The 144179-nt window shown below is 37.2% G+C and overlaps 4 protein-coding genes across 17 annotated transcripts in view; 3 read left to right on the forward strand and 1 right to left on the reverse strand.

The window, feature by feature from the left end:
• The first annotated feature begins 6603 nt into the window (after nt 1–6603).
• On the forward strand, nt 6604–8069 carry sf3b5 (splicing factor 3b, subunit 5). 2 transcript variants are annotated; one of them, XM_030156421.1, is made up of 2 exons: nt 6604–6714; nt 7324–8069. In XM_030156421.1, the coding sequence occupies exon 2, from the start codon at nt 7344–7346 to the stop codon at nt 7602–7604; it is 261 nt and encodes an 86-aa protein (XP_030012281.1). In that variant the 5' UTR covers nt 6604–6714; nt 7324–7343; the 3' UTR covers nt 7605–8069. The 2 variants fall into 2 exon arrangements, with proteins under 2 accessions (XP_030012281.1, XP_030012282.1); XM_030156422.1 differs by having other exon boundaries at nt 6615–6714; nt 7318–8069.
• Nucleotides 8070–22202: 14133 nt separating this feature from the next.
• On the reverse strand, nt 22203–87562 carry phactr2 (phosphatase and actin regulator 2). Of its 4 annotated transcripts, none has more exons than XM_030156314.1 (13): nt 87424–87562; nt 47537–47722; nt 43828–43902; nt 43389–43529; nt 41421–41666; nt 36818–37328; nt 34978–35156; nt 32959–33115; nt 32658–32713; nt 31242–31303; nt 30828–30965; nt 29296–29372; nt 22203–24751 (listed from the first exon to the last, which is right to left on the reverse strand). In XM_030156314.1, exons 1-13 carry the CDS (start codon nt 87560–87562, stop codon nt 24736–24738), a joined length of 1983 nt encoding a protein of 660 aa, XP_030012174.1. In that variant the 3' UTR covers nt 22203–24735. The 4 variants fall into 4 exon arrangements, with proteins under 4 accessions (XP_030012174.1, XP_030012177.1, XP_030012176.1 ...); XM_030156317.1 differs by lacking the exon at nt 87424–87562 and adding an exon at nt 74413–74537; XM_030156316.1 differs by lacking the exon at nt 87424–87562 and adding an exon at nt 60924–61118.
• Nucleotides 87563–90212: 2650 nt separating this feature from the next.
• On the forward strand, nt 90213–110470 carry LOC115433971 (pleckstrin homology domain-containing family A member 1-like). 10 transcript variants are annotated; one of them, XR_003937440.1, is made up of 15 exons: nt 90213–90347; nt 96916–97150; nt 98057–98113; nt 98241–98286; nt 101002–101099; nt 101515–101646; nt 102276–102416; nt 103801–103869; nt 104436–104500; nt 104640–104703; nt 104922–105011; nt 106353–106426; nt 107226–107300; nt 108085–108422; nt 108549–108665. XR_003937440.1 is itself a non-coding variant. In XM_030155582.1 (14 exons), exons 2-14 carry the CDS (start codon nt 97010–97012, stop codon nt 108778–108780), a joined length of 1284 nt encoding a protein of 427 aa, XP_030011442.1. In that variant the 5' UTR covers nt 90213–90347; nt 96916–97009; the 3' UTR covers nt 108781–108917. The 10 variants fall into 10 exon arrangements, 8 of the variants coding, with proteins under 8 accessions (XP_030011442.1, XP_030011446.1, XP_030011449.1 ...); XM_030155582.1 differs by lacking the exon at nt 108085–108422 and having other exon boundaries at nt 108549–108917; XM_030155586.1 differs by lacking the exon at nt 108085–108422 and having other exon boundaries at nt 102279–102416; nt 108549–108917.
• A 7808-nt stretch (nt 110471–118278) lies between these two features.
• The window catches only part of LOC115434795 (serine protease HTRA1A-like), a 36888-nt gene continuing 10987 nt past the window's right edge, over nt 118279–144179 (forward strand). The window contains exons 1-3 of the mRNA XM_030156935.1: nt 118279–118738; nt 131072–131171; nt 131938–132142. Of these exons, the coding sequence (XP_030012795.1) occupies nt 118279–118738; nt 131072–131171; nt 131938–132142 (765 nt within the window). The remainder of the gene's footprint in view (nt 118739–131071; nt 131172–131937; nt 132143–144179) is intronic.

Here is a 144179-nt window from a genome sequence, read left to right on the forward strand (position 1 = left end):
CTCTCTGCCATCCTGTACCTACATGCAGTTAGTTAACTATCTCATTTTCAGCATAAGTTAGTACACAATGCAAGAATTCAAAAACCTGAAGTCCCTTGACAGCTATGAACAGTTTTGCTGTGGCTGGGTTCAAGGTTTGGTCATCTACAAGCCTGATGACTGTGGAAACACTGTGGTGCTGTCAGAGGTCACCCCGTGGATAGTGTAATGTTTATGTGTTGTAATCAAGGGGGTAGGTAATAATAGTGAAATACTATTATAATTGTTTCATAATCAATAGACAGCATCGTTTATTTTTTTAGTGTTTCCTCTTACATTCTCTTTACATGTATCTGTGAAGTGACTGGGTTCAATTCTAGTTTAGTGATGGTCTGGTTAGTGTATGGGAATTGTAAATGCATTAAACTAGTCGGAAACCCAAAATAATGTACCTCTGGGTCTCTACGTTTGCTGTGCCAATTATGGGAGTAACTGGAACAGTTTTAAACGCACCAGTGTCTCCCAGGCATCTTCGATTAGACAGATTTTACAGACAAAAACAATGAAGGCACTGCTATGGGACTGTTGGCGCTACGTCATCTCCTCAATCCTAATACTTTCTATGAAATGTCAGCTATAGCATACAGCAGCTGTCTACCTGTGTTGATGTTTTGCTCTTGATGCTCCAGGGAAAAAGTAAAAGATTACAGATTTGCGTCTTTTCCACCCACAAGTTAACTCCCTCATATCTTAACCAAAGCCTTGAGCAAACAGGCTCCTGACCGATCATAGCATGAGTAAGAAAATAATGAGCGCCAAATCAACATAAATCCTTCATGAATCTCCAACAGCAGGAGTGAGGAAGAGTGAGATTGTGTGTTCAAAGCTGTGCCAAATCCAATTTAAGCCTTCCAGGCATTGATACCCCAGCGACTCAGCGCTGTCATAGAGCAGTGGTTTCCTTAGGCTATTTCACACCTAGATGAATAGAAAACTGACTCTCATCTTTTCTCCGTGAGGAACATTAAATTTTGCTGGTGTGGGTCATCACACATCAGGAAGGCAAGAGACGGACACTGCGGCTTTGAATTGGTGTGAGGGGAAAAACTAGTCATGGATTAAGAAAATGGACATGAGGTACGTAGACCGTCTAAGTGTAATATATCAGTGAGTAAATAAGCCGGATACACCGCTGAGTCCCACAGAGCTGCCATCCAGCTCATCAAGTTCCCTCCCTGCTGATAAACTGTTGACCGACGAGCCGCCTCCGTTTGTCAGTTAACCAACCAGCCGTCGCTGTAACAACCCTGCAGGGTGTAGTTTGTTTTTACCTCTTCTTTCCATCTCTATCCAGTTGGTTGGAAATGACTTTGTCTCAGGCAGGTGTTTTAAATCACCAGGAATATCGCTGACTCCATTTTTACTGGGCTATCACTCAGCAGGACTGTGAGGCAAAGCAGCCATCCAGTCAGGCAATATTCCCATCCATCCACCTGATTTCATTACCCTTTTCTCCTGCTAGTGCTTTGCTTTGCACTTCCCACTTCTGCTCACTAAAAGATTGGCTATCAAAGTTTGATTATCATGCCCCTGTGACTATTATTTTACCATAGGTGTAGCTTGGTAAAAGTGAGATAAAACTGCTTCTATCTGGTTGCCTGCAGAGAGCAACAACAAAAATAAGCAAAGAAATCCATTCTTTACACATCTTTTCATTATTACAGTGTGCTGAGTGGCCCTTTGCAGTTTTACAGAGAATTATCTTTTAACAACCTTCGAGAAGTTACTGTATGTATTTAAACACATGAATGAAACATGAATAAAGCTGTGTAAGCAAACATCCCTGTATGTGTGAGGTAATAATTCACAAACCTGCTTTGGGTGATAATTTTGGCTACTTGGAAATTACAAAAACACTGGACGCCACTGACATTATCTCCTTCAAAGGTTAATACTGTATGGTAAACAGCTGCATATTTACACACCCAGCAGGCACAGAGCAATAAGCATTAGTTTGCTATAATGATTCAGGCCACCAGGCAAACAAAACTGCAATATCCTCTGTCCTTTTAGCTCAATTTTTGCCCCAAACTCCTAAGGGATGCACATTACTGCGCATTTTGGCTGCAAAAATATTATGTTAATAATAATGTCATACAAAATAAAATCTAGTAGAGCTCTTAAATTGTTTGCTTTGCTAGGTAGGAGGTACAGTTTATTTATTTATTTCACACATATGTGTCATACAGTAATGATGATTGTGTTGTAAGCCAATAACATAATAACACAATTAAAATGCTAAGGGCAACAATTTGTGTTTTTGTTAATCTAAGCAACACAAGCAGCCATGTAATCCAGTATTATTAAACGTTTACTACAGCAGCTGTTCAGGGACATTATATCCCAGTCATTTCACAGCAGCCATGGCGTCTTACTGGTTCCAACAGATGACATCACATCACTGCTTTATTGGCATCCTGGCTCCTTGAGTCCTTTTTATTTTCAGTCTTATTTTGTTTTAATATTTCATATTCCTTTTTTTTTTTTTTTTCTTTTTACCTTTTACCTTCTTATATCTTACTGCTTTTACCACCTATTGTTTTATTAGCTTTTACATCCCTACCTCCTTTTATTGCTGCCATGAGTTACAACTTTCACTGTTTTTATGATGACATTTTCTCTTTTCTCCTTTCATCACACTTTTTTGGGATTGGGTTTTGATCTTACAGTTTTAGTTTTCTTTTCTTTGTATTTATTTATTTATGTTTGTTTGTTTGTTCATTTGACAGGGACAATGGAGAACTTTTAGCTGTACCAGGGTTAGCTACAAACTAATTTACATCTGCATTACCACTGTAATTCTAATTCTGTGTCTTTTATTTATCTTCAGTGACTTTTTTTTTTTTTTTTTTTTTTTTTTTTTTTTTTTTTACATTTTCCTAATTTTTTGCGAAGCCGTGTCTCTTATTGTTGCATTACTGGGGGTTCAAGCACTTTGTAAACTGCTCTTTGTAAAACTGTTAGTTAGTTAGTTAGTTAGTGCTTAAAGTAATGTATAGTGGCTAAAATGCAGCTCCTCTTATGCACTTTCCTTTAGAATAACCGAAGAGGCAGTTACCAATTGAAAAGTCATAAAAATTCTTACTAATCATCATCACACATGTGTTCTATTGTTTCAGGTAATCGCACCTCTAACTCACCTTTTCATTTGTTCTTCCAGTTTCAAGTGGATGTTGCTACTTTAGAAAGACTAAATGTATAATCTTTTATTCAGATACAAAATTTCACTTTTTTTAAACTATAATTGTGAGGTACAAGCATATTCTGTCATGTCAAGAGTGGTGATGTTAATATGTAATTTTCTTCACCATTTCAGTTGCCTTCACTGCTTCCCCCCGAAGAGCTGAAAAGAATGGAAATTACGCTCATATCCTTCTCTTTCTCTCTCTCTGTCTTTGTTCTATTTCTTTCAATCTGTCACCTGTAGCTTTGACTGCATGTCGAGCAAAAATATAATGTACAGATTTAGTTCCTTACTATATGTAAGTTATGGAAACAATAGACAAGAGACATGCATTAGTCTCTCCTCCATTAAACTCTATTTTAACAAGTGGTGCCAGGCACAACAAACCCCGCCCCTCGCACATATTTTACCTTATTTTGGCTTTGATCAGGCTGATGTCATCACGCCTATGCATGTGCTGATGTCAGCATATCAACTGCCTTTATATATGTAGCAAGCTTAGGTAATTTGAAACAAGATTTATGTTTTATAGACGTGAAATTTCACTCATTATAAGTAAATGGAAAAAAAAAAAGGATTTTAAAAATTCATAAAAAATTTGAACTTTGACCTACTTTTCCTAAAATGTAATGACATCTCTTCTGGGTCAGTGGCAATCTATAAACCCAATTTGATATGAATCAACAAATAGTTTTGCTGCTCAAGTGTTAACAAAAAAAAAAAAAAAAGAAAAAGAAAAAAAATAACAAAGAAAAAAACAAACCAAAAACAATAAACCTTGCCTCCCCTTTGGGAGGCAGGGTAAATGTCAATGCAAGGTGAAAATGATCATGTCAATTTGTAAGACCTAAAAGCAGGCAGAGAGGATCAGGTACAATAAAACAGCTCTTTGTTAGAAAAAAGACTAAGACAGGCAGCAGAGGGAGAAAAGAGGTCAAAAGATAATAGATAGGTAGACAGAATAAAGGCTGGGAAGATACAGCTGTGATGTGCATAAAATGAACACACCACGAGTGTGAGTTGGACCGGTGCATACACAAAGTGTCTAATTAGAGAGCATGAGGGTCAGGTAAAGGTTTGAGGTAGTTGTAAGTGGAATAACTGTACCTCATTTGAACAATGAGATGTTGTCAAGAGTGAATAATATATAAAATATATTCAGTTTTAAGAACTCAGGAAACAACTCTCTATCCAGGTCATATTGTAATGAGTCCCAGCGAGATTGAGTCCCCCTGATCTCTAGTCCTGTGTTTAAAATGCATGAATTTGTTGTTCTCATGATTTCCTGTCCCTGTTAAAAGGAAGTGAAAAGTAAACAATATTAATGTTTATGAAAGCCATACAACTCTTATGAATGCCATGCCTGCTCTGCTTTTCCAGGACACTGATCAAATTGTCATTATTTTTTTTATTTTTGCAAAGACTTAATAAAATAAGAATAGGTCAATACCATCCAATTTAATTATTAACTCAGACTTTCAAGATGAGTGATCGAAGAGTTTAAGGATTCTAAATGTCTTCCTTAACCTAACCTCAAGTAACAAACACAAGGATTACTGCTTCATTTCTCTAAAGCTCTGTTTTCATTGTCTGTTGGAAAAATAGCATTTGCAAAATTTTCAGATGCACAAACTCTGCAAACAATGCACTGTACAACAAGCTCTGTTTGGGCTGAAAAACATTTGTGTAATAGTGGCTGGTGAAGCAAACAGGCTGACAAAAAAAAAAAAAAAAAAAAACCCTGAAACTAAAATTTAACAAACTGTGGCAGAGAGCTAGTAATTGTTCTTTTGCAAAATATCACCCTCATGGATGTGGTGTTAAATAAAGTTAGGCTATAAAAATATATACAACACATAGGCCTCTGCCACTGCAGCACCTCGTGAAATTTACCTTCAAATAAAGAGAATTAAAAATTTATGTAACAGTTGTACCTCCATCCCCTCCACATTACCACATTGACTAAAAGCATGTGCTGATATATTGTTGTAATATTAAGTGTCCAGTGGACCAGGCAGTGTTGCAGACTGCTGCTTGCATTTAAGTGGACAAATATATGTGGGTGCAAGCAAAAGTTCAAACATCACTAGCAAATATATCTGATCTCTGAACTGTGGATGTTACACTGATCAAAAATAGAACCTCAACACTTTTGTTTTTGCTCTAGTTTTTAATTTTTTCATGGGCTGAAATCAAGGTTGTAATCTTTTTCTATGAACGCAATAAAGCTATACCCCTCAGTTTTTGTTCAAAGGTTTGTTCAAATCTGTGTTATTGAACACATCTCCATTGCTGAGTCATATCAGGATGCTGATAGACAGTACTACTATTTACACAGGTGTGCCATAGATTGGACACAATACAAGTACACTCTAAAAACAACCAGTTTTATCACACAGCACACCATAGATGTCCAGAGTTTTGAGGGACCATGGAACTGGCAATGCTAACAGGGGGAACATTGCATAGAGTTGTAGCCCATGAAATGAATGTCCATCTGTTACTACAGTCAACTGGCCTCTCAACTGCAGACCATGTGTAACCATGGCAGCCCACCACCTCCATATCAAGCATCTTCACTAACAAGATCATCTGAGACCAGCCACTTGGACAGCTGATGAAAAAACCGGTTAGCATTCAAAGAATCTTTGCATTAAGTGTCATCTCAGGGAAGCACATCTGCTCCAGCCCAACATCCCAAAGGCCACAGTAGACAGCTTTAGGAATTCTGTGTCAGACATATGTTGCACTGTGGGGCAGACCCCGCCCCATACATTTGTGGCATCCATTGTTCAGTGTCTGATAAATGTCTGCTTTTAAAACTGCACAGTTCTAGAGTATCCTTTACTATGACCAACAGAATTCACACCTGCACAATAGTGACACTGGCTAATTGGTTTCATCCTGGTGCACCACCCCTGTGAGGTGCAAAGAATATCTCAGTGATGTAAACACGCTCTGTAGCAGATATTATCATTTGTGTTTTTCAGAGTAAAACATCCATTGTGTTAACTGAAAAAGTTCTAGATTATTGATTTCAGCCCATCAAAACTTGAGTAAAAAAAGTGCTATTATATTATTTTGTTCAGTGTACGCTGCATCACTGTACATTTCGTAGTGTGTTATTTTTTCCTTCTATACCTGTGCAAACCAGACAGCAGGAAAAGAGGCAATATGATTAAGTGCCACTAAGATCTAAGTTGTCTTTTTAATTAGTATTGTACCTCATTTATTCTTTTTGCAAATAAGTGTATAAGCTACATAACGTTAAATGTTTAAACAAATCCATGATCACACTTTATTTACTAATGATAAAAACATACGTGAGATGTGAGGGTACAGAGGGAACCAAAACGGGCATCTTTTGTTTCCGTCCGGTTCATCTTACGAGGTGACGCTACCGGAAGTGGTACAACAAACCGACGTGCGAGCGGAGCGACCTGTGAATTATTGCTGCTAATTCTACGCATCACCTCTTTTCGTCTAGTTGAGTAAGTTTCTGTATCATTTTAAAGATGTTCGACTCGTTGTAGATATAAATGTCGCGTGTTAAATGTCATAAGGTTTTCCTAACGTTGCGTTCTTCACTTGACGTGTTAGCATGAAAACATTAGCATGCTAACGTTGCTTTGTAAAAGCAATGACGCCTTCTCGGTTTTTAGTCTCAGTGTCTTTGGTTAAAAGTCCGGCATTAGTTAAGTAGTTGAATCCAGAAAGAACTAAAATATTATTATGTCAATATATTGCCTAGTTGAGGGAGGACATACTGTAGAACATATGAAATTGTATTGTAGAATTAACCTCACCTTGGTAGATAACCCATAACTAGCCATAAAAGCTAGCATTAATTTATATTTTTTTAAAAAAATGGTTCCAAAGTCAAATGTAGTGTTTGAAACATTTTGAGGGGAATCAATAAAATACTTGTAAATGTGTTTTTATCTTATTATAGTGTTGTTTATGTGCATAATTAGTTTACTGATTTACATGGCTTAAACGTTGCTCAGGTTAATTCTCTCTACATACTAGTTCTGCCTCTGCATAAAGTGTATTAATTTTCTGCTCACCTTCTCTCCCTTCCTCTCTCTCCCTGTGCTCAGACACTCTCACCTCAGCAAGAATGACTGATCGATACAACATCCACAGTCAGCTGGAGCATCTCCAGTCGAAATACATTGGCACAGGACACGCAGACACCAGCAAGTGGGAATGGCTGGTTAACCAGCACAGAGACTCTTACTGTTCCTACATGGGACATTTTGACCTGCTCAATTACTTCTCCATTGCTGAGAATGAGAGCAAAGCACGCGTTCGCTTCAACTTAATGGAGAAGATGCTTCAGCCATGTGGACCACCAGCAGACAAACCTGATGATGCCTAGTTCACGCAGGAGTGGCCTCTGGATCTCCCTCGTTTTGTAGGATTTTGATAGTTTGGGACACACTGATTTGTACCAGCATTTTTTTTTTTTTTTTAACATTTTCTTTATTTACTTTTCTCCTTTTTCATAACTGAACATTTCTGACAGCAAACTGAGGACTACTGCAGACCTAGGATCAGACATTGTGTATACATCTGGACCTGGACTATTGTTAGTATTTTATCCATCTAAAATAATTACTTCTGCCGGCAATGTCTCTGCAGCTCTTGAAGTCATCATTAGGGAGTCTTGCTACTAAGCAAAGACAGGAAAATTAAACAATTAAGAGATCTCAACAATCACTCTTTGTTAATGTAACAGTAGAAATTGCAAAATTAAATTAATTCTGTCATATACTTGTATCCTCTAATGGATTTGTGTCATTAAGTTTTCCTTTTTGAGTTCATTAAATGCCTTTTTCCACATCGTCCCATGCTTTCTTGCATTTGAAGTGATAGTAAACTCTAAAAACCTGTTTTTTTTTAGCTGTAAATGGAATAATCTTATTACTGATACTGGCGATAATGCATATAAGAATAGAGAAAATATATAAAAAAATCTCATTTTTATTGGTGAAAACAGCCCAACACCCCACTTCCTGTCTGAAGATCTTGAACCTTCCAACCTCGATAGTGAGGCAAAGTCAACGGCTCTATGCACAGCCCCACTATTTCCTGAATTTAAAGTAGCTCCTTTATTTCCAGTCTTTCATTATTGGACACACTGATTAATCCAGGTGTGCCTGCTACTTCTTGTTGTGACTGCTGTGGTCAGGCACACCTGGATTAATCAGTGTGTCCAATAATGAAAGACTGGAAATAAAGGAGCTACTTTAAATTCAGGAAATAGTGGGGCTGTGCACAGAGCCAATTGTTTCAAAGCAACTTTTTTTCAAAAAGGTGATGTTACCACCTCTAATCAGAGGTGTTACCTTACTTGATCATGAGTTGGAGTCTGTCAACCCTATTATTTCCTGATGTGTCAAAAAAAATGAAGCTGTTATATTGCTCTATCCTTAACCACAGTCCCCTCGTGTAGCAGGTTTGCTGCAATGTTTTTTATTTTTAATATTTTGATTATACTGTACACTTCAACCGATATTTCTTTTGTTTTTTTCTCCAAGTGGACTTTACTCAGGTCTTAAAACTCTAACTAGATCACACAGAGCCTCATGGTTCTGCATTAGTGTGTGGATGTCCCTGCAGTACTCCTGCCACATGTTCACACCTGGACATTCAGCTGCTTATTACCATACTCCACATCTTTGTGGCAACTTTCACAATCATGTTGAGGTTAGAGTTAACTAAAATGTACCTTCCTCTACCTTACCTTAATGATATCTGTATAGTGTATAGTAGTTCTGCATGATTTGATGAAAAAGATATTGCTATCATTGAGTCAGTTTTACCTGCTTTTTCCCCAACTCATATTTATACAAACCTAAACTTGTTAAATACAAAACATTAAACACATGTAGTAACATTCATCTGGTACATAGTTTGTCTGCTCTGTCACTGCATTCAAAATATCAGTCCTTTGGGAGTATACAGTGGCATAGATTCACACGGTGGTTGGAATCCCACTAATTGTTCATCTCTAGTATATTATATATAATCCATGAAACAGGAGATGCCACCAATTCTGTGCTTCAGTTTCAGCTTTACTATCCCAGATCCAGTTTACAAGAAACATCTTTATCATCATCATGAACCATTATTGATATTTTTTCGTTTTTATCATTTGAATACAATGTGCACATATAATAGAAACAAAAGAAGATATAGCAATGACTAGAATGGGCACTCTGAGAGGACAGACCTCTGTCAAGGCTAACAGCTCACTCTTCTTGTTCCACCATATTAATGCCTAGTAAGGCCTCCAGAATAAAAGTAGTGAAACTTTTGAGTTTGAGTCACCAAAAAAGAAAAGTCAAAAATTAATGGTTGGCTGTAGTTTCCAAGATACAGCCTTGAATCAAAATGTGAAATTCTGAGAATTAATGACAGGATGTGTTTTACTCTTAATGAATGATTGTCTCAAGAGGTACCATAACACAGCACCAATGTTCTGTATTTTATTCATTCATTTTCATTCATTTATTAGTTTCGAGCAGAAGAAAAAAACAAATTTTTATGTGTACAAAGAACTAAGAGCAAATAACAAAAGTAATAACACAAATTCAATATGTACTGCTCAAAAAGGAGTTGGATGAATAAAGCTTTTTAAATCCCACCCCCATCTCACATTTATACAACACAACACATTACTTTTGCTTCCTTAACGATATAGTTACATCTGTTTAGAGTCCTAATAATGTAAAGAACAGACTGTAAACAGATTAAGAAAACTGATGTATATTACACATAGTAACTATCTAACTGATAGCCTGCATAACTTATAACACAATATATTTCAGTAATAATTACATACCAATAATGATAGTGGAAGTGACACATACCACCATGGTAAACAACAACAAGCACATACCAACAACAGTAAGAAAGAGCCAAGGATGGAATGGCCCAGCGATTAACAATAAGCCCCGCCCTCCCTGTACTGTGACCAGACCATACATTTGTAAAGTGCTTTAAAACTGTGGATAATTTGGCATTGTTTGTGGTGAAGATCCAGACTGTTCCACAGTTCCACCCCCCACACATACAGACAAAAGCTCTTCCTGGTAGTTTGAACCATAGGTAGTGTATTGAAAAGATAGAAAAGTAAAACCAGACGATTGCATAACAATTAGTCTGAAACATATTTAGGACAAGGTTATTTTAGAGGAACTTCACATCTGTGCTTGTAACATATTTTATGAAGAGTGACAGGCATAAATAATGGGCTATGCATGGTCACACTGTTGTTTGCACATAAAGTGAAAGTTCATCATCTTCTAAATCAGGCCTCATAGTGTTTACTGTTCAGCTGTTGAACTGTTGGTTTTGCAGACTGAACAAAACATCGTCCACCTACACAGTCTCACACATGCATCACCTTCAGGCACCTTTGGTTGAATTGAATTTTGCGCCCACACACACACTTCTGAGTGCACAGATCAGCCATGCAGGACTTCAATACACAGGGTATGAGTCGAACCTGTTGTGAACAACACTTGTCTGGTTGCCATGTAAAAAAATATTACCAATGCCTTGTCTAGATGACAGACGCCAGCATATTATTTTAGTGAAGTTAAACATTAAAAGGCAGAGCTTTTGAAGAGGGGTTGATATTCATGATTTATGTAGGCAGAACATAGCAGGATGTTGCTCTCACCATTTACATATCTGAAAGTCTGGTAATAGCGATTAGATTTTAGAAGTGCAAATTAACCTCTCAAGCTATGGCACCAGTTTAGAAATTGCCAAGAGGCGTACGGCTCACAGCATGAAGGACATTATCCCACTGATGAATGTGAATCAGTACCTTTGATCAGGAGTGTCACTTTATTATGACACAAGGCTCGATAAAATGGGTTTAAAATGCAGATTGCTTCAGGTTGTAATAGTAAAAAAAAAAAAAAAAACATGTTTGAAGTGGAGTGTAAAGCGTAGCTGTATAAATAACACTATAAAGCTTTAGTTGGAGTCAAAGTGGGCAGCAGGAACGGTGGGATGCACCAGCAGATAAGAGCGGCAGGCGCTGGGGCCTGACTTGCTGACTTCAGGTGATTTATCAAAGCGTACTGCCAGGCTCATTCACACTCCAACAGACAGACACTTGGTGGGAGAGGATGCTATGCATGAGTCATTGTTGGGTTGAGAGATTAGACTGTGGGTGCCAAGGAAGTTCTTGTTTGTGCATGTGTGTGTTGGAGGGTTTCTTAGTGGGGTAAGTCCTTGCCATCTGTCCTCACTGTGAGTCGTGGGGACAGTGATGCCAACTGAGGCCCAAAAGCAACGTGAAGTCTGACAGTGTGTCGTGCTCTCTCTCTCTCTCTCTCTCTCTCATACACACACATATACACGTAAAACACATGAACTGCTTGACTTGTTTCTAAAACAGTCATACACACAACCCCTCACTCGCCATCCCCACCCTCACTTTTCAGCTTCACCAGGACAGACAGACTCACCTTTTTTATGCTAATAATGCTTGTACTGTCAAGGGTACGTGGGTGTGCTTTGATTCTATGCTCCATTATAAAACAGCAATGCTTAGATGAAGCGCTGACAGAAATCTCTTATGGAAATGCATCCCTTACAAAGGATTAACTAAAGAAGGCAGGAACAAATGAAAACACTTCAGAGAATATACTGGGATGTCACAGAATACAAAGAGGTTTACAGTAATAGGCTGATCGGGGACTATAAGGATGATTTTCCTCCTCCACACCGGTAATGTTCATCCTTAGATAATGCTGATATTTAAATCAGCACACGGTTGTTAAGTACTTTAGTTTGGAACTTATATGCCTTTTTTACATCTATATGCAGTGGAGGATGCAATGAAAGCACTCTATTACACAAGTACATATATTTTATCTCGCAATTATGTGTATATTTCAGCCAAACAAATCAGAGTGCTCTCATAGAGATGTGAGGAAATTCAGTAAAGGAGGATGTTTTTCACAGTTCTTTATAAATGTTCTATTTGGTGATGACATGTAACAGAGGACATAAGTGTCGTACGTTCAGTGAGTGTGTTGAGTTACAGACTACAGGCTGAAAGGATGAATGTCTTTGCAATTGGTAAATGGTAAATGGACTGCACTTATACATCCAACGCCCAACGCGCTTTACAAAGCCTCACATTCACCCATTCACGCACACACTCATACACTAATAGGTGGCTGCCATCATGCAAAGCACTGCCAGTCCAAATGCGTCATATCTGATGACCATGAAAAGATGACAAACTCCATTTTACACCAGTTATTTACATGTATTGATAGGATTAGTGGATCAACAGGTATTAAACAGTTTGATTTGTTTGTTGTGATTGAACAGAATGATTTTGGCTGCAGGTGGATGTTTGGGTCTTTATGGTTTAATTAAGAGTTTGCAGCTTCTTTAGGAGCATCATCACTACTATAAAACATTAGAACTACTAGTGTGGATGTTAGGTGTGACAAACCAAAACCTCTACATTTTAGAGGATATAATTGCAAAAACTGAACTGATTACGCTTTCACTATATGTGTAATTGCATGAGAATAAGGACTGTTGTGTTTTTGTTGCCTTTGAATAGTCTGTTTATATCTACAGAAAAAGTGTCCCATTGTCTTTCTACAAAACAGACTTCCCATTGTGTTTTTCCTACTGGGAGCAATTTAGGGTTCAGTGTCTTGCCAAAGGACACTTTGACATATGAACATGTTAGAACCAGGATTTGAACCGCTGACTGAGCCACACACATTTGCACGTAGCAGCTCATATGTGAACAGCACAAATCACATGGTCTTTTCTGAGCTGGACCACCTTCATACAGGGGTTGGACAAAATAATGGAAACACCTTAAAAAATCAACAAAATATAATTTAATATGGTGTAGGTCCGCCTTTTGCGGCAATTACAGCCTCAATTCTCCGAGGTATTGATTCATACAACTTGTGAATTGTTTCCAAAGGAATTTTAAGCCATTCTTCAGTTAGAATACCCTCCAACTCTTTTAGAGACGATGGTGGTGGAAATCGACGTCTTACTTGAATCTCTAAAACTGACCATAAATGCTCAATAATGTTGAGGTCTGGGGACTGTGCCGGCCATACGAGATGCTCAACTTCATTAGAATGTTCCTCATGCCATTCTTTAACAATTCTAGCTGTATGGATTGGGGCATTATCATCTTGAGGTGAAGGTGTTTCCATTATTTTGTCCAACCCCTGTATGTAGTCTTAAATCAGACAAAGATCTGAACTTCTGTAATTCAATCTAATTCACTTTAGTTTTATTTACATAGCATTAATAATTTTTGATTAACTCAAGGCACTTCACAGGTTCAGGGCCTTAAAAAGACTATTCGAAGATGAAACCTAACAAACCTCCAGGAGCAAGCCCAAGGTGACAGCATGGAAGAAAAATTTATTTTACAGAAGGAAAAACCTGTGACAGAACTCAACTCTGGGTAGGCGTCCATCTGCCTCGACTGACTGGTATTAGTGGACAGAGGACAGACAGACAGACAGACAGGACAGCACATACAAACACTGGGCACGTTGGTATCCAGAACACATCAGGAAAAACAGAACCAGAGATACCTGCAGAAAGGAGTAGGAAGAGAGAGGATAGAGAAGGAAAAAAGAGAAGACACAAAGTTAGTGACATACAATGGTGACGTATATGACACATGGAGAGAAAACAAGCGATGAGGAGATGTGTTTCTGTGCTATGCAGCTGAAACTAATGGATGGTTCAGGATCAGCAGAACCAGCCCTAACTATACACTTTGTCAAATAGGAAACTTTTCAGTCTTGTCAAGGCTGAGGTGGTGTCTGCCTCCCAGATCCTCATCCACATTAGAGGAACTTAGTAACTGTAGTAGTAGAACGTGTTGGAACGATAAATTAATGTGACCTCATTCTGAACAGTCAGATCAGGAGTCATGAGACAATCACATCTCTGCACTCAGATACCAGTAGTTCAATTCAACCTGAAACATGCACTACAGTAACTCCAAAGTCACTATGTATAGAACACTGATAGGACCATTGTTTTGCACCGTGACTACTTGATACTAATAATAATGGATTAGATTTCTATAGTGCTTTTCAAGACACCCAAAGCACTTCTACATTATTGATCCATTATTCATTCACTCTTGCATTCATACTCTGGTTGTGGTAAAAAACGTTTGAAGCCACAGCTGCCCCTGGGAAGGCTGACGGAAGTGTGGCTGCCAATTCGCGCCAAACAGCCCCTCCAACCACCAAACATTCATATGCTTTCATACACCAGTGTAAGTGATACTGGAGGGTGAAGTGTCATGCCCAAGGACACAGCGGACTGACTAGGACAGAGCAGGATCGAACCACCAACCCTTCGGTGATTGGACTACCTGCTGTACCTCCTGAGCCATGGCCGCCCATGGTGATGTTTAAGATGCAGAAGTTTTTCTTTTGCTGGTGTATAAATATTTAACACAGCTGCTTTCAGCCACATAAAAAAAAGAAAACCTACGGCTAAAACTAAGGCTGCACTAAAAATAACTTTACTAACCAACAAATCTTACGTTGGCCTTGGCTGAGACAGTGTGAATACGGCCTTAGATCCAAAACTGAGTGAGAGAATCTAACATTAGCAACTTTTACACAGAGATCCTGGAAAAAAGGTGAGATGGTGATCCCACCTTTTTTCCACCACTGACTGATTTCCACAGCCGAGACAAAGGAGACACAGAGGTGAGACAGGCTGGACTTTTACACAGCGGACCTGCATTCCGGATTCAAAGTGTGATGCATCACTTGTGCGAGCATAGCAGTGTTGCTAACCTCTCCAGGATCGGCCCATTTTTCATCGTTCCACAAATGTTAACATGGATAGAGTCCTCCGCTCCAAAGTGACAGCAGCTTGTGGATCTCATCTTTCTGGTTCCGTTGATATGTTTGTTTACTGTAGTCATTTTTAAATTTCCCCAGCACGGGGGTTGCACATGCAATACATCATCAAAACGTCACACCTTAGTTGTGGAACAAGAGGTGTTCCTTTTACATAGTGTTCTGGAATCATGACTCCACCTTTATCACGGCTCTGTTACTACCTTCAGAGGTGTTACTAAACCGCGATAAAGGTGGGACCAAATGATCCACCATTTCATTTACAGAGACATCGTTCCAGAATAAAGGCAAAATGTTCCCATAACAGAAGTGCTGTGTAAAAGGGGCTAATTGTTTAACTTTATTTTCACTCTGGGGACTATTCATTGTTAATTGTTTTCATCTTAATTTTATACAAAATAATGAATGTCTACCACTTCTCTGAAAAAAGAAAAACTGTATCAGGAATCTAGTCGCAAATATAATTAATTATTTTTTGCTGCCTTTTTCAGGATTGTGGGGAAAAAAAATCCCCAACTTTTAATCACTGCTGCCTGAATATTTGGAGCTTTCATCAGTCATTTGTGTGAAATGGACCATTTTTTATTTAATCACTACTGTATTATTAGAAATGGGGGAACATACAGCCCAGTTTCAGAAAATGAGTCCAGTATTTTTTCCACAGAATTTTAATAATGTTGGGTCAGAATAACCTCAACAACCAGAGGAAAAGTGTTCATTTTCTAGTCCAGATTTATGGTCATGCACATGTAATTGTCCTATCTGGTCTTCCATATCTGTTCAGATTACCCAGGAGCTCAGCCAAACAGCAAACTGACCACACCAACCCACATTTTATCCAAACATTCTTAATTTATTTCTTTTGTAATTAATGATAAAGGCTGCATCATTTTCATGTTTATGTGCAACTTCACTGATAAATGCACCATAATCATTCATCAGCCTATAAAAAATGTCCTTTATTCTTTACTTTTAATTAAATGAAATGAAGAAAGGTTATTAACAGCTTTTACTCAACCATCACGCTGCTCAGATTACTGACCTTTTTCCCTTCTGAATATTTTAATCTTTTATAACCTTTCACTGATTTTTGCACAGACTGAAAGTAATTTGGGAAGTGGAAAGACTGCAACATTAACACCACGACAGGGCGGAATAAATGGTCTAATAATCGCATTTTTTTGAGCCTCTAGGGGTTTTAGATGGAAGATTAATATCCGCCCTCTTGGTCAGTAGACCTGTAGCTGTTATAGCGGGGTCCCTGTGGCTCTATGCCCAGGACTAAACTGTCTTCCCTTCCTGCCTGAAAACAATCTCCAATGTCTTGAGTGACTTTTGGGACAAAGAAGGGGACACTCATCTGCTTGAAAAGGTCACAATCGACATTTAAAGTTTAGCTTTAGAGTTCAGGTCTGTAAAATATGGCCCACTTGACTATGAGAGCGAGGTTTAAGATAAAAGGGGACAATTTAGGAGGGAAGTGTGGGTGATGGAGGGCACTCGGAACAAAAGAAAAGTATGTGTGAGGATGGAGGAGTTTTATGATCACAGTGGTTCAGAAGGACATCTCAAAGCACCAGCTGCTTCACTTACCTTGCTCGCCTTCTTTGCTCTATAAAACAGATTATCACTTCTGTAAGGGAAAAAAAAGAGCGCTCGACTTGTTCAGATGACAGATGGGTATAGGTTACAGGGAAATTAAAAAGCTGAAGCCCCACTCCTCCTGTTATCAAGGTCGAATTTAACCCATAAAGACCCAAACATCCACCACTGACCTAAACCATCTACTGATGTAAACTATTTAGTACCTATTCATCCAATAATCCTATTAATACATGTAAATAATTGGTGTAAAATACAGTTTGTCGTCTTTTCATGGTCATCAGATATGACCCATTTGGAGGTTCAGAGGCGCCATAGTGAACCTGGAAACACTGTCATCTTGTACATCATCAATTCACCAGTAAAACCCATGGAGTTGGATCAATGACAGTGGATGGAGACACTTGTTTTTATTTTCAGTTAATGATATATTTTGCAGAAAATACCACTTTTTCTTCAGTTTTCTCTGTTTTTGATATATTAACCCTCAACTTTAATATGAGCTCTAACCCTGTAGAGCCTGAACCATTAAATCATTGACGGAAAATTCCAGTTCTTTGAAACTGGAGCCTTTGTTGGTCCTCCTGAACAACCAAAAAAAATGTTTTTCGAATATCAGTTTCCATAGATGAGTTTCAATTTTGGATCATATTTGATACATTGGGTCTCAATGTTCTTTTGAACATACAAAAACATAATATAACACAAACATGTCTAACAAATTGGAAATTCCTTTTCAAAACTGGCAAAGTTCTGCCTCCTTCCTCATTAATGAAAGTCTTGTAGTGTCACTGGAAAGCCATATAGTGAATGAATTCCTCCCCCCTGGTGGATTATCCATGTATCGCATGTATCTAATTGTATACATCAGGTTTTTCAAGAAAAAAACTATCACAGATCATGTAGATGGCTTCAAAACTCATGTATCAAATATGATACATTTGGTGTTTTAGGGTTAATGAACATCTGCATGATCAGTAAATTAAATATAGGAAAATACATGATTCACACTTGAAAATGCAAAATACATAAGATAATATTAGAATAAATGGTGATAAATCACTTCAGAATGGTTAAAAATAGAGGAAAAAATCCTTTGGGAACTGACACAAAAGCAGCACTGGGTCTGTATGGGTTAAGAACAGTCGCACACTGGTGCCATGCAATCGATTCTAAAATGAATAAAGTATTAGAAGATGAATCAAACTTGTCAGAGGAACATGAGAGGTGCTTCATTTTTCCAACTATCCCCATCATTTCTCTCCCCTCGACTCCTCCATTCTCTTGTTCTCATTTTCTTGTCCTCTTCCTCACCATCAACTCCATTACGCCCACATCCTCTTTAAAAGCTGGCGCATTGGTACTTTGGATGAAGCTGACCAGGTACAGCCGAAATAGGATACTTTAATGGTCATTTACGTCAGATCTTGCCATAAAAAAAAAACAAAAAACAAAAATGCTTTCTCACTCAACTGTGCAATGACGTTCGCAACACAACGATGCTCACAGGAGTCACATTCATCTGGGAGATGCATCGAGAAGCCATTTCCCAAAATGTAGTTTTAACGGCACAACAGAGTAATGTGGTTCAGCCCCGTGTTTGTTAAATGGTGCTTTCATATAGCAGGCTGAAGATGCATTTGAATGTCGTCCATTATGGCAGAAGGAGGAGGAAACATCTTATTTTCTATTTGTGAGTTACAGTAATTTACTTATGGAAAATGGGTTTTGTTTTGTTGCTCAACTATGTCCTCCATATATTGAAATATCCAAATGTCAAATACAATTCAGCATTTGTAAATGTAAGTTTAAGTTACCGTTAAAACTAAAACTACACCTTTCAGTGAAGCGATGATGGAGCATTGCTGTAATTTTCTACCAAATAGGAAACTTATTTTCAGGAGGCTTCAATACTTTCTTGTGCTTCTCCTAAAGTTCCTAAGAACCATCCCTTTTTTTTCCCTAAAGATCTTTACTGTAGATGCAGAAATGATGACACAATTAACCCCAGGTTCCATAAAAACCTGGGTCACAGACTTCTCATAGGGTTGCACACTGCAAACATTTTTTTGCTTAATTCAAGCAAAAAAATCTGCCAATGGAAAAAAAAGAAAATTGTCTTGGTGAGATTTCTTGAAATAAGATTTTCAAGATCTATTGTCTAAAAATAACTTCAAATCACTCTTCAGGTGATTATGTCTCATTTTAAGCTTGATGAGATATTTTGACTAGAATTGGGAAAAATACATTTGGAAAGAGACTGATTTTTGCAGTCCAAGGTGTGTGTTTAACCCATAAAGACCCAGTAATACTTTTGTGGCAGTTCCCAGATGAATTTTTCTCTGTATTTAACCTTTCTTAAGTGTTTTATCACCATTTATTGTAATATTATCCTCTTTATTTAGAATATTTTCAGTGTAAATCATGTATTTTCTTATATTTAATTCACTGATTATGTTGAGCTCTGAATAAATTCAAAGATTTTTATATCAGAAACAGAGAAAACTGAAGAAAAAGTGCCTTTTTCAGCAATATATATCATTAACTGAATGTAAAAACAAGTGTCTCCATCCACTATCATTAATCAAACTCCATGGGTTTTACTGGGGAATCAATGTTATAGAAGATGGCGGTGTTTCCACGGTAACTACGGAGCCTCAGAACATCTAAATGGGTCATATCTGATGACCATGAAAAGATGACAAACTGCATTTTACATCAATTATTTACATGTATTGATAGGATTAGTGGATCAACAGGTATTAAACAGTTTAGATCAGTAGATGGTCTGGGTTGCCAGTTGCTGTTTGGCCCTGTATGGGTTAAATATATATTTCTTTTCATAGCTATAACTGTATTGATGTCTGACTTTTGGTTTGACAGGTGTGAAGTGAGCTGAGTGGCAACAGGCTGAGTTTACATTCTCATTTGCAGGCAAGATATAGTACAAATATGAGCCTGAGGATGTTAAATATGGATTTACAAACACTAACAAGGCAAAGCTCAAACTGAGATGCATCAGAGATGAAATGTCCTGAATGAAAGGATAAAAACATGTGAATAATTCATTTGACTTGGTTTTAATTCAATAAAAGTCAATTGCGGATTGATGATGGTACCACCACCACATTTGGAGCCAGGAAAAAAACCCACATATGTCTATAATTATATAAATAAATAAACAGTTCTTTGTCATATTATGTCAAGAAGTTACTTTTCCAGAAAAAAAAAGCCAAAGACACGATAAGATTTAGTGCCCATTTCCTAATTATCCTGACTTTCTCTCCTTTTTGTTACAAAAGCTCAAAAGCAGCAGTTTTTCTGCATTGGGCTATAAATTTTTCTCATAGTCGTCCTTGTACTCTCACAGGCAATATTAAATATTTGGCACTCTTCCTAATCACTTCAGGAAATCTGTGAGTAAAAAAAAAAAAAACCCAAAAAATCCCTCAGATTGGTTGGCTCACTTTTCCCATTTCTTATCATCGATCAGTAATTTAAGAGTCTTCGAAGACTCTGACATCTGTGACTAAACCAACACTGAGGAGTTCAGCCAGGAGAAAAAGAGCAAAAAAAACAAAAAACAAAAACAAAGAAATGATCAGTATCAGAATATATTAATCATGTAGTCTCTTTGAGTAATTAGACAGTTTATAAATGAGGCCAAGTTTCTACGCAAATGACAGTCTTTAACTCAGCAGGCTCTGGTACGTGTATTCCATCCTAATGTTTACAGCCCTATGTGGTGTACTGTGTAATTAACTAATGACACTAATTTACTGAGAAGAAAGAAGAAACCACAAAGGTATTTGACTCTTTATATACAAAAACAATATACACAGTTTGAGGTGTAACAGGGGTTTTGTGGGATATACAACATCATCCTACGACTTCAAATATGGGTTTTATATGTCATACATACAGTAAAGGTGATAGAGTCAGTGTGAAATATCCAGTCCTGATCACATACAGGCATTTTATGTTGTGTATAAAGTCGAACAGACTCAAAATAAAATCCCTTACACAGAGAATTTGACATAATCTGTTGGAAATAAGAATTCAAGCAACAGACTGATTATGGCTCCTGTCAAAAATCGCTGATGTCATTTAAGAAGTGATGAAGAGAGGCTCAGCCAGATAAAACAGTAATTATTTTTGCCTGTAAACATTTTTTGGGGGGGACTGGTAGAAATGTAAATGAATTGAGAAAAAAAAAAAGGTTCTGAAATCCTACCAAATGTGTGGCAGTTTGTGTATGAAACATAGAAAAACAGCTCTGTAATGGATGACGTGTCCGTGTTGGAATTAAATACTGATTGCTCTGGATTAGACACCAGTCTATAACCTCCATAGCTGTGTGCACGAAAAAAGGCACGTGAATGTTCAAGTCACAGATCAGACAAGGGCTTTTCTTTTTGTTTAACCCATATAGACCCAGTACTACTTTTGGGTCAGCTCCCAAATGATTTTTTCTATATATTTAACATTCCCTAAGTGATTTAACACCATTTTTTATGAAACAATCCTCTGTATTTTGGATTTTTCCAGTGGAAATCAGGTACTTTAGTGATCATGTAAATGTTTATTAAAGCTCAAATTAAAGTTGAGGGTTATTTTCTCAAAAACAGAGAAAACTGGAAAAAAAGTGATTTTTTTTTTTTCAGCAAAATCTATCATTAACTGAACATAAACCAAGCATTTCCATCCACTGTCACTGATCTAACTCCATGGGTTTTAATGGTGAATCAATGATGTAGAAGATGACAGTGTTTCCATGGTAACTACAGAGTCTCTGAATGTCCAAATGGGTCTTATCTGACTACCATGAAAAGATGACAAACTGCATTTTACAACAATTATTTACATGTATTGACAGGATTAGTGGATCAACAGGTATTAATCATTTTAGATCAATAGATGGTTTTGGTTGACGGTGGATGTTTGGGTCTTTATGGGTTAAATGCAACAAAATACATGATTTTCACCGAAACAATGCAAAACACAGAGGATAATATTACAAAAAATGATGACAAATCACTTCAGAAAGGGTAAATTTCGAGGAAAAAAAAAAATGTTTTGGTCTTTATGGGTTTTAGTGGATTTTACAATGCAGCCTTTTACACCTCATGTCTATGTCCTGCACACTCATATTTACTCAAATTATGCAGATGGATTGTGCTGCATTTCCAAAATAATATAAACAAGTCTGGAGAACTGAGTGTAAATTAAATAGTTTTCAAGATTAGGACAAAAAATATTTTTTGCTTACTTTCTACGCATAATATATAGTCATTTAAAGAATCTTCAAACTCTAAATTTATCCAGAAATGATCTTTTAGTTTTATAATTTTTGATCTATTAAGACTTGCTGCATTGAGCCTCATTTCAAGACCTCAGGAAATGACAAACCAGGCAGATTCATCACAGTCTACGTACAGTAACACTAAGTCTGTTTGGAGTAACAGGTATTTTTTTTGTGTTTTTGGTAAAGACATGGCAGTTAACAACAATCATTGTCTGACACTTATACAGTATGAGTGCTGCGCTGCTCATTTCACCATCAGTGTTTGGGGATGATACCTGTTTAAAAAAAATGACAACATTCACATCTACTGTTTCATATTGGTAGTAAAATTGATCTGAACATATGCACATGCTGGATATACATTCTGTACAAAATAATCAATATATAACAACACAGACATGAACATGAATGAATACTGTTGTATCTTTTGCATGACTGTACATCTATTCACTCTGCACCTCTGCACATTCATACGCACACAGAATAAATGTCATTTTCAGTTCCTATTATTAAGAATGATGAGTGTTGTGGTGATCAGAGGCTTTTCAGAAAAGCACAAACCCATGGACGTCAGCAAGATTCATCATCACAGTTAGCCAGCATCTCCTCTCTTCTGGTTGAGTACAAAGTACAAGCTAATTGGTTAGTTATATTTTCCTAAACTGTGGGATTTTTTGCTCAAGTGCTTCATATTTACAAAAATAAGTAGAAAAATGAAGACATTCAGAATCTCTGACTGAAAAGATTGTGTTTGAGCTTCCTTTTTCAACAGCCCTTCCAGATAAATCACATATTTCCACAGACAAATCAATTTACATTTACAAGTTTAAATTTGTATTAACATTGATCTCAAATGAGCATAGATTTTATGCAGATGGGGTGCTTATAGACCATGAAATCCTGGCTTAAGATTTAACTTTAAATATTCATGACTAAATTAATGTAGCTACAGTTAAGAGAAGATCTTTAGGTATCCCATAAATATTTTCTAAAACTCAGAACACAGTTAATTTGCTTCATTAGGACTGTGTTGGTGTGGATTGATCAGAGTTAATTGAAATTTAAAACAACCCACCAGCTGTCTGGCTGTGACTCAGAGAGGCCTAAACTCCCCTCTGTTCCACCCACATTAAACCAGTGATCATGGCACAGGGAAAAATGTAAAATCGTCTCTGAAATGGAACAAAACAATAGTTACGTTGATGGAAAATAGTGAGTTCATAAAGGATGCGTTCAGGTTTTAAGCCAAACAAACTGACCATACTGCTGACTATACAGTATGTAAATGGACCGGATACACAAGGTTCCAATGCAACTTTAAATGAAGGCAATTGTTTTTATGTGATGTTACTTTTTGCAATAAAAATGACTACATTTTATTAACATCTTCCCAAGCGCACACACATCACATACAAAAGTTAATTTAATTCCAAAAGAGCAGTAAAATATCCAAACGGCCACTTCTTGTGGTGTCCGAACTAAACAATTTAAAAAATATATACACCACTTGTTTGTTACAAATCTCCCGTGTCTGCCTAATTGTACTATTCACCAGTCTGGGTGCAAAGGCAGAAATAATTTTTAGCAGTTAATGAACAAAAAAGAAGTTGGATGTTAAGACACAAATTACCTCTCACATATCGGAGCTTCTTTAATGTTGGATATCTGCGTTCTCAGCTTTCTATTCATGAAACCTTTAAGTAAAATCAGCAAAAGTGTTGGCACTAAGTTACTCTGTCTAAGAGCAACAACCAAGGTCCTAAACTGAAAAAACAAAAAAAAATCAAACTAAAAGATTAAAAATTAGATCTTCTAAATGATAATTCCAGCACTTTGTGACAAGGGTTATTTTTCCCCACATAGTAACTCAACACAGTGATATATGATGGTACACGAGCTTCATGTATCATCCAGAAGGGTGCTGAGGGATAAGAAGTTGCTGAATGTGGAGTGATTGCCATTGCACTTTACTATTATAGCCTCAGGTGCCACCGCTCCCTCAGCTTTGGCAGTTATAAATGTAACACTTCATATGGAAACACACCTTCATTCTCACAGGCAATAATTCTTATGATATAATGCCCCCTAGTGGCAATATACTTTAAATAAGTCTAAAAATAAACGGCAGTATTTCAGATGCATCTCCATCTGGGCTGAACAAACTGCCTCCCTTCCCCTCTAACCCATGACACAGTCACTGACATCAGCACAAAACCAGCCATTCGTCCACATTTCCTGTTTTGGGAGGATGTCCATATATGGCCTTTTGGCAGATTGGCAGTCTGACAGGACATATTGTACTGTAGCATATGTTTTACCAAACAGGCAAAAAAAAATACACTCTAGCCACATTCACTTAACCTCACGCTCCCTGAAACCTCTCACTGCAACGCCTGAAGTGAACCGAAAACAGCGAATTAAAACAGCAGCAGCTCCTGGTCCTCTGAGAATAAATATACAGAGTACACACCACCGTTCTGATTAGAGATATGTGCAAACATTTAACTGATGTCTATGGAAAACTGAACACACACCTGAAGCTGCCACTATAGACATGAAAAAAACAAAACAAAACCCAAAAACAAATGATGAGAAGCTGAGAGTGGACTGAGCTGTGCGCTGTGTGTGCAGAGGTCTGGAAGCGGCTGACTGAGGAGCTAATGATGCTGACGTCCAGATGACAACCAGCAAACCTAGGGCCGATGGAATCTGGAAACACAAAGGTATAGAAATGAGTAAAAACACAATCAGCACGATCCATACATAAGACATAATATCACATAAAGGGCCCTGCATCAGTTACTCTTATCCCTTAACCCACAGGTGTCAAACATGCCGCCCAGGGTCCAAATCCGGCCCGCCAAAGGGTCCAATCCGGCCCGCCAAAGGGTCCAGTCCGGCCCGTGAGATGAATTTGTGAAATGCAAAAATTACACTGAAGAAATAAACAATCAATGGTGTCAAAATCATTTTAATTCAGGTTTCACATACAGACACATACAGTCCAATTAGATTTCAAGTGGGTCAGAACCAGTAAAATATGATCATAATGACCTATAAATAATGACAACCCCAAATTTTCTGTTTGTTTTTTGGTGTAAAAAAGTTAAATCATGTGAAAATGTTTACATTACCAAACTATACTTTTACAAAAAAACCTGATCAAATATGAACAAACGGAAATGTCTTAAGAAAAGTAAATGCAATTTTACCAATATTCTGCCTGTTACTAAATGTTTTGTGCGATTGTAATGCACATGTGTAAATGATAAACTGTTAAAACGAGGCATAATATTGTTAAAATTGCATTTGTTTTTCTTAAGACAATTCAAGTTGTTCATGTTATTCAGATTTTTAAGGAAACTTCATAGATGTAAACCTGATCATAATATAATTTTACTTTTTCACTGTTATTATTTTACTGGTTCAACCCACTGGAGATCAAATTGGGCTGAATGTGGCCCCTGAACGAAAATGAGTTTGACACCCCTGCCTTAACCTATCGTTTGACTTTATCTTTGAAAATGATGAAAGTAAATGATGTGTTGATGATATTTTGTGATTTATTTAGAACGTATAGGAAGTAGGAGAACTCAAGAACTCAAACAACAAATCAGTGAATAAACACATACATATAGTATATACATATAGTAACACATAGAAAAACATAACGTGCACACACTTGAAAACCCTCAGCCTGACTTATCAGGTGCACTACTGCCCCCAGTGGCCTGACTAATCAGTGCATGCCAAAGTTTTTGGACAGACAGACGGACGACGAAGTTATCATGTACGATTGTTTATTTTTAATCAACTAATCAACTCTTTTCACTTTGATTTTAAATTGTGTTGCACAACTTTGGAAAAAATGGGATAAAATAGGAGGTATTAAAAGAAAAAACACAAACACAATGGTTTAACACAGTCCATCCCAAGGTTATAATAGTTTTGCATTTTTCATTATAGTTTAGTTTTATTTAGTTTTGACTTTTTTTTCTCTAATTCACTTAGTTTTAATTCATTTTTAGAGCAGGTTTGCTAGTTTTTATTAGTTTTCGTTATTTTCTAAATGCTTAGTTTTAGTTTTGTCGTATCTTTTCTCTTCTTCGCCGTCGTATTCAAATAAATCCCAGACAAGACTCTGCTACTTTCTCCCAACTTTAGTCTCCATGTTTTCAGGTAGAGTGGGGACGAGAAGAAGACTATAAATGACAAGTGACAGACTGTTAAATATATGGTGCCAGCAGCTAAAAGTGCTTGAGGGAAATAAATTGATTTCGTATCAATCCGACATTGACAAAGACGAAAACGAAGGGAATTTTATCCATAATTGTTATATGTTTCAGTTAGTTTTGTAAACACACAATACAGTTTCAGTTAGTTATCATTTTTTTCTTTTAATTATTGTTTTTATTTATTTCAGTTCACGAAAATATTTTTACAATTCTAGTTTTTGTCATTTCATTAGTTTTCATTAATGATAATAACCTTGGTCCATCAACTATTTTAATTGATGACAAAAATGTAGAACCTGATGAAACAATATAGTATAAACTACAGTATAACACTAGAATATAAACCTTGCACAAAAAATACAAAAACCAGGGCACTCTCTTATAATTTAAAAGGCCTTTCTTACTTATGGCATGTCTCAGTGGACCTCACTGAGCCCCAGTGGGTTTCAGCCTGATGGCCTTCATCCGGGGGACAAATACGTGGGGGCTCAGTGAGGTCCACTGAGACATGCCATAAGTAAGAAAGGCATTTTAAAATTATAAGAGTGCCTTGGTTTATGTATTGTATTGTGCATTGACGGCCCCTTCACCAAAGAGCGCTTCTTTTATCATTTTTCATCACTATTTTTCATTACTGCCTGGAGGTCCATGAAGCGTTCCCCTTTACTGTTTGTTACGACAATTTACATGTTTTACATTCACATGCACATGTAACATTTTACAATGTGGTTTTTCTGTTTGTTTTCAGAAAAGCATAAACCTTGCTTTAATGTAAAAACATTCTAAAAACGTTTTTAACATTATTCTTAAAGGCAAAAATACACAATTGTTGTCTTAAAGTTGCATTTACTAATGTTAGAATGAAGAGATGAATCATGGATTTTAGTCAAGTTAAAATATAACTTTACCCATTCTGAAAGTTTTCCAACTGATTCTGAAAGTTATTACCAAGTCAGTAAGAGGCTGAAAGTCGCGATCAGAGTCTGAATGTGTGACAGGATCATTCAGACACATCTATATGGTACTTCTGTAGACCCACATGAGGCCCTGAAAGGGTTAGTTTGACATTTTGTTCAGGCTTTTCCTGAAAAAGGCCACCTAAAAATCAATATCCACTAAAGTGTGTGTTGTGTTTAGAGTGTTTTTGCTGCTTTTTCCTGTCGTCATATCCTCCCCCCACAGGGAACTGAAGCCCTGAAGCTTCTTCAACCTAAGACCAGCCTACATCCTGTGTTGTTGTGTCACTGTGGCGTTTTAATATGTTGTTTTGGATTCAATAACCGACCAACCAATTAAACACTAGAAGCAGCATTTTTACGAGACAAAATTACATCCCCAGTGTCAGTCAAGTGGCTCTGAGTAAAGCAATAAAACAGCTTCATTTCAACCTGTCAGAAAATTAATAAGGTTTGGAAGAATCTGACTGAAGGACAAGTGGACTGAACACGTGTGATTAGAGGCAGTCAAACTGATTTTCCTATAAAAATGTTATGAGTTGTGCACTAGATTAATACTAATCCATCATAAGTGGAAGGCTCAAGAAGATTTTTAAAGGAGGTGGTAAGTTCAGCCATTTTCCCCCCACTAAAATGCAGTCATTTACAAACTGTATTTGTGGATTTTTATCCAATAACGATGCATTTCATCATAATTTGGTCATTTAAGTCTATTTACAACTAAAACACATATTTATGTGTTTAGATTTACTTTAAAACTACAGTGTGTAACATTTACAAGGGATGAAATTACAGAAATGGAATATAATAATCATTCATTTCTTTTCATCAGTGTATTGTTATAAGAAAATAACACTGAAAACAATACTAATATCTGTTTTTGCTTCATCTTAATGAGTCATTTATGGAGATGGAGTGACTCGTTGTGTTGCAGCATCATATTTCTATGTAACTCCGACTGGGCCCCTTTTTTCTTTCTGTAGTGGCTGCATCCTGCATTAATGTGCATATATCACCTAGTATGTGTGAGTGGTAGAGTCAAGTAGAGTTAACAAACAGGGAGGGGTTTCAGTTTCTGCAATCTGTAACTTCACTGCTTGATCTCACTAAATATCACACACCAAAATTTCAATATCTTTTACCCCAGTTCAATAAAATAGCCAATATATCTACAGTGTGATCTGATAGTTTACATTATAGCTCTGTTAGCTTAGCTTTCACTCGCTGCACTAAAGATCTGTTTAGTATCATCCAAACAAGAACCGAAATGTCACACTTTATACTCAATCGTGGCTCAACAAATCACAAGGGTAACCAATATATGAACATATAACTTCATATCTCCATTAGTCTTGTAATCAAACTCACTTGTTATTAAGAAACACAGCGGTTTCATCATCAAAGTCCATTCTTTTCAATTAGAGCTGTGTCCAGAGGTGAAAATAACAACAGTGCTTCTAACTATTATCACTTTGTCACTTTCTTTGACTCTAAAAGTAGTTTCTTAGTGGTTCTCATCCCATCTCATTACTAGGCCCTGTGGTGAATGACTCACCACTCCTTCTAGTGGTCACATGAACCCATTGCACAGCCAGGGTACAAACAACTTGAGTGCTTTTTTGTCAATACTGTTAAGATTTTTTAATTTTATTTTTTAAATCTTTAACAGAACAAAAACTACATATAACCATTTTAATGTAAAAAAAAAAAAAAAATCTTGTGGTTGAAATAAATTAGTTTAAATACTGGAATATGACTGTGTAGGATTGTTTTCACCTCCCCTCACTCTATTAGTACACAATAGTAAACCATGTCCTACAGACCTCATGACTTAAAGAAGAGTGACCTTGAACTTTATTGGGAATCAATGCCTGCAGCTAATGAACCGGAGTCAACCCAGGTATTTATCATTACTTTAATGTGCTTATGGAAATGGCTTTAGGGGACTAATATAATATTAATATTGACCAAAGAGAGCAGGCTGGAGAAGTGATAAATAACTAATGAAGTGTAATATGGCATCATGGTTAGTAACGGTGAAGCCCATCAGCTGGTTGAGTACCTGGTGAACTGTTTGCTGTCTTCGTGAACCTCCATTTCCCGGCTCTTAAACTCATTCAGTTCCTTACGGATAGCAGCCTGAAGAGCAGAAAACACACATGTAGAAATGTACACAGTGATTAATACTTCAGAATATAACCCACATTTTAAAATATGTTAATATTAAAGACTATTTGGTCTTTATTTATTGGAGCTATGATTAGATACAGGGGAAATTTTCTGTTTCAAATATTTTTATTTCGAAGCTTCATCACAGTTACAGATATGAAATCCCCCAGTTGGCACATCATGCTTCATTTTTAATATCAGCACAACACAACAAACACACATTCAAAAATAAACAGCATTGATAGGGTGAGAAAAGAAGAAAAAAAGAAGAAGAAAAAAGGAAAAAAACAAAACAAAACAGAAAACAACAGGACAAAAAACAAACAAACAAAACAAAAACAAACAAACAAACAAACAAACAAAACATATCATCCACCCCCCCAACCCCCCTCCCCATCCCCATCCCCAGAGCCATTAAAACAGGTTGGTGTAGTGCTACGTTGTGGGCTACTGCTTATATAGTGGATCTTTGACCTTTCCATATATGACATCACTGGTTTATACAGGGGAAATTTTTATTAATAAAGGTATATAATATGGTGAAGTATGTCATTTACCTTGTGTTGTGTTCACATGATTATTATAAGTATTTCTATATCTTTTAGTAGATTTTTATTTATGACTTTTTGGTAATTATTTAATCCTTATGTGACAAAAGCTGGACATAATAAAAGCTGTTTTTCCATACAACATGTACGAGTCATAAAGATCTAAGTGTCCAGTATTCATTTTATTGGGAGATATTTGCCTGGATTTTATTTTTTAATCAAACATAACCAATAGTATTGGATTAAACAGAACAAAACAGAGAAAACAAAGCGATACCTTCTGAATGTAAGCAAATTTTTCAGTTTCCAAAATGTGTTCCATTCCTTAAGTACTAATGGTACCTCAGAGTTACAAAATGTAAGAGAACATTTTCTTGTTTTCATTTTGAGTTTAAGTTAATTTGTGCAGGATTGGAAACAGGTGCAATAGACGTTTAAGTATAAAGGAAATGTCTGACGGATATTGACAGAAACACTGCAATAAAGACAAAAATTAAAACTGTGTGGCATTAAATCTGAATGCACTACATTTACATTAGCATCACATTTACATTCTGCATTAGCAGTTAAATTCCTTGCACCTCTTATATTAAAACACTAAAAGAATGCAGTGATCTCTTTTGTAATTCCAGTCATGAACACCAGAGGGCAGTATTGAAGCCTTTTCAGCCTCTGAATGCAGTTTTTGCAATTTTTATGTGGAAAAACCCCACATTATGCTCCTTGAAATTCACTCACCTCTTCTGGAGCAAACCACAGCCGTTCATTTATTTATAGAGCCAGTAAAAAGCATGGTTAAAACATCTGTGTATTCACTTATCATCCATCTACAGGACAAAACAAATATGAAACCAACAGCTGACAGTCACTGTGGTACCTTGTCAGCAGGTGTAAGACGTGTCCAGGGTTTGTCCGCCCGTCGATCATAATCCTTGGCATCCGTGACCTCCACGTACTCATTAAAACGCAGGATCCTACGAGCCACCAACTCCGCCACTGTGGGCCTCACACTCAACTACACAACACACAGGAACAAAACACACACCTAGGATTAATATTTCATTTTGCTTTGGAGCCTTAAAAACACTATCTTGTGTTAAACCAACAGACAAAAAGTCAAACATATCAGCCTTTCAGTTCCATCTGCAACCACTAGATGGGCTCATTTCCCCGTTTTCTGTTATGACTCATAAGGCGCAGCAAAACAAATTAGCAGCTAAATATAGACCCGCACTCCTGTGTCCTCTCTTTTCTGTCTTTTGAGTGTGTATGTGGTGCATGTTTACAGTACCTTTCTGGAGAGTCTCCTCTTAATCTCTTGTTTGGCCTCGTGCTCCTCTGCTTCATTTTTTTCTACATTCAGACAAACAACAGATGCATTTCACACCTTCTGCAACAAACTCCTGCTTCTTTTCATAACATTTGATCTGCTACTTGTTATGCAAGTCTCTCCATGCTTCCACAGACGTATGATTGCCTTTATATAAACATAAACTGCCTCTGACACACACTGATTATGTCAGGTTTGTACCAGTGGCGATTTCTCATAGACTGCAAGGGAAGCCCGGCTTCCCCTAAAACTACAAAAATTAAATGGTTAAATATGTACGGTTGTGTTGACATTTCATTGACTACAAATGTGTTAAAACACGTTCATCTTACAGACGAGTTCGTTCAGAATCAGCTTTATCACAAACCAACAGACTCGATCTTGTTCACTTCTCATACATTCCCGTTGCGCTGTTTTCTCATTCGATCTCTGCTCAGTGCATTTGCCCGTAGACGCTCGGCGTCCATGCACTTCAGTGGGACTGATTGGAACAGTTTTTTTCCATTGCCTCAAAACTGGACGGTAATTGGATAAATGCCACGATGTTGTCCCGCCCCCGGACACCGGGCGTCTCTGGGGGTGAATGGAGGTGTGGGCGGAGCTCAGCCGGGCTGGACGCCAGAATCCCACATGCTGATTGGAGGATCAGTCGAAAGGCTGAATCCCGTTTGATATACAGCTAGTTTGAGATCTACTCCTTCACTGACACAGTTCAGTTTAATACTGTTGCACATTCTGCTGTGAAATCGAGAGAGAAACCACTACGAAATTACTCGTTCATTTCTTGCACTGTAAATACAACACACTCATTGGACTTCCTTGTTTCAGTTTAACATAATTTCCGCGTTTCCTTGTTTCAGTTCCATAATTTAATCATTTCTTGTTTGAGTTTAATATCGTTTTGTAGATAGTTAAATCAATCAAACTGTCAGCTAGGTCGGAGTGAAAGGAGCATCTGTTGTTTAAAAGGCTGAAGTCTTACACCTACAACACAATGGGCCAAGGCAATCTAAGCAGACCAGCTCTGCTGGACATTGAGAGGACACTGGTCCAGTCCCTGGAAAAGACGCCGACTTGGTACGATAAGGTCACTGAGCATTTTCTTAAAAAGGAACGGAGGGCGGAATTTATGTTTAAATAACTTGACAATTTTTTTTGATGTAAGCTGACATGAGCTTCCCTTCTCTGAAAGACATGCAGCCACCACTGGTTTGTACAGTCTATGCATCTTCAAGTGTCAACCACTTGACTCTCACTCCACTACTTAACCCATGACTTCTACTGGTCCCATCAATGGTCTATTCTTAAACAATGACAGATTCACAGTAACACTAAAAACATACTATAATACAGTCAATTGTGTATTTTTCAACTCACGCTTGAGAATATTCCTCTGCTCCAGCTCCTCTGTGGTGGGTCTTTGGCTCAAACGCCTGAAAAGAAAAAAATGTGTTCATGTACGGCAGCAGAAGTTGAACAAGCAGAAGAAGAAACACATAAAATGTCATATATCAAAGTTAGAACAAACTTTCCCTGTGTTTCATTTGTTCATTCCTCACAGTTGCCAGAATCTGCTTGGCAAACTTTTACATTTCATTCCCCAAAGTTCTGCCAATTTGTTGAAGAAAAATCACACCTTGCTTCATTTTCACATCACTATGTCTAAATGTTCGCGTACCTGACGAGTTTGCACTCGATCTGCTGCCGTAGCTCGTGTCTCTCCGTCTCTGAGCTTCGTGGCAGTATATTTTTCTCTTCCAGCTCCTTCTTACTGGGACGGTTCCCGAGTTTGATGTTCAGAGTGTCTCGTCGGCGGATCTTACTGGCCAAGGAGCCTGGAACAGAGACACAACAACTTGATGAGCCACCTGCAACAACTGGATTTGTTTCATGTAAAAAATGATTATGCAAAAGTATGATTAATCACACTTCTACACTCATGTCTAGATTTGCTCCTGTGTTGCCATGCAGTAGCAATTCAGGAATTAGGAATGTGCTGTAAACGCAAATGTGATTTTAATCATATGTATCAGTAATGCAGCTGTAAAATTTAGAGTAAAAACCTAAAGCTGCTTTTTCCTCTCCCACTAAATTTTGTCAAGTTGAACTTACAGCTATGGAAAATAATAAGAGACCACTGCAAAATTATCACTTTCTCTGATTTTACCATTTATAGCACATGTGTCAAACGTGCAGCCCAGGGGCCAAATCTGGCCCGCCAAAGGGTCCAATCCGGCCCGCGGGATGAATTTGTGAAATGCAAAAATTACACTGAAGATATTAAAAATCAATGGTGTCAAAATCATTTTAATTCAGGGTCCACATACAGACACATACCGTCCATTTAGATTTCAAGTGGGTCAGACCAGTAAAATATGATCATAATAACCTATAAATAATGACAACCCCAAATGTTCTCTTTGTTTTCTTGGTGTAAAAAAGTTAAATTATGTGAAAATGTTTACATTACCAAACTATACTTTACAAAAAATGTGAATAACCTGAACAAATATGAACAAACGGAAATGTCTTAAGAAAAGTTGATGTAATTTTACCAATATTCTGCCTGTTATTAAATGTTTTGTGCGATTGTAATGCATGTGTAAATGATAAACTGATAAACCGAGGCTGAATATTGTTAAAATTGCACTTGTTTTTCTTAAGACAATTCAAGTGTTTCATGTTATTCAGATTTTTAAGGAAACTTCGTAGATGTAAACCTGATCATAATATAATTCTCCTTTTTTCACTGTAATTATTTTACTGGTTCGGCCCACTTGAGATCAAATTGGGCTGAATGTGGCCCCTGAACTAAAATGAGTCTGACACCCCTGATTTATAGGTATGTGTTTGAGTGAAATGAATTTGCAGAACACGACACATGGTCAAAAAAACAAAAAGATGCAGGTGTTTTCAGACCTCAAATAACACAAAGAAAACCAGTTCATATTCATTTCTAAACAACATAATACTAATGTTGTAATTTGGGAAAAGTTCAGACATCAGTATTTGGTGGAATAACCCTGATTTTCAATGACAGCTTTCATGTGTCTTGGCTCTCCACCATTACTGTTGGATGACTTTATGCAGCTCCTGGCAGAGAAATTCAAGAACCTCAGACATGTTCCATGGCTTGTGCCCATCCACCTTCCTCCAGAAGTTTTCAAAGTGGGTTCAGGTCTGCAGATTGGGCTGAACATGACAGGGTCTTCATCTGGTGGTCCGTCATCCACACCTTTATTGACCTAGCTGAGGTCAGGAGCATTGTCCTGATAGAAAAAACAGTCCTCAGAGTTTGGGAACATCATCAGAGCAGAAGTCCAGTAGTTTTCAAAAGTTATTTTTGGATTTTGATTACTTTTGTGGTACTAATAACACTGTTTTTGCCTATTGTAAGAAGACAGTATAGGTCACAGTAGTGGTGTTTCTACTTCTCCTTCTTAAACAAGACATGGATCAGGTGTTTATTCAGTAGAATAAGTTGTACTTGTGTTGGAATTTAACAAACACAGGAATGGAATGGCTGTCATACATGCAGACATGCTGATTTCACAGGACATTGCAGTGGTCTCTTCATTTTGTACCACAGCGTATATGTGATTGATCAAACCTGATAAAGAGTGTATCAAAAATGTTAAATGCACAACAGCTGTGGGTGAGAAAATACTTTCTAATATGTTAAAATCTACAATCATACTGTTTATGTACTCGTCTTCCTCCTCCTCTTCTTCCTCCTCGTCCCGGTACAGGATTGGTCCATCAGAGTCAGAGTCGCTGGTTTGACTGTCTCTTGACCTGTCGGGGATTACGGTCACCTCGGCGTCCTCTGTGTTCACACTGAGGCCCTGCTGCTTTTCAGGCTGACCCTCTGCTGACCTGCACAACACAATAACCAACTTTATAAGATCAAACATCTACAGGTCATTGACAGTCACCTGACTTCAGCACTAACACTATGAATCTAGTTAAACTAATATAGAGGGTTTACTGACAGGTTAGTGCAGCTTAGAGTAAATGTGGCCAAATTAAATAGACTTACTTAAATATACAGTTTGAACTGGTTTCAATAGTAGTGGAAGGAGTTGTCAGTATTTTATTAATGAGTGAGTATGCAAGTATCATCTGAAAAGTGTACTTTAAGTATGAAAACTGGTAGTGCAGTAAAATGGATAGTATATTATTAGATTGATATTACTGCTACTGTACTGTGTGTGCTGCATTTTACTGTTGAATATGCGCACATCTGGGCTCAGTTGAACCGTTTTATATACTATTGGTAATTAACCCATAAAGACCCAAACATTCACTGGCGTCCAAATTCATCTACTGATCTAAACTATTTATTGATCCAGTAATCTTATCAAAAAATATAAATAATTGGTGTAAAATGCAGTTAGTCATCGCTTCATGGTCATCAGATATGACCCATTTGAACATTCAGAGGCTCCATAGTGAATGTGGAATTACTGACATGATTTCAATTTGGGAAAAGTAGGTCACAGTTACAATTTTTTATGCATTTTTTTCCCCCATTTACTTATAATAGGGGAAATTTCACAAGTCTGTAGCAGCAAAACTATTGAATTGGTTGAATTCATACCAAATTGAGTTTATAGACTGCCAGTGACCCAAAATATATGTGGTTACATTTTGGGAAAAATAGGCCAAAGTAAATCAAAAATAAAAATGCTTGAGGTATAAAAATAGAAATTATATAAATTAAATAAGATTATATACTTGACACAGTCTTTTTATTTTACTTGCTTTAAACGTTTATAGTGTTCTTCAGATTATCTAAATAATTGGAAAAAAGCGCTTTAAAAACAATAATATTAGGACGCTGGTGTGCAAATTCAGTGCAATGAATGTGAAGTTTGGCAAATATTACTAAAAAATTAATGATATATCTTTTTTCTGGATTTATTTTATCAATTTGTGAAAGGCCAAATAAAACATGTTGAAAGTTCAATATACATGAAGGGTCAATTTTGATGTTTATGAAATCATTTAAATCAATCCTAAATACAATTTAAATTTAAAATACAATTCTTTATTTTGATTTATTTTTATTTTTACTTACATTTGTATCTATATATTGAAAATGTAATATATTTTGTGAAATGTGACTATTCTTTATCCTATTTTGATGTAATATTATTATGTATATATACTGTTTAATTGTTCATTGTTCAATTAAAAAAAAAGAAAGAAAAGTAGGTCAAAGTTCAAGTTTTTTTAAATCTTTTTTTTTTTCTCCCATTTACTTATAATGGGCAAAATGTCAAATGTCTATAAAAACATACATTTTGTTTTGAATTTACTTCAAACTTGGCACATATATAGAGGCGATAGATATGCTGACATCAGCACATGCATAGACATGATGACATCAGCTGAATCAATGCCAAAATAAGTTACAACATGTGCGAGGGGCGGGGTCTGTTGTGCCTGGCACCACTTGTTAATTGGTGATTCTAATGTTTTAAAGGCATACGTGAAGACTTCGCCAACTTCTTGCATGTGGAATAGATGTTTACCTCTGGTTATTTTCACCAGCAGACTCCGCCTCTCCTTTCTTCTTGTCGTCCTCTCTGCCCTCCCCTCTCGTCCTCGACTGTCCATCTCCTTGTGAACTGCTGTCCGTCTCCTTCTCCGTAAAGGAAGTGTCCTCAGTAGCAGCGTTGACATGAGGAGACCTGTTGGTGGGTTCTGTCACCACACCTTTGTGGGTCTCCTCCCCTGCACCGGAAGAAGATTTAGTCTCCCCAGATCGAGATGCAGCTTTAGTTTCCTTTGCCTCTGTGCCTGAGGATTTAGATGAGGGAGGCTGGGGGTCTGAGGATTTCACCTCCCCATGTTGGCCCTGAGCCTTTGAAGGAGTCTTTTGAGGTACAGAGGCAGAGGTGGGAGTGTCAGACTTGCGGTTAGTCTTTGCATCTGTCCGTCCTGCGGCTCCTGAATCCTTAGATGCCTGAGATCGAGGGGTGGAGGTGGAAGCAGGGGTGGTTTTTGTTGTGCCGCCTGCCTTCTTTGGATGTGAGGATTTGGCTGAGGAGAAGCAGGAGAAAGACATGATTCAAGACAGAAAATTTGATTTTTTTTTCTTTTTCTTTTTTTACCCTGAGTGATTTAGTTTTCTTCCACAGTCGAAAAGCAAACAGAGAAAGAATGTGTACGTCAGAAACACGTCACACTGTGTATTCTAGTATTTAGAGCAGGTCTGAAAACTGAAAACTTTCACTTATTCAGACCAGTCCCATTTGTCCATATCCTCCTGAGATCCAGCAATGCCTTTTTGTCCTCTGGAGGGGACAAGAGTTTTATAGTTAAAAAAAAAACACACTGTCTACTGCAAAGGACATTACATAAAAAAATTAAAACTGCATCTGAAAAAACTATTAATCGTGGCAACTATTTAACCCATAAAGACCCAAACATCCACCACTGACCTAAACCATCTACTGATCTAAACAGCTTAATACCTGTTGATAAATTAAACCTATCAATACATGCAAATAATTGGTGTAAATTACAGTTTGTCATCTTTTCATGGTCATCAGATATGACCCATTTGGACGTTCAGAGGCTCCGTAGTGAACACGGAAACACTGTCATCTTCTGCAACACTGATCCACCAGTAAAACCCATGGATTTTGATAAATGACAGTGGATGGAAATGCTAGGTTTATGTTCAGTTAATGATAGATTTTACTGAAAAAAATAACTTTTTTCCCCCAGTTTTCTCTGTCTTTGAGAAAATAACCCTTAACTTTAATCTGAGCTTTAATAAACATTTACATGGTCATGACACTTGGTTTATGCTCAATTATTGATATCTTCACTGAAAAAGTCTCTTTTTTTCACTTTTTTCTGTTTTGATATAACAACCTTTGAATTTACTCAAGAACATCTACATGACAGGTGAATTAAATATTGGAAAATACAAGGTTTACACTGAAAAATGCAAAATACAGAGGATAATACAGGGTTCCTACAGGTATCTATGAGTTAAATTTAAGACTTTTAAAACTACTTAGAGCAGAATTTAATGCCTATTTCACCGCCATACTGGCAAAAATTCGTGACTCCTAGAATTTAGGAAAATGTATTTATTTACTCCAACACCTTGACTCCCAAAGTTCCAAATCTTTTCTCACTGTCTGTCTGTTTGGCTGTGTGCAAGATAACTCCAAAAGTTATGGACGGATTTGGATGAAAATTTTAAGAAATGTTGATACTGGCACAAGGAACAAATGATTAAATTTTGGTGGTGATCGGGGGGGGCTGCACTTCTACTTTAAGGTGTTAACTGCAGATTTGTAAATTCAACACTTTTAAGACTTTTTAAGACCCTACGGCAGGGGTGTCAAACTCATTTTAGTTCAGGGGCCACATTCAGCCTAATATAATATAAAGTGGGCCGGACCAGTAAAATAGTATAAATAATAGGATAAGAACTTTTGAGTGAAAAAAGAAAATTCCGAAATGAAAATGTTTATATCTACAAATTGTACTTGAACATAACATGAACACATATGAACAACCTGAAAATTGGTTAGTAAAATAAGTGCAATGTTAACAATATTACGCCTTAGTTTATCATTTATACATGTGAATCACAACTTGGAGATCACAGTGGATCCACAAATACACACAACATTAAATAACAAGGAGAATATTATTAAAATTCCACATACCTCTCTTAAGACATTTCAGATATTCACATTTTTTATAAAAATATAGTTTGTAAATGTAAACATTTTTGCGTAATTTTGCTTCTTTTTATACTAAAACAAAGAGACAAATTTGCAGTTTTCATTATTGATGGGTAATTATGATATTATTTTGCTGGTCTGAGCCACTTTAGACTGAAATAACCTAAAATGGTTTTTACATCCTTGATTGTTCTTATCTTCAGTGTGATTTTTGCATTTCACAAATTCATCCCAGGGGCCAGACTGAACCCTTTGGCGGGCCGGGATTGGCCCCCAGGCCGGATGTTTGACACCTGTGCCCTACAGGAACCCTGTACTATTATAATAAATGGTTATAAATCACTTAATAATAATAATAATAATAATAATAATAATAATAATAATAATAATAATAATGGATTCGATTTATGTAGTGCTTTTCTGTTGACGCATCCTCAAAGTATGTACAGTGGATCCATTATTCATACTTAAGAAAGGTTAAATAGAGACAAAAATTCATTTGGGAAGTGTCATAAAAGTAGCACTGGGTCTTTATGGGTTATGCAAAAAAAAAAAAGAATAATTTAAAAAAAAACTCTCCAGGGTGTCACGAGGGTATATGTGTAATAAAGTATCCCTCATCAGAACAAACCGCAGAGAACATGCCATCAGCTATAAAATTTTAAGACACTAAAAATAATTTGTAATAGAATCGGTAAAAATTATGATTACCAAAGGCGATGCTGACTTAAGCAGCCCTTCTGTCTTTGTGTCTGCTCTGTTCTGTCTCTGAAGGGTCTTTGTGTGTTGAAAAGTATAATAGCCCGAAGAAAAGTATGATGATACACACAAGGTTGTTGAAAAACTGATAAAAGCAACTTCCCCAATGACTAAACTAAAATGTCCTCAGATAAAAAGTCCCTGTATGAATGTCACGTGTGAGCTCAGCATATTCTGTGTTTCTTCTTTTTTGAAATAAGCCACCGATCAAGACAAGGAATGGATGATGATAAAAATACATAAGAGAACAAAAAACAATCTCATGTATCTAATCTCTCTGTTTAGTTTCACTGTGCGGTGAATGCAACCATGCCTGCGTCATGCTTTTAACAACAACAACCACATGAGCGTTTTTACACCCATTACATGCACGTCATGCGACACTGACTGCACTCACGCTCATGCTCACGTACACAGTTGTAACAGACAAGTGTCAGAACTGGATTCATGAATTTTCACTTCCACTTTCCCACAAAGCAGAGGGAAAAATAGTAAATGAAACAAACACAACTACTCACACGGCTTTAACATCCACAAACATTAGCACACAACTAATAATGGAAGATGGGAGGTACAGTGTTGAACTGTAATTTTTCAAGGATTTGTCTTTTGTGCATGACTTCATATTAATATTTTCTTTTTCTATTTAAATATGTTGGGTTTTTTTTTTTTTTTGTTACCAAAGTCATAACCACCCACTTCTCCCTATGCAATAATCAGTGGATTTATTACATTTTCATTTGCTATGAGGCATCACTCAGCTCAGGCCACCATGCATAATAGTGTGTGATGTTTATTTCTACATAAACTTAATAAAACTAATTAATTTTACATTATATACACACTGAAAAATCAAAATTGGAATTACATTTGAATGTATCCAACCATTATTGTGTTTCTATTTCTACCTGGTTATAACTTATAATGGGGTCAAATATACATGTATTATTTTTTTTATTTATTTATTACTTTTTATGTGGTGGAAATAAATAGAATTAAAAAAAAACACGTGGAAGCTGTGTTTTTAAGTTGAGTAAATTTCTTTGCATATTTTCTTTTTAATGATACAGTGACAAAAAAGGTATTCTATCCTATTCTATTCTATTTTATTCTATTCTATAATTTGATTCTATTGAATTAGATTGTATTGTATTCTTTTCTGCTCTACAATATAATCTGATTCATTGTATTGTATTGTATTGTATTGTATTCTATTCTATTCTATACTATTCTATTCTATTCTAAACTTCAAATTACTAAAAACTAAATAATACCAGAATCAAAAAATAGTAAACGAGCTACAAGACGGTGGATTGTACATGGGATAAAAACTGTAATGTGTACAAAAAAGTACTTTTTTTTAATTTAAGAGAATATACAATTTCACTGTGTCTTCCTAAAGTAATAGTGTTTATTTTTTCAGATGACATTATTAATATAACTAACCAGAGGGAACACTTGACCATTTACAGTATTTACAGTGGTTTATTCTAAGGGGCCTTTAGTCGATAGTCTTTAAGGGTAGGGGGATGGTTAAGACGGGTAGGAAGTGAGACTGAGGCCCAAACTGTGAGACGGGTACATTTTCCATGCAGGGATCGAGGCAGATAGACAGGGACACAGGTCAGAGGGTAAGATGGCTTCACTCCAGACCAGGTGAACTTACCAACCCCGCGACTAGTGGTGTTAGTGCTCCGAGAGTTAGCTTTAGTTTGACCGGAAGAGCCCGTCTTGCCTGTGGTTTTAGCAGTTTTTTTAGTCCCTGACGCACCGTCCCTGTGTCTGGTTGTACCTGCAGTGCCGCCTGCAGATTTGGAAGAGGCGGGCAGAGTGGCACTGTGCTGCTTTTTAGCTTGTGCATCTCGAGGTCGCGCCTGGTTTGCCCGGGCCATGGGTTTAGTATCACATCTCTCTGAGCACATCAGAGGAGGCAGGAAGGAAAAGTATAAGGTTTAGAGGTTAAAACCGAGATTAAATGCAACAGAAAAGTTGCACATCTTTGCAAACAGATGCACAAGTGGACATGCAGAGAAGTTAATTTGAGAAAAAGATGCCAAACTTCAGCAGAGGTCACTGAAGTGTAATCTTAATGTTTGTATGTTTTCCAAAAATGCTAGCAGCCATGGGTGATATTTCAGGCCTAGAATATGAAAGATAAAATTGGACCCATTATATTAACCTCTCCAAACAACACAACATGATACAGCATCTGGGCCTGTGTTTGTTGCCCGTGGCTTTGTGATTATTGACAAATGTACAAACATATCTTCAAATGGCTGTGAGTTCAATGCTAACAGAGTTGAGATGAAAAACAGCACAACACTTAAGCAGCATCAGACAGAAGAAGCACAGAGGCTGGTCTCCTGAGGGAGAGCTAAGCATTAGGAGATGGCTCCTGCTCTGTTCAGACTGTAAATGCCTGCTGCAGGCTGATATAATGGGAATATCTATTTGAACACATTAGACCCGGGCAGAGATCCCACAGAGGATTCAGTGTCAGCCAGATAACTGCTGCTGATACACATACATTCCACAACCCAGAGGAAAAGAGTTCAAAGAAACCAGCATCTAAAAAAAGCAACAACATTTAGTTCTACTTTATAAATTCTGAAGTGCTAAAAGGCTATAAATGTCCCCCAACACATGTTCCGACACCCTCTGTTTAAAGAAGTAAAACTATATTAATCTACAATCACAACCCTTACACTTTAAATGACTCCTCACGGAAAATTATCTTTTATAAATGCTCTTAAGTAAAGACAACAAATACATCAGTCAAGAGAGAATCCAGCTGCGATTATCTTTACAAAAAGATCATAAATAAGAATCAGAGCAGTAACAACAGAAAGTGCTCATAACACTAGTACTGATGTGGAGTTCTCTTTTCCCTGTTCCCAAAAACACAAACATGTGAAGAAAACATTTCTATAATCTGGGGAGAAGAATTTCATGCAGTGTTTCCCCTAGTCTGGCATCCTGGGGGGGGGGGGGGGGGGGGGGGGCATTGTTCATTTTGTTACAATAATAAGGTGCTATATAATAAGGTTGGGTGATGCTTGACTCTGCAATGGCAAAAGTGCCTTTGCTTTATCTCTTTTTATTCCGCGTTTAGACGTGTGTTTTGGGGGGGGGGGGGGGGGGGGGGGGGAGAGTGATACATATATATAGAGACACATAATTGGGAGCTGATGGGGGGGGTCTGCAGTCTTGGGGGACCAGAAGGTGCTGTTGGGGGGGCGCGCCACCCCCCCGTAATACAATTGTAGGGGAAACACTGTCATGAGCAACAAAATCAGGAGTCTTCCTTCTCTGTTTAGGGTTTAACATCTCTACATCTAATACTTGAATCTTTAAACCACATTCTCTGTACGTATTTGTATATTAACTCTTAATGCACTCGCTTGGAAGATGCTGTCATTTTAATAATTACCTCTATTTCTCTTAGGATTGCCATAAAACAAGACAATCATCTTATTAACGTCAATTGATAATTACATCTCGAATACAAAACTGATCACCTCTGAAGCCAAAGAGAAGTATTGCCCCAAAATAAAGGACTTAAGGTTTTAGCTCTAGATAAGAGGTCACAGTGTCCAACCCTGAAACTGATCCAGAAGCAGCCTGTTTAAGTTACCTGTTTTGTCCTCTGTGCTGACCGGCCCAGTGGCTTGCTCTTCCAGTTGTGTATCTGGTGATTCAATGTCAACCTTGACCTCCTCTGACGTCACACTGGATGTAGCGTGGCCGTTCAGATTTTCACTGCTGACTGGTTCGTCTAGGAGAGAAACTCCAGTTACGGTAACTGAAAACCTCTGCGTTCTCACAGCTGTGGTCTGATTTGTAATGTGAGTTCTACTTTCTTACACTTCAGTTTGTAATACAATCTTACAATAGAGCTAAACGTGAGGTGTGAAGGACATGGTAAAACACTGGAAAAACATAAAGAGCTAAAAATATCACAAATACAGAAAAGCTGCACTTCACTTTAGTCAATAAGGAATTCTGTGAATGCATATTATGTTTCTGAAATCTTATTCCAGCTATAAAACAAACTAATACAAGGACAGACGAACCTTGGTCAGGGATGAGTACTCCCTTTCTGATGAGCTCCTCCCTGGTTTGTCTGGTTGAGATTTTTCTCTCTAAAACTGAAAGATGAACAGGTCAGTTTTATTTGGATTGCATGCTAAGAAAAACAGGGTTCCCACTCTTCCCTTAAAATTATTTTCCAGGACATTTTCAGCCACTACAGAGACAAGTTATCACATCATACACTCATCCATTCCACTGTCCCCCTCATTCTTTGGAAGTGTTCTTTTCTACAGTTGGAACTTGCATTTTACCCAGATTGTTTCTATGTTTATTACTCAGACATTTGATGTACAGTCTATGGCTATAATTTATCTGTGAGAAATAATTGTGACAAATGTATCATAGAATAATGCAAACACACCCACAGATTACAGTGTAGTACTTCATTAGTATGAAAAACTGGAGTTACAATGTTCAACTGGGCAATTCCCAACTCAACTTTCTCTTCTCTTCTACTTTCTCTCCTGCACTTCCTCTAAAAATATTTGTATATTTTCAAAAAATCACTTAAAACAATTTCCTTTGTTTCATCTCAGTTAAGGCACACAAGGACACAAGGCAATTTTCCAGGATAACTGAACCGTTTCCAGGAGATTTTATATTTTTTCTCATTTTCTATATGGTTTCCATGACTGGAAAATTGGTCAATTTTTTTCCAAGTATTCCAGGTTTGGAATCTTGAATGCATATTTTTCAACTAAAATACACAGATTTCAACTAATGGAAGAAATTCCAACATTCTTATTATATTTCTGCACAGCACTCAGTGTCACTGAATCCAAAATATCACCATTCACACACAAATTACAACTTTTTGCAAGTATATAATTGCACAGGTCTAACTAACAACACACTAACTTTTGTTTCATGGAATATTTCATTAATATCTTTATACTAAAACAATAACTATTAATGTCTGTGATGTTTCAGTCAGACTAACTGTCAGTGGGCCCTAGTGTAACTGTACTGTCTATATCACAGGTGTCAAACATGCGGCCTGGGGGCCAAATCCGGCCCACCAAAGGGTTCAGTCCGGCCACTGGGAGGAATTTTTGTAATGCAAAAATCACACTGAAGATATGAACAATCAAGGATGTAAAAAATAATTTAGGTTATTTTAGTATAAAGTGGATCAGACCAGCAAAATACTATCATAATAACCCATCAATAATGAAAACTGCAAATTTGTCTCTTTTAGTGTAAAAAGAAGCAAAATTACGCAAAAATGTTTACATTTACAAACTATTCTTTTACAAAAAATGTGAATATCTGAAATGTCTTAAGAGAAGTATGTGGAATTTTAATAATATTCTCCTTGTTATTTAATGTTGTGTGTATTTGTAGATCCACTGTGATCTCCAAGTTGTGATTCACATATATAAATGATAAACTAAGGCGTAAAATTGTTAACATTGCGCTTATTTTACCAACCAATTTTCAGGTTGTTCATATGTGTTCATGTTATGTTCAAGTACAATTCGTGATATAAACATTTTCATTACAGAATTTACTTTTTTTCACTCAAAAGTTCTTATCCTATTATTTAAATTATTTGACTGGTCCAACCCACTTTATATCATATTAGGCTGAATGTGGCCCCTGAACTAAAATGAGTTTGACACCCCTGGTCTATATACACTGTTGCTCAAGTTGGAATAAAATATTTTTACCTCTTCTCATATTTGAAATAAATCATACATTCAGAACGCTCGCCACAGACACATCAGAAGTTAAAGGGTTAAATAACTTTGACATTTTCTCATTCAGACAAATCTCAGGATGAAATACAGGGGTTGGACAAAATAATGGAAACACCTAACATTTTGGCATCAATCCATACAGCTAGAATTGTTAAAGAATGGCATGAGGAACATTCTAATGAAGTTGAGCATCTCGTATGGCCGGCACAGTCCCCAGACCTCAACATTATTGAGCATTTATGGTCAGTTTTAGAGATTCAAGTAAGACGTCGATTTCCACCACCATCGTCTCTAAAAGAGTTGGAGGGTATTCTAACTGAAGAATGGCTTAAAATTCCTTTGGAAACAATTCCCAAGTTGTATGAATCAATACCTCGGAGAATTGAGGCTGTAATTGCCACAAAAGGCGGACCTACACCATATTAAATTATATTTTGTTGATTTTTTAAGGTGTTTCCATTATTTTGTCCAACCCCTGTACACTAGGTTACTGCACAGAGGTTTAAATCCAACTCACAATGTGCAGTATGTCACGCTTGCTGGAACACCCCACTACATCAACACCGCATCTGAGGCAGATCGAGTAACCTCTAATCATTGTGTTCTCTGTCTTGTCGACTCCCGCTGAGGAACTTCCACACTGTCTATATGTTCCTGAGTGTTTGTGTCTGATGTTAATGCCTGTGTCTCTGTGTGCAGGACGTGAACGACTCTTTCCTATAGATTTCATGGCACAGACGTGACAGACTGATTGATCACTCTGAAAACTGTTTGATTCCAGTCTCCGGCTCATCGATCGCAACATCTCTGAGTGGAGTCACACAAATAACGATAAAATGTCGCATTTCAAAGTAAGCTTCCGACACGTCATCTCGATAATCAGCTTGAAATGCCATTTGGGTAATTAAAAAAAATCCAACGTCTATGCAGTGATTCAGAGGTCTGATACACTCACATTAAGTTCCCTCCCACCTACTCAAACGACAGAAAAATCTGCACAAGCGTTGCACAACAGCTGTGTTCCTCTTCTTATTGCAAAAACATCACCCTCCCCACCCTTCTCTGTACAAAACAGAATAAAATACTGAGTCTGACACAAGGAACTGCTGTCGTTTAACTCTGACATCCTGCCATTTGCTTGAAAGTACTTCACTTCTTACAGGTTTTCACTCCAAACTCCTGATGGGATCATAAAGTACTGTATGTGGTTGTCTAAAATGATAGATGCTGCTGAAATATGATCACTGTTCTGAGTAGTGGTGGGATATATAGATGAACATAATGGAAGTAATTTTATATTTTTATGTAGTGCAGCTTGTGAAAACTTGATTTTAAGAACCTGGCATTTCTATTTAGTTACTTATTGATGAAGTAACCAGATGGAAATGCCTTTGTGTGGCTAAACCAGATATGGTAAATATATAGGATATGGGCTCCGAGGGAGTTTCCCAAGTGTGAAGAAAGGAAAGAACATCAAACACTCAAAGTTATGAGGTTCAGTGTGTGAATGCGCAGCTTGGGGTTACGTACTTTGGTTAACCCTGAACTCTGACTTAGAAAAGCAACCAACGCAGAGAAGCATTTTCAACAAAAAAAGTCGATTTCTAAACCAGTTAAGCATCATTCTGTGTCGTTCCTTTATGACTTTTTTCACACCTGGACAGTAACCTGAGAACAACTGACAGCTATGAGGCCTACACACAGACATAATAGACAGTATCACCTCTACCTGGCAGCTATAATGAAAGAGGGGGGGATTGTTTTCTTTCCTTCCATAACTCAGTCCCTGTTTTTTTTTTTTCCAGTCTCAACTTTAGGAATGAATTAGTTGATTCTGCAAGCTGATACACTCTTTTCCTTTTACAGCTCTACTGGGACTCAAGCTGCTTCTGTTCACACTAAAATGTTAAAACCACAAAAAATGCAGCACAGACACTTGACTGAGGAGCTAACGACTTCATTCAACGTCACTTAAAAACACACATATCACCTTTGGAAAGGTCCTGGAACTTGTCGCTGGTCTTCTTCTTCCTCCATTTCCAGGGTTTGAATAGTTTTCCTAATGACGACAACTTGCCTCGCTGCTGCCGTGATGCAGGGGCATTCTGGGTATTGGTGGCGCTGTCCACCACCATGTCACAGCTGGCCAGTGATGATGACTTCTCCAACCCATCAACTAGAGGACACACATAATAACACCAAACATGAGAAATCAGCTCTTAACTAACAACAACATTATTCATTTTAGGGTCCGATTAAGCAAAAATGAAAATCAACATGAAAAAGTACATTCGCACACATCATTTATAAAGTGGGCTCATTTTTTAGCTAAAGTTCTCTATTTTATGGAACTGTTATTCGTTGTAAAATATTATTTGTAGAAAAAAGTTACAACCGATTTTAGCAATTGTACTTTTTACACTATAGCCATAGCTCGAATTTGATGCTAAAAATTATGTTTATGTTTATGTTTATGCATTTGGCAGACGCTTTTTTCCAAAGCAACTTACAGGGGAAAACCAATCAAATCACTCAATCAATCAAATGTTATTTATATAGCACCAGATCACAACAAAAAAAGTTATCTCATGACACTTTATATATAGAGTTGGTCAAAACCAGACTCTAAATATCATAAAAACTCATATATCATAAAAACTTGAAAATGTATTCAGTCTGTTGATTATATGGATGATTAAGTTTCAAGTATTAGATTTTCATTCTTTTGTGAATTTTATTGATATTTATGAGTCTGAACATTTGTGAGTTGCTTAAAAGGCCCTGTCCATGTGTTACCACAAAAATATCAATTTTTAATTTTCAAGTTACTTAAAATTCAGATATTTGAAGCTTTCAGAAAGTATTTATCTTTTGATAGATTTTGGGTGATGCACACAATGGTAAAAAGTCGTCCATGTGTTACTATGGCAACCTGTCCACGTGTTACCACATTTTCATGTCAATAAAAACAGAGACTTTTCAATATTTTATTACAAATTTTATTTTCAGCATAGTTGAATGTAATATCTAATAGGTTTTGTCCTACTTGATGTCAATTTCATTCGACAACCGCATGTTTTGAATGTTTGAAGTTTAAAAAATTGATGTCCATTTCAAGTCCACGTGTTACTGAGCAGTAATTTGAGATTTTTCACCTAAAAATTTTATCTCCCTATATTTTGTTATACATAATGTTAAAGTGCTTATAAATAGCTACTCAAATATGTATAATACATGCATGTAAGTTACTCTGCTTACATGAGAGACTGTTGAACACGAAATGTGTCCTTGAACGGACCCTTTATCGGTGTTTACACAGCATGTCATGGTAAACTTTATGCATCAGATCAGTAGATCAGTTAATACAAAAACAAGCACATTGCATTCAGATCGCTGTATTCTATTAGTGTTAAAGCAGCAGCATCGATTTTATATTGGTTTCACATGAAGCTTGGAAGAGAAAGAAGAACTGGAAAAAGGTACGATTACAAGTCACAAGAGAATGAAACCAAAATGAAAACATATCAGACAGACTTTGGTTACACAGTGAAAAACACAGGTCAGTACATACATCCAATACCATTTAGTTGCACATCAACTATTACTCAACTGCCATATGGCCTTTTTTTTTTTTTTTTTTTTAAACTAACTATGAATTTGCCTAATTGTGATCATCTATTTCCAACATTATAATATTCGGCTTACACTATACCTATTGATCAATGACTCATTTCTGCAGTTACTTGTGTGCGTACAAATCCGTCTGTTTATTCAACTATATGTTAATAGATGCTCAGTATAGGAGACAATAAACACCTTTGGTTAAAAGATTAAAAGAGGAAAGAGATACTGGTTAAAAACTAACGTCATGAACCAGATCATCATTTCTAATCAGCACCAAAGCAGGATATTTTCCATCTGTGTCCCTGCATTTGCAGTGTGTGTGTGTGTGTGTGTGTCTTGGCTAGATCCATGTCCTTCCACTGCTCCTCCTCTTCCTGATGAAAGATTAGAAGAGCTGTGAAACTTCTGGAATACTGTGGACAGTCTGTGTATGTGTGTGTGTGAGTTGTGTGTGTGTGTGTTAAGAGGAAATGGACATGGCGGTGTGTGAGTGGTCAGAGTCAGGCAGGGGAAGGTTGTGGCTTTCCAGCGACACAGCACTGCTGAATCATTCAGGCACCCTCTGAGAGTATGAATCCCAGCAAAGATGAAAATATTTCTGATCATTTGAGCATCAAATCAGGAACCTACTCCCTAATTGTCACATCCCTTTATGTCCTCAAATTACATAATTCAATATCCATTGCAAATATTCATTAGAGGTCATAGGAAGTTCAAGCTGTTGCAGGTCTGTACATTTAGGAAGGAACATCCGAGTGTTAACAGCAGGTTGGCTGTGAGTGCTGTCGTCCTCAAACACTGGGTTTTATGCAAGAACCACTCATACTAACAAATGTGTTCTTAACTGATATGTATGAGTCAATCAGGACACCTTCAGGCATTTGTTATTTTTTTCCTATTGTGAATTTCCTTCCAGGTACAAGCACTGTCTGGAGCACATTTACAAGTGCTCCAGACACTAAATGATTGCATATTTTAATACTTTGAAGCAACACAAATTGCACCCTGACTACTTCCGTCATGTTTATGCAGGTCATTTACATAGTTTTCTGAAGATATGAGAATTTGTTGAATCTGTTGAGGCATATTTGCACAAGCCAATCAGCCTAAAAAAATAAAAATAAGAAAATAAGAGAAACTCAGATCGCAATATGAAAATGACATGCATGTCTATTTTATTGTAAAATTAGGAAATCTATCACAGATGTTGTTTACTCCTTATTTTCTATACTGTAGCAGATAACAGTTAGTTCACTCTTTAATTTTGATATAAACTAAGCTGTGCAATTACACTGAATAAACTCTGGCACCCCATAAATATATGTAATTTACCTGTGTTTACAGTATACTGCACTGGCCACTGAGGAAAATGCTTCTTTTTATCGTGCGAGCAGACTTTGTTGTATATCGACAAACTCAAACGTGAAATGTTGTGTTACATTTTGCTCTGTTGCACTCTGTAATTGACAGTATAAATGTTTTTTTTTTTTTATTACATGAGATTATATTATGGAATGTTTCTTGCAGGACACTAAATACTATTATCTATCATTTTGTGTATCTTTTGCATTTCTTATCATTTCTTAAGTCCACTATAAATAGCATCTAACTACAATCTCTCACAAAATACACTGACCTGCTGGTGTGTATAGCATCAGTTTTGTGTGTTTTAAAGTATCAACTGGAGATATTATATTTGCCATTTTTAATCAGTCCACATATTTAAAATATAGTATACTGAAGAATAACTAACAAACAAAAATGTGGTTGGTATCTTTGTATGGTGGGGCAGTGGATAGCACTAGTGCCTCACTGTACGAAGGTCCTGGGTTCGATTCCAACACTAGTTTGCATGTTCTCCTCATGTCTGCAGGGGTTCTATCAGGGTACTCCAACTTCCTCCCACCATCCAAACACATATGCACTGATAGGTTAACTGGTGCCCATAGGTGTGAATGTGAGACAAACTGTTTGTTTCTATTGGCTCTACAATGAACTGGTGACATGCCCAGGGTGTACCCCGCCATTCACCCATAAGTAGCTGAGATAGGCTCCAGCGACCCCCATGACCCTAGTGAGGATAAAGCAGGCACAGAAAATGAATGAATGAATGAAATGTGGTTGGTATAGTTACATAAGTCTGGGTGAGTTTTATCCCCATTCCTAACACACATAAACACGTTTTCTTATCCAGAAAAGTAATTTACGTAGGATACAGAGCAATACTTTGAATGCAGCCCAAGTGCTGATCTGAGCACATCTGTGTGTTAGTAATTACTGACACTAATGTTCCACGGGTTTATTAAAAAGGTAAAAAGGGTTTTAACCCTTTCATGCATAGCGTTCACTACAGTGGACAGTTATTCTACAGTTGTTCTCTTGTATATAGGGATGTAACGATAACAGGTATAGCGATAAACCACGGTCAAATTTCCGACGGTTAGTATTACCGTTTAAATTCTAATTATCATGATAACCGTGTTTGATTACTGCACTTTGAAAATCACAGTGATACTGCTCATTTCCTGGAGAGGCAGATCACTCTAACATGTTTTAAAATCCTCATTCTTTCAGCATATTTACATTTGTTCATTAAACAGTTCAGGAAAATATGATAGTGTTTCACTTTCTGTTTGTGTGTGTATACAATGGTGTATATGTGTGACATTGTGAATAATTTGATATGGAAAATGGTCAAACCAGCTCCACTATGACCTGTCCAACTACTTTTTTTCCCACTAAAAAAACGAGTCAGGAATCAATAGGAGAATTGATAAGGAATTGGATTGGTAAGCAGAATCGACAATGGCACTGATACTGACAAAATCCTATTAATTCCCACCCCTAGTGCAGACATCTCTTATGGTCATAAGCTGCCATTTTTAATGCACATTTGTATGTTTGTTGTTTACATGTTAATATTTCAATGTTTCTGCCAACAGAAAGTAGATTGTGCATGTTATTTCATTAGTTGTTGTTTTTTTTTTTTTTATCAAAATATAACTTTGTCACATTATTTCAGTGTGTGTATAAGTACTTTTTGAACATTTTGAGCACATTTCAACAATACCGCGATAATAATGATAACCATGATAATTTTGGTTGCAATAACCGAGATATGAAATTTTCATATCGTTACATCCCGACTTGCATATTCATGGGTTTTGCTATTTTAGTTCCATATCAACCAACACAGTGAACGCTCATGCATCATTCCATACACTGCAATTCATAACATGCCTGAGTGTAAATCAATTGCTTGTTATTGTTATTAGACTGTAATTAACAGGGTTTTTTTTTGTTTTTTTAACAAAAAGTTGTGTTTTTTTGCATGTTATCTCCATGACATGAGTAATGACTAGTATTAGAGTATGTTAAAATGTAATAAAACATCAGATTAGCTGCATGTTTATTTCACTGTTTTCACACCGTATATCAGTAAATACATTTCTTTGCTTCAAAAATTAAACGCATGGTGTCCAGCGGAGTGGACAATTTTGCAACTCCATGAAAAATAGATTCATAAAAATATTTTCAACTGCATTGTTTTTTTAATGCCTAGAGGAATCAGGAAAAAAAAAAAATCTTGATTAAGGCTCTTATAATTCATGCATGAAAGGGTTAAACTTAAAGGTGTATACAGCAAAACCTCCCAGATTTCACACAGACCAAAGGAAACACACTCAGCATGGTTTGCTATTTGATGCTGTATTAAATAACTAACTATAACAAACCAGTACTAACTGTAAGTATTACTATTAATTTAAGATTGCTTTTATGTTTAACTGTTTTATATTTATATACCTGCTTTCTGCACCTGCTTTTATCTGTTTTTAATATGTTTTATTTCTGTTTTCATCTGCTGTATGTAAAGTGTCTTTGAGTTCCATGAAAAGCGCTATACAAATAAAATGTATTATTATTATTATTATTATTATTATTATTATAAAATATTAACTATAATAAAGCACGTTTAGAGGGCAGAAATCTTACAGTTACAGTATGTGCTTACTGTTCCAATGAAATTAGATGAATGACTAGACGTCCATGCAATAAAGCATGAAGTGTTGAAGTAATCTTTAATATTTTCTCATAGGGCATATCTGGTGGAGAAAATCTATATTCTAACCTTCAGCTCAATTGAAAATGTCAATACTCTGCTGATTGGTTGGCACTTCCAGCACTGACGCTCTGCTGATGCCAATATGATCCTGGTGGCCATCTGGTGCTCAATAAGCCTCCCAGAAGGACATCAGCTGACACTGACGAGTATATATACGGCCCCTGTCGGCGGCGTGCTGCTGTTCCAGATGACAGATCGATGTGTTGTTTCACTAAGAGCAGACTGTTATCTCTGATATGAAGATAACGCTTGAAACACTTGCTAAAAGTCCTACCAGAGAAAGACCAGAATGAAGACAAAACCTTATCCCACAGCATCTAAAAAAGTAACTGAGGATATTCAAAGATGATGCGCAAAAGCATTTATAGTTTGTGTCAAATTCAGAAAAATCAATTCAGTGTAATTGCTCCAAATTGGATTTTCTTCACTTTAGACGCTAAACTTTCAAGGATGGAAAAACAGCTTAAAGAAAAATAAAAACATTAAGAGTAAGAAAATCATCAGGGAAAAAATGTCCTGTACATACTCTCCCCAGACACCAATTTAGTCGACACACACACACACACGTACACATACATACAGTACACACAAACTCTCATTTCCTGTTCCTGTGTTGATATCAAATCACAACAATAGGTGCAGCTGCTTTGTGCTGTTAATGATGGGAAAATCAGTAGCAGTGATTATCATCACCATTAGCCTAACGATTAAACCACTAGTGGGAACCGAAACAGGGACAATGGACGACTTATTACTAGCATGAAGGAGAGAGAAGAGAGAAATGTGCAAAGTGAAAGTAAAAGGAACGCAAAAAGAACAATAGGGGAATAAAGAACAAGAAGTGACAAGACTGGGTCGAAAAGATGAGACGGAAAATGACTTGTTTTTGTGAAGTTAATAGGTTGATTTGTCAGGTACAAGACACAGAGCTGTTACTTTTTTATTTTTACTGGAATCTGTTTGATTAATGCAACTGTAGATGAGAATGAGAATTCCTCCATCACAGTTTTTCATGACTAAGCATTTTATTTAATGTGTAAACAAACTACAGGTTGACTGAATGTGGATTTTTAGAAGAAAATATTATAAAAAAAATAGTCTGACAGAAAAGAAAAAAAACATATATTCAGCCCACCACCTATAAATTCTTTATGTACGTCTCAAATGGACTATTTTCACTTCATTAAAAACCAGGTGACTCTTGAACTGTACACTCTGGTCATCTGGCATCACTGCTCATCTGACTCAAAACCATTTATCAATAAATATGGGAATGAACATCGAACTACAACTAATTTGAGCTACATATTATTTTCCCTCAAAGTCAGTATTTTCAATTGAAAAGTGTCGAAAAAATTATTAGACCACCCTTGTTTTCTTCAATTTCTTGTTCAGTTTAATGCCTGGTACAACTAAAGGTACATTTGTTTGGACAAATATAATGATAACAACAAAAATAGCTCATAAGAGTTTAATTTCAGAGCTGATATCTAGCCATTTTCCATGGTTTTCTTGATAAAAAAAAACAAAATCACTTAAGTTCTTACATCAATATCCATGGTATTGTACTGACAAAAACAGTGCTTTTAGGCATTCCATGTATTCTTTTCTGTCTGTTTTAGTCACATGATACACCCAGGAGTAAGTACTTGATTGCATAACCATAATTTTTGATGACTTTTGATGGTCTAATATTTTTTTCCGCAACTGTATATTAAATCTCAGCAACTTAAGCCGATACTAACAGTTCAGAAAGTGTCCAAACGGTGCAATTTCTAAAACACATCACTAAAAATGCCTAAAATTAACCCATAAAGACAGTGCTGCCTTTGTAGCAGTTACCATAGGAATTTTTTTTCCTCTATTTAACCTTTCTTGAGTGATTTATCACCATTTACTCTAATATTATGCTCTGCATTTTGCATTTTTGAGTGAAATTCTGGTATTTTCCTGTATTTAATTTACATATTATGTGGATGTTCATTAAAGCTCAGATTAAAGTTGAAGGATATTATATCCAAAACAGGGAAAACTGAAGACAAAGATCATTTTTTTCTGCAAAATACATCATTAACTAAGTGTCTTGGGTCTTTATGGGTTAAGAGTGGAAATCTGTCATAATCATAGATGTGTGCATGTGCAACAAAATGTGTAAGTGCACTAAAGCTAATCCAAAACTCTGGTCTATTTTTATATTTGATAGCAGTTCATCACAGACACATAACTAAGACCTTCAAGGTTACGATTCGAGGCTGACGCATGACATGTAGCAATACAGGAAGTGTCTATTTGAGCACATGTGCAGTAATAGAGTGCACACGGAGATGATTTGAGCATGCTTATGTGCTCAAGTCATGAAGGAACAGAGGAAGTGACAGCATGAACTTGACCACTGTCAGCAAAAAGGCAGCTTAAGAAACAAGACAGTTCACCTTTAAAGCCAAAAAGGACGAATCTAAAACTGTCAAACACATAAGTGTGACCTTGACATTATATTTAGACATTTTCTGCATTTGAAAGAGACACTATACCACAGACAGGTTTCACTACAATGAATAAAACATAAGAAAATTCCCCCACTTCCTGTCTGCTATTTTAATCCAGTCAGTACTACGCAGTTTAACATGAGAAATCTAAAACAAAAAATAAAACCAATCTAGAATTTACAGCAAAATAATATTCACTACAGGTTGTGGTTAGGGTTAGGGTTAGGGTTAGTAGTGAATATTGAGTCCACATCCGCTTAAATCTAGGATAATATTACACATTACAGCTGCGGATTTCACACAGGAATCACAGTACTGCATTTTATTTTAAATGTGCTGACTAGAGTTGTCATACTAGAAGGGTGAGTCAGGGATTGGATATAAAGCAGCTGTGGCAAAGGGTGGGATAATCACAAACACAACTTGAAGCACAACAGGCATGTGAATGAAGTACTGGTAACTACACAGATCAGCCATAATTATGATACCACATGGCTAAACATATATTAACATACATGATCTATATATAATTAAAGACCACTTCCAGGACAGAATTATACTTAAATATTGTATAAATATTGGAAACTTGTAATCAAGAGAACTGGACTTGGGGGGAGTTGTTTTTCTTCTGTCTCTGTAAGTTTCTGCACAGTTTGTGAACATCCTATCATGATGATTTTGTCTTTGACTTGAAGTTAAAGTAGATGTGTGACAAAGCCTTTTTTTTTTCAGCTGTTATAGCAGGAACATGTGTTGAGGAGGAGGGGAAAGGGAGAGGCTTCCTTCCTTCACTGCGAGTCACCAGGGAGGGAAGAAGCGGACGTCAAGAACAGAGGAAGAACCATGAAAAAAGCCAAGAGAAACAAGACAGGAGAGAACGAGAAAAAAAAAGAGGGGGGAAGGAATTAGAGGTGGAAAACTGAGGTATAAATGTGTGAGAAGGAAAAAGATGGTAGAGGGAGAAGAAAGCGAGGAAAAAGCTGAAGCTGTTGGATGAGAGGGAAGGGAGGGGCCGGAGTGGGCACTGGCTACAGTTTTAACACTTGGGTCATTTCTTCCAGCCTGCAAATATTCCCATTTCTGTCCAACATAAGTAGGCCACGCAGTTTACAGCCCCTAGCAGCTTGTATCGTGTGAAAAGCAACAAACTAAAAACACAACTCGACTGCACTGGAACTTTTCTGTGTGTATGGCCATGGTCATTATTCATGTTATTAGTTTCATACTGATGATTTATGAGTATGCTGGCACACTTACTTCCCCCCTTCCTCTCAGTATCGTAAAATCAGCATTTAAAGCACATCACATCATTATGTAACCCGTAATGCGCCATGTGGAGCATTAACAATATAGATTATCATTACAGCCTCAGGTCCCTATGCATGTTGGCTTAAGTGCGCTACAAAACAGAGTGGTCAGTTTAGGCTCCTGAACCTAACTGCCTTTTAGTAGCATTGAATGTTTACTTTTATGGATAGTGAACAGACTATAAGGTCTTCATCCACACGGCAGAGAAACACTCAAGTATTGTACTGTTACGTAGGTGCAGGTGAGGTTTATGAACTACGCTCTAAGCATTTTCACTGTAGTTAAGTTTATTTATTTGCACATCACATAGAACACTGGCCAAAGGGCAAAATATCCTAGCTGAAAAATGCACTTTTTTGAGAAAACAAAACAAAAATGTTTCTGTTTTCTGGCAGAATGCTATCGATTGATGATACCCGATACATAATACAGGGTGGGGAAGCAAAATTTATAATATTTTGAGGCAGGGATTGAAAGACAGTGTATGACCAATTAGTTTATTGAAAGTCATGAGAATTTATTTGCCACAAGAAAATTTACATAATAGAAAATGTTTTTATTCTATGTGTCCTCCTTCTTTCTCAATAACTGCCTTCACACACTTCCTGAAACTTGCGCAAGTGTTCCTCAAATATTCGGGTGACAACTTCTCCCATTCTTCTTTAATAGTATCTTCCAGACTTTCTCGTAATAGTTTTGCTCATAGTCATTCTCTTCTTTACATTATAAACAGTCTTTATGGACACTCCAACTATTTTTGAAATCTCCTTTGGTGTGACGAGTGCATTCAGCAAATCACACACTCTTTGACGTTTGCTTTCCTGATTACTCATATGGGCAAAAGTTTCTGAAAAGGTATGGATAATAGTGTTAGGTATGATTATGACATCAATATATGTTTGGTTTCAAAACAACTGACGTAGTGCCTGTTGAGAAAAAACAACTAAATGTTCATTGTAAATTTTGCTTCCCCACCCTGTACACCATTTTGGACAGTGTTTTCAAGTAGGACTTGAAGCTCTGAGATGAACATTTTGAGTAAAACCCAGCCTCATCCATTTACTACATTAATCCAAAGCAATACTGTGTGTAGAAAACTACAGCCAAATAGTACCTGTGACTTGGACCCAAAGACAATATTTTGGACTATATTACTATTTACAAATACATAGCATTCTGCAAGAAAACAAGATTTTTATTTTTTTTTTTTTTTTTTTCAGTTAGGTTTTGCTGTTCTGCCATCATTATGCAAATACTTCCATTCAGAAATAAGACAAAAATCCTATAGAAAGCCACAGAACTAATCAAAATACTAGCATCAATAGGACACAATAAAGAGAAAAAACAAACCTCCTATAAGAAAAATGTACTTTTTTGAGAAAAAACATGAAACACTGTATCATATATCTTGTAGTGATGAGTGAACCTATAACATAACAAGAATGCTACTTGCTGATTCTCAATAAATAATACAATATTTGGACTTTATTACTATTTACAAATTCCGTTCTGCAAGAAAACAATACTTTTTTTTAGTTTCCTCAAAAAAGTGCATTTTACGTTTTGCTCCTCTGCCATCGTTTTGCAAATACTTCCCATAAGAAATAAGACAGCATTCATATAGAAACTCACAGAAGTAAAGCATCAACATGACACAAATAAGAGACAAAACATCGTAGTGTACATAAGGTAGAAGCACAGGTCTATGTGTTGATCATCCTTGTTGACCGACATCAGCTATCGACAATCAAGACATTTCATCAGCAGCAGCGGCCGTCAAGTGTGCAAAGTTAAAGTGAATTTTTTCTAATTAAAATTCCTGTGTTTCCCTGTCACTAAATGGGGGAAAATAACCACAACATCAGTACTGGTCCAGTTCTCAACCACTGAATATGCAACATATTTCACCAACTATCAACAGTAGTGGGGAACAATAATAGACTGTTGTATTTATTGGTAGACAAACCACATTAAGATACAGGACTGAGAGGTATATTAGACCCCTCATGCCCCAGCTCTGCCGTCAGACTCTACAGCACCTCAGTCTGATGACTCAAAAGACTGATGATAGCTTGTTTATCAACTCCATTTTTCACTAGGTTTCTATTTCTAATGATATGATAGACAAAATGTAAACTAATAATAATGCTATCTGTGTTGTACTACAGCTAAAATGCTCAACATGTACTTTTTCTTTCTGTCAACAGCTCTGCCATCTCTGAAATGCAGACAGGAATAGCATGTTTCACGTTTTACTAAAGCAAATAACTGAATAGAGAAATATCAGCGTCATTCAGCCAGCATATTTACACAAAATATATCTAAAAAAATCAATCCAGAGATGGCAGGACACTGGACTGGAAGTAGAATCACACCCTCAATGTGTCATTTTATCTCATTTATCAGTGAGTCAAAAAATGGTGAAAAACAGCAAAACCCTATTATATAATAACTAATGAGACTTTAAAGTGTATTTATGTTAAAAATCCAGAGGTATATATATCCAACCCTTCTGGGGGAAAGTTCACTCAGCTCTCTGTGATGTGCTGGGCTATGCAATCCCAAATTCTTGTCTTGTTCTGTACCTCAGACATTTGGAAGAATCAGTGCATAAAGAAGACAGATATCTTGTCAATGATATCTTGGCAATAACAAAGAACTGGCTTAAGACTGATGCTCCGTCTTATAAACGGTGGATTTCAGTCATAGATGATATACTTGTCATGGAACATCTGACATATAAACTGAAGTTAAAAGAAAATCTCTTTATGAAAAACTGGGGAAAATGGCTGACATTCAGAGACAAATGTATCTATTAAGGGTCCTTAATATTCTGACATTAACACAGGCTGTTATTTTCATCTGTTTGTTTTTCTGTTCTTTTGCTCTTCCTGCTCCTCAACCTGAAGAGATTGTATTGTATTGTTAAAAATTGAGAAATAAAAATTGTTAAAAAAAAAAAAAAAAAATCCAGAGATATGCAGCAATCTGTGTTTACTTTGAAGGCTTTTTTTTTTTTTTTTTTTTTACATCAGATGCTGAGATTTAAGACCTGCACATACGTATAAGTCACATGAACCGAAGAGAATAAACAAACAAAGGGATTTGGGTCCATTTCATTTCAGGAGCACTCATGAAAACCTAAGGGAAATCCCAAACAGATATGAGAAGCCTGACACTTCTTTTTTTTTATCTACTTGGAAAAACTGTCAAAACCCCAAAATAAACTAAGTTATGAAACTTCCTGTTAACCCATGATAAGGAAGAGTGAGTCTGATATTTGCAAGCATTATGGGCTCTTGTATAATAGGTGAATTAAATGGGATGAATAGGCTTTAGGATGGGGGCCTCTGGTTCATTTCCACACTTTGAGGATCTTTAGTGGGGAAACAAAACCAGTTCAGCTCGTCTGGATCCATGTCAAACCCTATGATAATATGTATAAACCCCCTTAAATCTGCAGCCCATTCCCCAGTATTAACAACAGCTTTTCAACCCAGTGGCAGCCTGTTTTCACACGGACTGTTTCTGCTTTAACAACAGTTAGGTAACAGAGCCAGCGGTAAATTTAGAAGCAGATCTGATACTGATGCATGAGCGCGTAAAGTCATCTAAGATAGTGCACTTCCAGTTTGCAGGAAAAGCTTATTTACTGCGATCGGAGTGGGTGTTTTGATCCGATCTTACACAGAAATGTAGAAGAAAGAAAAAAAAAAAAAAGACGCAGACTTCCTGAATAAAGATAGCGGAATGTGTGCGCAAGGGAGGGAGGCTGCACCGACACAGACGCACACACACATACGCACACACACGTACACACACGGACACACACTCACCGCTAGCTGTCTGAGACACGGCAGAGACAGCAGCCTGACCCATATTCAGCTTCTCCGGACGACCAATCGGGCCGGACCGGGCCAAAAACCCACGATCACGGCCTGGGATCCGTGCGTAAATCCGGTGCGCGGACGTTCATTTCTAAAAAGTTGCACAGCGCGATGGCTGAGTCGCTGGAAACTTGGTTCACTGACTGACTGGGTCGCTACTACGTCGTAACTTCCCCTCCCACCCCTTCTCCTCCTGTGAGCCAGCAGCTGAAGAATGCCTCTCATTCCTCTATGCAGATTAGAGGCGCTGCTGGGGTCAAAGGGTGAAGGGGTCTGGCACCTTCAGCCACTGGGTGACACCGGCCTGGAGCACAAAAAGGACTGACAGGGATTAAAAAAATACTACAAAAACAAAAACATGGCCTATTCTCAGTAGGATAGTTAGACTTTATCAATGGAAATTATGATTTACTAATAGAATTATGCAAGAAAACGAGTACATTTGTTTAGTTTTTTCCATAAAGTGCATTTGGAGGTTTGGCTCTAGGTCATCATTATGCAAATACTTCCCTGGAGAAATTAGACAACAATCAAAGCCACAGAAGTAAACAAAATGCTATGTTAACCATGATGGTGTATTTCTTGTAGTCATGAGTAAACCTATAAACCAACAACGATGCTACTTGCTGATTCTTAATTAAAAAAATACAATATTTTGGACTATATTACTATTTACGACTACCATTCTGAAAAAAAAAAAAACATGTTTTTTTTGTTTGTTTCATCAAAAAACATGTATTTTTCACATGGGATGTTTTGCTCTTCAGCCACTGGGTGACACCGGCCAGGAGCACAAAAAGGACTGACAGGGATAAAAAATAAAAAAAAATACTACAAAAACAAAAACATGGCCTATTCTCAGTAGGATAGTTAGACTTTATCAATGGAAATTATGATTTACTGATAGAATTATGCAAGAAAACAAGTACATTTGTTTAGTTTTCTGCATAAAGTGCATTTGGAGGTTTGGCTCTTCGGTCATCATTATGCAAATACTTCCCTGGAGAAATTAGACAACAATCAAAGCCACAGAAGTAAACAAAATGCTATGTTAACCATGATGGTATCATATTTCTTGTAGTCATGAGTAAACCTATAAACCAACAATGATGCTACTTGCTGATTCTCAATAAATAATTTAGTATTTTGGACTATATTACTATTTACAAATGCCACTGAAAAAATCAGTTTCATCAAAAATGTGTATTTTTCACATGGAAGGTACAAATAAGACAACAATCAAATAAAAAGCCACAGAAGTAACTAAAATGACACAAAAATAGAAAAAAATAAATCACCTAACTGAAAAATGTACCTTTTTGTGAAAACAAAAAGCATTCTGCAAAATGTGAACCATATTTCTTGTAGAGATGAGTAAAACTATAAACCAACAAGAATGCTACTTGCGGATTCTTAATAAAAAATACAATATTTTGGACTATGTTACTATTTACAACTACCATTCTGAAAAAAAAAAAAAACATGTTTTTTTTTTTTTGTTTCATCGAAAACATGTATTTTTCACATGGGATGTTTTGGCTCTTCAGCCAGTGGGTGACACTGGCCAGGAGCACAAAAAGGACTGACAGGGATTTAAAAAAAACACTAGAAAAGCAAAACATGGCCTATTCTCAGTAGGATATGTTGACTTTATCAATGGAAACTGTGATTTACTAATATAATTCTGCAAGAAAAAAATTACATTTGTTTAGTTTCCTCTAAAAAGTGCATTCGGAGGTTTGGCTCTTCTGTCATTATCATGCAAATACTTCCCTGAAGAAATTGGACAACAATCAAAGCCACAGAAATAAATAAAATGCCATGTGAACTATTGTATCATATTTCCTGTAGTGATGAGTAAACCTGTAAAACAACAATAATGGTACTTGCTGATTCTTAATAAATAATACAATATTTTGGGCAATATTACTATTTACAAATACCGTTCTGCAAGAAAACAACAAGATTTTTTTTTTAGTTTCATCAAAAAAACATGTATTTGTCACATGGGAGGTTTGGCTCTTCCATAATCATTATGCAAATGCTTCCCCCAAAGAAATAAGACAACAATCAAACAGAAAGCCGCAGAAGTAAACAAAATGCTAACGTCATTATGATACAATAAAGAAACTTTCACACACTGTGCATCCCCACCTCTTAACTGCTGAATATCTCACCAACTATCAATATTAGTGGTGAATAATGGGAGACTATTGTATTTGTAATGACTAACCTCATTAAGATGCAGGATATTAGACCCTTCATGCCCTCTGCCATCAGATTCTACAACATCTTAGTCTGATGACTCAGAAGACTGATGATTATTTGTTTGGTTTTTAATTTTGTTTTTCCTCAACTTACGTAAAAAGTGAATTTCCCCTGGGTATCAGTATAGTCCATCTGTATCTGCGTCTGTAACACAGTTAAAGTACTGAACGTGTACTTTTTCTGTATGTCAATGGCTCTATCGTCTCTGAAAGGGTTCTGCAAGAATGCTACTTGTTGATTCCCAATAAATAACACACTATTTCAGACTATATTACAATTTACAAATAGCGTTCTACAAGAAAACAACAAGATTTGTTTAGTTTTATCAAAAAAGTACATTATTCAGATACGAGGTTTTGCTCTTCATCCATTGTTATGCAAATATTTCCCTTAAGAAATAAAACAAAAATCATATAGAAAGCCACAGAACTAATCAAAAATACTGACATCAATATGACAGATATGGATAGTGGACAGACTAAGGTCTTCAGACACACAGCAGAGAAATACACAAGTATTGTACAGTTACACAGCTGCAGGTGAGGATTATGAACTACGCTCTGAGCATTTTCACTGTAGTTAAGTTTATTTATTTGTACGTCACATACAACACTGACTGAAGAGCAAAACATCCTATCTGAAAAATGCACTTTTTGAGAAAACAAAAAAGTAGATTTTCTGTTTTCTGGCAGAATTCTATTGGTTAATGACCCCAATAAATAATACACTGTTTTGGACAGAGTTTTGAAGTAGGACTTGAAGCTCAGAGATGAACATTTGGAGTAAAACCCAGTATCTCATCCATTCAATACATTAATCCAAACCAATACTGTATCTAGGAAACTATAGCTAAAGGACCCACATTTGGTGAAGTTTCACTATCTTTGTTTAGGGCAGCTTTTATGTTGCTTTAAGACTACTGTTACAAAAAAATGGAAACTAAATACATGAGTAAGTATTGTGACTATAGTTGTCACCTGGAGTTGTGTCACTGCCTGATGATGCTGTGGAACAAAAATGTCTTATTTTGAAACATCACACAGATGATGCCCCATGACTTCCTTTTACTGATTTCCTGTACATCTGTGACAAAAGACATGCTTAAGGCTCACACCTTTTCTCAGTTCTCAGAATTTTTGGTTTAATTTTATCTCCTGATTTCATGTAAAGTATTTAGTTGAAGTCACTGGTGTTACCAACTTTGGCATCAGGGAACTGTATTAAAAATAGAAATGGATAAAGTCAGATATTTTAGTTGACATAATGCAGGGGTGTCAAACTCATTTTCTTCCGGGGGCCACATTCAGCCCAATTTAATCTGAAGTGGGCCAGACCAGTAAAATAATAGCATTATAGCCAGTAAATAATGACAACTCCAAATTGTTTTGGAGCAAAAAATAACATTAAATTATGCCAATATTTACATTTACAAACTATCCAAACAAAAAGGATGTGAATAAACTGAAAAAATTGAAATTTGTTAAGAAATATAAGTACAATTTTATCAATATTATGCCTCGACTTATCATTTATGGGCTACATATTCATTACAGATCAGATCTGCAAAGACACAAAACATTTAGTAACAAGCAGAATATTGTTAAAATTACACTTAATTTCCTTTAGACATGTCAGGTTGTTCATATTTGTTCAGGTTATTCACATTTTACTGTTAAAGGGTAGTTTGTTAATGTAAATATTTTTATACTTTAATGTTTTTTGCACTAAATCAAAGAGAAAAAAATGGTGTTATTATTTATAGGTCATTACGATATTATTTTTGAGTTCGATGCCCTAACTTGCACTTTGCCAATTCATCCCGCGGGCCGGATTGGAACCTTTGGCGGGCCGGTTTTGGCCCCCGGGCCACATGTTTGACACCTGTGGTATAATGTCATTAACAACATATGTGATTGGATTACTTGTGGCCTTTTTGTAAAGTGGATTTCTAATTAAATGTTTTTCAGTTAATTCACACAGCCAATTATAACTATGTATTTAAGCAGTTTCTTTTTTTTGTCTGGGAAAAGATGTACATTTTTAGACATTTTGGCATCCAAAAATGGACGTCCATGTAGAATGACCTAATGTGATAATGTCAAACAGTAAAATGAAGTTAATGTATAGAAATAAAAGAACTAGTTTGGTTGCTCTGACTGATATATTATCATTGGCTCTGTTGGCTGTGGAGTTGGTTTGAACTACTTTATAAACAGTTTTTCTTTTATATACAGGGAGGCCAAATAAATCTGAGCGTTCATGAGATAGTTAATGGGAGAAGCTTTCTGTAAGGCATCACAAGCCAAAACACTTGGAAATCAATGTTTTAATGTTTAACTTGGCTGGTATTTTCCATCCTATAACCTGATCTGAGTGGACTAAAAGGTGCAGTATTTCTCTGTAAAATATAATGGAGTCAAGTATAAAGTAGTCCAAGCACCTCAAACCTGCACTTACAGTACAGTACATGAGTAAAAGTACATAATTACATTCTACCACTGTCTGCACATAGATAGTGCTATCACTGAGCTCTAAAAATAAATCCTTTGACGCAGTTAGAGATAAAACAAGGAAATTATAAAGTGGCCCATTAATTATGTCATCCTGTGTCCCCGGCTGATAAACATATCTATATTACACATGATCATACTGTTATATATTATATTCTGTTGCAGCGATGTTGTTCCTAGTCAAATCTTCTCATCTAAATGTTGTACAATAGCAACCTATGAAACTAATTAAAACGAAAAAACAACAATATTTTTATACTGAAATAGGCTATAGCATCCCTAGAGTGCTGGGAATACTGGTGCATTGCAAGTGATATTTAACACTCTGTCTCTCTTTTTCTTTTACTCCACTTTATTTTATGTTATTTGAGACAAAAGGGTGACAATATTTAGTGACAACATTTGTGATAGACACCACTCTGGGTGTGACATATACCAGGTCAAACACAATGAGAAAAACATACAAACCAACAGGGCAACAATGCTGATGCTAATGCTAATGCTAAAAACAACAGGAAGGAACATTGACATGACAGTCCTGATAGTATTTTAAGCTAATAAGAAGTACATCTCAGGTGTGCATATGTGTATATGGTCTGAAATATATCAAAATGTACTATGGTATATCGTCTCCAATTATAGGGAAGAAAATTTCTCTTATTTTGTATTGCGAAGCGTCACTGGAGTTCTCCTTAATCCTGTAAAGCTTGAACCATGAAACCATTGACAGAAAATTCCAGTTCTTTGAAATTGGTGCCTTTTTTGGTCCTTCTGAACAACCAAAAAATGTTTTTTTCAAATATGAATTTCCATGTGTGAGTTTCCATTTTGTATCATATTTGATACATCAGGTCTCAATGCTCAAATATTATTTTCGAACAAAAAAAAACAAACATAATATAACACAAACATGTCTAATAAATTGGTACTTCCTTTTCAAAACTGGCAAAGTTCTGCCTCCTCCCTCATTAATGACAGTCTTGTAGTGGAACTGGAAAGGCCTCTGGTGAACAAATTCCTCCCCCTAGTGGATATCCATGTATTGCATGTATCTAATTGTATACATCAGGTTTTTTAAGAAAAAAAAAATCACACTGATCATGTAGATGGCTTCAAAACTCATGTGTCAAATATGATATGTTTGGTGTTATGGGGTTAAGCAAGTATAAAAACATAATATCACAAATAATCCATGCTATGGCTGGGTTATACCTCTTAAATATCCGGCATCCTTCAGTGTATAATATAAGAATACTGGACCAAACATAATCACTTTACAGTTAACTTAATGCTTAAAGATATTCTGCTCCTAAGCACACAGGCTTGGGAATAAGTGCTATGTTTGGTGCAATTACATATTTTTGGCTTCAGGTCAAGATAAATTAATGGGTCTGTGGTCTGGTCAGTGTCTCTGGTTCCAGAGAAGGGTCACCCCTATGGGACAAGCTGATTTATTTAAAGAATAAATAAATAAACAAAAGGGTGAAGCTTTGAGAAGGTGAAAAATGACTGAAGGAGAAAATCTGTCAAGGTCTGTCAGCTTAGCAACTAAACCCTTAGACAGAAGGACATTTAAATGATATCTGTTTAATATTAGCCACATGAGCTCACAGCCTCTGTCAAGACCCTCAGGGGAGTAAACTACAGTGAGTTTGTGTGTGTTTGTTTGTGTGTATGAGAGAGAGAGAGAGAGACATACAGAGAGAGATTTATCTGTCATTACTGTCAACAGAGTGTCAGCTGAGACCTCACAGAACCCCACTTGACAGAGCTGAGTGGTCAGACAGCCACCACACACACCAACAGCCACACACACACAGCACGGCATTACCAAATCCAACCATCCTGTTTGGGAAGTGACATCCATTTGACCAAGACTGCCATCTAGTGTTAACTACGCAACTTAAACTAGTGATCCTCAGGTCAACATAGGGAAAAAATATAGATCAGGGATGTCAAACTCATAATAGTCCAGTATGATCTCAAGCGGGCTGGACCAGTAAAATATTACTACTAATAATAAGCTATAACTAATGTCAACTCCAAACTTTTTGCGATTTTTTTTAGCTAAAAAAAGTAAAATTACATTATGAAAATGTTTAAAATAAAAAAATAGGTGTAATTTTAACAATATTCTGCCTCAGTTTATCATTTACACATGTGCATTACACCTTATAGATCACAGAGGATCTACAAATGTACATAACATTTAGTAACATGCTTAATTTTGTTAAAATTACACTTAATTCTATTAATAAATCCCAAGTTGTTCAAGCCTACTTTGTAATTGTACAAATTTTCATGTAATTTTACTATTTTTTACACCGAAACAAACACAAAAAAATTGGAGTTCTCTGTATTTATAGGTTATTCTAACAGTATTTTACTTGTTACTGATTGATTGTAAATGTCTTCGGTGTAATTTTTGCAATTGACGTATTTTGACACCCCTGCTATAAATCATTTGAGGTCACCTGTTTTATGTCATAGTTACTATTTCCTTGTGAGTCAATAAATAAAGGGTGTCACAACTTAATCAGACGTAAACATTATATCTGAGCCAGCACATTTTTGGAAATGGAAAATCAATCCACCCGTCCCATCTCTTAAGTTCAGTCAAAAAACTGATTTGGTTTCTCCAACGTCGGTAGAACATTTTGCATCTCCCTGAACACACTACACACGCTATATATGCACTATATAGGCAATATAGATGTTGGAAACACAATATGATACTATAATGATGCATCATCCATAATATTGTTTGCATCCCAAAGCAGCGATTCTGCAATAGTTGATAGATTACAAGAAGATCATCTACGACAGATCGCGATGTCTGTGTAATTGAAGAAGAATAGCCCTAAAGGGACAGAAGCCAAGAACTATGTATTGTGGTGTCACTTTCACAGAATTTGACAACTGATATGACATGATGTACAAAAAAAGTGCATAGACGACAATATATTCCCCCGCTGATATTTTGCCATGAGCATCGAATAAACGTCTCAATTTCACTGCCTTCCTTTTTTTGTGTGGTCATATATGAGAGCGATATTTCGTTTTCAGATGTTGTGTATATTCACACCTGGGAGCTGCTCTACTAATGCCCACTTACAAGGACTGTCGTTTAATAAGATGGAAATGGGTAAGTGAAACAGGAAGGAAGTCATTGAAGACACTGCAGGGCAGAGGATGGGGTTACTTAGTGACGTTAACAGAGGACAGTGACTGCGTTGGCACTGGAAAGGAAGCAATGCCATTATCTAGATGTGCTGCATGAGTAACAAACGCAGAATTTATTGAATGGTTGTAATGTCCAGGAGAAAATGTCTCTAATATTATAAGTATTTAATCCACTTTTATATACAACAAACCAGCACAGAGCCTAAACTCGAGGTCCACTTATGAGCCGTTAACTGCCTCATATCATGTGATGACAGCATAACTCAGTCTGCTGGAGATAAGGTATTATGTGTTGTCACTTGGAGTTTTGTTAGCAGTTTTTATTTCAGTCATGTTTTCTTGTTATGACAGATACCCAAAAATCCCACCAACAAAGTCCACCTCACATCAACCTTATTTTTCATCTTTTCACAATGATCTACTTTAAAAATCGTACAATGATATTTACAAAAAGGAAAAAAAAATCACCTTCACCGTTAATCTGAAATTAGAAATATTTGTCAAACATTGGGAAAAATGGGAAAATTATGTGAAACAATACATGCCAAATGTTACCTTGGTGACACCAGTCACAAATGTTTGCTCCTGGAGGATTCTGTTGGGTTTCTGTAAATTAGCTTAGAGTCTGGTTTCGACCAACTCGATATGTAAAGCGTCATGAGATAACTTTTGTTATGATTTGGCGCTATATAAATAAAATTTGATTGAATTTGATTTGATTGATATAAAAGGAGACTATTCAATTTAATAAGTACATTTTTACTTTTTATTTTCATTTTGTATTAATATTGCTTGTAATCTTTCTGTTCTATTGAATATTATGCAAAGCTAGATATGTCCATGCTGTTCTCTCTCTGAATGAAAAAAGTAAATAAATAAAAATCACTTCTAATCCCTAAGAAAGTGGGACAGAAACAACTAGAAATGTATTAGTCTCACTGAGCCTTGTTTTGATAGAGATTTTTTTTTGTTTTTTTTTTATATGTACACTGTGAGGAATATGTAACAGATTAATGTGACTGGAAGATGTTGTGTCTCTTATGCTTCAATAAAAACAAAATAATAAAAAAAAAAATCATACAATGCTTCTTTTTCATTTGTTTTAAATCTATTCCACTAGCACCATACTTTCAATATTTATTTAAGTTACAGTTCAACTATTTACGTTGATAACTACAATATACTAATCCTCCTACTATATAATGCTCATTCTGTGTCCGTCTGCCTGGTGTCCCATTGATGTCTGATTGATGTTGCACTGCAGGAGGGCGTTTGCACGGGTTTTCCTCAGCCTTCACAGGCCTGATCGCTGCCAAACTCGCCAAATGAATAGAAACATTACCTGACTATCTACTAGGCACAATTTTATGTCTGTGTTCAAATGTTGTGAGGTATGCTGGGCGATTTTAACAGGGTCCCAGCTCACCTCGGACCAAGTCTGACCTCACCACAGACCTTCGCACGCCCGATCGCCGACAAACTCGCCAAATGAATACAAACGTTACCTGACTATCTACTAGGCACAATTTTATGTCCGTATTGAAATGTTGTGAGGTATGCTGGGCGCTTTTAGCTTCTCATGCCATCGTACAATGGCACCACGGGCACAATGCCACTAGTATATTTAAAGCGGGAGTGTTAAAAGAAATAAACAATAGAGCCTGTAAACCTGTCTTGTCCTGTCCTGGTTTAAAATATTCCTGCTTAGTGTGTCTTCTGATTATTGAATCTACAGGAATCTGCATTTGAAGGTGACACTTATCTTGGTCCTCTATGTCCGGACCAGAGATCAGCTGAGGGACTTTGACCTTTTTTAGTGACCGGAACAACAAACGGAAAGACAGAAGCAGTGGAAGAGCAGCAGGGCTGGAGAAAAAGGAAGGGAGTCATCAAATATTAAGTAGTGGCCTCAGCAGAACAAGGGGGTAATAATTGTTTAAGTACTACTTTTCAAAGCCTTTCTCCCTTCGCCTTCATTTATTTATTAAACTCAGTCTCTGCCAGGGTTATACTGATGACATAACCAGACTAGGAGACACTGTGCATGGACGTACCGTATGCCAGGTTGAATAGTATTACCATTATACACTTATAATGCTGTGTAATCAGGTTTGCAACTTTATGCAATTGCCTCTGATTGACTAAACAAGGAAGTGCATATTACAGTGATGCAAATTACCCCATTGCATACATCCTGTAAATCCAAACCTACAGCTTTTAGTCCATGTTACAGAATAGCTAACCTTTTCAAGACTCTTTATACCAAGATCATGATTCAAACCACAAACTGTCATAACAGTCAAGCGTGACTCAGCAGTGAACAGGCTTTGTTACACAAGCTGGGCTGAGAGGAACTGTACTTAAATGGTCTCACTGCACATTAAGTTCAATCCCAATTTAGTTTTATTGGTTAATGCTGAGTACAACAAATAAACATGGATAATGATGTAGTACAATCCAGTACAGTATGTTCAGTGGTTTGCCACTAGCATGAGTCTGAAGATTGCAATAATTTTTTATCTTGAGTACTTTTACTTCCTGAATCAGATTTCCCTGGTGTTTTCACAGTGTAGAACCCAAATATACATAATTTACTGCTGCAAGGACACTGTTATAAGCAAATTCTGCAACAATTATAGCTTTGAATGCTGCTAATATTGTATATTTGTAGTATAATGTTAGATTTATTACTTCCTGCTCATGTTTCTACAGTATAAGGAGAGAATTTCAGTCTAACCTGACACTTCTTTTTCTCCCACTTTACTCTTTAATCCATGCACACCTCTGCTAATAATATTTTAGCCTTTTAATGAAATATACAGTTTTTTATGTGAGTGATACTGCATTGGTTACTGTCATTTCTCTTTCTCTTCCCATCTGCCAGCCAGATAGTCTGAAACCTGATCTCCTGTTTGTTGTACACTGTTTGGCACAACCCATAAGCTGCCATCATTGCTAAAATGTTGTCCGTATAAATCAATAGTTGACATCCTGCCAGACGGGCAGCCAGAGAGCTTAAGAGAAGTGAGGTTGAGAGAGAGAGAGAGACACAGCAAGAAGGAAGACAAACACAGGCAAACATATAGAAATAAGACTGAACATTGATGCTGTACTTTAGTTGTCGATAATAAGCGTACAAGAGGAAAATATAACAAGCAGCTTCACATTACAGACACTTTGTTTCTGTGTGAATGCGAGACAAAGAATCAGGACACAAGAGGACAGTGAATGGGGAGAGTAAACAAGCAGTGTGCGTTTGTGTCTACACCTTCATCTTTTAACTATATAAGGTCACATTTGCACAGATTTACTGGAGAGCCACTGTCAATTGCAAAAACAGCTGTCCAAAGCTGGGCTCTCTTGTTTGCTCAGCGTTGTCATGTGGCTGTTACTCAGGACATTATTACTGTGATGGAGACTCTGAATGGGTGTTTGTTTTAAGGCAGACCACTCATTGGTGATGGTTACTTTGGCAAATTTCCAACTAGTTGTCTCTGACACACTGAGGTCTGTTTCACCAGAGTGTGGCTCAAGAGGTCTGGGGCAGAAACATGTGTTAACTTTTCTCAGTTCTGATGTAATTCATGGGATGTTGTTTATCCCATTTTGCAAGTAATAAAATTCCCTAGACTGCAACTACTAATTAAATACTGTATAGAGTTCCAGGTTACTAATGCAAACAGAGGTGATCTACTGCACAATATAGTATGTTGCTCTGTAGCATGCTAATGTCATGCAGAACATTAATATATTTTTCAGAGGAGATGGATGATATGCATTATATTGAACAAATATATCTATCTCTCACATGGTATGTTGCCTTACATGAAAAACTTTCAAGTTAAATGATGAGTATCTCACAAAAACATAAACAAGTCATAAACTGACAACATTTGTGGCAAAACTAGTTTGGACTAAGTATCTTTGTTCTTGGTGTGAGTTATCCCTGAGTGCAAACAAACAAAATGTCACAGCATAGTCAAGCTTACGTCCACAAAGCTGTGTGATGATGACAAATGTGTCCAGTGTTTCCACACAGTCCAGACTGCAGTGCACCAGACTAATTCACTGTAGTCAAATGGCCACATGCAAATAGGGACAATCGGTCTCAAGTGACACTGTCCTCCACAAAAACATAAACACAATGCTACATATACAAGAAACAAATGGTGTAAAAACCATTGTTTGTCTCTACAGACACACACATGAAAATCATACATGTACAGGTGTGCACTCAAAGATGCTGCTTTGCATTGCAAAATGCTTTTCACAAATATACAAATTTGTTGTGTAGGTTTACCTTTTCAACATCCAATTACATTTCTATTAACTCAACACAACACAACTCAACACTTAACACAAATGAGCCTGAACAAGTTTTTATTATTTGACCAATTATAACAATGAAAAAAAAAAATGTTTTATGTTAATTTTATGTTGTTTTATGATTTTGTTAGTATATGTTAACACATTTTTCCTCAATTAAAACATAAACACATCAATTCCTACAAAGTCTGACATATATTTGTGTTTTCTAAGACTGGAGCTTTTATCTGTAAAACTGTAACACATCAGTGACTCACACTGATACATAGTCACGCCAGCTCCAGCTGAGTGTGACACCAACTTTTACAGTGTAAAGTATCTCTGGCATTTGGACTAATACCAAAGATGGCTACCAGCCAAACCCACGTAAAAGTACTGTGAATTAGAATGACTGCACTATGCTCTATGTAAGTGCCGACACTGGATGTGGATCTTCCTACTTCATATAAGAAACTCCCTAATAGTGTCATAATGCAACAATGGGCAGACTTACAAAACCCGTAATTGCTTTTCAGTCACCATTGCCTCATTGGCATTGCCAAGTAATGTTTTAATGAAGGCGTAAGCAGCAAATTGACCGTCTTAACATGCCATAAGCCTGGTTAAGTGTTGAGTTGAACGCCTTTTCCCTGTTCATTATGTCTAACTGGGACTCACTGGGTTGTTGTCATTGATATAAGTGACATATTTCTTTTACATTATGTAACACACAAAGCACTACTAGAAAAACCAGCTCCAGCTCTGTATTCCTCTGATAAACACCACCCAGATAAACTGTGACAACTATAATCTCACATATAAATGAACTCATCTGTACATCATTCCTGAGTCAGTGCACAAATACATGCATTATGGTCACCTTTTGTTGACTGACATCTTCAGATGACTGTAGGGTTTGAGGAGCTCATCTGTAATTCAGGTTGTAGTATACGTTACAACGAACACACGCAGTGGCTAACAGGTGACATCCAGCACTACAGGATGTTCATATAAGGAGCATGTGTAAAGAGAACAGGAGCAAGTGGTGGAAGGAATCTGTTTCTGTCTCTACAAAGCCTTCTGTTCTTAAGACACAAAGACTGTTCACAACACAAATACAGAAGCACAAAGGTACGTGGAGGCAGAGCCCATTGGAAACAAGAGAAACTCACCGTCATGTTCCATGACTTGACCAGGGCAAAACTGACAGCAGTGTGAGGTGATCTTTGCTTTTTCCTGATACACAACCTCACTACCTCCCTTCCTCCCCCCACAAGCTCCCACTCCTCCCTTTTCTTACTGTTTCCCTTCTTCTCCTGTTCTCTAGTCTCTCTCCCCTCCCTTTCTGTTTCTCAGTACCTTCCTCTCTCCCTCGCTCTCCCTCATCACTCTTCCCACCCTCCCTCCCTCCCTCTCTCCCTCCACTGTCTGCTTCTCACTCGCCCCTCCTTCTCCTCCTCCCTCCCTCCCTGTGCTCCAATAAAGAACATTAAAAGTTAATGTTTGTTTCCATCTCAGTTCCTCATTCCTCATGCCAGTCTGTGTCTCGTCTTGCGTTTATCTCCATCTACCTCCCTGCTTGTCAGTTTTTCCTCTTTTTCTCTGGTACTGAATCTGGCTCCAGTCATGCCTTTTCACTGGTCGTCCTGTGTCTATGGTCTCAGAGTGTGACGTAAGACATGAGGAGAGTAGAGGATGAAGATAAGAGATCATTGTGAAGGAAAATTCAGGATGCATTTGTTTGTAAACACTTAGCATCTCCAGCAGCAGTAACATCACAGCATTCAGTATTACTCTTTGCAAAATTATCCAAAAGAAATTCTGATTTTATGTTAACGCAGATTCTGAGATACGCATATGGAAAAAATGCACAATTCTTTTTGCAACCAAAAATGTTCAAGCCAGTTTAAGTATTTGCATGTCGATGGCAACACTAATAGTGGTTTGGGCACATATTCCATGGGTACCTGCTGAGTCCACAATTCATCAACCATTTGTTTTAAGTTACTCCTCACATTTCCGGTCTCTCCACTGTCACTTTCCATTAAAAGCCTAAAATGCCCCAAAAATAATCCTTACAAAAAAAAGGCTGCATGCAGGAATAAAATATTTATGTCACAGAAGAAGACTTGCAGTTAAAATATAATCTTTCCAATAATATGTGAGTTGTTTACTGTGATTAAATACATAACACTGAATCAAAAGCAGATCAGTCGACCATGGCGCCTCAGTGACTGCTCTATAATAAAAAATGATGGGGATATTAAGTCCATACCAGATCATAAGCATAACAACAGGAATATTCACATTGCTAAATAAATCAATATGCATAAACTTGGAGAGAGATCCTCGATGAATGAAAGAGTGCAAGGACTGAGAGAGGAAATCAGATGATGATTTTCTATCTGTCTGTCAAACACACACACATAAACACATACTTTTTAAGGTCACAGTCACAGAGAAGTGTCGTGAACAGCTGCTCAGCACAGAAAGTATTTAATCTGTATGCTAGTGGCAGTTTGATTTTGGATGTCACAGCTCACTGTATAGCACCGTATGACTCACAACCGAATGCGCACAAACACACAACCCTCACACTGACATGTGTTTATCAAGTTGTGATGATATACACACAGGGGAGAGTTTTAATTTCCTGTTCTTCTTTATAAAGCGTATCTCATTTTTGTCGTTGTTCACCTGTGGAAAGAATCAGTGAAGCAGGACATTATAAAAAAATAATCACTTGTGTGTGCGTGCGTGTGAGTGTGTGTGTGTGAGTGTGTGTGTGTGCATTATAATTACTTATGACATAAATCTTTTAACAGTCACATGTGAAGTCTAAGCTCTCTTTAGGGGACAATAAAAAGAATCAGTACAAAACAAGTGGTACCAGGCACAACAAACCCCACCCCTCGTACATATTTTGCCCATTATAAATAAATGGGAAGATTTTTAAAATTCATTAAAAATTTGAACTTTGACCTACTGTTCTCAAAATCCAATGATATCTATACTGGGTCACTGGCAATCTATAAAGTATGAATTAAACTAATGGTTTTGCTGTTGCAGACATGTGAAATTTCACCCATTATAGGTAAATGGGGAAAAGAAAGATTAAAAGATTCATAAAAATTGAAAGTTTGACCTATTTTTCTCAAAATGCAATGACATCTGTTCTGGGTCACTGGCAATCTATAAACCAAATTTGGTATGAATTCAGCCAACAGTTTTACTGCTACAGACAGCTGAAATTTTGCCCATTATAAGTAAATAGGGAAAAATATTTTTAAAATGTATACAAAAATTATAACTTTGACCTATCTTCCCCAAAATGTAATGAGATCTATTCTGAGTCACTGGCAATCTATGAACCAAATTTGGTATGAATTCCACCAATAGTTTTGCTGCTAGAGTGTTAACAAACAAACAAACAAACAAGCAAACAGACAGATAGATAGACAAACAAACAAACAAACAAACAAATGCTTCATAATTTGGTGAAAGTATCACACTGATTTTTATGGACCATACTGAGATCTGCACTCATGATAAACAGGTGGAATCATGAGTCTGTTGCTTTGCTATCAAGGTTTTTTCGGTTCATTAGCATCCATTTCACCTGGTGTGTTGACAGCAGAAACTTTTCTGCATAAAGAGAGACTTATTGTCATTTCTTTACTAAAGTGCAACTAGAAGCACTCGGAAAGCACAGACCTCCACCAAGGCAGATCAGTGCCCCCCCCCCCCCCCCCTTGATGTCTGTCTGTCTGTCTGTCTGTGTGCAAGATAACTCAAAAAGTTATGGATGGATTTGGATGAAAATTTCAGGAAATGTTGATACTGACACAAGGCACAAATGATTAAATTTTGGTGATCGGGGGTGTGTGTGTGTGGGGGGGGGGGCACTGGTCTGCCTTGGGAGAGGTCTGCGCTCTCTTTTCTAGAAAAGCACTCGTACAGCGCAGACCTCTGCCAAAGCAGATCAGTAACCCCCCCCCCGATCACCACCAAAATGTAATCATTTGTTCCTTGTGCCAGTATCAACATTTCTTGAAATTTTCATCCAAATCTGTCCATAGGTAATAATAAGGAGCCTGCAGTTGTCACCTTTCACACATCTACAGTTTTTATATTATATGTTCATTGTGAGATTTAGTGATGGATTTACAAATTGTAACCAACTGAATACATTAGCACACTGGAGGGAAAAACAGACCAGATTATCTGCAGCATTAGGTTATTAACCAGTGCCATAGACCAAGGTACTGGTGAGCTGAAGTCTCCTCCAGTGGTGACAAATGTGCCAAATGCTAATGCCACCGTCATGGTGCCGTAAAACTCCTGTCTGAGTCCAAACACCACAGCAGAGTTCATTTACTATAAATTATTTCTTAAATGAGGCATTAGTATGGGTTCAGAAGGGGTTAAATTAATTCATTTAAATCAAGTACAGTTATTAGTAAAATGATGTGAGGTGTTTTAATGCGGCTAAAGCTCAGGTCCGTTTGCAGCTTCATTTCAAGTTCAGCTGTGTGTTGATAATAATAATAATAATAATAAACTTTATTTGTATAGCACCTTTCATACAGAAATTGTAGCCCAAAGTGCTTCACATTGATTGAAAAAATACAATATTAAAATACATTAAGATTTGATTATACATCAAGAAATAAAATGAAATTTGAGAGAAATACAATAAAATAAAAATAAATATAAAAACAGCGTACATTAAAATATTTGATTATGCATAGAATTTTTGAAGTGCAAGAAATAAGATGAGATTTGAGAGAAATACAATAAAATAAAAATAAAAATAAAAGCAAATTGATAGAAATTGTTAATTTATTAACCATCTCCTGAACTAAACAGCACAGATAAAGACCTGACAAACAAAACACAAGATGTGAAAAAGAAATAAGAGCCTTATTCTATATCAAAGCAATTTTATGATTCATTTCTTGAACCAAAATTGGAGACTGTTCAACTGAATTGCCGATTGTGGGACAAATAAAGTTTTCTACTTACCTATCTATCGATTTAAAAAGATCCATTTAGTTAGACTTTACTAAATTTTGCTGCTCTTTATCATCACAAATAAAGTGATAGAATGACAACTGAATGTGCTTTATGTATAAATTGAATACAGAGTAGTGAACAGGTTTGTACGGTGGCCCAGAGGTGCAACAGGCCAAAAAATTATCCACTAGATGAAAAAAATTATCTACTACAAGAAAAAAAAAGAGAACAGCCTAAAAAATTATCCACTAGATGAAAAAATTATCTACTACAAGAAAAAAAAAGAGAACAGCCTAAAAAAATTATCCACGAGATGAAAAAAATTATCTACTACAAGAAAAAAAAAAAGAGAACAGCCTAAAAAAATTATCCACGAGATGAAAAAAATTATCTACTACAAGAAAAAAAAAGAAGAGAAAAACAGCCCAAAAAAATTATCCACTATAAGGAAAAAAAAAAAGAGAACAGCCTAAAAAAATTATCCACTAGACAAAAAAATTATCTACTGCAAGAAAAAAAGAGAACAGCCTAAAAAAAATTATCCACTATAAGAAAAAAAAGAGAACAGCCTAAAAAAATTATCCACTTGACAAAAAAATTATTTACTGCAAGAAAAAAAAGAGAACAGCCCCAAAAAAATTATCCACTGTAAGAAAAAAAAAAAAGAGAACAGCCTAAAATATATTATCCACTAGATGAAAAAAAAAAATCCCCTATAAGAAAAAAAAGAGACCAGCCAAAAAAATTATCCACTAAAAGAAAAAAAAAGAGAATAGGCAAAAAAAATTATCTACTAGCCCAAAAAATAATTCACTATAAGAAAAAAAAAAAGAACAGGTGAAAAAATGTATCTACTATGAGAAAAAAAAGAGAGCAGCCCAAAAAAATATCCACTATAAGAAAAAAAAAAACCATCATCCACCTTTTCAATTACGGGGGCGCTGTTTACCCGAAAGGTGTCTTGCTTTAAAATTAAGACCACCACAAAAAATAAAAGGATAGGCTGAAAAATTTTAAGGCTTTCGGCTAATGTGGCTAATGCTAAGGAAGTACCCCACCGGAAGTGGAGGTCGTGCGCTAAAAAAATAAAGTTATTTTAAAATATAGATATTTCCATTAATATAGTTTGCAAAGCAGTTAAATGATTAAATACGGTTCCAGTGTCTGCTCAAGGTTAGGCATGGGCGTTAAATGGTTAAGGTTAGGGTTAGGGTATGGTTGGGGTTAGTTTTCAGTGGTAAATGGCCCTTGTGTGCACTGTGTGAAGGTTCGTTGCTAAGCTAATGCTAACGCGAAAAGTTGACGGCAACTGTGTGAACTACCAGTGCGAGTAAACAATTGTGTGATTACGGTGTTGAATTGTTCAACTGCCTGACATTCAATATCATTTTTGATGAATATTCCCTACAAGAAGTTCTAAAATTATTTTATTTTGAGAGGAGGAGAAGAGGAGCTTCCTGTGGAGCTCCACTATCATGGCATCGCCCATTTGTTGAGAGACAGCGAGTGCATATTGCGGCACCGACACCTGGTGCCGTGGCACCTCGGCTGGTGCCGCGAGGTACCGTGGCACCTCTGCTGGTGCGGCACCACGGTTGATGCCGCGAGGTGCCGTGGCACCTCGGCTGGTGCCGCGACGTACCGCGGTACCACGGCTCGGTGCCAGGTACTCCAGCACGGCACCGCGTACCATGGCTCGGTACCACAGCTCAGCTCGTTGCCAGGTGCCGAGGCACTGCGGTACCACGGCACACATCTTTATCTCCACAAAATGTCCTTCTTGATCTAGTGTTAGTGAAGACACTCCGTTTGAGTTGAGGAGGAGAGGTCTACCTGCAAACAAATGGGCAATGCCATGATAGTGGAGCTCCACAGGAAGCTCCTCTTCTCCTCCTCTCAAAATAAAATAACACAAAGTTGCCGTCAACTTTTCACGTTAGCATTAGCTTAGCAACGAACCTTCACACAGTGCACACAAGGGCCATTTACCACTGAAAACTAACCCCAACCATACCCTAACCCTAACCTTAACCATTTAACGCCCATGCCTAACCTTGAGCAGACACTGGAACCGTATTAATCATTTAACTGCTTTGCAAACTATATTAATGGAAATATCTATATTTAAAATAACTTTATTTTTTAGCGCACGACCTCCACTTCCGGTGGGGTACTTCCTTAGCATTAGCCACATTAGCCGAAGCCTTAAAATTTTTCAGCCTATCCTTTTATTTTTTGTGGTGGTCTTAATTTTAAAGCAAGACACCTTTCGGGTAAACAGCGCCCCCGTAATTGAAAAGGTGGATGATGGTTTTTTTTTTCTTATAGTGGATATTTTTTTGGTTCTCTGCTCTCTTTTTTTTCTCATGGTAGATAAATTTTTTCACCTGTTCTTTTTTTTTTTTTTTTTCTTATAGTGAATAATTTTTTGGGCTAGTAGATAATTTTTTTTGCCTGTTCTCTTTTTTTTTCTTTTAGTGGATAATTTTTTTGGCTGGTCTTTTTTTTCTTATAGGGGATTTTTTTTTTCATCTAGTGGATAATTTATTTTAGGCTGTTCTCTTTTTTTTTCTTACAGTGGATAATTTTTTTTGGGCTGTTCTCTTTTTTTTCTTGTAGTAGATAATTTTTTTCATCCAGTGGATAATTTTTTTAGGCTGTTCTCTTTTTTTTTCTTGTAGTAGATAATTTTTTTCATCTAGTGGATAATTTTTTTAGGCTGTTCTCTTTTTTTTCTTATACTGGATAATTTTTTTGGGCTGTTCTCTTTTTTTTCTTGTAGTAGATAATTTTTTTCATCTAGTGGATAATTTTTTTAGGCTGTTCTCTTTTTTTTTTTTTTTTCTTGTAGTAGATAATTTTTTTTCATCTAGTGGATAATTTTTTGGCCTGTTGCACCTCTGGGCCACCGTAGGTTTGGGCTGGATGTAGGAAATGACATTTACATTTATGCATTTGGCAGATGCTTTTTTACAAAGCGACTTACAGGGGAAAACCAAAAATAAATAAATAAAATAAAATAAAATAAAATACATCATGAAATAAAGGGGTCATATTTTGCTAAACCCACTTTTATTAGTCTTCGGTACATTCAATAATAGTTCAAAAAGTTTGAATTTGAACCCTCCAGGTGCTGCAAAGCTATCTTTATATTCATTTTGGCCAAAATTGAGTGGATTTCTACCACCTGTTTTAAATCCTTCTTAATTTGTTTCATCTATAACTTGTTACGTCGCGACATTTGCACAAGTAAGGTGAAGACTTCTGATAAACATTTCTCAGAGTATGCCATAATTGTTTGTCAGCAGCCGCAGTTGTACTCCTTACTGAAAATATGTCCAAACTTCGAGCCAATTAACTAAAATGTTCAGTTGTTGGGTGTATTAACGAACTCAAGTGGCTGAACGAGACAGAGCAGCACAGCCAACAACCTGGAGGGGGCGGGGCATTTGCATTTAAAGGGCCAGCGCTCAAAATGAATTTTCTGGTGTCAGTACTCAGAAATAGGGTTGAAGATGGACCTGTGGCGTTGAATTAATGAAGAATTCAGACCCAAGCATAGCATTTACAGTTTATGTAGACCACAGGGATATGTTTTAAAATCCTTTTTCCATTAAAAAAAAAGGAAAATATCACTCCTTTAACAAGCAGATTAGGGTCAAATGCAGTGGCTGAATTTCCCTACGGAAAGTCAACCTGACTTCCATTTATCAGCTACATTCATGCCAACAATTCACTGTTTTCCTACCATGTACTTTTCATTTTCTGTGCTCAGTGCTTGGTTTATTGTTGTCCTGATATATCATTTATTTTTTTTCCAGCTTCTTTTCTTCTGACCCTTTTTCTCCGCCAATAATCCATGCAAACATTTAGAAGTGTAAAATGCTCTTTTTTTTTCATTTTTGCTACTAACACCTCTGGATATCACTGAATATTACATTTCCATTAAGCACACACACTCACTACAAACCTATGTACACGACACTATCGAAGGCCATGAAACAAATTACATATATCCTGTTCATTTGCTCTTGAGGCATCTCAGCAAATATTAATAGAGTTAAAGGTTTAGCGAGTAACCACGCATAGTTACTGATAGACAGATGGAAGGGGAGAGAAAAAGAGAAAGTGAGACTTTGACTGGAGTTGCAGTCCAATGGAACGATTCACAACAAGCGAGAAGAGAAACAACTGGCTCATCAACTCCAACACCCTCCCACACTCACACGCTATCACACAAAAGAAACAACACAACACAGTGGACGGAAAAAAACAACAACTTAAAAGCACCACTACTTCACAAGGTTAGCTGGTAATGAAAAGGATGTGCAATGTTAGAGTCTTTTCTCACCATTAAATGTGAGAAAACAAATACAATCCACTCAAGTACATACAGAAAACTCCTCACTTAGCGCAATTTACAAAGCATTAAACTATAAGGAAGACTGCTTAAATATAAAGTGGCAGCGTTAAATTAATAGCTTCACTGTATTGCGCAAATTTGTTTACGGTCATCATTTAAACTGGGTTGTCTTTAAAGTACATGTCAAACTAATGTATGCTTACAAAATGACACCTTCAGCCACAAAGGTCATGGTTTAATTGTATGTGAAGTGAACTGAAGACAGCCCTACTGTGACTTTTGGCTGTTCTACAAAAGGCTGAGGATAGACTGTGTGTGGGCAGCAGAAGGGGAAGGGCTGCTCTCTGCATTACAGTACATTTTAACAAGTAGTTATTTCAGACTAAAAGGGTCTGTAATCAATGTTATTTTGAGAAGAGCACCCACAAGCAGCAGGCTGACACTCCTCGCTCCTTTTCTTTTCTTTTCTTTTCTTCTGACTTTCCATCTGTCCTCTCCTCCTCCTTAATCACCCTGCCCTTTTTGCCTCGTCTTCTCTCCGTTACTGTCATAATTTACCCGTTCTCATCAAACAGCCTCATTTTCCCTCTCCTCCTCTGCTTATTTCACTCAATTTTTCCTCCATTTTTGTTTTCTGTATCTTCTCTTCATGTTAGACTATTTTTTATCTTCTCTTTGTCTTTATTTCTGCACTAAGTTTGTCTAATTTTCTACACATAATTAAAATCCAAGCCTGTGCAGTATCTCAGCATTAGTTTTAAATAGACTTATATGCAGATAGACACAAACATGCACTGTTATTCATCATGTTCTTTTAAATTATAAAGTCAAAGTGGAAGCAACACTTTTACTATTAATGTAGCTTCAGCAGAGATAGCATTAAAATATCAGCTTGACTTAGATTTTTTTCTTCAAAAAGTTATTTGTTACCTCCACCAGGAGGTATTGTGATCACTTTGCTTTGTGTGTTTGTTTGCGTGTTTGTTTGTTAGCAACTTTACAAGAAAACGATTCCAACCATCTTTACCAAATTTTACCCACAGATAGGCCTAGGCCCTGGGATTAACCAATTAAATTTTGGGCCAAGAAGGCCAAAGTTCAAGGTCACAGCAAGGTCACAAAATCTCAAATTTTCCTATCTCTCATCATTGAGCAATTTTCGAAAATTCATAAAAAATTCAAAACAACTCTTATTAGCCTTCAATTTGATACACCCGTAGCTTATAACAGTATCTTGTATCTGGCTCAAAAGTGTCCACATCCACTGTGGAATGTGGACACTGTGGACATTTGAATTTAACACTGAAAATCCCATTTACCACACATTTTTCATTATAACTCAACAAATATTGATTGGAATTTAATTTGACATACAAATGACTGGTACCAAGCTTCAACTTTTTCTGCTGTATGGAACAACCTTGAAACTGTTTAATTTATAAAGAAATAGTCAATCCACACATGCACACCGTTCAGGGTGCTTAGCGGAGGTTTGCGTTCTATGAACACTTGTTTCTGCATTGCATTTAAAATTATTCCCCATGATTTACATTACATACCCAATAGGTATTGTAGACATATATACATATATATACACTGTCGCCTATGAAGTTGGAATAAAATATTTGAACCTCTTCTCGTGAAATGATTGTGACTTATTGTAATTTATTCTTGATAGATAAAGTATAACTGGGACTCAGTATGTAATCATTGTACCCGGTCAAAGGTGATACTGATGTGTATAAATAGGAAAAAAAAAAAAAAAAAAGAGGAATGTGTCTGAAAACAAAATTATTCCAACTTTGTGGGCAGAAATGTATGTCTGCTATTTTGGAGATACTGTATGTTCTATTACATGTGGTTGTTGGTATAAGCTAAATACCTGTACCCACACTGCAAACAAATGTAAATGCTTCAGAAATCATGTGTCCAAGATAAAGGTGAATACATATGTGTGGAGGTAGGCCGATATGTCAGCCGGCAGATATATCAGGCCGATATGTTGATCTTTTTCAATATTGGCCATCGGCCTTAATTTTTTTTTTTTTTGAAAGCCAAATCAGTAGTAAAAATGTTATAAGATATTTGATCAGGCACCTGTGTGGGCAGCACTTGAAGCTCAGTAAATGTTAAAAGAGGACTATGTGTATGTGTATTAATAGTTTCATTTATTTTGCTGCATAAAAATCCTAATTATCTGAGTGTTTCAATTGTATTTTACAGTCATTCATTCATTATCTGAACCTGCTTTATCCTCACTAGGGTCACGGGGGTCGCTGGAGCCTATCCCAGCTACTTATGGGCGAAGGCAGGGTACACCCTGAAACATGTCACCAGTTCATCGCAGGGCTGACATATAGAGACAAACAATCACCCTCACATTCATACCTATGGGCAATTTAAATTAGCTAATTAACCTATCAGTGCATGTCTTTGGATAGTGGGAGGAAGCCAGAGTACCCGGAGAGAACCCACGCAGACATGGGGAGAACATGCAAACTCCACACAGAAAGGTCTCACCCTTATCAACTGGTGTTGGAACCGAACTCAGGACCTTCTTGCTGTAAGGCATGAGTGCTATCCACTGCACTACTGTGTTGCCCATTTAACAGTCAATGTGCTTCAAAAAAAAAAAAAAAAATTGGCGTCAACTATTGCCCTCAAAAATCTGCATCAGCCTTAGAAAAATGCATTTCAATCAACCTCTACATATGTGAGAAGAAAGTTAATATTTAAATAAAATACAGATTTATTAATGAAGTAATGATAGTTTGTTGATATTTACCCAACAATGATACTACAGAAAACACATTCAACCATAAAAGTTAATACTTTTCCTGTTATATTTAGCCTGTTATGTATTTTGTTTGATTTTCACACTGAATTTGAGACATTTACTCATTTATCTTTTAGATACATTAAAATCTATAGTACATTTATGTCACATCCAAATATGATATTTGCCTTTGAGACAGATCTCACATGTATCAAAGCAACGCAAGTGCATTCTATCATTTGCATGAATATTGTCTCTAGTCTCTGTAGAAAGGTGTAGTAGCTCCCTCTGTTGTTTGACTCACAAACTGAAGTGTGGGTCTCAGAAACTCAGCTCTGAACAAAGCACAGGATACATAAAGACACATGAGGACAGACTTTCAGTCAATGTGAAGTGTATCCTCTGATAATCAATTCCAGTTGAAACTTTCAAACAAATCCAAGACTAAGTGATGTTTCTCTAAGACCATGAAGCTTCTTAAAATCCAAATTGGCAGCTGATAAACACAACTGGGGACATCTAACTTCTTCTGGCTCCGCTGGTCGATTATTTCCTGTAATTGCAACTTCCTGTGTCTAAGCTAAATGACTGCAGTTGCTATTATTAGTAGTGCAGATTGTGCCTCTGTGCGCTCCAATAACTGAGACAACATTTGGTGCATAAGCAGTACATTATCTACCTGCAGTGGATGTCAGATTAGGGTAAAGGGGGTGAAGTCATTGCTGCAGGCAGAGTTTTGGACTCGGGTGGTAGGAAGTGGTTCTCACCACTGAAACAATGAATAGGTCTGTAAGGGCTACACAGTCAAATTTACATGCAGCAAAACAGTGAATGACATTTAAGAAGGCTGAGGAAGACAATGTTTGAGACACTGTGACAGGAAAGTAGGTTATTTATGCCCTTGTTTAATGCTTCAGTATGAATTGATATGTTTTTGGACATTAACCACAAGAAAAAGAAAATTAATACATAAACTAAATTATCAATAAGGCGATAAAACATGTATCCCCTTCAGATCAGCTTCTGTATTTTTGATGTAATGTTAAAATGTGCCGTTCTCTAGTTTACACATGTTGCATCTTTATTGATTAAAATTGCATCAGAAATATTGTGGGTATGTTTTAATCCATTGTGTGTAGAAAATGGTTGCTGATAATGTGTAAGTTCACACATTATGGGCTAACCTTCCTGACACATTTACTGTGTTCAAGTTTTTCATACAATGAAGGTGTTAAAAGTAATACGCATTAAACCTCACCCACTGAGGTGTCAAAAAATGATCACGGTTTGTGTCACTTTTGATGCATCCTTTCAAAGAGTGTGGAAGTATCACCAATAACCAAAGTTTACAGGGTGTGATGTCTGCTTTTTTTTCTATCAACCATTGAAATATCTTCATCATACACCCTATCAATCTATCAGTGATAGAGTTTAGACTCAGTGCAGTTAGACCCTCCAAAAACAGGAAACCTATATTTAACAGATGACTACGTTTTGCACACTGGAGGGACATGTGCATTTATGCAAAAGCATGAGCAAAAGTGGTGATGATTAAGATGCAGGAAGGTAAAAAAAAAAGGCCAACACTGTTTTCTTTGGATTAAACATAGAGGATCGCAGTATGAGTCTTTCTGTCTTTACTTCTTATTGTTTAAAACGTATTAAGAACTGAACTTAAAAAAAAAAAAAAAAAGAAAACTATTGCATCTCCTTTGTGAACATAGAGAAAATAGACTGAGAGGGTTTGAATTTAATGAGGAGAAGGTGTGGGTGCAGGCTTTATTAGTCATCTGGAGATGTTGCCAGGCAAGAAACGAGAATAACTTGTGGATCAAAGTTTTTTTTCTTTTTTTTTTTTCTGTTTCAGATAAAAACAGTCTTGAGTTGAAAAGCACGAAATGTTTTATCACTCTGTGAATCAAAAGTGTGAAATGATTGGATGTCAGTCAGGCTCAGCAGGGTGTCCATTTAGCAGCTGTAGTTTTCTATAGACTTGTATGAGGATGATCCTGTGTGGCTCAGACCTACCTGAACGGGCTCCCCGGAGTCTGAACAACACTCTGGAGCGGAATCCGGAGGTGTCACTGTGAGAGCGGAACCTGGGCAGAGGCCACAGCAGAGGAAAATGCCTCATCTCCCTGTGCGTGTCCCCCTCCTCCTCCTCCATCGCTGTCAGCTACTAAAGCCGCAGATCCACAGTGACAGCAGTGTGATGTGCAGCGGCTGTCTGCACACACACACGCACACACACGCACACACACACTCCGCCTCCTCTGCTCAACTTTCTCTAACTTTTCTTGTGCACTCAGACCTGTGTTTGTCACCGCCCTTCGCCTTTCCAACACACAGGCAGGCGACGAAGGATTTGGAAGGGATTAACTGCATTAGATCTAGGCCTATGGAACTCTGTCAAACCTGTTCTTTGTTGATTTTTTTCCCAGACCATAGGGTTAAATAAATATATTTTCGCACTGCATTGACCTATATTAGGGTTGTCAAACATACGGCCCGCGGGCCAAAACCGTCTTGGTGTTGTGACAAGGTGTTTATCCCCACTCAGAATTGTTTCCCCTTGCCGCAGGAGTATTATTTTGACATTTTCTCTCATAATTATGACTTTTTATCCAATAATTATGACTTTTTATCTCATAATTTTTACTTCTTAATCTCATAATTATGATTTTTTAAATCATATTTATGACTTTTCATCTCATAGTTATGACTTTTCATCTCATAATTTTGAGTTTTTTAATCTCATAATTATGACTTTTTACTTCATAATTTTGACTTTTTTTATCTCATAATTATGACTTTTTACTCATTATTTTGACTTTTTATCTCATAATTATGACTTTTTTTTTTTAAAAAAATCATATTTTTTGACTTTTCCTCTCATACTTTTGACTTACAATAGTAGTTCAAGCATATGCACCTTATTTTTTCGACTTTTCTTCACATGATTATGAATTTTTATCTCATAATTTTGACTTTTCAGTCTCCTAATTGTGACTTTTTATGTCATAATCATGACTTTTTATCTCATAATTTTGACTTTTTTCCTCATAATTATTACTTTTTTTCTCATAATTTTGACTTTTTATCTCTTAATTATGACTTTTTATCTCATAATTTTGACTTTTTTCTCATAATTTTTGACTTTTTCCCTCATAATTATTACTTTATCTCATAATTTTGACTTTTTTCTCATAATTTTTGACTTTTTTCCTCATAATTATTACTTTTTCTCATAATTTTGACTTTTATCTCATAATTATGACTTTTTTATATTTATAATTTTTCATCTCATAATTATGTCTTTTTATCTCATAATGTTTACTTTCTATCTCGTGATTACAACTTTTTATCTCATAATTTTGACTTTTAATGTCATAATTATGAGCTTCCTATGTATGGACACCCATTTCCACCACTGAACAAAAAAATATCCCCATGGTAAGTCATAATTATGAGATAAAAAGTCAAAATTATGCTCCCACGGCCAGGGAAAACAGTTCTCAGCGGGGATACGTGCCTTGGCACAACATAGTTTCTTCTAAATGTAAACATTTTCATAACTTTTACATATAATAATGAAAAATAATTATGTAAATATGTATGTACCCTATAGAGTTTTGTTTCTACTACTATTAATATTATTATTATTATTTTTTTTTTTTTTTTTGCCCTATCTTTATGCATGTACATTTTCTTATACTTTTTCCTGTTATTGCCTTGACCAGTGCATTTCCTTCTTTTGGGATCAATAAAGTTCCATCTAATCTAATCTAATCTAATCTAATCTAATCTAATCTAATCTAATCTAATCTAATCTAATCTAATCTAATCCAATTTTACTCTTATGCCCCCCCCCCCCCATTTTTGGCACAGAGGTGTCCAGAGGGTGCAAAATACATCAACTAAACACAAAAGACATCTAAGATAGATAGATAGATAGATAGATAGATAGATAGATAGATAGATAGATAGATAGATAGATAGATAGATAGATAGATAGATAGATAGATAGATAGATAGATAGGTAGATAGATAGATAGATATGTATGACCACCAATGTTTAGAATATATACTCAGAGAAACACAGTAGATATTTCATTAAAGTAGACAAATGGAACGCATGCAACAAGTAAATAAATGATAATAAAATGAACAAGCCAGCTCAGATTTGTAGAAGGGATAAAGACCTTTTCTTTAATTTGTGAACACCTCACAATAGGCTGCCTCGCAAAATTTAGGTGCATATGCTTGAACTACTATTTTCCTGACGTTTTCCTGAATGATGGAAAACGCTACATATTGATTGAACTAAACGTAACATAACGATATGGGTGAAAGGACACGGACATGTCCAATAAACACCGCTAGAGGTCGCAAATCCGCCACTTTCCTACTTCACCTCCATTCACTGTGTCGCTATGTCAATAGAAGAGCTCTCACTCTGCACGCCTTGTCTGAACACCGGAAAATAAGCATGGTCGACAGAGACAAAGAAGATTATTCAGTGTGTATATTTACTTCACAATGTAAATATGTTAAAATTAAGATTTTAAATTAAATCCAATCGTAATTAAATTTGAGGATTATTTATTATGAAATTTTATACCACACTAATCTTGTTGTAAGACATAGATTTTCGCTTACAGGATAACTAAACAGAATAAAGTAGACTAGAGTAGCTGGTGTAGTAAACACAACTCTGAAAAAACTAAACACACTTTATCCATCTTCCCTTAACAATCTTATAAGAAAAGTAAATTAAAGACTGAGTGATCATCTTCCTCATAGACGATCTTCGCTTCACACCCACCAGGCAGAGGCAGCATTGGAGCTCGTCCGTGTTGGATCAGTGGAGATGGGCTGAGGAGGCAGCGAGGAGCGACCCTAAACACACGTTAATACCCGTTTATCCCACACCTTAACGACACAAGAGTTCGGTAAGAGTCTCTGCGTTATCGTACCAAATAAGTAGGATGATTACATTGCCTCAGTGTTTGTCCAGTTGAAGTTGACAGTTGATGTTAAACGGTGATGAATAGCAGGATTCACCAGTGTTAGCTAGCGCAAATCTAGTCAACACTGTTCATGACAAAACTTCTCTGCCGTTGGTAAAGCTAGATATCAGCGGCAAGCGAAGTGCCTTTTGGTTGTTATGACTGCTTTATAATCAGTACTGGTGCCTTGTTTTGTGTAATTAACATAGAAAACGTTGTTAGCTAGCTTGTGGTGTGTATCGGTTTACATGTTTGGGATGTGAAGTAGTCCGTCCAGTTGCGTATAGCATAGTTAGCTATTAGCCGTGTCCCAGCTGGTATACAGCTATCAAGACAGCACTGATGATAATGCTAGCGTGGTTTTACCATCCTGTGACCATGTTAACAGCTGTCTGAGGTCATGAATGTTAAGTTAAATATATGCTGAAATTATCTAGGAGCATCGTTGTTTAGTTGTTAGTTAACTGGACATCTCTGTGGTCACTAACATTATCCAGTGGGTATTTCCATTTTTTAAATCCACAGCTTTGGGAATGTAAAAGCCACATTAGTTTTTTTTGCTGTAGTAGTCAGGATCTTGGCTGAATTAGACATTGTAAAGGCCTACCTAAACCAATAGGCCCTGCTGCTTTTATGACCAGACAGATGACTCCCAGATGAACTAAACTGACCAGAACTTGTGTGACCTGTCTGTCCTGTCTTTGACCTGTGCTGACGTTGCCCATATGTCTTTCTGAAGTCAGGTGGATTTCGGCCATGTAACATAAGTTGTAACGACTGTGGCCCACACTGGAATCCGGTGTTAAGTTAGTATGTGATAGGCATTAAAACTGCTTTCTGCTGCATTTCTGATGATATGGTAGAAGGCTGACATCATCAAAAGAAAAAGACACTAAGATACAGCTTTTAATGTCTTGTATAATCTGATACAGCAGCTGGTGTATGTAGAAAATCAGCAGATAGTTCAGTAAAGTGTAGAGCAGATCAACAGTGAACTCATAATGTTGTAATAAACACACAAATACACCTATACCTCACCACTGGTGTCATAACTTAAGCACTGGTCTTCATAAATGTATTGGTGTAGTAGTTGTTAGATTTGACTTTGTTATCCAAGTAGACCTAATAAATTGAGCACAAATTATGTTGACAATAATAATAATACATTTTATTTATAGGTGCCTTTCTTGGCACTCAAGGACACCGTACAGTAAACAAGGAAATTGTAAAACAAGCAATAAAACATAGAATAAAAAGTATAAAGCAGGTTAAAAAAAAAAAAAAAAAACATCACTGGGCTGTCCAGCTGGGCTTTACTGTTTTATGATCCATCCCGTGTGGCCAGTTGCCTGCCATGTGATGACAGACAAAGCTCACCAAATGTAAAGTGTGAGTTTAGACATCTAATATTTCATAACGCCTTATCTGAGCTGTTTCAGTGTCTGATCTTTCACCTGCTATTACACATTTTCTTCTGGGTCTTGCATTTGCTGTTTTTGTCAAATTCATTTTGTTCACCTATAGCTTAGTACATTACACATGTGTTGTTTTTCCTACTTGTATTACTTGAAACAGCTGCATAGTGTAGTCTGCAGTCAGGCCGTGGTATAGTTAAAATTAAAGTTTTAATTTAGTGGTTTAGTCATTTTATCTGTATATAAAATCGAAGTGAAGCATGGTTGCACAATACAAAATTAATTGTAGAAATTATGAGGTGTTTAGACCATGTGTGTGAACTACTAGTGTAACAGTTGTAACTGAGCTGAAGCAGCTGACAAAACTAACTCACCGATATATGACCCCAATAGACTGAAGTGTAAAAGTAACATGAAACTTAACCAATGTGCTGTTAAAAAGATTGGAAAGTTAATAGTGTAAAAGTGCTACTATCCATTGTTACATTAGTAGTGTTTGGCATGAATGACCAAGTAATGCAGCTGTGTGGAGTAATGGATATTAAATCCTACCTGCTGTACTTTTAAGTAGATCCTACTTAGATTTCTTCACGGTTGGTTTGATTTTTAGTCCCCGAGACATTAATTTATTCATCTGATCTAAACTCAGCTCATTCTCTTCTCCAGTTATTCAGTTTATAATAGAGTCAGCGATGGTTCATTTCTGGTAGTTACAAACTTACAACTTTTTTCTGCTCTGTATTACTCTTGTAATAACTATTATCACTTCTATAGGTGTGTAAAAGTCACTTATTGGTTGGACTTATCCTTATAGGTGTTTGTTGTTGTTCTGTTAACAACCAAAAGTAAGGCAAAGTTTGGACAGTGTGAAAAATACAAATTAGTGAAAAGCAACAACATTAAAATGTACTTGAACTAGTCTTTCATTATAGACAGCACTGACACAGTATATTTCTTGCTTTGTCTTGTTAAGTCATTTTGTAAATATATATATATTTCTTACATTTAAGCTGTAACACTTTGCAAAAAAAAAAAGATATGAGTGAGTTGATTTAGGTTGACTTAATAATGAGCTAAAATAATCAAATTCTAATGTGATATGAAACAGGTGACAGTAACAGGTGTTTGTGAACATGATTTAGAACAAAAGCTGCATTTAGGAAGGGTCTAGTGTTTGAGGAGCATAGATGGGCAGAGGATCGCCAGTTTGTTTGAGAAAAGCAGTTAAGAGTTCAAAGAAAGACAAGAAGGGTTTAGGATATTTCGTGCATTTCATTGCAGAATAGAATTCAGCATTTCAGTGAATCTCATTGTTTATTTTGATGTGGGCAAGAGCATAGTCCTAAGCAGAACACCATGATCTCCAATCCCTCAGAAGACACATCAAGAACCGTCGTTCATCTATAACTGATAGAACCACATGGGCTCACAATTACTGTAGCTCAAGCACTACAATATGTAATTACGTCCACAATTGACAGTAAAATCTTAACTGTGCCAAAGGAAAACTCTATGGTAACTAAGTCCAGAAACATTGTTGACTGCTCTGGACTTTTGGGGTTGACCATCACTGAGAGGAAACATGGACTGTGGTCACATATTCAGTATTCACAATATTCAAGGTCTTTTGAGTTGAAATGGACACTTTGTGCTGTAGATGAAAAGGACCTTCGAGAGTGTTACCAGCAACAAGTCCAGAAACCTGGGTCTGTCACATTTGAGGTCATTGTCACTTTTGTGGTGTACCAATTAATGGGACATTGCTATTTTTGATCAGCACTTTCCTCAAGACAACAGCATTCTCTGTGACCCCTGTGCATACTTTCACAAGATAATGCAAAATTCTGCACACATTACAAATGCATGGCTGAGGTGGAAGAGGGTGTAGGTGGTGGATGGGACTAGTGCTGTCCCTAGTTGACCCCATTAGATAATGCGTGGTGACTGCATAACTGTTGCACATTTTAAAGGAGTGATATTTTGTTTTTCTAAAATGGAATTATGCATTTTAAAACATTTCCCTGTAGTCTACATAAAGTGTAAATGCTATGCTTAGGTCTGAATTTTTTATGAATTAAACTCCACAGTCCCATCTTCAACCCTATTTCTGAGTAATGACACAAGAATGGTCATTTTGAGCACTGGCCCTTTAAATGCACATGAGCCACTTCATGCCCCACTTCCTCCAAGTAGTTGGCTGTGCTGCTCTGTTCCGTTCAACCAACACCTGAACATTTTAGGTAATTGTCTCGAAGTTTGGACATATATTCAGTATGGACTAGGGATGTCATGAGAACTGATACTCATGATAGCATTTGATACTATGTTAAAAAAATCCTGTCGATACTCATTTTTTTTAAGAAACGGAAAAACCGATACCTGAGTAAGAATCAGTACCATCGGGAGGCTACTACTCTTCCGGAATTGATGGGGGTATTACGCTCCGAAAGTATACATGTAACAGGTACAGGAACTCGTGAAAGAATGTCAACAGCTGCAGCAAATGCTTCGCCTCTTCTAATGGATAAAAAGGGGCCAAAAGTCCTGTGTAGAAGTACTTGGCATTTGAGGCAGATGACCACGACGTGGTTATTGACATGCATAAGCCACTACGTAAATGCTGCGGGATTCAAATGAAGGGGGGGGATACCACAAACCTAACAAAGGACCTTCAAGACAGGCACCCAGATCTCTTTAAAGAATTCAAGGTGAGTTCCATTATTCAGCATTTAACATTTGACATGCGATATCATCAGAGCTCAACATTGCCACTGGTCCGATGGCCCGACCCAGTTTTTACAGCCTGGCCCGTTCGGGCCACCGCTGATGCGAAATGTTGTCAACAAGAAACTATACTGCGGTCCTGGTCTGGACTCAGAAGTTGTCCCTGAGGGACCTGGACCTACAGCCGGTGGTGGAGCGCTTCTGTTTTAACCAGCACAGCTTACAGTAGAGTAGATGAGGAAATGCACAAACCAATTGCATGCATGTAGACCTATCCCACGTGATACCACTCAGCGAATCACGTCTGTGCATTCAAAGCAGTAAACAGTGTGACTGACAGTGCAGACGGATGAGAGAGTTAGAGGCAATGGCAATATTCATTTATATGAAAATACTTAAAGTATTTCTTGTTTAAGTTTATGGGTTCTTATGATTCTTTTTTTTTTACAGTGGTATTGACTGGTATCGAGAATCGTGTGATTTTAGTGGTATCGGTATCGACTATTGAATATTTGGTATTGTGAGATCTCTAGTATGGACTACAACCGCTGCTGCTGACAAACAATTATGGTGTACTCAGAGAAATGTTCGGCAGAAGTCTTGACCTTATGTGTGCAAATGTCATGATGCAACTAGTTATAGACGTAACAAATTAAGCAGGAATTAAAACAGGCTGTAGAAATCCACTCGATTTTTGCCGAAATGAGTATAAAGATAGCTTTGCAGCACCTAGAGGGTTCAAATTCCAATGTTTTGAACTATTAGGGTCCCCAAATATACAAATAAATGTTCCAAACACTAATAAAAGGGGGCTTAGCAAAATATGACCCCTTTAAGAGTAATTTACAGGAAGAAACAGACAAAAGCGTGCCTTCAATACTAGTCTCTAAATGCCACAAGTGTTGGAAAAGAATTGGCAACATTAGGTAATGCTTTACTGTCCTTACTTTTGTGGAATGTGCTGCAGATGTAATAGGCAAGAATGAATGTAGCCTATATTTACAAATTAAATGGAATTGACCAGATAAAATATGGTGTCTGTTATGTTCACTCTGTTTCTTTTTTATGGATGTAATTTAAGCTCAAGTATTGCAGTAGAAGTAGAAATATTTGTTCTGAAAACTGTAGATGTGTTTCAAAGATGTTAAACAAAGTAAATAGGTCATCAGTTTACCTGTCCTGAAGAAAAGTGTTACAGTATGTACTTTACATAACCAGCCATTTTACTCATATGACATATACACGAGCAGCCGTAGTCATATTTTTGCACCCGACTTGATTTACTGGATAACTAAACTCTAGAAGGACATCTTTCACTCTCATACAACAATCAGTATTTGTTTACTGTTGAGATAGTCGGCTTTGACAGTGTTTTCACGTGCCTGAGTGTTAAACGGGTAACGCGGGTTAGATGCAGGGGCCAACTGAGACGTCTCAGCCCAGAATCTATGCACAACAACCAGGCCTTTTGTCCCTGCTTTGCCCCCATCCACCCACTCAGTTCTCATAAAGCCCTGGAGAAAGAGTGTCTTTATCTGTGCTTTCCAAAGACCTTTCTCACTCACATATTTTAGGTTCAGTCTAAAATGACAGCAGCTTAAACAGCCTAATGCGACAGTATGCCCACAGATACACTACACCCACCCACATAGAGTTTGACATTGAAATCACACACCTCGAATAAGCAGACGTAATCATTTACTTTTAGTGGATTTTGTGGAGCAGTAGACTGCAGGGATACGCCAGACATCTGCAGGTTAAATATTGTACATTCGCTCCCTCTCAGCCCAGAGGGTTGTTGGTATTTAGTTTAGTTTGTTCCCCCCACAACGAAAACATGGCTGAGCTCAGTAGCTTTTTATTTTTTGACCATGCTCCAGTGGGTGCTCAGCTGTGGAGGGAGGGAGGAGACAGAAGGGGCTGGCCAGAGGCTTGCCAAATCGGATCAGAGCAACTGGGAGGAGATAGAAAAGACAGTGAGGGAGGACAGGACTGCAAGAGGGGAGTGCCAGAGGTAGAAAGACAGAAAGCAAGCAACCGAGAGTGGGTGTAAGACAGAAGAGAGAGTGTCAGAGTGAAATGTATGTTTGAGGAGAAAAAAAGAAACAGAGAGACCAAAAGACGGAGAGAGAGAAAGAGTGGGTGAGGCTGATATAAAAGGATAAAGGCGGGGTTGTGGTTTGTGTCACATGATCCCCTGGCAGACAGTAGCATAGTGAGCTCCAGGTGGCAGAGAGAGGAGAGATACTGTAGATACAGAGAGAAAGAAAAAAGCCAGCAGGACAAGCGAGCCAGGCACACCACAAAGACAACAGAAGTTTCTCCTTCACTCCCTCCCTCATGCATCACCCTTTTCTCCCTCTGTCCTTCAGGAATTGTTCCCGGTACCTCTTGCCCCCGCTCTCCTTCCGATCCTCTCCTCTCCACGCCTGGCCCCAGTAGGCCAGGGAATGTCCCGGCGTCGAGATGCCTTACGTGGACCGGCAGAACCGCATCTGTGGCTTCCTGGACATCGAGGAAAATGAGAGCAGTGGCAAGTTCCTGCGCCGTTACTTCATACTGGACACGCAGCAGGGAAGCTTGGTGTGGTTTATGGACAACCCACAGGTAATTACATAGGGCCGCGTTAGCTTAGCTAGTAGCTTTGCACGTGCAGCAAAGCATTCCAGATAATTTCCTGGTCTAATGTTTAATTTCTATGCTGGAACGTAGAGGACAGGCTTCAGGTAACACCAGATCAGGAGATGCTAACGATGGTAGCGTGGATTATCGTGTCAAATGGCAACTAAAGTTAGCTAATGGCTAATTGTAGTTGCACTGTATCTCAGTATACATTACAAAGTATGAGCTCTAATGCACAGACCAGACAGTAATAATAGGATGGAAAATGTTGGAAATTGTTATTGTAGTTTAGAGTAATGGGGGTACAAACTACAGGCACAGGAGGACAACTCCTTGATTTTAGTTACTAGCAGACATATGTGTAAACCTGTCTGAAAAAAGATGAAGATCAGTTGGGATTAGTTCTCTGGATGGGGTCACGTAGCAAGTACTGAGAAGTACAGTGACTAAAGTGGTCATCCTTTTTTTTGCCCCATTATCCTCAGTGTCACAGTTATTACAGTGTCACTCTGTTCGTGTACATCATGCTTTGTTGGAGATGCTGTATTTGTAAGTGTGCTGTTACATAAAGTATTCATAAACCTTGTAGTGCATGGGTGATTTTTAAATAATTTAAAGGGTTCCTTTCTTTTTTTAGATTAAAAACGTTAAATTTTAATGATGTTAAATCTGGAGCTGCTACTTTGAGATCTACAGCAAAATACAGGAATTAAGCACCATGGAGTGCAGCCAAAGTATACTGAGCTAACTCTATAATTTACCTCATTCCCATATCACATTCAGTTTAATCTAGAATTAAGGCTGCTGACTAAAACGGATTTATTTGTCTCTGCAGCTTAAGCTTCCTCAGTAAATAAATGGTTGATCGTATTTCTCATCACTTTCCCACAGAACTTACCTGTTGGTGCAGACTGTGTAGGCTCTCTCAAGCTCACCTACATCTCTAAGGTAAGCATAAACATTGCCAATGATCTTATCTGACGCTAACATGATAAGATTGTATATAAACAGCTGTTGAGTCCATTTATTCGAGTGAACTGAGAAGCTAACAATTGTGAGCTTTGTCTTCTTTTAGGTCAGCGATGCCACAAAGCTGAGGCCTAAGGCAGAGTTCTGCTTTGGTAAGAATACACAGATAAAACTTTAAGTTCTCAGCAATAAACAGATCAATGTTGTGGTTTACAGAGGTACAGAATTAGTCTCTATTTACTGATTTTTAATACAGAAAAATTAAATGGAACTGCAGGTCCTCAAATAAACACGATGCACCTGCAGTGCTGTGTAGACACCATCACTTATACACGTCATTGTGTCTACAGTATGTTCACTGTAACCGTTTGCTGTCCTTGTCTACCCTTTAGACTCAGTTAAGCACTTTCCTCACCACTGAACCCAATAAAGTGTTGTTAAACACTGTGTGTTTAGGCAACATATGATGATGCAGGAGGTCAGCGTTAATAACCTGGGCTCATATTTATCAAACTAACAACTTTTCATTCTAGCTTTGCTTTGAGCTTTGCTTTTATGTTCAGTTAATGATAGATTGGACTGAAAAAGACACTTTTTATTCATTTTAAAGGGTAGTTCAAGTGTAGGAATATTTGCTTTTTTCTGAAAGATGAATTGTATTTTCTGTTAAGGGGTTAAAACTAGAAGCTTGTGGGGTTTTTTTTCCTTTTTTTGGAGTATTTTCTCAACATAGTAAAAAATTTTGTGCTTGGTTGGCTTTTTTTTTTTTTTTTTTCAGTTGTGCGCTTATAGTTTTTCAAACTGCACCTCAGTAAAGCTGTTTTATTTGTTCTGTTTCAGTTTTAAGCTGAATGCTTTTAAATCTGCATTGATTGTACTTTTTGTATTTTTTGTATTTTTTTTTTTTATTTTACTTTTTAGTCTTCTACTTCCTATGCTGGGTTAAAAGTGGTTTTACTTATATATTTATGACACTGGATCAGATGATTAACTGTAACATAGAAGGACTTGCTTAAGTTAACATTTAATTCCTAAGACAACAGTTCATCATAGCACGGTGTTTTGTTGTTTTTTTGTTTGTTTGTTTTTTGAGAGGAGAGCAATTTTATAATGGTGCTAATATTTCAGTGTTATATTTATAGCTTTAAGTCGTTAAAAATCAAGTAATGGTTTGTGGTCAAACTATGTCCACCAACTGTTTAATGGTATTACTTGCCTCTGTAAAGTTTTGTCAATCATTCATTCTTGTAAACCACAAGATAGAAATAAGACAGTCTCCTCAAACTATTTCCATACCATTACTATCTAGAGCAGCAAGTGTCTATATAAGGTTTTCCACAAAATGTAATTAATTATTTCTTTGCTAATCTGCACTTTATAGATTAAATGTTTCCTAAAAGTCACTTGATCTGTCTCAAGAGTGAATATTTTGCATGCAAGCAATAGCTATATTTTAAATTTAGAAGAAAAGTGTTGCATAAACATGAGCCATCATATACAGTAATAGCAGGGTTATTTAGGAGTAAACCCCATGCCTTGATATTGTTTATTATTGTCTTCTCCTTCTTGCCTGTCTGCTTCAATAGCAGGAAAAATACTAGTGTGATAAGAAGTTGATTACTGTTAACTGTGTGTGTGTGTGTCCAGCTGTGTGTGAACACCAGTTGCCTTGTTGAGGTTTCAACAGGATGCTGACATCCTAAAGGGAACCTGATTCCAACTGTGTGTTAAAGCTATTTTAAATGGCAGTTTGTGAAACATGAGTTTTTGCTGATATCTAGAAATTCCACTGTAGTATCTTTTCCTGCACTTAAAGAAGAAAAGCAAGAAAACTAAAAAGACTCAAAAGTTTAAGAAGCATTTTAGGATGGATAAGGAAGAGCTGCTCCACGTAGATATGTCTGTGATGGTACGAAGATCAAAAGCATTTATGCACTTTTTGGTCTTTTTTGAACATATTTCAGCCCTGTAGATTATTTTGTAACGTGTACATATCAGATATCCCCTGTCCTCTCTTAACATACAGTTATAACTCTTGACAAATATGATGATATGATCACTTCACACCAGTCATCTGAAGGAAACCAGATAGATTTATTTGCAGGGAAGTGGGAATGAGCATGAGGTTTCACATATCTTCAAATGACACACACACAGACCAGGAACAAGGAATAATGATCTTCATTGTTGACAGAGTATGAGCTCTTAGTGCGTTTTACAGCTCACCCCCACCAGATTTACCAGTTGAACTTTAATGTGATTTATTCCCGTGGTGTAAAAGGGAAATAGAAGAGACACAGGGACGGTTTGAGCTGCATCGAAGGATTTATGGCAGACAGAGAGAATGAGATACATGAGTTCTTTCAATTCCTGAATCCTGCTCCATAGCTAATCAGTGTTTGACCCAAAAATTTCTTTGTGATTGAAAAACGGTGTACAGCTCATGTTCACACAGGCGTGCAAATGTGTGCGAATATTTAGGGGTAGCCATGGGCTTTTTCCTCCGTCATGGTTAGAAGTGGGTAGGTGGTTTGAGGCTAAAGCAGCTGAATCTAGCAGGGTCATCCAGTTGCAGAGAATATGGCTGGCAGTGTGGGGGAGAGTCCCTTGGCTCAGTTGTATTTCACTTCCAAAGAAGTCTGTGGCAGCCAGTCTCCTGATACACATCATCCTATTTGTTACATCAAAGACTGAGAGTATAATTTGTTAACTCCATCTCCATAGCAGGTTTTTTTAATGTATTTAGTGCTTATCTACAATGTTTTTCTACAGTGTTTTTCACCAAACAATGAATGAAAAGAGTATTTTTTCTTTTCTCTAAATTTCACTTGAATCTTTCTCCCATTGTTGTTTTTATAATGTGTTAGTCATCAACGCTGGGATGAGGAAGTTCTTCCTGCAGGCCAATGATCAGCAGGACCTTGTGGACTGGGTCAACGCTCTCAATAAAGCCACTAAGATCACTGTGAGACAAACAGACACACTGACATTCCTGATACAACTCCACTAATCGTTTCCTTCAGCTCATGCTTTATCATTGGGAGAATTTTTTTTTATTTCTTCCTGTTCATAAAATAGTCAGGACTAAAATGAAACTAGATAGGAATGAGTCATGGCATGACTAACAGGATACTGTATTGTTGTATTGCGTGCTTTCATATTCTGAGGCATGGAAGACTATTGGCATTGTTCTCTTTGAGGCCTTAATCATCCAAATAGGAAAGGGAACAGTAAATGTGTAGATATATGTTTAGCTACCTCTGTTTTTCCAGGAATTCCTTAGTCAGATGTACTTAAGCAGCTGTTGACAGCTGGTATGACTGTGTATTTAAAAACTGTCCTCTGATTACTTATGTCAGTTGTTTGTGCAATTTTGTAAGGTGCCAAAGGCATCCGATGTCCAGCAAAATTCAGAGAACCAGAAAAGTTTGCCGGATGTTGTAGGATCCAAGAAACAAGTCTCCTATAAGACAGAGATCATTGGAGGAGTCCCCATTGTCACCCAGACACAGGTAATAAACACACAACACATGATTTACACAATAAATGAAGCCATAAAATACTGACTCTACAGAGTTTACAGAGGGCTGTTTGTTTATGGATAATGTTGTATTGATAAATATGCTGTAATTATTGAAGAAAATTGTTGAACTGTTGATGTGTGTTTGTATGACTGTACTACCATGATCATATTGTTGTGTATAATTCAGTCACTGCATTATGTATTAGTTGTGGGTTGGATGCTAAATTAGGAAAAATGTATTGTTTGATTCATGTATTAAGTTTGTGATAAAGGTGTAAAAGTACTTGAGAGGTAGGATTAAATAAGTTTATACTTCTTCTTACTCCTTTTCGACCATGCAAAATTCAGACTTGACATACAGTACTTATAGATTCTGTACATTTAAATGTTGTTTTGTTTTTATCTTATTTTTCTTTGTTTTGTTTTATTTTGTTTCTTTGCATGTTAGAAATAAATAAATAAAATAAGTGTAAAAAATAAAAAAAAGAATCTTATTTCTACATCATAATCGTGCCCTGTATCAAAAAAAAACAACAAAAAAACTTGTATGTATGTGTTTTTCCTTGTAACTTGAAACTCTTGAGAATGAAGTATCTGACTGTATTGTTCATCCCCCAGCAGGAAGGGGGTGATGGTGCAGAGAGAGCAGAGCGAGAGGCCATGCAGCGCTCCCACAGCCAGCTGCCGTACTTCCTGGGAAGGCCAGCTCAGGAGCACACGGTCATCAAATCTGGCTACTGTGTGAAGCAGGGAGCTGTGGTCAGTTCCTGTCGGTCTCATGGTTCTATGTTGAAATGTGATAATTTTGCGTCAGCACAAGTATGAGTTAGCTTCATCTGAATTAGGCTGTTTACAGTGGTCATTATTAGACTGACTAACTGCTAACAGCCCCTAGTTACACTGAGCAGATGTGGGAAAAAGAAAAGCAGCTGGACAGCAATGAAGAAATTTTACTGCGCTACATTGTCATATATAGTCATTTTGCCTTTGTCACAGTTTAATTAGAAGGAATGTAGGTACTGTAGATGTACATATTGGTGAAAGACTCCAAGCAAAGACGAGTCAAATAGTATCATTCTTCATCCCAGTTACATGAAATAACTTAATCAACAGAACATATAATTCTGCAGACATTCATATCTGTTTGGAGTCAGTTTGGCTCGAAAACTGCAGACACCCTAATAGTGGACATACAGTATGTGCTAAGTGGGAAAAATGTGTGCATTATCAGGGTTCCCACATGTCCTGGAAAACCTGGAAAATTATTGACCAATTTTCCAGTCATGGAAATCATATGGAAAATGAGAAAAAAGGTCAAATGTCCTGGAAATGGTTAAGTTATCTTGGAAAATTGTTTATCCTCCCCCTACCTTGTGTCCTTGTGTGCCGAAACTGAGATGAAACAAAGGAAATAGTTTTTCAGTGATTTACCAAAAATATACAAATGGGTCAAGTCACGCGCCTGTTGACTTTGAATCAAAAAATTATTAGAGGAAGTGCAGGAGAGAAAGTAAGAGAGAAGAGGAAGTTGAGTTGGGAATTGCCCAGTTGAACATTGTAATTCCAGTTTGTCAGGCTAATAAAGTGCTACGCTGTAATCTGTGGGTGTGTTAGAATTATTCTATGACACATGTGTTACAGTCATTCTTCATAGATGAATTATAGCCATAGACTGTACATCAAATGTCTGAGTAATAAACATAGAAACAATCTGGGTAAATGCGAGTTCCAATTGTAGAAAAGAACACTTCCAAAGAATGAGGGGGACAGTCGAATGGATTAGTGTATGATGTGGTAACTTGTCTCTGTAGTGGCTGAAAATGTCCTGGAAAATAATTTTAAAGAAAGAGTGGGAACCCTGATTATGAACTTGCACTTTAATTTTTTTTATCAAATTTAAAGTGTATTGACAAAGTAAATGAGTAGTGAAAAGGAATATAAAAGCTTTTAGAATGTGAAGTGTAGAATGTTTATTTTATTTGAATTATGGCTTAGTAATTGAGTAGTCATGATAAACTGAGCCTTGCTGTGTTTACTCTGATGGAGTCATGGAGCCAAATCAGAACCACCATTTCATTATTGTAGAAAATGAGCAATTCTAGCAAATCACTGTACAACAGCTCTGATGTCTTTCTTTCAACAGATGAGGAACTGGAAACGACGATACTTTCTTCTGGAAGAAAATTCAATGAGTTACTTCAAATCAGATTTGGTAATTGATTTATCTCAAGTTTTTGTTTTGTTTTTTTTTTACTTTTTTATTATGTGCATGTGTATTGGCTTCACCCCCTTATTCAAGAGCAAAATATCTCCAGGCTCACAGTACCAAGTTCTGACATGTTTCATTCACAGTCAGAGGAATTCAGTGCCTTCACTTTACATGTTATTTCATGCCTTGTTTTCAGCCTCTCGGCCTCTCTTACACTTACGCACACACACTGTCATCAGGATAATGCATCACATCCCTTACCCTGTCCTTGTCAGTGTCTGCCCTTATTTGACAGCTTTATCTGTCTTATTTGGCTATCAACAGGACCCAAGGACACTCTGTTGTATCAAATGACCAGGTCAAAAAACTTCTGACTACTGTGATTTTTAGCCCAAAGTTAGCAGTTTTCTACTTCACAAGAAATGTTAACAATCTGTTCTCCCTGTTAGCAGGAAAGTAATCTACAATAGACTCATTCTCACAATATAAGACTATTTAGAAAGTACTTCTAAAACATTGTAGATTTTCAAATGTGTTGAGTGTCATCCACTGTTGTGTTTTGCTTTTAGGAGAAAGAGCCTCTGAGAATGATTCCACTGAAGGAAGTTCACAAAGTCCAGGAGTGCAAACAGAGGTATTTAACAAGCCCCAGCAAATTCCCATTGTACAAAAATGCCTTTTGTCCAAGATAGTGTTTAGTTTTTACTGATTTAATCTTGTGATTTATGTGACAAGATAAATATGATCTGACGTGTTTTCCACTCTTGTTGTAGCGACATTATGATGAGAGATAATCTGTTTGAAGTCGTCACCACATCGAGGACTTTTTACATACAGGTAGGACGCTGGATGTTGAAAAATGAAGGGGCAGTACATTTTCCTTCTTGTGTCGCTGTAATACTCATAAACACACTGAACCGGTCGCTCTCTTGCTTGCTGTATAACAGTTTTTGAGCATCACAGTTACTGACATCACTCTGATTTCCTGTCCAACCCTGTGTCTCTTTGTTTGTCTCAGCATTCACTGTCCTTGGTATTGTCTTTGTCTCCTCTAGGCGGACAGTCCAGAGGAGATGCATAGCTGGATCAAGGCGGTCTCAGGGGCCATAGTGGCCCAGCGCGGACCTGGAAGGTCTGCCGCTACGGTATGTATCAGCTGACACAGTAATAACAACCTAAACCACTGGAAGAGACTTCAGTCTGTTTTGTAAACCCTAAGTTGGACTAGTGTCACAAAATAGGACAAGAGAAATGTACTCAGATATAAAGTAGTGTTAAGGTAGGTCTGTAACTACTTTTTTTCACAGTTCAATTCTATGCTTTACAGTAGTTAAAGTTATACTGGATTTTCTCTGACATTAGGACTAGAGGGTTATTTCACAACATCTAAGCCAAATGAAATGATTAAAAAATTAGAAGACATTGCATGTCTTGCTCTCATTTGTGCTTAATCACAGTTTAATTCTCTTCACTATGATTTAACCATTGTTATTTTGTTTATTACTTTACATGGCATTTAATGTGCAGGATTATTTCAGGACACTATAGGTTATTATATTTATATATTCCATAGGTTTTGGGGTTTTTTTTGGTAGTTTTTTTGTCTTGTTAATATCAGAGTATAATGAGAAAATCTCCAATCTTGTGTTTTTTAATTACTATTTTATGATAAAATCTAAATATTAAGTGAAAATGCACAATTCTTAGCTCAGTAATATCAAATTCCTCATAGCCCTTGACCACATGACTCCCTGACTACAAGCACAGCATCGTAGCCTTCAGAAATCAAGGGAAAACCCTGGACATACTCATGTTACTAGACATATGTTCATGTAGGTCAGTAGGGTTTACTTGGTGAGTACTTTGAACGTTACAACATTACTTTTGTGTGGTTTGCCTACATTTAATGTGTTGATTCTACATCTAAAGTTTTGGACTTGCTTTACTAAAACTTTAGACTTTTCATGAAGCTCTCAGCCTTCCCTCAATGAATTTTTGTGGAGGGGGTACTGCATGCACACTTTTTCTTACACTTTGTTCTGTCTCCGTTGTGCTGTCTCATATGTGTGTGGTGTTTTTGTACATAAAACTTTCACACATTAGATCATGACATATTTTACACAGAGCTGCTGAACCAGTCCTATTAGCAGTCTACATACACAGTGACAGCCAGCTAGAGTTGGCAGGTGAGAGGATAGAGGTAAACCAGTTCCATAACGCTGACCGCAGAGGGAGGACAGGTCCCTCCTGGTTAGATGGGTATCATTCTCAACACCTGTGCTCTCTCTTTTTCTACACTTGGCTCTTTCTTGTCTCCACTGTCTTTCTTTCTCTCATGCTTGTTTTTCTTTTACCTTCTTTTTCCTCTTCTTCCTATGTTGGATTTTCCCTTCTGTCTTTCATTGTCACATTCTCTCCACCTCCTGTTCTCTTGGTGGGCAGACAGCCCATCTGCTCTAATCCTGCTTTGCACTGTGTTGTTGCAGATGCGGCAGGCCAGACGGCTGTCAAACCCCTGTATACAGAGGTATACGTCCCGAATCGGGGAGTGCAGCAGCACGTATGTCAGCTCCTATAACCCCCCCCCCCCCCTTTAAACTTAAGTTCACTTTTAAACACTACTTTCCACTCACTGGCTGGCCCTTTGTGGTTGTAGAGATTGTGGGAGCAGATCAGATCTGATGACACATCTGATGTTCCTTTTTCTAAGAACCACATCCTGACTGTGGCTGTGATAACCCAAGAAGCGCTCTTCCCTTCACGCCTCTCCCTTGCTGCTTCTTTCATCCTGTTTTCTTTCTCTCTTTTTGCTCAATGTCACCCGTTATGTTGAGCTTGAACAGTAGTCCACTCCATTCTGTATTAGAGGTAAATTCTTGTTTTAGACTTATCAAAACACACATGGTGTGCTTGATTTATCTACTCTTGCATGTGATGAATCGCCACAAGGATGCCACCACAAATCAAGCACACCCCAAGTGTGTTCAGATCCAGGGATGACTTCTATTTAAACATTTGCCCAGTGCAGAATGACTCTGAGCCTCTCTAATGTGACCATCTAACTGTTGGAAAAACCTGCAGTCACAGCCTCCATCCCGTCATATGGCTTCACTTACATAACTTTCACCTGCCCTCACCATTATTGATGACGTATCTGTGTCGAAAAGGTTTGAAAAATATTCAAACACTGAGTACGGATGTACAGTACTCCCTCAGACAAACTCCATCATTGCATGGACAGCCTGAGCAGCTTAGCTCTGAATACCTTGACCCTGTTTCTTTCTGTGTCTTTATTACCTGGTACATGTGTCTTTCACTCGTTCTGTTTTTCTTCCCTTCATGCCCTGTTATCTCTGCAGCCTGCTGCAGCTGTGTACCTGTCTTAGATGTGTGACATCCTGCTTGTCTCTCCTCCTTCCTCCTGTTCGCTGCCTGTATGTTTTTCTCTCTTTCTCATACACATGTCAAAAAAATAATTGTTTCTGTGTAAACTTACTATATCTTTGTGTCCTGTATGTTAAATAATGTCTTTGAAATGCATTCACATCAATGCTCAATCATATGTCTGGAGTTACAGGCTTGTATTAATTGTATGGGCTTGTGTTATGTTTACAGTGCAAGTCTTAGTGTAATGCACTAATGGAATAGACAGTTATCATGTGACAATAACAGTGGAGTGAACTACAGAAAGAACCTGCTCTTTGATTGGAGTAGATTATGTAAATGCTTTTAAAGTCCTGACTGGACTGTTGCTCCTCAGTAACTGACATTAACAGCCTATTAAGCCACCGGATGTCACTTATTACACATGACAGTGTAATATTGTGTGGAAGAACATTTGTTTAGAGGACCTTAACGTTGACACAGATATTTGACTTGAGTGTTTATGACAGGGTTTCTGCAGATCCCTCATATAAGGCTGACATAAAGGGCACCAGAGAACGTCTACCATCCTTCAGTATTGTTTGGTATTTATTTCACCAAAATCTGGCAGCACCATTAACTAGAGGTGAAATAGGTTTTAAATCACATTCATAATGATCTTAACAAGGCTGAAATTTACCTTGTGGAAACCTGTAGAAGCCCTGTTTCCATTTTTAGGTTCTACATGTTGATCTAACCAACATTTCACCATCCTCATATTGCTGCTCTTCTGTTTTTTTGTAGTTCTTTTTTTCTACCTTTTCTCTCTCCCATGCGTCTGTTTTTGTGTTTCAGAGATTGAAATGTGACAGTGAAAAGCTGTGAACTAATGAGCACGGCAACAACCAACCACTGCTTCCTAAGGCACCCTGCTCTTCCATTGCAACCTGTTGAGACTTCCAAACCTAAAACCTGCTGACACTACTACTACTACTACTACTACTACTACTACTACTACCACTACTCCCTCTAATACTTCTGCTTCTATTACTACTTTTACTACTACTGCTACTACCACCATCTCCACTCTGTCAGTGTTTCTTTCTTCAACACCTACAACTGTATCCACCTTCAACCTTCAGTACCAACTCTGCTAAAGCTGCATCAGGCCCCACATGCTGGTGCTAATCCAAGTCTGTACAACACTTTCACTCTTTACAAATAAACTGCAGATGACGTTACATAATTCTACTAATCTTTCACGTTGTCTTGTCCCCTTGATTCATGCTTTCTGTGCCCTGTGGATCTTTCTACCGCAGGAACACGGCGGCCGTTCCACATTCTACCGCAGCCCCTCGGGTCCCCCCGTCCCTCGCTCGCCCATATCTGCCATGCCATCATGTTACCCCGAGTGGGGGGCTGCTGTCACGTGCGGCACATGCTCACAGCCTGGCGTGGGACAGCGAGCACTTCATGAGCCTGCTGCCACGGCCCAGTCACAGCCATGCGCCAGCACGCCTGTCCCTGCAGGAGACACGCCTGGCAAAGTGACATGCAAGCCACCTGTGACCGTTACCACCATCACGCACTCAGAGGAGTCACCATGGCGACGGCGGAGCAACTTTGAGCCACATTTACCTGAACCGCCCCTAGACCTGGATGACGCTGACCTGCCGGTGAGCCAGGTCTGAGCCTCTACACCAGACACTTGCTTCTTTAGATGGACGATAAAAAGGAAAACAACTGGTGTTAAAAAAAAAGGTCAAGCTGTTGGTGGACGGCGGTGTAAACACATCACAACTGCTCCTCCCTTTGAAATGCCGTCAGTGTGGAAGAGAAAAAGTAGGCTCCCCACTGAACTGCACTCTCAACCCAATCAGATGACCCACCTTGCCCCTCTAAGCTACCCTGCTCATGCATTTAAAAGTGTGTATTTATTTCCTTAGAGTTGGTGTTGTCAAACAAAATACACTTTTCTGTTTCTGTGTGCCAACCAGAATGCAGCAAGAGACACTTAATCTACCCTGCGTCGGCACAGCAGTGTTCAACAGTATTTGTGGGCCTTTGGGATTTTTGTAAACTACTTTTGTGCCAAGTAAATAAGGGAGCTTTCAAGGATGCAACCAAATCCTTTTCTTTTTGTAAACAGAGAAACTTGACTGAGATAGACACTCAGACTCTGTTCACACTCACACACTCACACATGGACACTGGTCAGAAGAACTCCAGTCCGATCTAACGTCCAATGAGCAGCTCCACCTAGGACACTTTCCTCATACGTTCCTATACTTATCACCTCTGTAATCTCTGTACTAATTACAAGTGTGTGGTCCATTCATAAACTCACTATTGTAGCACTGGATCTGTCAAATATTGTTGGCCAGTGTTAAGTGTACGGTTCAGGTCTCGTCTGACAGCTGTTTGTTCCAATGCAAATTATAAGTCAAATATGGATTCATGTAGGACTGGATGCAAAGTCAAACTATTTCTGCGATGCAGCGTGTGTATTAAAATGCTAACGATGCCAAAAATATCACACATTTTACTTTGACGCACCAAGCCATGCCCTTTGTGTTCAGATCTTTGCATAGGCAGAAGATGGTTATTAGTTGTTAAATCGGTTAATCGCTTTCAAGTTTATTGAATACATCCTAAACTAGGACTGGCTTTTTACAGTGAATTTTCTACTGACAGAGAAGTGAAATTGTTGTGTGGAAGTACAAAAGATCAGACATAAATAGTCTCAGACTTCTACATTAACTTCAGTTTAATGTACCAGAAGACTGACGGTGTGAATGGGAATTGGTGATAGTGCTACAGAGAGATACCTAAGCTTGTTGTCATTTTTTTCATAAATACCATCTTAATAATTTAACTGAAAAACTCTCAAGACACTTCATGTTAATATTTTAGTGATTCCTTATTTGTTAGTTACTCTTTACTGTGTTTGCAGAACAGAGCTGTGTTCAAGTCTTTGTAGTCGACTGATTTTTCTTTGCTTGTAGACGCATATTCCAGACGGTTCACCCAGTAGCAGGCAGCAGCCTCATGGTCTAATACAAAACTATCCCACTGTAATCTCGCAAAATAATATACACTAATATTTTTTTAAGTGCCTGCTTTATTTTTATCCCGACAAAGCTAAGGTGTTTCATCCCCTTTCAGTCCAACGTAATTGGTTTGAATTGTCTTCTCTATTTATTATGTGGATGACTTGAAAGAAATAAACACTGAAAATGTGCTCGGGTTTCCTGAAATTTCATTTAACATTGTGATAAACTTTTCCTGGGAGTTCACTCAGTCTGTGGAGGGAAAATGACAGTTTTCCAAAGTATACAGAGACAGAAATGCAGTCATGTTGGTATATTCTGCTCCTGGGTCTTCAGTAAACAGAGCTCCCTCTGCCCTCTTGTGGTGAGAGATAAATCTTCACTCTGTCTTCAATATGCCATGGAATGAATGAAAACAGGAGTAATTTATGTGTTCAAGAGATTCCTGGATAGTATTAATATAGCAGGACTTTAATAAAAATACAGAATGTGCACACTATAGACGATTATTTTAAAAAAACTATCATCATATCAAAAGTATTTAATGTGGGAAACCTTAAAAAATGTTCTCTTCATTATTTAAGATCCCAAAGGAAAACTAATTACTGCATATCTATCATTTGTTTCCTTCATTTTTTCAACCTGTTACGGCCAGCCAACCCTCACAGTTAAATATCATATGAAGAAGGATTCTAAAAATATTTGAGCATGTTTCAAAGGGGTCACTAGACCATGAACAGTCAGAAACAATCATCTGTAGCAACTTCTCAGTTCTTAATAATGTTTATAATGTTTTATACATTTTCATTAAATTAAGAAACTATTTTCCTGCATCTAAGTTTGCTATTGTTTTTACCTTTGCCTTAAAATGGGATGCCCTCTTAACCCATAAAGACCCAAACAGTTACTGATGACCACAAGCATCTACTGATCTAAAATGTTTAATCAATGTTGATCCACTAATCCTATTAATACATGTAAATAATTGGTGTAAAATACAGCTTGTCATCTTTTGATGGTCATCAGATATGACCCATTTGGACGTACAATGGCTCCATAGTGAATGTGGAAACACTGTCATCTTCTACAACATTGCTTCACCAGTAAAACCTATGGAGTTGGATCAATGATAGTGGATGGAGGCTCTTGTTTTTGCTTTATCTTTGCTGAAAAAGTCACTTTTTCTTCAGTTTTTTGTTTCTGATTTAATAACCCTCAACTTTATTCCGAGCTTTTATGAACATCTACATCACAGGTGTCAAACATGCGGCCTAGGGGCCAAATCTGGCCCGCCAAAGGGTCCAGTCCGGCCCTTGGGATGAATTTGTGAAATGCAAAAATTACACTAAGATATTAACAGTCCTTTTAGTTCAGGTTCCACATTCAGAACAATTCAATCTCAAGTGGGTCAGACCAGTAAAATACTATCATAATAATCTATAAATACTCACAAATCCAAATTTCTGTCTTTGTAAATGTAAATATTTTCATGTATTTACACTAAAACAAAGTATAATTTCGCAAAAAAATGTGAATAACCTGAACAAATATGAACAACCTGAAATGTTTAGGGAGAAATAAGTACAATTTTAACAATATTCTGCCTGTTATTAAATGTTTTGTGGATTTGTAGATCCACTGTGATCTGAAAGTTATAATGTACATGTGGAAATGATAAACTGAGGCAGAATATTGTTAAAATTACACTTATTTTTTCAGTTTGTTCATGTTATTCACATTGTTTGAAAGGATAGTTTGTAGATGTAAACCTGTTCATAAATGTACTTTTTTTCCTCTAAAACATAGAGAAAAGTTTGGAGTTGACATTTTTTATATATTATTATGTTATTATTTTACTGGTTTGGCCCACTTCAGATCAAATTTAGCCGAAAGTGGCCCCTGAACTAAAATGAGTTTGACACCCCTGATCTACATGATCAGTGAATTAAATATAGGAAAATACGTGATTTTTACCTAAAAACACAAACAGACAGAGGATAATATTATAATAAATAGTGGTAAATCACTTAAAAAAGGTTAAATCTAGAGAAAAATTCGTTTGGGAACTGCCACAAAAGTAGCACTGGGTCTTTATGGGTTAATCTGTCCATATAAAACAATCTATCTTAGTTGTTTTGTTTAGGAAATTGCAGTTTCCAGATGACCGTAACAAACATAAACACATAAATACATCTGCATACATGTCATTTCTTCAAATGAATGTTCTAAATGCATATGCACAGTTATTTTCATTCATTTAAGATGATCAGTCAGTCTTAATTTGCCTGAGCTGCAGCGATTTGCATACAGTGACAATATCCAGAGCGGCTGAGATCTGAAGCATTTTGACACAGTTGTCGCTCCACCTTCACACAAAGCGGTACATCCCAGCCTGTCATTAGGCCTTTACTTGTGGAAACCGGTTTCGTTTAGATTCTCATGGGCCTCGAACACAAGCCAACACGTGCAGACTGGAGCGGAGACATCACACAGACCTCAACGTCGTCCATCCTTGGCTGCGTTCTCTGGCCTTGGTCTGTGAATGGGTGTTCCTTGTACATGAGGTTGTTTTCATCTGCATATTTTCCCACCATTTCCCGCCTACGTCCTTGTGCTTTATAAAATTATCCACATAATAGGTCTGACGATGCTGTAGGCCGGCCACTGCTAAACCTACTGGTGAGCGTGATTTATTTTATCTCATGTCAGCAATCCGGTGACACAAAATTTAACCTTTGACCTCAGATCTCAAAGCTTGGAAGCTGTCACTCAAAAGTACTATTTCTGAGTTTCCTGCATCATCCAGCCTTTAGACCTCTCTCTAATTGCCTTTTGGGCATAGACTTCCATCCCACTGAGCCCCCAGCGCACCCCAGGATGCCTTGGTTGGTTTATTCCCAGCAGCTCAGAGAAGTGTCCCCTGTTTTCAGCCGCCACATTTCACCCAAAAGCTGTTAAAACAACCCTGCGCCTATAATCAATCACATTGTGTTGAGGCATTTTATGACACTGATTCATTGCTTTCAGAGTTTAGTGGACTCTTTTACAGCACACCACAGACATATTAACCTAACAGGGATTTGTTGTTCACCCTCACACCGCACAACAAATCAGATTTATAACAGTGAATATTTCCCCTCAACACCAGTAATGCATATGTTAGTTCAATACATAGTCTGTTTTAAAAGTATTTTATAGTATGTCACAAAAATTTACGTTTTCCACTTAGGATGTGGCTGAAATGGTTATTAAAAGAAATGTTTTGATTGGTTTTTGACATTTGGGAAGAAATGATCCACTAATCTCCGTTAAATGTTGTTTATTTCCCTCATTGCCGGGTGCTTATAAACCATAGAGACTGGATAAGATCATAATAAGCAGATAAATTATGTTCTTTTGCAATTTTTCAATTATAACAAATTTGGTTGTGTGAGCACGCTACATTAACTCCAGAAATTCTGTAATCCACCCTTTTTTTTTTTTTTTCTCCCATCACTGATTTTCCTAATTAGCTTTAAGGCTTGTGTAAATGCCAGGAGTGACTAATTCATAAAGGGAGCAGTAAAAACACATGCAGGAAATAGGCCTGCAGGATGTGTGGAGGGCTCTGAACCATATAAAACATCTGGCCCCTTCTACTACTGTTTCATTATTTTCTATTTTTATTTTGTTTGTAAATTGTCACAGCTGGGTGAAGTCTGGCATGGGCAAACACTCCATCTGCCTTCCACTGTGGGTCAACCAGATTCAGAGGTCGGCCTTAACTTCTCTGACCTCCTAAACTCACTGACAGCGACATAAGTAAAGGACGTTTTCCCAGAGCAGATCAACGACAATCACTGTGGTCTGTTTATGTTACAGCTATAAATATATATTTCAGTCTACTTTAATTATAATTGAATATTTTTGCCTTTTTTTTTTTTTTTTTACTTGTGCTTTGATTAAAAATAGCGCTTCTTTCAGATCAACCTATGACAACTGACCGCCTGTTTCACCTCAACCACCTTCATCCACTCTTCTCTCATGTGTTTTCTTTTCTGTATCTGTCTCTGCCTTTTTGCTTGAGTATTTGGTCTTTGTTTGCCCTTTTGTATTAGCTCTGTATCTGTTCCATAAGCGTTTTTACCTGTTTGTTGTGTGTTTGTCCCTTGTCTGGTTATTGTAAAGCATCTTTGAGTGCATAGAAAAGCACTATATAAAACCAATGTATTATTATTATTATTATTATTATTATTATTATTATTATTATTATTATTATTATTATTATTATTATTTGACCCTTAAAGACCTAAAGAACCACTTGTGAGTTTAACCATGAACTCTGTAATAACTTGTTAATCCCCAATCCTATTAATTAATTAATAACACTGGTCTACAATTTTTTAGAAATGATTTGCTTCAGAGATTAAATGTGCTAAATGTTACATATTTTAATAAGATTAATTGGAAAATAAATGACAAAAGCGCTGGTTTGCTGATGTTTTCAAGGTATATGATTAAGTGTTATTACACATATATATTGGTTTATGTACATTTATATAATAGTTTTTTATAAATCTTCCACTAAATAGAACCTGTAAAGTGAATGTATTCTAATGTGCAGACAGTGTTTTGAAGTAGATCTTGTAGCTCTGAGACAAATATTCCTTTTGAGTCAAACCCATTCTCTCGTTAATTCTTGAATTTCACATTTTGACCCAAGGCTGCATCTTGGAAAGTTCAGCAAACCAGCATTTTTTACTTGATTTTTCTTTATCAGTGACTCTCATGTGGTAAAAATTTCATTACTTTTATTCTGGAAGCATTTTCCTTGTAGACCAGTATAATTCAGGTAAAATGCAGTTTCTTCTGCTTTTCAGCACCATCAGATATGACCCATTTAGATGTTTAGAGGCAACACAACAAATGTGGAAACACTGTCATCTTCTGCAACATTGATTTACATCTAAAACCCATGCAGTTTGACAAATAACAGTGGTTGTAGACGCCTGCTGGTATGAGTTGATGATATATTTTGTTAACAAAGTCACCTTAAGCTCTGAATTTACTCTGAGCTTTAATGAACATCTACATGTTCAATAAATATAGGACAATATATTTGTAAAATGTAAAATGTACTCAAATTTAAGAAAATTTTACTCTACTCAGATAACATTTGGTCCCTCTCTACAAAGAGTAAAAGTTACTCTTTGGGTAGAACTATCCAAACTCAATATAGAGCCAAATTTACTCTTTTTGAGGAAAATACTTTTGACTCTGGAAAAAAAATGCTCAGTAATTTTTCCTTATTTTCACTAAAAAGTGCTAGATAAAGGGAATAATAGTGACAAACTACAACGGAAAGGTTAGACGTAATGAAAAATTCACCACAAAAATACTTTAAGGGATCATTTCCATATATTCTGGATACTGGTTTAGACAGTTTTACACGGGGTGACAAAGAGTGGCAAGTGGTTTTTGCATTGTGGCATGACAGGATGGTGCATGGGAACATATGTGTAAATGGACACAACAATAGATGTACAAAGATATTATATTTATTGTTATATCCTACTCTGTGTCAAACACTATCCAAGTTTTCTTAATACAAAATTAAACTGTGCAGCTCTTAAAAATTAAAATATTCCAATAAAACTACCATTTCTGCTCTGCAAGAATGTGCAATATGCTTGTAGGTATGGTGGTTTGTTTTAACATGTACAGTTTTCAGAAGATACATGCAGATCTGACCCCTGGATGTACTTTTAATATTGTTTTCTACTGTCATTTACACTGGTCTACAAGTAAAATGCTTCCAGAATAAAAATAATTAAACTTTTCCAATTTTGAGTCACTAATAAAGAAAAAGGAAGTCACAAGTGTTAGTTGGTTGTAGTTTCTAAGATACAGTTTTGGGCCAAAATGTGAAATTCTGAGAATTAATAAGAGAATGGGTTTTATTCAAAAGGAATGTTTGTCTCAGAGCTACCAGGTCTACTTCGAAACAGTGTCTCTACATTCTAATACATTCACTTTGCAGGTTCTTATAGTGGAACATTTATAAATTCACTGTATAAATGTACATAAACCTGCACTGTAAAAAAAAAATCCTGTTGTTTTTACAGAAAAAAACTGGCAGCTGTGGTTTCCAGAACAATACTGTAAAAAACACATCCAACTGTAAACATATTTACGGGGTAACATGTAGATTTAACGCTGGATTTAAATGGTAAATGGACTGCACTTATTTAGCACATTTTCTCCACCTTCATGGTGTCCAAAGCTCTTTCCAAAGCCACCAGGTCCAACTGGGAGCAATTTAGGGTTCAGTGTCTTCCACAAACACTTTGACATACGGACAGTCGGAGCCAGGATTTGAACCACCAACCCTTTGGTTACTGGATGAGCCGCTCTACCAACTCTACATCCTCATTCATTTACAAATTTAAAATGTTAAATTGTTAAATGTTTACTTTTTTATAACTTCTTAATAAAAAAAAAAAAAAAAAAAAAGCAAAAAGGCCGTTATTTCAACATTACGGTCTTGCAATTTAAACAGCATCACATTCTTTTTCAATTTACAGTTTTATTTTCTAAAAACAATAGAAATAAATCATTTCTACATACAAATCTGGTTTTGTTCACATACTCTTCCTGTAAAAACTACAGCTATATTTGATTTGATCGTTAACACAAAATTTTTTTCAAATAAACAACTTTGCATTGTATTGTCACTTACAGTTTTTTTATGTTGCAATTTTACAACTTTTTGGTGTTAATTCCACAGTCATTTTTTTTTTACAGTGCACTTACCAATGAAAAGGCAGAGGAATAATAGTCACTCCTATAGATTTTTATATGTCTAGGTTGATTTGCTATAGTCTGGAGTCAGTTTTTTTATGTTGCAATTTTACATCTTTTTGGTGTTAATTCTACAGTCATTTTTTATAGTGTACATACATGTGTAATAACACACCATATATTCTGAAAACATAAAATAACCAGCACTTTTGTCATTTGTTTTCTGATTCATCTTATTAACCCTTTCATGCATGAATTATGATATCCTTACCCAATATATTTTTCCTGAGTGTTTTTATTCCTTTTTCGGCATGAAAAAAACAATGCAATTGAGGTTTTTTTTTTTTTTTTTTTTTTTTTTTTTTTTTTTTATTAAGAAGTTAGAAAAATGGCTACTCCATGTATTTAATTTTTGAAGCAAAGAAAGATGTGTTTGAAACCTAATATCAGAAAGTGATATGGAAAACTACGCAATAAAAACATTCTTAATGCTGCTAATCAGATGTTTTGTCACAATTTAACACACTCTAATACTAGTTATTATTCATTTCATGGAGATAATACGCAAAAAAACAAAAACAAAACAAAACAAAACTGTTACAATCTAATAACAATTGGCAATTGATTTACAGTGAGAGAAAAAACAAAAAACAAAACACATGTCACTGCAGATCAGGTTTATCAAGAACAGCAAAGTTACAGTAATGGTATGAATGTCAGTGTATGAGATGATACATCAGTGTTGGCTGATATAGAACTAAAACAACAAAACCCATGAATGAACTACAGAACAGATGCAGAATAACTGTCCACTGCAGTGAACACTATGCATGAAAGGGTTAAAGTCTGTAAGATTGAGCCCATTGAATGTCTGAAGCTGATATTTTCTAACAAATTGTAGAGGAGTGTTATCTATTCATGTCCATATTCTCAAAAGAGCAGCTTTTCCGTTTAGTAGTGACGTCACAGGCACGCACCAATCCCAGGGCTTGTTGTAATTATCTCCAAAGTGCATTGCTTTGGTGAAGCGCTGCCAGGAAAAACGTAAAGTGGTGTAATTGGTTGCGCAGTGAAGGTTCTGTTAAATGCCTCTGCAGCTGAAGGGAGTCCCAGTACTACTGAGCTCTGTCATCCCATAAAACTGCAAACAGAGAGCGAACTTTTGGACCCACTTTTCCTACTTTTAGATTCCACTTTTTCCAAACTTTGTGCTTTGATCATGTTCTGGACACTGCTGTGCGCAACTGTCGCCTTTGCGTCCTTACCGGCAGATGCGCAAATCTCCGGCCGGTATGTGATCGGATGTCCCGCTCGGTGTGACAAATCGATGTGTCCACGGTTACCCACGGACTGCCCCGCGGGACAGACCCTCGACGCGTGCCACTGCTGCCCGGTGTGCGCATCCGCAGAGGGCGAAGCCTGCGGCGGCAGCGGCAAACTCGGTGACCCGGTGTGCGGAGAGGGGCTGGAGTGTTCGGTATCCGGTGGGGTTGGATTCACAGCCACGGTTAGAAGGAGAAGCAAGAATGGGATTTGTGTGTGCAAAACCACCGAGCCGGTTTGTGGAAGCGATGGGGTGTCCTACCGGAATATCTGCGAGCTGAAGAGGGTGAGCCGGCGGGCCCAGAAGCTGCAGCAGCCACCTGTTCTGTTCATTCAGAGGGGAGCCTGTGGGAAAGGTGAGCCAGACCAGGGCAGTCTGACCAGCACTGATGTGCACAGGGCTGGACAGTGCAGGACTAGTGTTCAATTCACCCACAAGACCCTGAGCTACTGTTGTGCCACTTCCCAAATGATTATTTTCTCTATATTTAAACTTTCTCAACTGATTTTTCACCATTTATTGTAATATTGTATTCATTTTTTAGGAGAAAGTCAGGTGTTTTCCTATATTTCATTTACTGATCATACATGTTCATTAAAGCTCAGTTTAAAGTTGAGGGTTATTATATTAAAAATAGAAAAAACTGAAGAAAATGTGACTTTTTCAGCAAAGATATCAATAACTGAATATAATAATCACTACAGAGCCTCTGAACATCCATATCTGATGACCATGAAAAGATGACAAACTCCATTTTAAACCAATTATTTTCATATATTGATAAGAGTAGTGGATACACAGTTATTAAACAGTTTGGATCAATAGATGGTTTTGGTCAGTGGTGGCTGGACTGCTGCTTCTATGATTTAACCCATAAAGACCCAGTGCTACTTTTGTGCCACTTCCCAAATGATTATTTTCTCTATATTTAAACTTTCTTAACTGATTTTTCACCATTTATTGTAATATTGTATTCATTTTTTTGGTGAAAGTCAGGTGTTTTCCTATATTTCATTTACTGATCATAGATGTTCATTAAAGCTCAGTTTAAAGTTGAGGGTTATTACATTAAAAACAGAGAAAACTGAAGAAAATGTGACTTTTTCAGCAAAGATATAAATAACTGAATATAATAATCACTATGGAGCCTCTGAACGTCCATATCTGATGACCATGAAAAGATGACAAACTATATTTTACACCAATTATTTACATGTATAAACAGTTTGGATCAGTAGATGGTTTTGGTCAATGGTGGTTGGACTGCTGCTTCTATGATTTAACCCATAAAGACCCAGTGTTACTTTTGTGCCAGTTCCCAAATGATTATTTTCTCTATATTTAAACTATCTTAACTGATTTTTCACCATTTATTGTAATATTATATTCTTTACTTTGTGTTTTTTCAGTAAAAATCAGGTATTTTCCTATATTTAATTTGCTGATCATACATGTTCATTAAAGCTCAGATTAAAGTTGAGGGTTATTACATCAAAAACAGAGAAAACTGAAGAAAATGTGACTTTTTCAGCAAAGATATAATAACTGAATATAAAACAACTGTCACTGATCAACTGGTGAATCAGTGTTGTAGAAGATGACAGTGTTTCCACATTCACTACGGAGCCTCTGAATGTCCAAATGGGTCATATCTGATGACCATGAAAAGATGACAAACTGCATTTTAAACCAATTATTTTCATATATTGATAAGAGTAGTGGATACACAGTTATTAAACAGTTTGGATCAGTAGATGGTTTTGGTCAGTGGTGGTTGGACTGCTGCTGCTGTGTTTTAACCCATAAAGACCCAATGTTACTTTTATGCTAGTTCCCAAACAATTCTTTCTCTATATTTAACCTTTCTTATCACCATTTATTGTAATATTGTATTCTTTACTTTGCATTTTTTCAGTGAAAATCAAGTATTTTCCTATATTTAATTTACTGATCATAGCTGTTCATTAAAGCTCAGATTAAAGTTGAGGGTTATTACATCAAAAACAGAGAAAACTGAAGAAAATGTGAGTTTTTCAGCAAAGATATAAATAACTGAAAATAAAACAACTGTCAATGATCAACTGGTGAATCAATGTTGTAGAAGATGACGGTGTTTCCATGTTCACTGTAGAGCCTCTGAATGTCCAAGTGGGTCATATCTGATGACCATGAAAAGATGACAAACTGTATTTTACACCAATTATTTACGTGTTGATAGGATTAGTGGATCAGCATGTATTAAACAGTTTAGATCAGTAGATGGTTTTGGTCAATGGTGGTTGGATGACTGCTACTATGATTTAACCCATAAAGACCCAGCACTACTTTCATACCAGTTCCCAAGTGATTCTTTCTCTATATTTAATCTTTCTTACCATTTCTCACCATTTATTGTAATATTGTCTTCCTTACTTTGTGTTTTTTCAGTGAAAATCAAGTATTTTCCTATATTCAATTTACTGATCATAGATGTTTATTAAAGCTCAGAGTAAAGTTGAGAAAAACTGAAGAAAATGTGACTTTTTCAGCAAAATATATAAACAACTGAACATAAAACAAGTGTCTCCAAACACTGTCACTGATCAACTGGTGAATCAGTGTTGTAGGAGGTGTTTCCACGTTCACTACAGAGCCTCTGACCATCCAAATGGGTCATATCTAATGACCATGAAAAGATGACAAACTGCATTTTACACCAATTATTTACATGGATTGATAAAATTTGTGGATACAGAGTTATTAAACAGTTTAGATCAGTAGATGGTTTTGGTCAATGGTGGTTGGACTGCTGCTTCTGTGCTTTAACCCATAAAGACCTAGTGTTACTTTTATGCCAGTTCCCAAACGATTCTTTCACTATATTTAAACTTTCTTATCACCATTTATTGTAATATTGTATTCTTTACTTTGCATTTTTTCAGTAAAAATCAAGTATTTTCCTGTATTTAATTTACTGATCATAGATGTTCATTAAAGCTCAGTTTAAAGTTGAGGGTTATTAAATCAAAAACAGAGAAAACTGAAGAAAATGTGACTTTTTCAGCAAAGATATCAATAACTGAACATAAAACAACTGTCACTGATCACCTGGTGAATCAATTCTGTAGAAGATGACAGTGTTTCCATGTTCATTCCAAAAGTCCAAATGGGTCATATCTGATGATCATGAAAAGATGACAAACTGCATTTTAAACCAATTATTTACATATATAGACAAGAGTAGTGGATCAGCAGTTATTAAACAGTTCAGATCACTAGATAGTTTTGGTCAATGGTGATTGAACTGCTGTATATATACTTTAACCCATAAAGACCCAGTTTTACTTTTGTGGCAGTTCGCAAATTTTTCTATTTAACCTTTATTAAGTGATTAATCAGCATTTATTATAATATTTTCTTCTGTATTTTCCTATGTTTAATTTGCTGATCATGCACTTTAATCATCATTATGATAAATGTTTGAGGGTTATTATATCAAAAACAGAGAAAACTTGCGAAAAAGTGACTTTTCCAATAAAATGTATCATTAACTGAACATAAAACAAGAGTCTCCAACAGCTGTCATTGATCCAACTCCATGGGTTTTACTGGTGAATCAATGTTGTAGAAGATGATGGTGTTTCCATGTTCACTACAGAGCCTCTGACTGTCCAAATGGGTCATATTTGATGACCATGAAAAGATGACAGACTGTATTTTACACCAATTATTTACATGGATTGATAGGATTAAGTGGATAAACAGTTATTAAACATTTTAGATCAGTAGATGGTTTTGGTTGACAGTAGTTGGTCGACTGTTTCTGTGCTTTAAACATCAGTGTTGGTGGATCCAGCTGTACATGACACATATGAAACGAATGATCTTTGGTCCAAACTGATCACGCACTGATTCTCTTTTTGTGTCATTCTCCCCTTGACTCTTTATGCTCTGGAGTATAAACAGTGAAATCCTCATTCAGCTGAACTTCACACAGATGTTATACAGCTGTACGCAGTGGCACACAATCCCCATGTGTCTCCAAAACAAGAGGCACTATTGAACTGTGTTGTTTGCCTCTTGTTCTTGCATTACAATTAGATTCGATCACAGAACCTTTTTCTAGTTCTGCCTCTTGGATGAAGTCATGAGCTTTCTCCTGATGTAAAACTTGATGCAGGCCAGTGGATAATCTCTGGTATGCATAGCCAGCAGTCACATGGCAATAGTCCACCTGATTGTTGTATAAAATAGACATGCCAGACTGATTAGACAGAGTTCAGTTCTATACAGTTAACATGACAAAAGATTAAATTAGAGATTTGCAAGTGTGTTAACGTAGAGCTGTAATTTGGGTGTTATGTGAAAAGTATTTCACCCTCATCAGTGGAATTCTGTAATAACAGGCCATCTTTCTTCACCTCAGACGTGAACTGTGTAAAACGGCCCAGCTCAGCCAAGAGTTCACATACTGTAACATTTAATCAGTGACTCATTCATCATCATTAATTCTGTGTGTGTGATACGTCTCAAATCTGAAATATTTAGGGAGGAGAAACGGTTAGACTCACATAAACCCCGCTATGCAGATGTCACAGCTGGTATAGACATTATTTTGATAGCCTAAGTTTGTGTGTGTCCTTGTGCGTTACATACAGTGTGTCCATCCACAGTGGGCACCATGTGTGCAACTGAAAACTTGTGAATGAAGCAATCTAACACCGGTCGCCTCACAGACCTATAAGTTACTTCAAGGCTTGGAAATTCAACATCTCCTCCTCCCAATATTCCCTGAGTCCTATCTCTTTCTGTCTCTCCTCGCTGCCTTTCGATGTTTCTGTTTTCATACATAAATCACACTTAACAGTCACATGAAGGCATTCCTGGCACTGATTCAAAACCATAATCCCTCCTCTGTTGAAGACAGTTAAAGACAGACAGGAGACTGTAGAAAACACAGAATTAGCAACCCATACTTTTGAGGAAGGTTTACTTGTACATCAGAAACGGTGCGGGCAACGTGGTAGGGCAGACTGTTTCTGAATTTGTTAGTCAGTCATGTAAGCAATTTTCGTCATTCCGGCAGCTAACCATGTCTGAAAGTGCCACAAACAGAGAAAAACTGTGGTGAGTGCTATTGATTTTCCAAAGCTCCCGCTGAAAATTTCCATGTGCCGCAATAAAACGAGTCATGTTTCATTTGGTGCACCCGAACGCCTCAGTCTAAGCTGTCGACGAACAATGCTGTCCACAGTGGCAAATGTGATCAGGGCTTTAGATTTAGACATAACTGCAAGGCTTGACCCTAAAGAAAAACACCCCCCCCCCCCCCCTCCTTCTCCTCCTCCTCCTCCCCTACTCCCCTTTCCCTTTTTTGTACTGCCCTGCAACATGGCCCGCATTAAGAAAACACACGCAAGTACACTTTGCATGATGTCATTTCAAGTCTGGACTGTGCCATGGAAAATTAGGTCAAGTATCGCTGTGGCCTCGGGGTTCAATTTGTTTGAAACGTTTCATTTTGTGACCCAGAGATCGATAGACAAGCTGCTGAAACAAATAAATGTGAGAAAGTGTGTAAAGGGGCACATAAGAACAGAGACAGATGTGAACTATAAGTCAGTTTCTGAATTTCAAACCAAAGGGAAACTAAATAGAGTCTGTATCTGCTGAATGACTGTGCTATAATGCATTGCTTGCTAATGTTCTGCTGTGTATTGTGTGGTTCTGCATGGTAGCATCTGCTGAATATGTGCTTCTGTTTGACTTGTCCGCACTATTGATAACATTAAAGAGTGCCTTTATGCATGTCTCTTATCCCTCTGTACTATCAGTCTGTCTGCTTTCCTTTATGATTTCTGTAGATCTCCCTGATGCCTTAAATTGAATGTATGACTCCTTTCATTTCTCTTTCTTCATACTCATCTGTGCAACATGGAGACATTATCTGAATAAGATTTGATCACAGATTTTAGTTCCCAAGCCCATAGCACACACCGTCGGCTCCTTTTGTGCTTCTTTCTATTTATATTTGTTGACTTTCCTTTTCGCAATACCCACTACCGAACAATTCAATCTCAACTCCAGATACATTTTAATCTGTTTTCTTTTGACTGTTCCACTGGTAGTCGTAGAGCTGAGAAAGCACAGCTGTTGCATCTTTAAAGATATTAAATGAAGCTTTGGGACGAAAATCATAGATTCGTATCTTATCTTTGCTCTGGTGACTTTTATTATTTATTACTCCTCAGTTAAGGGTGTATTATAACAGAAACGTGTTCTGCTCATTCCAAACATTTAAAGCTCTTTTCAGTGACATTATGTGTCATGAATAGTAAAGCTGAGAGTGTTTTAGTGTCACTGGGAAAAAATATCATGATTACCTTTAAACATATTATAATTGTTTCAGGCAGTAGACAGTCTATCCTGTGATGGCCTGATTTTCATTCATTCATTCATTCCTTCATTCATTCATTCATTGGTGCTGAGGTATGTAAAATAATATTCATACAGATAGAACATGAGGCATAAAGGAGTGAACATGTGAAACAAGGCATGGCGATAACAAAAAAGGTACCTTAATTGTACAGTGCTAAATTAAGTTAAAAAAGAAAAAAAAAAAAAACTTCTAACAGAGCATTATCATAGTACGCATTAAAGGTAAAAACAGTTAAAAACAACAGCAATCAACTTTAGCTAATCACATGTGTTTTAAGACAGTTAAGAGGGTGAAATACATGATTGACAGCTGTAATTACTGATAGCTGATCAAATTCTAGAACAAGCAACCTAGACATGACCCTACTCTATCTCTCATCACTTGACTTTTCTGTAACAGCATGAAGTTGCATCAGATTCATCTTAGTCTTTTGATTTGGCCTGAGAGGACAGAGCTGCACAAGGATGGTTCCACTTATAGTGTCTTTTCCTCCTGTTTTTTTTTCTTTTTTTTTTTTTTTTTTGCTGTTGCAGCTTTAAAGGGGTCATATTTTACTAAACCCACTTTTATTAGTCTTTGGTACATTTATTTGTGTATTTGGACCCTAATAGTTCAAAAAGTTTGAATTTGAACCCTCCAGGTGCTGCAAAGCTATCTTTATATTCATTTTGGCAAAAAATCAAGTGGATTTCTACAACCCATTTTAATTCCTGCTTAATTTGTTTTGTCTATAACTAGTTATGTTATGACATTTGCACATATAAGGTGAAGACTTCTGATGAACATTTCTCCAAGTACAACATAATTGTTTGTCAGCAGCAGCAGTTGTAGTCCATACTGAAAATATGTCCAAACTTCCAGTCGATTACCTAAAATTTTCAGTTGTTGGTTGTATTAATGAACACAAGTGCCTGAACAGGACAGAGAAGCATGGTCAACAACCTAGAGGGGGTGGGGCATTTGTATTTAAAGGGCCAACACTCAAAACAACCTTTCTGGTGTCATTATTCAGAAATAGGTTTGAAGATGGACCTGTGGAGTTGAATTAATGAAGAATTCAGACCCAAGCATAGCATTTAAAGTTTATGTAGACCACAGGGAATTGTTTTAAAATGCATAATTCCATTTAAAAAGAGCAAAATATCACTCCTTTAAGGCATCTTTCACAATATTGTGTGTGCATTTAGGGATGAGCATAATCATACCATCATATTCTGTTTAGTCTCCACAGATTAAATTCCAAGGGAAGAAATTAACTTCTTTACGCTCAGTTGAACTGAACTGATTGAATACAGTTCAGAATTAAAAGGGAGAGACAGAAAAAAAAATGGTTAGTTAGAGCAGAGTTGCCAAAACTTTGTATCTTCTCAACTGCAGATTGCATGAATCATAATCCTTCAGTTCTCTAATGAAGTGTGTATTGAGCAAAAATCAATTACTTAGTAGCAACCCTGACTCAGTGGGTGACATGACTTAGAAAAGATTTACTTTTTATTTCAAACATTTTATATTTTCAAGTCTTCAGGGATGAAGAAAAGAAGTTGACCTCGCTGTGCTCAGAGGTCGTTTTTGCAGAGGAAGGCTGCATCCGCCTGCAGGCGCCAATAAAACAGCGGGTACTGTGTATGGGAAAATTGAAAAAGAAAAGAAGCAGAAATCTTGAGAGAGGACCCTTGTGGTGAAGGTCAAATGTAGAGCCGGGAGGGGATGATGGGTATATGGGGTGATGAGGATAAGGGGGTGGTAAATGTGTATGTGTGTGTCATGAAGTGAAAGAAGGAACCTACACATTAACTTTCTTTTGTTGTTTTTTTAATGGTTTCCCTTAAAACAATAAATACTTGAGTTTTATCCAGTTCAGATTTATTGTACATCTTAGACTTGTTAACTGTTGTTTAACTTTATTAGGTTCTCAGGAGTAATTTTCCCATGATAAGATTCTTTCTGTTTGCATTTAGTCAAGGCTTTCTGCAGGTCATTTTTATTAACTCCACTATGTCAGAGTGGGAATTTGACAATGTCCCACATCAGCGTGTAGCCCCACTTCATTTTTCATTTTCTCCCTTCATCACCTTTGTACCATGACGGGCACTTGCCGACCTCTGCTGTATACATTAAAGAGCTCCCTTGTTTCTGCAGGTATTTTAGCCTCCTTCAAACCAGCCATAGTTTAACGTCTTAAAAATGCAAACCTTCTCTCAATGTGAATAACAGGCCTCTCTCTAGGTCACTTTTCATCTTCAAAATATTTGAAACGTGGTTGCAGCTGTAAAATGTCTTGGATAGCCACAGGATTTTTAATATTGTGCACATAAGCACTTTTAAGGGTATTTAATGATATTTTCTGCTCTATTTCTGGCTTTAAATGTGGCATTTACAACGTGACTGTTTATCACACTATTTTATTTGTCATTCAGTGTAGATGTGATTACGGAAAGAGTTCACATTAGTACTCTTAACAGCATCAGACCAGTTTCACAGTTGCTGAAATACATTCTTAGATGCAGTCTGGAAAGACTATAAGATCATGTGAACATGACTAGTTAATAGTTAAAAAAATTTGACCCAATAGTAGTCACTTTTCCATTGACCCTCAAATTGCATGAATAGAACTTGCACATAAAAATTTGCTTAATGGAAAAATAACAATTTTGCCAAAACGCTCGAAAAGCGAAGAAGAGGAGTTCTAAAAGAAACATGGTGCGGTATGTGTGGACACACCAAGAAACCAAATCATTTTTTAAAAATTTAGTACGGGATAGAGGGGTAATATATAATAATATGAATATATCTGTAAGTCAGCACATTTACATTCACCGCCATGTTTATAGAATGACTTCTCGTGCATCTCCCGATAATAAATAAATAATCGCATTTGTGATTTCATGGAAAAAACAACATTACACACTTCTGTTTTTCGACATTTAGTAAATATTGGTAAAGTTTTGCGCGGATGTCCAATGGTAAAGCAACTAGTGATGGCGTTTTCACACAGCGTACTCAAGTCCATACTTTGATATGTTCACATCTTTCCTGCAGATGTTACATTCACAAGCACGTACCGCGGCCCGTGTCCGAGTATGAGTGGGTGTTACAGGGCTGAAACTGTTGGTGGCGGTGTGGAAGGAATTCTGTCTCTATCCAACAAACATGGAAGCCAAAAGAAAACAAACCCTTACCTATCTGTTAGCCTGTTTGAGGCAAAGAGGAGAAGAGCAACCTTCATTGTCTCTAACATATCACTGAGTGGTTCGGTCGATAAGGCGAGCTCGTGCTGCGCGGTTCCGAGGCTTTTTCAGGAAACAACAGGAGCGCCGTCTATGGTCTCGTAGTGATTAACTCACTTCCGTTGTCGGAGTGGTAATTAGGTCACTTCCGGTCTCGGGCACGGATTGCTTTTACACAGCAACGTACCGCACTGGCAGTCCGGACACAGGACTACATCCTCAACTGGACTCGGGTACGGTACTTGAGCACGGAACGTTTGCATTCATAAGGATAGAAGTAAGCAGACTTTGGGGTCCAGCTTACTCAGATACGGACTCGAGTACGCTGTGTGAAAACACCCTAAATATTGTGACGAGGTTCCTTCAGTCCATTGAATAGACTGTGTATTTCATATCTGAATCTTATGATCTTTGTTATTCAAATATGTTTAATTAAAACACATGCTTTCAGGATAAAACAAACATATATAAGTATTAGAATTACACATGTTAAATATTATTCTGGATGGCTCTGATCCATTGACAGGTTATAGGTGTAATGGCAAAGCTGAGTGATGTGATCAAGGCCTGTGTTTAATAATCTTTTCCGTTTTCATAGACTAACATATTACATACGTTAATGCATAGTTGAAACAACTTCTGGCAACAGCCTTGGGCAACAATTCACCGGATGAATAGATATAACAAATCAGAATGTGGATTAAACATTAATCAGAAAGTTTCAGAGCTTAATCCACACATCAGTGACTTTGAAGGCTAAATTTAAGAAGAATTAGTATCTTTTGGCATTTGAAGGGACAGCTGCTTTTCAGTTTGATGAGCAAGTTGACTCAGTTCTCCAAACATTAAACTCCAGCTCTTCCCATCTCAGTTCAACTGTGAAATAATCTGTCACTGTATATAAATCAGCCAACAATAGACTGGCGGGTCTCTTTACTGTAGCTTATCTGAGCCAAATATCTGATTCATGATTTCCCATCCATTCTAAACTGTCACCACTGGGCCAATAAGTCTGCTACCATTGCATTTAAGTTGCAGTAGCGGTAGTAGTCTGTCTATGCACATGTGTAAGAGGAGGCGCTCATTATAACAAACTGAAGTGGAGTTGACTGAGAGCCTGAATGGTGGCTCCAGAAACAACATAGGTTCTGGACACTGAGTCTGTTCTGTTGAGTTAATCCTATCAGAGCTGACCACAGTGCCCCCAGCCCCACCCCTCGAAGTGTGAAGCAAGCAACGGGAAAGCAAAAGCCTGCTTTCCATTGCTTCTTTGACCTTTTTCCTCTCTTTTTTCCTCCTGTTTTGATAGATGGATAGATTCCTTGGAGTATCCATCAGTTTGGATACACAAAACCAAGGCATCGTCATATTTTCTGTGTCACTGTTCATTTAGGATGAAATTGGTCTTGATGTTTGGAAGCCGCACTGGGATGCAAAATAAAAAAAGAACTGATCATTAACCCTAAGTGCATTTACTGTCAAAGGCATAAACAGTCACCTACAATGAAAAGTATCCATTTACCTAAAATGTTTAACACCGTCTGCCACTAATACTATGAATATGTAAGTGCAGTTTCTCAGCTTTTTGGCATTTGATATGACCCATTTGGAGGTTCAGAGGCTCCATAGTGAACATGGAAACACTGTAATCTTCAACAAAACTGATTTAATTGTAGAACTTATGTGGTTTAACAAATGACAGTAGTTGTAGATGGCTGTTTAATGACTTATATTGTCCAAAAAGTTACTTTCTGAAGTTTTCTGTGTTCTGATATAATAACCTTTGAATTTACTTTAAACTTTTATGAAAATCTACATTATTAGTAAATTAAATGTAGTAAATGAAACTGAGAAATTCAAAATGTTGAGAATAATATTGTAATAAATGGTGATAAATAACTTATAACTGAATAGTTGTAGCTCTTTAATGGTTAAAGCCAAAGTATTTAGCCTGTTTTGCAGAATGTACGGATATTCAGATGGATGGATGGAAAATAGATAGATAGATAGATAGATAGATAGATAGATAGATAGATAGATAGATAGATAGATAGATAGATAGATAGATAGATAGATAGATAGATAGATAGATAGATAGATAGATAGATAGATAGATAGATAGATAGATAGATAGATAGATAGATAGATAGATAGATGTCAGTGATCACAGAATAAAAGAATTTTCCCCTGTGGGCTCAGAAATGTTTTCATGATATATAATTTACTGCTATTCGTTACAGCATGATGGTGCTCATTCCATGCTCGTATTAACTTAACTGCACCTCAAGCGGAAAGTTTCTTTCTCTTACTACACCCTGCACTACAATCAGTGTATTTTAGGGATTATGGGTGTCTTTGACAGACATTTTGCAAATTTGAACCCTCTACAAAAATGTAATTGCCTAAAAATTATCCATGTGAGATGAAATAGTCAGAGGTACGTGGCGAAGTAAGGGTTTACAAATGGAAAGATGAAAAGTTCTTACAGTAGGGAAAGGTCTGGGGAGTTCTGATTTATGCCTTTGGTTAAAGTGTCTTCTGGGTTGGACTTAATTAGCAGGTAAATCAGTCAACATTTCCTGACTTGCCCAGTGTTGGATTGATGGTGGGATTGGTGATTCACTAAATTTGGCAGTTTTCATATACAGTGTGAGGCAGCTTGTGTGTGTGTGTGTGTGATTATAGAATATATTTGTAAAGAGTAGGTGATTTAGTTGAAATATCTGATGAGTCTGTGTTTACAGGGTAAGATAAGGTAAAGGTTATGTGCTAATAGCTGGGGTTAAGTGTTTGGAAATGCGAGTGTGTGAGTGTGTGTCAGAGCCGACCTAGACAGACTCAACCACACATGAACTGTCATCTTTTCTTTTCCTCACTCTGTTTTGATTAAAGGCAGTTTTATTTGTCGGTTTTCTCTTCTCTCACCGCTCTTACATCATGCAGTATTTCAGTGTATTTTGTGTTTATTTTTACTTGACTCACATTGTACGTGGTGTATGTGTATGTGCGTGTGTGTGTGTGTGTGTGTGTGTTGTATTTCCAGCTCAGGACAATCCAGACAGCCCAAGACACAAATACAACTTCATTGCCGACGTGGTGGAGAAAATTGCTCCGTCTGTGGTTCACATTGAACTTTACCGCAAGTAAGAGACATGCACCTGTATTCTGTGTGTGTGTGTGTGTGTGCGTGTGTGTGCGTGTGTGTGTGTGTGCGTGTATGTGATGAGGACAGACTCTAAAAGAAACAAAAATTTACAGCCCACCTGTGTGCTTAACCAGACCACACCAGCGGGTAATAGCACATTGCTCCCCACTTCCATCTTTCAACGTGTCTTTTTCATCATATTGCCAACTTTTTTGCTCTTTCATCTCACTTCTTGCATCTGTGACACCTTGTCTTTCAGTCTGTGTCTCCATTCTGTCAATTACTGTGGCATGCACTTCCAAAACATCTGATCTAACCAAGACATACAATCTTAAATGTAGTTGTAAAGTCTTATTCTTCTTTTAAGAGTGATATACTGTTGTGTTACATTAGTGTTTTATCCATAGTTGTTGCTTAGTAAAGTATAACTGTATGTAAAGGTGCCACTTGTTGCTTGTTGAATGTATGCGTCCCTTTGATTTCCACTATTTCCTCTGCTCTGTTTCTTGTTGTCTATTTGTTGTCTTCACCTTGGTTATCTCTGTTGTCTCTTTTCATTTTCGCAGAAGCAGTGCAAACACACTCTGCTTTAAACCTTGTTTGCTTACGACTTTAGATCTTACACTTCTGTTACATCATGAATCAGTGCTTCATTTTTTTTTTTCTTTAGAAGAATAGACCTGTTGAAAGGGTGAAGTAAATAAGTGTAATCCAGTTCTAATCCTGTCTTTTTTTTTCTCCCACCTTTGCTTTCTTCCCTGTAGAATGACGTATTCTAAGCGAGAAGTTGCTGTGGCCAGTGGTTCTGGCTTTGTGGTGTCAGAAGATGGCCAGATTGTGACCAATGCCCATGTCGTAGCCAATAAACACCGGGTGAAGGTGGAACTGAAGAGTGGTGCCTCGTATGATGCGAAAATAAAAGATGTGGACGAGAAATCGGACATCGCGCTCATCAAGATAGATGCACCGGTCAGTCAAAGTGCTACACATTCAGCAATGCCAGCAATGTTGCCAGATGGGAAAGTTAATTTTCCCGGGGTAAACATAATACAGGCCCTCCAGTTACTGCTTTCAATAATAAATACCTAACATTTTTGATTCACAAAGAGGATTTGATTCAGTGTAAGTTGATGACAGCCACATTCATCAACACAGCAAGCATGACAGGTTGGAAAGTGTCATGTGAGAAAATGTACAAAAAGCAGCTCAATCTCAAAAACAAAGATCAAATTATTATACATTTGGTTGTCAAAACTGCCACAGAAATGTGATAATTATTGCACATCTGGTAACTCTGATAGAAAATGGCTGAAGTGACACCTAATATACAGATGAAATGACATTTTAGTGAATTTAAGTGCCACTTTTTTGTTCATATTTGCTGATATCCATTAATTTCAAATGGATGAAATAGATTTTTGTCACATCTCAGTAAACTGGATATTCAGAGGAGGAATAATTTAGAACAACATTGACTTCACAAATACCTATAATGATAGCAAGCAGCAAGCAAATCCAGCACAGTTTTGAGTGGTTTAACAAAATGAAAACTACCTCTAAATCTTGGGTAATTCCCCAGTTTAACAGCTATGACATGTGAGGTCTGGCATGAAAGAGTCCTAAATCCACAGGATTATTCAAAGAACAGCTAAAGCAAAGTGAGAATGCAGGTAGTGCCAAATGGGTCTTTAAAAGACAGCTGACTTGCCTGTTCAGATCCTTTTAGGAGGCTATAAAAGCAAGTCAGATATTACACAACTCTTGTCAGATGCAACATGCAAAAACAATCACATATGATGGACAGGAGAACACTTGTGTTAACGTTACCCAGAAACCCAGGGACGATGGATAATCACTGGTGAAATATTTGTACATTCTGCTGCACCATTGCGCATTTGTTGCTTTTTCTTTCTTGTTTCCCCACATCTCTATCTTTTTATTTCTCTGTCTGCTGAACTAGAGGGATGCACTTTACAGTTCATCTAAGCCAACAGCCATGCAAAGGAATGTGTGGCAGAAAGCCAAGCCCCATTGACTGGAAGTCATAGCAATGCCAAGTGCATTATAGTGCTCACTCTCATGGCTGAACGACACAGCTGAATAGATGTTCATGACAGCAACACGAGGTGTACAACAAAGACCTGCAAATCTGAAAAGATGTTGAAACATTCAGGTTTTGTTCGGCTGATTCTGCAAATGAAGATTGTGGAAAAGCACAGTGACATATGTGTTGTTTTTGTTCATCCTATAATACTGGTCATTCCGTGAGTTGGTGATAGTTTGGTCTCCATTTATTTACAGACTCCTCTCTGTTTTTATTTGCACCACATGCTCAGTTGGCTCTGATTCTTTAGTGATTGATGGTGTTGAAGAAATGGATGTGACCAACCATAGCATGTGTGTTTTTCACAGCAGGAGTCCTCATTTTACTGCCTTTCCTCTAAACTTTATTTGTAGCGTTTCACCTCATGAGATCATTACCATATTGGTCAGTAAACAGCAGGTGATTGTTATAAAACAGGTTAATGGTAATGAAATGACCAGATATAAGCATGTGTCCCCATGATCACCAACAGAATCAGCAGCATGAGTGGTGTTGTTTGTTTAAAGAGTGTAAGTCATTGTGTGAATTCAGAGCAGGTCATCCAGGACGTGAGTCAGTGCTGCGGCCCCAGAAGACCTGAGGTCACTTTGGAAGGGCCTCATGATTTAGATGGAGCTGGTATTTGTGCTAATGAGGGAAGCTTGGCGTGTGTGAATGAGAGATATGTGTATGTAGTGAGAGTTAATATAGGAAGGGAATTAGAAGATGAGTGGTCTATAATGAGAGGGCAGAATGGAAAGCAAAAGCAAAAGCTGTCATTTTGGATTAAGAGGGAAACTACAGTGAGCTACAGGGTATTTACTCTGGTGTCCTAACAAGAAATAGCTGTGAATTTCATACTGGAAATTTATCCAAGCACAATTCAAACCATATAGTTAAAGTAAATTATATCCACTATAAATAAAACAGTACTCTTCCCATAGTCAAAAGTGAGAAGAAAAGTCACCTCCCAAAATTTTGCTGAGTGGCTCCTAGGAAATTAAACAGGAATGGAAATTGCACCACAGATGTTAAATTATCCCACAGGGTTAGTTTAGGAAGCTGTCCGTATCACAAATGCAAGTACGAACTCTGCTAAAAAGTTGCAAAAAACACAAATGCAATGATGAGTATTGACTCCATCATCTCCTTTTCTGTATTTTGAGTTTTTTCTTCTTTTTAATCACTGTTTTTCTTTATTCGTCACGGAATTCTCCATTAAACACAAGCAGCCACACATAATAATCAATAAACAATTGCTCTGGTTTATGAGTGAGAACCTCTAAAGTTTAGTTTTGCCTTTTGTGCAAACTCTGTTCTCTTTTTCTTTCTCCTTCCTTTTCTGTGTGAAATTGGAGTTTATTGGTAGCCGGGCCCAGTCCTTTTCCTGGGGCTGTGGTCTACCCCTCAGCTCTGGGGAAAACATTAATTCGTCTACAGCAGCTGGAACTTCAGAGGAGAGGGGAAAGGGGGGAAAAGTTCTGTATACTCACTTGTTCCTGTGCAGAGAAAGGAGAAAGAGAAAAGGACAGAGAAGAAAGAGAGAGAGAAATGTGGTCAAGGCCTGGAAAATGAATCCATATGTCTGCAGGACTATGTCAGCTAATAAGCTAATGAATGCACTGTGTGATGTGGCAACGGCACGTTAAAGATAGAACTCATCGTGCTTAAGGTTTTAAAAGGCCTCTCATTAACCTCATTCTCTTACTCGGATTTTGGACACAGATACTTTCACTTGGAAGCACTCATACTGACTTGGAAACGTTCGCTTTTACCTGGAAACACTCTGACTTGAAATCTTACTGACTTGAAACGACATTTATTTAATCATGTTGACTTATATGGACCCTTGCAGACTTGGAGGCAGTCATAATGTCTTGGAAAGATTTCAAAACCCTCAAATATACAGAGCAGCGAATTTTCCATATCATACCAAATCATTTTATCACTCTGTCTTTGCTTTGGAGGTCTTTTAATGTTTAAACCACAAGTTTTGGGGTGGGATAAGACGATGAACGCATCAATCCTTAGCTTTGTTTACACTGTCAACCGTGGAAGAACTGACCGTGTACAAAGTCATGTCCCCATGTCTGTCAAGCTTTCCATTCTAGCACAACACATACGCAGTTTAATATATTAACTATTACAGATTACGCCTCCGAATTTGTTGTAACATCTGTGGTTTCACACAGACATAAACAACTATCATAGCACATTTTACTTTAGTAGATTTTAACTTTGTTTTCTGAAAACTCACTCTTTACAAACAGAGAAAAGGGTGTTAAGCATTATTTGTACAGAACTAGTATAACCTGTGTGTGGACCTCTGGTGATTTGGAAATGAACCCTACATGTCTTTGTTTCATGCACACAGGATAAGCATAAGTCTGTTTTTGACTCAAATTTACTAACATTATTCCTACGTTCAGATGTCAAGGTTCACCACATATAGATAAAGATGTTGAAAGACGAAAAATGTATGTACAGTCGCGGAAAAAATTATTAGGCTACCCTTGTTTTCTTCAATTTCTTGTTCATTTTAATGCCTTTTACAACTAAAGGTACCTTTGTTTGGACAAATATAATAATAATAACAAAAATAGCTCATAAGAGTTTAATTTCAGAGTTGATATCTAGCTATTTTCCAAGGTTTTCTTGATAATAACCAAAATCACTTAAGTTCTTACATAAATAGCCATGACTTTGTACTGAAAAAAACAGTGCTTTTAGGCATTCCATATTTTCTTTTCTGTCTGTTTTAGTCACAGGAGTTAGTACTTCATTGCATAACCATTGTTTTTGATGACTTTTGATGGTGTAATCATTTTTTTTCCGCAACTGTATGTTATTCATCTTATCATCTTTTGAGATGTCACCATTCTGACAATTTGCTCTATCATTGAATAGGCATCTCATATTATAAAATGAGCATAATGAATTTCCATCCAAAACACATCGACTGTAGTCCTCGAGGTCAAAGTAGGAAAAAAAAAAATGCTGCAAATCCCACCAAATCACAAAATCCCACCTAATGTGTTTACTGGAAAAGCAGAGCTTATTTACATATGCATTTTTACTTAAAGCGGTCATATTTTGCTAAACCTACTTTCATTTGTCTTTGGTGCATTTATTTGTGTATTTGGACCCTAAGAGTTCAAAAAGTTTGAATTTGAACCCTCCAGGTGCTGCAAAGCTATCGTTATAATCATTTTGGCAAAAATTGGGTGGATTTCTACAACCTGTTTTATTTCCTTCTTAATTTGTTACGTTTTATATCTAGTTACGCCACGACATTTGCACATATAAGGTCAAGACTTGTGATGAATATTTCTCAGAGTACACCATAACTGTTTGTCAGCAGTAGTGGTTGTAGTCCATACTAAAAATATGTCCAAACTTCGAGCTGATTACCTAAAATGTTAATTTGTTGATTGAATGGGACAGAGTAGCACAGCCAATAGCCTGGAGGGGGTGGGGTGTAAAGTGGCTGATTTGCATTTAAAGGGCCAGCGCTCAAAACAACCTTTCTGGTGTCATTACTCAGAAACAGGGTTGAAGATGGACCTGTGGAGTTGAATTAATGAAGAATTCAGACCCAAGCAGAGCATTTACAGTTTATGTAGACCACAGGGAAATCCTACTATAATGGACGTTTCTGTGTCCGGCGCGTGTTTGTCCGATTGATGTCCCGATGTTGCAGCACAGGAGGGCATTTGTAGGGGTTTTCCTCAGCCATCACAGGCCCGATCGCTGCCAAACTTGCCAAATGAATACAAACAGTACCTGACTACCTGCTAGGCACGATTTAATGTTCGTATTCAAATGTTGTGAGGTATGCTGGGCGCTTTTAGCTTCTCATGCTATCGTACAATGGCACCACGGGTACAATGCCGCAAGTGTTTTAAAATGCATAATTCCATTTAAAAAAGCAAAATGTCACTCCTTTAAAAAATTACAGGAAAAGTAGATTTGGGTGGGATGAAGAACACCAACAACCTTCACTGTTATTACAAATTAGCAGAGGTCCACATCAACTGCAGTCGTCCCAGGAGAACAGGGTTTTAAAAATGCACATGTAGATGCACGTCTATGATACGACACTAAAACGTCTGAGGCAAAGGTACAAGTCCTGGACAGAAATGTGGAGCAGCCAAACTAGTCAGCTATTATATTATAAAGAGGGTTAAAGATAAACATGCAGTCTCTTGTATCAAGTGTGGTTAGCGTATCCCTAAGCTGTTCAGCGGATGACATAAGGATTTTACAAAACCTCTACACTGAAACTATCAACTACAAGTAAAACCCACTAGCATTTTGGGGATGAAATGAGTTTTTAAGGACCCAGTGATTATAGACTTGCTTTAGCCACTGACGCGACTCTGTGTTCTGCTCTTTACAAAACATGCACCCACGTTTTGGCACGACACTTAAAATTAAGGAGGTAATTCCTGAAAAGGTACACACAGAGTATAATAGTAAAGCAGAGCAATTATTGCAATTATCCGGCAGTCAAATTACATCTCCAATATTCTTTTGCTTATCGTGTAAAGGACTGACATCATTGACTTACAAATGAAAACACTTTGACCAAGGCTGTAGGCTGTCCAGCTGGCTTCAAAAACAACTCCACAGCCAAAAAGTAGGCCAAAACAAAGTGGATCAAGACCCAGCAAGGCAAAGGAGAGTGTGTGTATTGTCCTTGGCTGTGTTCCCTCTAAACTGCATCTTTAAACATGGGAACCATTTTGGTTACAGGGACAAGAGATGGAGGAGAAAGGATAGGTCGGGACAGGAGGATGTGATTCATTTCCCCTTCGTCTGTCTCTGAAGGACAAAATGTAACGTCTTTCCACTGGCAAAGGAGCGAGTGTCGGAGCCAGTGCGCTGTCTGAAACCCATGCCCACGTACGCTCGCTCCGATTTCAATAATTAATTGCATTTTTATTTTCGTCTGTGGGCACTGTTTATGTAAGAGCTACAGATGACAATTAAAAACAACAAATTAAATAATGTTAAATAGCTCTGGTAAACAAATTAATACAGAAACATATGCAGGCACATTCCTCCTTTTTCCCCTCCAGCAGTAAAACAGAGCAGAAAGACATATGCCAGTAATAACCCTGTCCAAACCAGCATCAGGCACATTTCCCAGAGAAAATGGTTTGGGCTCTTAATATGAGGTGATGGGTAACGCAGAGACAAACAGTGCCATTGTTATAGAGGACTATATTGGAAGCATAAGGCTGCCTTTCCATGCCACACTGCAGCTGAAATTAACAGGGGGCTTAAATTAATTGCTCATTTATATGACACGCATCTAGCAGTTTCAGAATGTTAACCAAACCAAATGAAGACATTGTTGCTTCTGATATTAATAATATCAGTAATTTTCCAATATTACACAAGAAATCAGTTATGCTAAAACCAAATATCACTTTACTTTTTAGCATAGGCTGTAAGCTATTGTCGTCATGCAGCGTCCGGCGCAGTCGTCATCGTTTGTTGTTGTCTGTTGTCCGTTACAAAACTTTCAATTGTCTTCTTCTCCAAAACTACAACTCCGATTGACTTCAAACTTGGTACACAGCTTCTTTATGATGATGTCAACAAAAGTTAGTGAAATTATTTGGATCCGGATCTGATTCTGGATTTGGTGCAACTTTGAAAAATGTCCCCATTATAAGAGATAGGAAGTGGATCGATGCAATAACTCAGTAAATATAAATGATATCCAGTGTAAATTTCTACAGTCCAGCCCTGATAGGGAGATGACCAAAACATAATGGCCACATGCTGATCAGGATCTTCTTCTGGATCCGGGAACTTACGGAAAATTTAACACAGGCTCTTATGGGGAAAAAATTTCAATCGTCTTCTTCTCCGAAACTACAGTTCTGGTTGACTTCAAACTTGGTATACAGCTTCTGTATGATGATGTCAACACAAGGTATTGAAATTATTTCAATCCGGATCTGATTCTGGATTTGGTGTGACTTTGAAAAATTTTCCCATTATAACAGATAGGAAGTGGACTGATACAATAAATCAGTAAGTATCAGTGATTTCAAGTTGGAATTTGAATTTTTTGCAGATCTGATTGGAATATGACCAAAACATGGTAGCCATATGCTAATTCACTTGGCACCATTAAACTGGATTCGAATTTCTTGTTTTGAGGTATCCAAATTCTTACATGTCTGCATGTTACAGAAGCACACGTTTGATTGTTTACAAATAATATCATTCAGGTAAAGAAATATGGTCACGTTATTGTCAACAACCAATTGGCGACTGTACTTCCTTCGGGCATGTGCGGTGTGATCCTTTGCACATGTTATTTGTTTAGAAATAACCTCATTCATGTGATCAGAAGAGGATTCCCAGTGACGTCATTGCTCAATCGTCATCGCTATTTCTGTAATATAATAAATACACATAAGTAGGTAATAATAAATGGCATCTGGACACATTTCCCAAAGCTTTTAACTTGGCTGGTAAGCTACAGGGCCATTGGTCCTATTTTTATTTAATATATAAGGGGATGCATTGTGTGACTCTAGAAGCTTTTGGCATTTTTACTTTTTGCTCATGAGAAACTCCAATGAATTAAATATACACTGTTCTTCTAATTTAATGTACAATGCACGTTTTAGCAGCTCAAGCTAACTAACTACCTGGAGCAGGAGTCAATTATTCATTTCAAAGCTGATTAAAAAAATCACTACTAAGGTGTTATGTTATCAACAGGTTGTAGTACATAAAAGAATCCCTGTTCAGGATGAATAATTCATTGTGTGGGAGTCAGCAGTGAAGTTTTGTGCCTAAGGCTTTAAAAATGGATTTGAAAAACCTTCAGGTTATGTTTCAAGAAACAATTTGGAGTGTGATCTGTCAAAAGCAGACCCACTTGGTATATCTGTGAATTGATTCAAGTGTAGTAGACAAATAACAAGCCCATAAAAATACTCCAGACTATAGCAAATCAACCTGGACATATAAAAATCTATAGGAGTGACTATTACTGCTCTGCCTTTTCATTGGTAAGTGCACTGTAAAAAATGACTGTGGAATTAACACCAAAAAGTTGTAAAATTGCAACATAAAAAAACTGTAAGTGACAATACGATGCAAAGTTGTTTATTTGAAAAGATTTTTGTGTTAACGATTAAATCAAATATAGCTGTAATTTTTACAGGAAGAGTATGTGAACAAAACCAGATTTGTATGTAGAAATGATGTATTTCTATTGTTTTTAGAAAATAAAACTGTAAATTGAAAAACAATGTGGTGCGGTTTAAATTGCAAGACCATAGTGTTGAAATAACGGCCTATTTGCTTTTTTTTTTCATAAAAAAGTTATAACAAAGTAAACATTTAACAATTTAACATTTTAAATTTGTAAATTAATGGGTTGGTAGAGTTGGTAGAGCGGGTCGTCCAATAACCAAAGGGTTGGTGGTTTGAATCCTGGCTCCGACTGTCCATATGTCAAAGTGTCTGTGGAAGACACTGAACCCTAAATTGACCTGGTGGTTTTGGAAAGTGCTTTGGACACCATGAGGGTGTATAAAATGTGCTAAATAAGTGCAGTCCATTTACCATTTAAATCCAATGTTAAATCTACATGTTTAAAATGTTAAATCTACATGTTACTCCATAAATATGTTTACAGTTGGATGTGTTTTTTACAGTACTGTTCTGGTAACCACAGCTGCCAGTTTTTTCTGTAAAAACATCAGGATTTTTTTTTACAGTGTGTCTATCATAGACATTTAGGCATTTCAATAAATAGTCAAGTCATTATACGAGTCATTGCTTTATGTAAAGGAAGTGAGGCTGTAGGAAGCTTCCCCTGACGCAATAGAACGCGCAAGACCTGATCTCCTCTCATTGTCGTGATTCGTGGAGTTCAAAGTATTGTGGTGTCTAGCCGGAGCCGAGACGCCCTCAAATCTTCCAAACTCTCATGCAAGCCTACTGAGTGTAACATACACACGGAACTCACAGACATATGTTTGCTCTTACACTGAGTAAGACCTTCACAACAACATATGGAAACCATATTGGTTTCCGTACTGGTGTCACTAAGCATCGGGCTTACCCAGCGTGATTTAAATATGTTGATGTTACCTACACAGCGGAGAGCGGCTCAGTGGAGCAAAGAACCACTCCATGTGTTGACTATGGCACTGATTAGCTCATCTGTCTGTAATATTAGCCTCCATGTTTTGTTAGCACTCATCCCTGTTAAGTCAAACTAAAACGCACCCACATTCAAACGCACCACTCAAAGGGGTCATATTGTGCTAAACCCACTTTTATTAGTCTTTGGTACGTTTATTCATATGTTAACTGTTGCCCGTGAAGTTGGATTCATTTTGTTTTCAGACACATTCCCCTTTTTCTTCTTATCAATATACAACAGTATTGCCTTTGACCTGGTGTAATGGTTACATACTGAGTCCCAGTTACACTTTATCTGTCAAGAACAAATCATATTGTCATAATCATTTCATGACAAGTGGTAAAACTATTTTATTCCAACTTTATGGGAAACAGTGTACTTTTTTGCAGATAATTACCTTCGCCAAGAGGTATGATGATCGCTTTGCTTTGTGTGCGTGCGTGTTTGTTTGTCAGCAAGATAACTCAAAAAGTTATGGATGGATTTTCAGGAAATTTTCAGGAAATGTTGATGCTGGTACAAGGAAGAAATGGTTAAATTTTGGTGGTGATCGGGGGGGGGGGCACTGATCTGCCTTGGCAGAGATCAGCGCTCTCCGAGTGCTTTTCTTGTTCTTACATACATTTCCTTTAACAGAACTTGCAGGGGAGTATTTTCGCGCTGGCAAATATGTAAAGAGGTCATATTTTGCTAAACCCACTTTAATTAGTCTTTGGTACATTTATTTGTGTATTTGGACCCTAATAGTTCAAAAAGTTTGAATTTGAACCCTCCAGGTTCTGCAAAACGATCTTTATATTCATTCCAGCAGAAATTGAGTGGATTTCTACAACCCGTTTCAATTCCTTCTTAATTTGTTACATCTATAACTAGTTACGTCACGACATTTGCACATATAAGGTAAAGATATCTGAAAAACATTTCTCTGAGTACGCCATGATTGTTTATCAGCAGCAGCGGTCGTAGTTCATACTGAAAATATGTACAAACTTTGAGCCGATTACCTAAAATGTTCAGGTGTTGGCTGAACGGGACAGAGCAGCACAGCCAACAACCTGGAGGGGGTGGGGCATGAAGTGGCTCATTTGCATTTAAAGGTCCAGCACTCAAAATGACCTTTCTGGTGTCATCAGTCAGAAATAGGGTTGAAGATGGACCTGTGGAGTTGAATTAATGACGAATTCAGACCCAAGCATAGCATTTACAGTTTATGTAGACCACAGGGAAATGTTTTAAAATGCATAATTCCATTTTTAAAAAGCAAAATATCACTCCTTTAAAGCACACACAATGCACTCACTCACCCAGACTCAACAGACACACACTCATACTATCCCTTACTTGCATCTCAAGGTCTGATCTTCTGATCCTTTGGCTTGATGTTATGCATAAGCGTGCTGAATCCTGCCCCATTTCATCTGCATTAAGCAAAGGCCTCAGGGCACGAGTTCAGACGTCAGCAGTAAAACCTTATACCTTACTGTTCTTACGGATTTTGCAAGTAACGTTTCCTGCTTTGAAGTAACCTGTGTGGAAGGAAGAGGAGAGCTTAAGTGACTGCAGTTGAGTTTGGACACAGTTTGGGTCACATACTGACCTGACCAAAGCAGCCTCTGTGTCTGTATGTGTGTATTTTGAAGCGGTCTGTGTGTATATCTAACCAGTGCCAGGTGCGTGGGTTTTAATTTACAGACTTTAGTTTGTCAGGGTTCATGCCCAGACAACCTCCTCCTTCTCACTGTGTGTTCATAAGTGTGTGTGCATTCACATGTACGCATTTGCCTGCAAAACCATGAGCCACGGTCCATCCCAGCTTGACTGGAGTAAAGTTTGCACCTGGTCTTTGCGCCATAAAACGGTAGTTAATGTAATAGCTTTTAAATGACCCACCAAACAACCAAGGCTATAACATTAAAACAATCCAGATCTCTATAGCAACTCTGCAGCTATTTCTAAGCTGGTTCATCCACTTATCTGTCTCCCGTCTTGTTTTGCTTACCCTACATTGTCTTTACTGACCTTACTGTGATAAAATCAATGTGAAGTTATCTCAAAACTCAACGACAAAACATACAAAAAAAAAAAAAAAGTGTAATTCTTTGCACGTGGCCCATTGCCTGGCAGCTATTTCTTCTCGTAAATGCAAACAAACCTGCCTTCAATCTGATGTCCTCCCTCTCACATATCCCAACACATAGAAAACAAGATTTCTCTGTGACAAGAGACCAAGGAATCTCAGCATCAACAATGTAGTCGTCCCTCGCTTTAACAAATAATTCTGTAGGTATTTAAAGTTCAAGATAGTTTTGGATGCCTATCAAGTTTTTTTTTGTTGTTATAATGTGGTTTCTGGCAGAAGCCCAACTTGCTGTATGCACTGGTGTAATTTCAAAGGAACTGTAGTTGTCTGACATTCCCCGGCTCTCTTCCTGTGGTTTGTGGTGTTTGGTGTTCCCCTCTCTCACCTTGCCTCCATCCTCAAGTGTGGCTACAGTGTCTGGGTGAACTACTACTGCATCACAACCTTCTTCTGAAATAGCAGGGTGAGTCACTTGGGTGGTCAGGAGAGGCGGGCTCACATGGCGAGGTGATTTTCCACAAGTCATTCCAGATTGCTGACTAGTCATGATTAGTAAGTGATATGTAAGCAAGTGGTCTTTCCAAACTTTAGCCATCTGTATTTTCAGTGTTTGTTATCACATAAGTGCTGCTTGCCTTTCAGCAAACTCATGCATACT

This window comes from Sphaeramia orbicularis, chromosome 15, assembly GCF_902148855.1.
Source record: "Sphaeramia orbicularis chromosome 15, fSphaOr1.1, whole genome shotgun sequence".
Lineage (NCBI taxonomy): Eukaryota > Metazoa > Chordata > Actinopteri > Kurtiformes > Apogonidae > Sphaeramia > Sphaeramia orbicularis.

Bases quoted from the DNA above. Each gene is read 5' to 3' on its own strand.
- sf3b5 (XM_030156421.1), top strand. From the start codon at position 7,344: ATGACTGATCGATACAACATCCACAGTCAGCTGGAGCATCTCCAGTCG.
- phactr2 (XM_030156314.1), bottom strand. From the start codon at position 87,562: ATGGAGGAGGAGGAGGGGGACACGCACAGGGAGATGAGGCATTTTCCT. The intron at 43,903-47,536 runs GTGATATGTGTG...TTCATCTTTCAG, and splicing joins GTTCCAGGACCTTTCCAAAG to TTTTAGAGAGAAAAATCTCA. The intron at 30,966-31,241 runs GTACTGTAAACA...TGTGTTGTGTAG, and splicing joins AGAGGAGACTCTCCAGAAAG to TTGAGTGTGAGGCCCACAGT.
- LOC115433971 (XM_030155582.1), top strand. From the start codon at position 97,010: ATGCCTTACGTGGACCGGCAGAACCGCATCTGTGGCTTCCTGGACATC. The intron at 104,704-104,921 runs GTAGGACGCTGG...TGTCTCCTCTAG, and splicing joins CGAGGACTTTTTACATACAG to GCGGACAGTCCAGAGGAGAT. The intron at 105,012-106,352 runs GTATGTATCAGC...GTGTTGTTGCAG, and splicing joins CTGGAAGGTCTGCCGCTACG to ATGCGGCAGGCCAGACGGCT.